Here is a 144179-nt window from a genome sequence, read left to right as displayed (position 1 = left end):
TTCCTTCGTATCATATTAATACAAGCAACCTACCCGTTTGTGATGTGGGAAGTTCCTGAGGTTCAAATCTGCCAGATAATGTTTTAGTTAGCTGCATCTTATATCAGAGTAAATTATCACAGCCCACAAATCCTCTCTCTCCTTTGACAGAGAGAATATTAAAGACAAAAATAAATCAAGAGAAAATTCATTAGACACTTTTCCAGCAACCCACCAACCAATTCTCAATCCTATGTGTTGTAACATACAATTACTGTCACAAGAACATCATAAATAATATTACCCTTAAAACCTGCAATGTTTTGAGAAATTATGACAAATTAGATTTCACTTACAAAAAAATGAAGGAATAGGATGCAAATGTTTGCTTTCTACGTATCTATGAAATAAATAAATAAATAAAACCCCTAGAAATATATATACAAAGACAAATTATAGGAAATAATAAAGCATCATGTTTTTATTTATGAAATTTGAATGTTATTTAGCCCAAGGTTGCCGGGGTTGCTGTGTAAAATATTTGTGAAACCATAAATACAATATTTCCCAGCCCCCAGCCCCCCGCGCTTTTTTTTTTTTTTTTTGAGTTCCCAGAGCTAATGTGGAAAGGCAATGTATCTTGCAAAATTCTTGTCATGTGAACATGATTCCCCCCGCTTTCCCCGCCCACTGCCTGAATCTCACTGTGAAATTTCCTGGTGCATTTTAAAGTTTCAGGATGGGTTAACTGCATACCATCATGTGATTTAAATCACATGGTAATTCTTCAAAATCCTTGATTGTCAGATTCTGCCTCTTGAGCTCATGAAGGACATAAGCAGACATTTGACTTACGTTCTTAGGCCTGAGTGCTTCTTGTGAGAAAGGAGGAAATATTCTTTATCAATCTATCTGGGGATTGATACTGTGCTCGTAACCCAGGATAATAATATCTGAGCATCTCTAAAAACACCAGTGCGTTGAACAAGCCTGCTATCCATCAGAGGCATTGAATAGAGCTAGCAGGCCATCAGTCCTGTGAAACAGCTACATAAAAAAACCTAAAGCTGTTTTAATTTTGTTGCTTCCAGAAATTACAGAAACTGGGGGCATAAAGGCAGCATATGCTCACCTGTGCATACCCATTGGAACTGACACCAAGTGCAGCTCAGACAGACCTGAGAAATAGAACCCAAAATCCCTGTCAAGACACAGTTGGTCCAATTTAGGTGTGCATTTATAGTCAGACTAGAGACAGGCAAAACATGGGGATAGTGTTGGTTTTTCAGAGTAATTCATATACAGGTCCCATTTTATTGGATATGACCCAAAATCACTTGGATTTTGGGCCATATCCAGTTTAAAGTAAATCCAGACAAATTTCAACAGCAAAATTATGTTAGTTCAGGTCAGCCTAACTTGAAAAGATCAGACCTTGTGTCAGAGGGTTTGGAGACTGAACTGTTTTACATAATATTAATTACATGAAATCATCCTGGTATAGTTCACGTGAAGGATAATTTTGCATTAGTGATGCATACTGTATTATGACAGGTTTCAGAGTAACAGCTGTGTTAGTCTGTATTCGCAAAAAGAAAAGGAGTACTTGTGGCACCTTAGAGACTAACCAATTTATTTGAGCATGAGCTTTCGTGAGTTACAGCTCACTGCATCCGATGAAGTGAGCTGTAGCTCATGAAAGCTCATGCTCAAATAAATTGGTTAGTCTCTAAGGTGCCACAAGTACTCCTTTTCTTCATACTGTATTAGTTTCACTACAGTTTAGAGTCTGTCAGTGTTTTCAGTTGTTTATAGCTTGGCAGTAAAAATTTGGACAGATAAAGAGCTTCCAAGTAGGCCATAAATACTTTCATGGTGGACCATAACTGCTACAAAAGAGCCCTGTTTATGGTGGATTGTGTCACTAATTTGCATACTAAAGAGTCAAGAATGTATGGATTAAAAGTCCTCAGATATATTGTGAAACAATAGACTTCCTGCTCTGAAGGCACTATTACAGTCAATTGTGTCAAAATATGCATAGTTAGAGTCCACAATAAGCATTATAAAAATCCCCTAAACATGTATTTATATAATTGGAGCTATTATTGGTTATTATGTCAATTACACATGAAGTGTAGAAAAAAATCAACTGATTAAAGCAATACTCACTAACAATGTGATGTTGGCAGCTACATGCAATGCAAAGAACCAATTTTCTTTTCAGCAGTGCTGAAGTGATCTTTTTATGCAGTATATATTGCTTATTTTAATTTTTCATCTGAACCAAAATACTAAAGATGAGCTAAAATTAGAACCATGTACCCACCAACCTCCAACTTCCACACCCTACACGCATCTAAAAGGGGACCTTGTTCTATACTACCCTAGCATGAGTTTTGCAAAATCAAAAACTCACCAGTGAGATTTTGCCAAACCAGAGACAATCCCCCGATTTTGTACTTCTCTACAAATAATAGAGGAGAAAAATCAGTATAGGGTATAAAACAGAAATATATCAATATGGTGGGTTATCCTCAAAGAAAAAAAGAAAGATTCAAGGTCAATCATGACATGAAAGAGCTCTGTTTCAACGTTTTGTTATTATAGGGATTACATAGAGTAGTTATGTAATTCAGTAATTTCTGGGTCGACTGCAAGATATCAGAATGAGGTCCATGAAACAGGGAAATTAGGATTTGAGCGTCAGTCACTGGGATTTTCTATTTTCGCTCAATAATCTTTACATGTGTGATTAACTGTCATTTCCACACAGTAGTCCAATGATATACAGGTTCCAAAAAAGGAAGAAATTAAAGAGAGATGTAGCCCTAATACTGAGGCCATGTCTGCACTTACAAGGTTACAGTGACACAGCAGTTCTGATACATCTCCCACCAACATAGCGCTGTGCACCCGAGTGCTTATGCTGGCAACATTTATGTCGCTCAAGGGAGTGTTTTTTCACACCCGAGCGACAAAAGTTTTGCCGGCATAAGTGCTGGTGTAGACATGGCCTGAATTAGATTAAAATAACTGTAGATTACTCACTCCCACAATATTTCCAGATGTGGAACTCAAATAAGACTTAACAAGCAAAACAACTAGCCAACAAAACACACAAAAGTTTGACACCAAACTGCAAATGGAATTAATATTTCTAAACAATTTATTAATTTCCTTTAACAGAAGTCACCATAGTAGTAGAACAGTTATGAGACGAATAAAAAGATAATCTCATTACACAAAAAACTGTTAAATGAGCACAGTTTTTTGGAGCAGTATTTTCATATTTTCTACCAATATAAGCCCTGATTCTAAAAGCAGCTCTGTGCAGTCCCATCTCTGCTACTCTGAAAATCCTCATTGACTTCACTGGAACTCTGTGCAGGCTCAGGGGTCCAAACACCTCAAGCTCCTCGGAATAGGAGTTCCATGTTCTCTATTTATAAAATATTAACTGATAGTTTGTTGGTCTGAATCAATCTTTGTACTAACAAAGTGTCTTTACACCCATGTTTTCATCTCCAAGGTTTCTATTTTTTAAATCAGTGGACAGCATGTATTACCATGTCACCATAAAGGGCTTTATTCTGAACATGCTGTTTACAAAATAAATAAAATAAGAGTCATTATAAAGTCAATGTTTTTCACTGATGGAACAACATAGTTTCTGCTTCTTGGCCTTGTTGCTTTGTTACCCTGGTCTATGTCAGTGGTTTCTATGAAAGTCCTACCCAATACAAAAAATCCCCAAAGAAACTTTGGGTCCAGAGCAGTACCTAGAGAAATACAACTGTTTCTTAAAAAGAGCTTCTGCAATGTGCTTCAATCCATGACCTAGGAGGGTGATGGTAGTAACAGAACTGAGGGGAAGAAATCACACCAAATCAGACGATGTAAGAGCTTGATGGAGGAAGGGGAGGTTGAGAAAGACCCAAAGAGGAGACGGTAAAGGGTATGGGTTGCAGGTCATAGGGTTAATCCCACCCCACTAAGACAGGCAAGAGAGAAAGAGAGGTCACTCACAGCTGGTGAAGAAGCAGGAAGTTCTCAAAAGGAGAGGAGTGGCAAACAGTATAATATTGTATTTGGATATCTGAATATTACCCTATCACCATGACCTCTTACAGTGGCCATTATATCATTCATCCCTAGTGATTGATGCATTTCATCTGATTGCAATATTTCAGCAGAGTGTTTCTTCCTTAGCACCACCCACCCTCCAACACTCATTCCAGGGTTCTAGTTGAGATAAAAAGAAAAGGAGTACTTGTGGCACCTTAGAGACTAACCAATTTATTTGAGCATAAGCTTTCGTGAGCTACAGCTCACTTCATCGGATGCATACTGTGGAAAGTATAGAAGATCTTTTTATACACACAAAGCATGAAAAAATGGGTGTTTACCACTACAAAACGTTTTCTCTCCCCCCACCCCACTCTCCTGCTGGTAATAGCTTATCTAAAGTGAAGGAGGAGCAAAGGACCATTCAGGAGGCTCTCTTCCTGCTGCAGCAAGGTTTTCCCTCCCTCTGACTAACTCATGTGGTGGGGGACTGGGATTAGACCAAGTAATTAGTTCTTATCCTCAGGAAATTGTATTGGCATTGTTGTTGACTGTTCATTGCATTCTCTTTTCTGTTTGGGTCAAGCTAAAATTGCATTCTGGTTTTCACAGATTCCACTACATTATGCTGCAACTTTGGGGGTGGACGTAATCTTTGTAGGAGGGTAGATTTATTCATCTGTTTTGTCTGGGATGGTAAGTAGGACTGGCTAAATCTCTCTTAGAAATATGGGATTCATGTAAACTGAGACCAAAACACTCACCAGAAGATTATGCCTAGAGTGTCCCCGTGGTGGCTCTAATCTTCTCTGCAGGGATGGAATGTGATTTGGTTTGAGCTGTGTATCCAGACCTGGGAGGGCTGGATGGTAACTCTGGCTGGGTAGGCATTTTAACCTTAGGGTCTGCCCATGAAAACAATGCTCAGGTTAAGCAGCTACAGCCAGCCTTTACTGCAAAGACAATGTTAAATTTTCATCTTTACATTTGTTTACATTCTTGTTCTTTGTTTGTTTAACGAAATTGCAGCCTTTTGCTTGGGAGGGCTGTACGGGAATTCCCTTGGCAATTACTGTATTATCAGTCAGACAGTGATTCAGAGAATGATAAACCATTATTAACAAGCACTTCATGTAATGAGTAAAAGTTTCTTTAAAGTTATAGCGATATGATCGTTGAAAAAGGGTCATCACAAATACAACCACTCCCTTTACTCCCTGCAAACCATCTACTGCTAGGATGAAATAATCATGACACAGTTAGTATAATTCCCAAAATATTAATGTTCACTATCTATTTTAACTGGTTAATATAGGAAAAACATGCAAGCTAATAGTTTGTATCTAAAACTGCAAATAGAAAAGTGTTGTGTTTTAATATTTTTTTAAAAGATTCAGATTCCTGTTGCAACTAACCTAGACACACTTTCAGGATTCTATTCATCTCTCCTCTCACACATCTCTCTGAATATTCTTTCTGATCTTCTCCAATGCTCCAGGTATGTGGTATATACTTTGCCCATTTTTTCTGATACCATAGTTTTAAACTTGCACCTGCATAATGGTCTCTAGAAGAGTTTTAAGTAAAACAGACATGACAGAGTGTGACTTTTATTGTATTTAGTTATATTCTGTAGCATAAATTTTGCTGTTCGTTAAATGTGTGTAACCCCATTGGCTTCAAGGAGGATTGTACAGCAGAACTTCAATATGACCCATAAATAATACTTAATAATTCTCCAACTAAATCATTTTATTGCGATTATAAAACATAATATTTAACTACAAATATTTAAGGGTTTGGCTTTCAGTATGACATGTCCATACTGTCTTCCTTCCATACAACCTGCCTCACAAAAATCCTAAGTATCTTTTTGCCAGAACAATCTGAAACCAAGATCTATTGACACAGCGCAGCCAAGAGGATATTAGCACCATCATTGCCAGGAGGCGTTGGAGAAGGACTGGCCATGTGCTTCGGATGGAAACTGATTCCATCACCAGAGTAGCAATAAGATGGACACCTGAAGGCAAACAAAAATGAGGCCACTCGAAAACAACATGGCTGTGGAAGCCAAGTTGAAAAACCTGGGGCAAGAGCTGGGGAACCACTGAAAGACTTGCCAGAAACAGACTTGCCAGAAACAGGAGTGGAGGAGCTTCATCGCTGCCCTAAAAGCCAGAGGCATAATGGGAACATGATGAGGATGATGATGATTTAAGGGTTCGATTGTGCCCTGGTTCTAAGCAGCTTCACACGGAAATAAGGGGAGCAAGGTGCCACACAAGGCTAGCATAGCTACACAAAGTCTGTGACAGTGCTACTCATGGAATGGAGCAAAAATGCTGTTAAAGATTGTGAAACTTAGGTTATGTCCCCACTGCCAAAAAAAGGTGCTTTTTTTACAGTGAGGACATAGTTAGTTTGCATATTAGTTAGCTTTCTGTAAAATCCTAGGAGACAAGGATTTCCTCTGTAGTTTTCACTGCAATTTATCAAGGTGAAGTGGACTATAGGGGGGCAGGGGAAGAAGGGAAATAACGATGACATTGCCTAGCTACATCATGGTAAAAACTACCTGTGCCCTGTCCTCTCTAGCATTTTACAGCAAGATTGCTGAGGTCTTCTTTATACAAACAATTAGTGCACAGCAAGCTAGAGTGTAAATGTACAGCACACTAGCCTGCCATGCACTGTCCACATCGACCTTGCTACTTCAAACAAAACGTTCCATAGTGTACTTTGATCTGCTCTACTTTCAAAGTGTACTACATAACTTTCAATGCATGGTAGTCGGGTCCACATGGACAATTAGTGCACAGCAGGCCACACCCTAACTGTTTGTGTAGACAAGCCATTAGTTATCTTGCTGTAGAAAACCCACCATTAAATGTTAAGGATGGGATTTTCAAAGGAACCTCAGTCACTAGGAACAGAGTTTCCACTGAATTTTAATGGGATTTATGCTCCTCAGTCACTTAGGTACTTTTGAAAATCCCCACCCTAAACCATAAATTGGAATACTTTTAGCTTATAACTGTGTTAAAGTCAGTCATATTTTGGTCCTAAATTCTTGATTGTGTTTCTCATACAGAATAAATAAGAAAATCATAGGCTTTAGGATCTTAAAGTCTGAGACATCTCTCAGAATCCAAACCTAAACAGCTCTGACTCTGCTAAATGACTGAAATTGGAGTAACTGAGGGATAAAATAGTCTTTACATAGGAGCCAGGGTTTTTTTTAAATCCATAATCTAATCTGAGCCGAGTTTTAAAGTAGTCATTTTTGTATTGTAAATGTTCATATTTATTCAAATAACCTGCTTATAAAATGTACTACTATGAAATATGTTAAATTTTATAAATATGGATTTACACATTTATAGCTAGTAAAAAACATCTTTACATTATCCCTGAATTAAAATCCAGACACAGTTAAAGTCCTTTATAAATGCTTAAAATATTTCTTGTAGCTTGTGGAAACTGAGGGAGCTAGGTGTATTATATTTTACAAATATCATATGCATCTCAGTTAATCTGGTTTGTATCATCGTGCCTGTCTGTGAGGAGTTAAATCAAAGGAAGCTGAGCAAAGGGAGGAAGGAAGGGAAATAAAACAATGGCAAAGACAAAAACTGTCCAGAGAATAAACTGTCCTTGAGGAAACAATGCAGGGAGTTATGAATAGGGGAATGCCCCTGCATGGCTCCAGTTTCACAGGTAAGGTTTACTCTTTCCTACTTGAGCCCCCTATCAAAGGGGATACTAACCCATTCAATTACTCCAGGCTTAGAAGAAGAAGGGGGGTCAAGTGAGCTGCTGGGGGGACTGCTCAGAGGTGTCAGTGAGCACTGACTGGGATTCAAGGAGACACACCCAGAAACCCAGAAAGCATGCTGGAGCAGGACAATGTGCTTCTCCCAACCCACAAGTGGAGGTCACTGGGCTGAATGGAACAAACTAAAGCGCACAAGGAAAGATTAAGATTTCAGTAAGGCCCCTGGGCCTTTAGTTGTTTCATCCCTCTGCTCTGCTTGCTGTGTGCTTCTGAGTGAATGAATACTTGCTTGTTTTGAAGAAGCTGTTTTTGACTCAGTTTAATCAGCAGCTGGTCATGGGTTCCCAAATGTATAGGTGCCAAACCCAGTTGGAACTGTCAACTTAACGTGGCTGATGAACAGGGGGGCTGCAACCCAGCCATCCAGTCTAAATGTGGTTGGACTGTGTAGTTCAACCCCTGAGAGAAGTCAGGTGTGTCACATGAGGCATGCACTCGAGTGGAATGAAAAGGGGTCTAAAGTACAGCTCACCCTGTAACCATTTCATAAATACAGTAAATTTAATAGATGCTATGGGGCCTTTTTGCCTCCTGCTTTTTGGGAAACCTCAGTCCAAATAATTGCGGTGTTTTGTTCAAGTTTTTTTATTTTTCTTTTTTTCTAAAATGGATGCTAGTGCAGCAGAGCGTTGTCCTAAAAAGGTGCAGTCCCCCCCTTGGAAAATATGGTTCTTCTTTGAACAGTCAAGTAATTCTTTTATGCTCAGAGTAGCAGATCATATCAGTGTGGACTCTTCTACTTAGGAACATTAGGAACATGTTTCTAACACATCTTGTGAGGACAGATGACATATGACAGCATCTTCTAACATTCTGTACCAACCCTTATGATTTAAGTCAAACCTCATTGAATTATGTTTAGTATCTTTGGAGTTCACTATATTAAAATTCACTTGCTTATGTGTTATTGTGAGATTGTATGCAACTTCTCTAGGAGTGGGTATACTAATATAATTCTTCTAGTTATCAGTCCTTTGGAGCTTTGCCCTGGGAAGGGGACCCATTGTTTGGCTGATTACCTATGCATAGTCTCTTCAAAGGTTCAAAATGGATTCTCTAGAGCCCAGCAGACAAAAAAGGACATTGAGGTGCATAACCTGGTGGTGAATTGACTTCAGGCTTTTGTTCTGATCCAGGAAATGGACAGGACTTCAAGTCCATGGAAGTCCCCAATCCTTAGGGAAGGTTTGAAAGGACTGATACCAACCAGAGCTCTTGTGGAGATGGTGGGGGTGATCACTGGTGAGCTTATTACCATGTGTGTCGGTTCTTTTATTGTTTTTAATATGTTTTTTTCTGTAGTACTTTTATCTTACAAATAAAATATGCTAGCTTAGAAAGAACTGTATTGTAACATACAACTGGGGCAATTTCAGTCTTATTAGTCTTCGGAAAGAAAGCAAGCAGGTCTGTTTAGGCAGACTGTCTTTTGATGGGCATAACACAGTGAAGGCAAGGAACTGTTCAGCCTGGAGATACCCCTGTCAGGAGGGAGAGAGATGCAGGTCTCCACCCAAGAAAGGCAACAGCAGGGGAGCCAGAAGCCTCACAGTGGGTGCCTTTGTTGAACCACTCAGGGGAAATACAAGTGCAGTTGCCCTCCTGTGACAGTTACAAAGTGGCAGATCACAGCCATCCTTGATCCTTAATGGGAATAATTAAGAATGGAATAGATAAGACAGAAAATATCACATTGCCTCTATATAAATCTGTGGTATGCCCACATCTTGAACACAGGGTACAGATGTGGTTACCCTATCTCAAAAAAGAGATATTGGAATTGGAAAAGGTTAAAAAAAAAGGCCACAAAAATGATTAGGGGTATGGAACAGCTTCCGTATGAGAAGAGGTTAATAAGATTGGGACTTTCCAGCTTGGAAAAGAGACGACTAAGTGGGGGATATGTTAAAGGTCTATAAAATCACGACTGGTGTGGAGAAAGTAAATAAGGAAGTGTTATTTACTCCTTCTCATAACACAAGAACTAGGGGTCATCAAATGAAATTAATAGGCAGCAGGTTTAAAACAAACAAAAGGAAGTATTTCTTCACACAATGCACAGTCAACCTGTGGAACTCTTTGCCAGAGGATGTTGTGAAAGCCAAGACTATAACAAGGTTAAAAAAAACTAGACAGATTCATGGAGTATATGTCCATCAGTGGCTATTAGCCAGGATGGGCAGGGACGGTGTCCCTAGGCTCCGTTTGCTAGAAGCTGGGAATGAGCGACAGGGGATGGATCACTTGATGATTACCTGTTCTGTTCATTCCCTCTGTGGTAGTTGGCATTGGCCACTGATGGAAGACAGGATACTGGGCTAGATGGACCTTCGGTTTGACCCAGTATGGCCATTCTTACGTTATGTTCTCTAGGCCACATCCTGAGCACCTACATCTGCTACTGAAATCAATGTCATAGAACAATATATAGTGGGGAAAAAGCAAAGCTGAGAGAAAATCCCTTCTCCTGGTTCACTTGCCAAACCTCTAGTTTTGCGTGTATTGTTCCTAGACTTATCAAGACTTCTTAACATAACCATACAGGTTGAGATGCCTGAAGCAGAGCCAAAGCTCTAATCCAGTGTATATGCTGCAGTATATATATCCAAGCTGGAGGGAGCTTTTAGATATCTATAAGTATGTCTTTAAGGGAGATTTTACCCACACACTGTTTCAACTACACTGGCCTGAGCTGAGTAACTTGTTTGAGATGATGCATTGCAGCTACATTTTTAAGAGATGTGGCCCAAAGTTTGACAGGACTACCTGTCTGTCGCTACCTAGAGGCAAGCCTAGTGTTTCTGAGATCAAGATGGAGAGTTGTTTTTGTCCATATGAATGAGCTAGCTGATATATTGACTTCTGTTTTGTTTTTTAAATGTCATGGGTAGAACAATGTGAATGTTAATGGGAAGATGGTTGAATTTAGGGAGAACTGCCACTTGGAATTGACTGATTCACAGTCAGAGTTGTAGGGAAATGGGTTCCAGCTCATGAGGGAGTCTATCATAGTATCGAGGCTTGGTTTGCGGTTAAGGTAAAATAGGGTAGATACGTAATAACATTTATGTCTAGATACACAATTAGACAAGAATATTACCTAATCAAGCTACAGAGGGAGGAGGCAAGAATGACTGTCTAATATTTAATACTTCAGTTTTGTCCCAGTCAGGCTTGAGACTGGAATACTTTACAGGCTTGTACAGAATGTTAAATATTTCTGGCAGAATGGAGTGGGCATGTAAGAAGTTAATTAAGAGTTTCTCTGAATGCACAGAGACTTTACTTCTAGCATGCTTGAGATCTATAAGATTTCATACTCGAGATACTTGAATTGATCTCTTAAACTTTTAAGTGGCTCTGTAATGATCGCAAATGGTAGTGGCTACAGAGGACATCAATTACTTTTGTATGAAGTCCTCTGGTTGGTACGGATAGCACCATCTAACAAAATACTGATAACAATTTGATAAACCCTGGACAAAACACACTCTGTGCAGTGCATGGAAGAAGTAGGTCTACTCAGTGGCATACATACCTAGAAGGATTTTGCAGCAACATAGTCCTGAATCAACAGAGGCTCTAAGGACAATTTAAAACAAAAGAAAACAAAAAGAAAACCCAAAACCATAGTATCAGTGCAAAGTTACCAAATCACAACAAAAGAAGAAGTGAAAAAGAAAGAACTCATTAGAATACCAGGACTGCTGATTTTAATTTAATCTGGCATACAAATATTAGACAGGACTAGCACATTTGTGTTCCCTCTACTGAGTAAAGAACAGTACAGCAGAAAGCAGTATGTCAACTAAGAACACTTAAGCGATACTAGTTGTAAAATTACAATTTTTGAGAAAGAAAAGGAAAAGAAATCAGATATGGGAGCTGGAAAATTCAGATCTGGATCCCAATTCTAAACATGCCAACATTCAAGGATGTTGAGATCTGTAGGCCTGATTGATCACGTTAGCAAGATGGGCTACTTTCAAAGTCAGAATCTAGATTCAGAGTCAAATTTCATAGCACTGCTAAGCTGGGGTATTTGGCTCCATACCTTTGGTCTTTCCCACTCTTCAGGCAGCTACTGCCACTGACTCAGTTGGCCCTAACCTTTGTAAACATACAGGTGTCTTGGTGGGGCTTATTCTTACCATGAGGAAAAAAGAGGAGAAGGTCAGTCTGAATAGCCTAAATATCCACAATTCCCATTAGAGATGTATATTCTCTCTCTCTCTCTCTCTCTCTCACACACACACACACACACGGTTAGACATTTACCCATGCTCACTTTTTTCCAAAAATATGTGTGGGGGAGGGGAGGGGGGAGAAAATAGAACCACCCTTTGGATCAGTGTATCAGTATGTTCTAAGTATAGGGAAATGAATACATATCTATTCATTAATATTCAATTAATAATAGCTATTAAAGGAGTCAAATTATATAGCATAATCAACTGGCTCCCGGAAAGTTTTTTTTGCAGTATGATTTAATATTTTTTCACCAATTACTTTTTCTAATATGTGTTGGTCAGATGGATCACTGCTGATAATACCAAAATGATTTTACAATGTGATAAATACCCTTTAAATGTGACATATGTGTTAGAATAAAATGGTTTACTAGTGACAGTTTTAAGCTTTTTTAGTTCTGTAGAAGGAGCACTGTATTAAAATGGATAGTTTTTTATTTCGGTACTTTGCTTAGAAACTAAAGGCATAAACTTCTTGTGTTATTTGACATTTCAAAGATAGTCTCAACATTTGTAGTAACTGTAAACCAGGTGGAACAAATCTCTGAAGAATCTAAAATAGAATATCCAATCTTTTCTAATTATTTTCAAAACTCTTTGTCTACTTCACATCTGCCTTCTCCGTACATGCTGCATTATTTCCCTTCCCCCATTCCCACAAGTAAAACCCTGAAACAGTTCTATTTTCAAGCTAAAAAGAAATTTGACATCTGGATCTAAAGTCAGCACAGATGGCCACTATTCAATGAGGATGTTTAAATTTCACTTTTCATTTGACCTGGCGTAATCAGACTGTGACATCAACCCCACTAAAGTGGGATGCCTCTCTGTTTCTCTCCAAGTACTCTTCAGTGCTCTTTGTATGCTGCTGGAGTTACTGAAAGCCAGGTAATAAGGTTTGCTGCTTTTTATGCTGGCACATTGCTCCAAAGACTAGATAAACACTAGTTAAGAAGGAGGAATTTATACTGAATAAATTGAATTCACGACTGCTGAAAATGTTTTAAATCCTGAATTAAATATACATTATTTCGGGAATTAATTTCAAGAGCAAATAATCTTAATTATTCACTAAAGGCTGGATTGTGCAAAACTTTACTCACATGAATAACCCCACTGAAGGAAACAAGTTTGCTCATGATTATCAATTTGCAGGATCCGGTCTAATATTATAAGGTCACAGGCATTGTGCAGCCTTAATAACTTACACTCTTATATATACATACACACACACACGTATAAATACATATAAGAAATATACATGTATAACTATATATGAGTGTGTATAATAGCTTACACTCTCAGCAAAAGCTGTCAATAATGCTTTAAAATGGTTTCCATTATAATTCCCAGTTTCCAGGTGTTCCTGCCTTTCTGAAAGCTTTTTCTTTTGATCTGAAATTTTCTATGCATGCAACCATGCAGCCCAAAAAGGTAATTTCCCCCAGCCTGTCCCTTGGAAAATTCAAGATTTCATTCAGCCATTTCGGAAATAGGTGAGGCTTTTAAAAATCCATATTTCCATTTTCATACACATTCTAAGCATAAAAGGTTTTGTGACAGCTACAGCAAAAGATGGCTAAAATTAGCATGTCCTGAAGGAGAAGTTTGCTTGGCTTTAAAAGCGGGGGTGGGAGGGTCAGTTTAAAGGTATTGAAAGAAAAAACACTTCTGAGCTTGGCCAACAAATTGCTAAGACCTTTAGCAGTAAAATAAGCCCCGCCCACCTATGAAATAGAATTTACAGTTCTCCCAGCCACTATGCTAAATATTTAAGGTACAACATATTTAGCACACCAAGAAAAGTCATCACCAAACTGAAATTTATAGCAAGAAGATGACAGGGAATTTTCTAGGTCAATATAAATGTTAGCCTTCAAATACACAAAAAGTAATGACCAAATACATATGGAACACCAATAGTAAACAAACACAGGGCCCTTCCCCAGAAGGCAAAACCCCCATTTAAGTCAATGGTAGTTTTGACTAAGTAAAGACAGCTGGATTAGGCCTAAAATAGGAACAGAATCTGCCTGTCCCATAAATGGGTGTGCAGTGGGGGACAAAGGAGCAAGGAATATCTCTCCCTTATCCAGGTATGAACCAGACACAATGACAGTCCCTGCATTCATAGAATCATCATAGAATCATCACAGAATATCAGGGTTGGAAGGGACCTCAGGAGGTCATCTAGTCCAACCCCCTGCTCAAAGCAGGACCGATCCCCAATTAAATCATCCCAGCCAGGGCTTTGTCAGGGCTTAAAAACTTCTAAGGAAGGAGATTCCACCACCTTCCTAGGTAATGCATTCCAGTGTTTCACCACCCTCCTAGTGAAAAAGTTTTTCCTACTATCTAACCTAAATCTCCTGCACTGCAACTTGAGACCATTACTCCTTGTTCTGTCAGCTGCTACCACTGAGAACAGTCTAGAGCCATCCTCTTTGGAACCCCCTTTCAGGTAGTTGAAAGCAGCTATCAAATCCCCCCTTATTCTTCTCTTCTGTAGACTAAATATCCCCAGTTCCCTCAGCCTCTCCTCATAACTCATGTGATCCAGTCCCCTAATCATTTTTGTTGCCCTCCGCTGGACTCTTTCCAATTTTTCCGCATCTTTCTTGTAGTGTGGAGCCCAAAACTGGACACACTACTCCAGATGAGGCCTCACCAGTGTCGAGTAGAGGGGAACGATCACGTCCCTCGATCTGCTGGCAATGCCCCTACTTATACATCCCAAAAATGCCATTGGCCTTCTTGGCAACAAGGGCACACTGTTGACTCATATCCAGCTTCTCGTCCACTGTAACCCCTAGGACCTTTTCTGCAGAACTGCTGCCTAGCCATTCGGTCCCTAGTCTGTAGCGGTGCATTGGATTCTTCTGTCCTAAGTGCAGGACTCTGCACTTGTCCTTGTTGAACCTCATCAGATTTCTTTTGGCCCAATCCTCCAATTTGTCTAGGTCCCTCTGTATCCTATCCCTACCCTCCAGCATATCTACCTCTCCTCCCAGTTTAGTGTCATCTGCAAACTTGCTGAGGGTGCAATCCACACCATCCTCCAGATCATTTATGAAGATATTGAACAAAACCGGCCCCAGGACTGACCCCTGGGGCACTCCACTTGATACCGGCTGCCAACTAGACATGGAGCCATTGATCGCTACCCGTTGAGCCTGACAATCTAGCCAGCTTTCTATCCACCTTATCGTCCATTCATCCAGCCCATACTTCTTTAACTCTGCTGGCAAGAATACTGTCGGAGACCGGTTTCAGAGTAACAGCTGTGTTAGTCTGTATTTGCAAAAAGAAAAGGAGTACTTGTGGCACCTTAGAGACTAACCAATTTATTTGAGCATGAGCTTTCGTGAGCTACAGCTCACTTCATCTGATGAAGTGAGCTGTAGCTCCTTTTCTTTTTGTGGGAGACCGTGTCAAAAGCTTTGCTAAAGTCAAGGAACAACACGTCCACTGCTTTCCCTTCATCCACAGAGCCAGTTATCTCCTCATAGAAGGCAATTAGATTAGTCAGGCATGACTTGCCCTTGGTGAATCCATGCTGACTGTTCCTGACCACTTTCCTCCCCTCTAAGTGCTTCAGAATTGATTCCTTGAGGACCTGCTCCATGATTTTTCCAGGGACTGAGGTGAGGCTGACTGGCCTGTAGTTCCCAGGATCCTCCTTCTTCCCTGTTTTAAAGATGGGCACTACATTAGCCTTTTTCCAGTCGTCCGGGACTTCCCCGGATCGCCATGAGTTTTCAAAGGTAATGGCCAATGGCTCTGCAATCACATCCACCAACTCCTTTAGCACTCTCGGATGCAACGCATCCGGCCCCATGGACTTGTGCTCGTCCAGCTTTTCTAAATAGTCCCGAACCACTTCTTTCTCCACAGAGAGCTGGTCACCTCCTTCCCATGCTGTGCTGCCCAGTGCAGCAGTCTGGGAGCTGACCTTGTTCGTGAAGACAGAGGCAAAAAAAGCATTGAGTACATTAGCTTTTTCCACATCCTCTGTCACTAGGTTGCCTCCCTCATTCAGTAAGGGGCCCACACTTTCCTTGACTTTCTTCTTGTTGCTAACATACCTGAAGAAACCCTTCTTGTTACTCTTAACATCTCTTGGTAGCTGCAACTCCAGGTGTGATTTGGCCTTCCTGATTTCACTCCTGCATGCCCGAGCAATATTTTTATACTCATCCCTGGTCATTTGTCCAATCTTCCACTTCTTGTAAGCTTCTTTTTGTATTTAAGAGCAGCAAGGATTTCACTGTTAAGCCAAGCTGGTCACCTGCCATATTTACTATTCTTTCTACACATCGGGATGGTTTGTCCCTGTAACCTCAATAAGGATTCTTTAAAATACAGCCAGCTCTCCTCGACTCCTTTCCCCCTCATTGTTATTCTCCCAGGGGATCTTGCCCGTCAGTTCCCTGAGGGAGTCAAAGTCTGCTTTTCTGAAGTTCAGGGTCATATTCTGCTACTTTACTTTCTTCCTTGTGTCAGGATCCTGAACTCGACCACCTCATGGTCACTGCCTCCAAGGTTCCCATCCACTTTTGCTTCCCCTACTAATTCTTCCCGGTTTGTGAGCAGCAGGTCAAGAAGAGCTCTGCCCCTAGCTGGTTCCTCCAGCACTTGCACCAGGAAATTGTCCCCTACATTTTCCAAAAACTTCCTGGATTCTCTGTGCACCGCTGTACTGCTCTCCCAGCAGATATCAGGGTGATTGAAGTCTCCCATGAGAACCAGGGCGTGCGATCTAGTAACTTCTGCGAGTTGCCGGAAGAAACCCTCGTCCACCTCATCCCCCTGGTCCGGTGGTCTATATTAGACTCCCACCATGACATCACCCTTGTTGCTCACACTTCTAAACTTAATCCAGAGACTCTCAGGTTTTTCTGCAGCTTCATACTTGAGCTCTGAGCAGTCATACTGTTCTCTTACATACAGTGCAACTCCCCCACCTTTTCTGCCCTGCCTGTCCTTCATGAACAGCTTACATCCATCCATGACAGTACTCCAGTCATGGGAGTTATCCCACCAAATCTCTGTTATTCCAATCACATCATAATTCCTTGACTTTGCCAGGACTTCCAGTTCTCCCTGCTTGTTTTCCAGGCTTCGTGCATTTGTGTATAGGCACTTGAGATAACCCGCTGATCGCCCCTCTTTCTCAGTATGAGGCAGGAGTCCTCCCCTCTCACACACTCCTGCTTCCTCCCAGTGTCCCACTTCCCCATTTACTTCAGGGCTTTGGTCTCCTTCCCCCGGTGAACCTAGTTTAAAGCCCTCCTCACTAGGTTAGCCAGCCTGCATGCGAAGATGCTCTTCCCTCTCTTCGTTAGGTGGAGCCCGTCTGCCTAGCACTCCTCCTTCTTGGAACACCATCCCATGGTCAAAGAATCCAAAGCCTTCTCTCCGACACCACCTGCGTAGCCATTTGTTGACTTCCACGATTCGACGGTCTCTACCCAGGCCTTTTCCTTCCATGGAGAGGATGGACGAGAACACCACTTGCGCCTCAAACTCCTTTATCTTTCTTCCCAGAGCCACGTAGTCTGCAGTGATCCGCTCAAGGTCATTCTTGGCAGTATCATTGGTGCCCACGTGGAGAAGCAGGAAGGGGTAGCAATCTGAGGGCTTGAGGAGTCTCGGCAGTCTCTCCATCACATTGCGAATCTTAGCTCCTGGCAAGCAGCAGACTTCTGGTTTTCCCGATTGGGGCGGCAGATAGATGACTCAGTCCCCCTGAGGAGAGAGTCCCCGACCACCACCACCCGCCTTCAATACTATGCTGGGACTGCTCTGTCTCCTCAGTCATGGTTGCAGACTGTATGCAAAATGGGAGCAAAGAGGAAGAAGTGGACCTTGTCTCTGCCCACACTAACCAGCAGAGCTACAACCTATAGAGGTATATGGCAGCAACTGTTTACCCAGTGTGTCAGCCTTGTGATGTCCTGAAGCCAAACCCCTTTTTCTGAAATGTGCCTACTGGGCATAATATAGTCCATAAGAACATCCCCTAAGAGATCACTGTAGCATAGGGAAGGCCGGCATAATACTATTATTTTATTGTGAGAACATTACATATTAGAGTATATATACACTGAAGTTTTTCATTTCCTGAAACTGTAAGATGTGTGTCATAGCTGGTGTGCATCTTAAAGCCAAAGCTGAAATCATTTGTTGGTGAAGCCTTGTGAATTTCCTAGACTTTATTTTGCAGGAACATCTTAGTATTTCTTCATTTCCCTTTTGTGTTTTTTTGTATTGTTTTGATCATAGACAATTTATTTCCAAATTTCTAAAATTTGCTTTCACTTTGCAAATTATTTATTCCACAAGATTTTGTAAAAGTGCAATTCCTTATAATAATTTCCAGTTGTAGGACATAATGATCAACGTGTACTGGGAAATTTTCTTTGTCTTGTTTCGTGAATTCAGTAAACAGCCAAAGGGCTTCAAGGGAGATATTGTTGAGTATAGAATGGCTTCCTCTTTTGCCTGCAAATCCACTACATACCTGTTTTTGGTGTATTACTTTGTGAAACTTTGTGAGTATGTATAAAATCAAACTCTCTAATAAAAGATTTTTTTTCATTTCACACTGATCTCAGGCTGAAGTTCTGCCTGACGTTGCTTTTGTAGTTATCCATAAAGGAAACTGATGACTCAGAGATGTGGTCAATACAGCCCACTAGTGCCTTTAAATGTGAGAAGATGGGGTGCCTGAAGACATCTCTCTTCCTGTAGGAACAGTTGTGTGTTGGAATCTCTGGGAGTCCAAAGTCACAATGTTTCCAGTCCATCCCAAGTGGAAATAATCTCTGTAGCTGACCATATGGCTATAAGTCTAAAATGCATTCTCTTTTTCTCTAAATGAACTGAACAAGGAAAACACACTTTGTTAACTGTGAGCAAGAGACTCTCTTATCCACTCTAAGACACAGTTAGAACCCTCTGTAGATTCAAAACACATCCTCTTCCTAGGTTTGGCTTAGTTAAAAAATAAACTCTAAAACATAAAATCCAGTCCACCCTTCTCATCAGGCTTGGCTGATCCCAGGGTTCTTAGCTCAGCACTGCTCCATCCACCCCCAGATACTTTCTGTTTCAAACGCATTAGCCCCATGTCAGTGCAACTCCCCCCATAGTCAGCCTACTCTTTGTCATTCCTTCCAGCCACAGAGACATCCATCCAGGCTCAATATTGATGGGAGGTATTACAAGAGAGGCACCAACACCTGTCTCCAGGACAGACTAATATTCCTTTCCTGACTTGATTTGGTGTGGGGTTCCATCACAATAATGGAACATTTGTATTGTACACTTCTCTCCCACTCTGAACTCTTCTAGTTGACTTGGAGCATCTCTTCATGTGTGTAAGGTTTAGCAGTCAAAAACGTGTCAAAACAATTTTCCATTTGACTTGCTATTGCTCCCATTAGGATGCAGAAGTTTCATTTTTTGCCATGCAAAGATCAGTTCTCATTGGGGAATTAGCAGTACTTTTCAATTCACTCAAACATGAGCTAAAATGCACTGACACATTTGTCTCTCATTCTGAAAAAAAATGAAAACTAAAATCTTTAATATCTGTGTGTGACATTATTGACATAGATCTGCTTCTGGTAGTGGGTAGGGCAGCTGTATTTGCTGCACTATGTCAGGGTGTGGTCACAGCTCCCAACCCAAGCATCAGTTCTGGCTAGCTCCAGCTGATAGCATCTGAGAAGGGCCTCTCCTCAGGGTTACACGTGAAGGCCACCAGTGGACTTCTGGAGAAGGGAAAATATTGGTGAAGGAAAATGAACTATGGCTTCAACCACCTGCTTCATGCAAAAGGAATTCTGGGAAGGGGGATGTGTCCCTGTGATGGGGTGTATAAATCTCTCACTGGACTGGGGGGGGGCGCTAAGGAGCCGCTCTTGGCTCAGGAAGCTCCGACCCTCTGCCCTTGCCGAGCATGCAAGAGTTGGAGGCAGGGTTTTAAAGCCAGCCAGCTCAGGCAGGGGCTGGCAAGCCCGGAAGGAGGACATGGCCTGGGAGCTTCAGAAGAGGACCAGAATTGAGCCAGCACCAAGCGGGGGAGCAAAGGAGCTACAACACCCAGTGACTGAGGCTAGGGCTGGAAGACCAGATGGTGATGTTCCCCACAGATGGGCGGTGGTTGGAGCTGGTGCAGACAGAGGTAGGAAGTGGCCCAAGGAAGCTGACTTGAGGCTGACACCACACACAGACTGGTGAGCAGCTGAACGAGCCTCCCAGGGCCCTGGGTCAGAACCCAGTGGAGTGGGAGGGCCTGGATTCTCCTCCCTCACTCTGTACCGTATTCCCTAGGAGGAGTTGCCACCCTGAGGATTGCGCTCACTCGGCAGAGTTGCTGTCCCCCCTGAACTGCACTCATTAGGGGAGACTGCCGCCAAAAGCAACAACCACTAGGCAAGAGACCCTGTCCTTCCGCCACCAATCACAGTCCCCAAACAAAATTACCACTCTACATCTCCCCTGTTCCAAGGAGCCAGAGTGAATCAAGGGGCATCCGATAATACATGGTACACACTTTAGGCCAAGCTCTGCAATATTTATGGCATCCACGACTGATTTAAGAAAATCCACCAGATTTGCCACCTGGAATGTACTAGCCCTAAATGAGGATGGGTACTAATTTTTGCGAGGCTGAGAGTTGAAAAGATACAATGTTGTGGTTTCTGGAATAACCGAGGCAATACTAATGAAAAATGGTAAACTTTCTGTGGAGGATGCAGATTTACTGTAGTCTGGAGCAATGTTTTTCAATGACCAGTCTGTGCACCGCCGCCAGTCCTTGAGATCTCTCTGAGAGAGTTTAGGAAGTCAGCAAGTAGGTCCCTGGTATCAAAAAGGTTGAGAAACGCTGCTCTGGAGGAAACAGCTGTGACGCTGGCAGACCAGGTACCAGCTCTGTAGCGGTCAGCTGAGCACTGATCAATTCATAGCTGGAAGCCAGACCAACTCACCTATGTATTAATATTATTTAAGGTGGGTGTTAGACTTGTAAGAATGTGTTTAGTTTTTAAACTATCAAATACTTATAGGTTGTTGCATACATTAATATTACCTGTAATGTTTGTATCCCACACTACAAAGTAAAATATAAGTTTCTTTCTAACTATAAAAGTGCCTGCTCTGAACTTAACCATCCTAAAGAGACTCCATGCAGAGATCTGGCTGCTTTAGTAGGAGGTGCAATCCCTGAAACCTCTTTAAATGTAACTATTCTGGAAGTGGTTCATTCTGCACAAAGAAACTATAAAGCAGGAGTGTTGCTGAACCTGTTGGTATAACACCAGAACTTCTCAAGTGTGCCACAGAGCCCATATATGTAGCATTACACCACTAAGAAGGAAAGTGGAAGGAAATGATCATCACCCTCCTTTACAAGGTGAAAGCCCCACCCGCTGAGTGCAGCAGCTACAGGCCAATAAACTCTGCTTTCTGTTTCCTACTTTCCCAGCTCCAGTCTCTCCTTGTGAAACATCATCACACAGAACAATCGGGTTTGACTGCTGGGTAATATACAATCTGTACTTGCTCTTTGCCTTTTATCTGAGACCTATCAAAAATTCAGTCTTCCTTTGACAGTAGCATATGTAAACCTAAAAGATAGACTTCAATTCTACTGATAGAGCTGCCTGTGAAAGGCTCTATTTACTGTATGGCTTTACTCCATGTGTCCAAAAGCTCCACAAGAATATTACTGATCTGGTGGCCCCCACCAGTCTGTGACCAGGCAAAGTCACCTCCTGATCGCAAGTCTGATTTTTGGGGCTCAATGTGTGCCAGATTTATCTCTGAGGTGGGCTATGTTACCCAAAAGTACCGGATGGTGTTGACTAATGATGACTTCAGTCCTCTTGAGGCCAGTTCCCAATAATACATTCCTATTACTGATACAATCAAACCATATTATGCCCAATAGTCACTGCTGCCAAATGCCTCCAGCCTCCTAATGTCTTGTTTAAGCAATATCCGTGGAGCTGTTCAGTGTGGCCATGGACATTCAGTGCTACAGACCCTTGGAGTCTAAGTATGATGTTGTTGTCTGCTTCTGGATAATGAAAACTATGTCAACAATAAAATAAAATTATATATATATATATATAAACAAATGGGAAAAGGGGAAGATGATAGTAATGAATAGAAATCAGAAACCAGAAATTGTAAAAAAAATTTGATAAGGGAAGCAAAGAAACACAAGGAGAAATCTATAGTCAGCAGAGTATAAGATGGAGTTTTTTAATCATATTAGGAACAAAGAGAATCCTAACAATGATATTGGTCCATTACTGGAGGAAAGTGATAGAGTTATCAATTATAATACAGACAATGCACAAGTATTCAATAAATATTTCTGGTCTGTATTTGCGGAAAAAACAGAAGATGAAGTCATATCATATAACAACAGTCTTTCTATTCCATTATTCTCTCAGGAGGATGTCAAATAGTATCTACTAAAATTAGCTTGTTGGACTGTTAATGTTGATTTTCTATGAGCCTTGGAACACCAGGGAACTTCCAGAAGACTGGAAGAAAGCTAATGTTATGCCAGTATTTAAAAAGAGTAAATGGGATGACCTGGGTACTCAGAAACCTGTTTGTCTGACATCGATCCTGGGCAAGATAATGGAGCAGCTGATGCAGGACTCAATAAAGATTAACTAATGCCATTCAGTATGGGCTTATGGAAACTCCCATCAAACTAACTTTCTCTCTCTTTTTGATGAGATTACAAGTTTGATTGATAAAGGTAATAGTGTTGCTGTAATGTACTTAGACTTCTTTAAAGCATTTGACTGGTTACTGCATGATGTTTGGATTAAAAAAACTCAATCTATTTAGCTTAACAAAAAGACGGTTAAGGGGTAAGTTGATTACAGTCTGCAAGTACCTACATGGGGAACAAATATTAAATAATGAGCTCTTCAATCTAGCAGATAAAGGTATAACACAGTCCAATGGGTGCAAGTTGAAGCTAGTCATACTGAGACTAGAAATAAGGCATACATTCTTAACAGCAAAAGTACTTAACCATTGTGTAGCCCAAGGTTGAGTGTGCTTCCCCAGCAGCCATGGGAACTACAGGTTGTGGACTGCAAACTACGGCATGTTGGGAGAACTTCCTGGTTCCTGCCAGCATGTACTCTCTGCTCTCCCAGCAGAAGGTCTCAGCACTGACTCAGCTGGGAGCACGTAGCAGGCATGGAACAATTTACACAAAGGGTCATGGTGGAATGTTCCTAGCTGACAATTATTAAATCAAGATTGGATGTTTTTCCTAAAATACCTGCCCTAGGAATTATTTGGGGAAGTTCTTTGGCCTGTGTTATACACAAGGTTAAATTAGATAATCACAATGGTGCCTTCTAGCTTGAGAATCCATGAATTTCCCATAGTACCATTTCAGTTGCTTCACATGTAGATGAGGTTTTAGGTAATTAATTTGTTTTTTTTTTGCTTCTGTGTCCTCATGTTGATATTTCTATGCCTTTTCATGTCATCTTACAAAAATACACTCTCACTGTGAAAATGTGCTCCCTACCATACTAATGGTATATCCAGTTCACTATACGCCAGATTCTGTCACACTTCACAGAGTAACATCTCATTCTAAGTGGACTATCATTGAACTCAATGGGACTACTTTCAGAGTAAAGAGGTTCTCAACATAAGGGTGGCTGTATAAAGCTAGCATTGATCTCTGTGCTTAACAACCTTCCTTTCACACACACACACTAACAGAATTAATAATAGTTTTCATTCCTTTTTGAATCTGTCATAAAACCTAATTTGAATAATTTATTTCATCTGTCTAATCTAGCTGTCTCTCTTTCACATTATAGGGTGCTCATCACTGATGCATTTAGGCCTTGAATTGCAGAGACTAGTATTTGCATAAAAGCTTCAAGACCTAGTGGGCCCTGCTCTTTCCCTTCCTTTGATTAACTGTTTAATCATGGAATGATCTTTGGTTTTTTTCCCTTAAAAACAACCTTTCTGTTTCTTGCTCCTTGTTTTGCAGTGTCTGTATTTGTGGGAAGGCTTCTGGGAAATAAAGGGGCGGGGAGTTGCTGTGGGTACTGAAATTCATCTGATTTGGGCTCATGGTGATTTCGCTGAGGAAGATGTTCCATATACAAAGACTTTACACCAAGAAGACGCTTCCTGCAACTCTCCAAAATTACTCCCTGCTTCCCTGTTCCCAATGAGTACAGCTTTCTATCTGAGTCGCAAATAAAGAGGTGGTATTTGAAATAACCTAGTCCCTTTTCACTGAGAGACTTACATATCAGGACCAGGACCTTAAACTGGACCCAGCAGAGACCAGGAAGCCAATTGAAGACATAGAATGTGGCATAACTAAGTTCCTACAGTAAGTTCAGCAGCATCTTCTGCAACCTGAACTACAATGGTGTACTCTGTATAAAATCCTAGGTATTTCGTCTTGAGTTAATGTTAACTCATGCTGCAGGTTAAATGCTGTGACTCCAGGATCTGTTGACTGCTTCATCAAATGTCTCATTGCTGTAATACTTTACTGTGATATTTTACTGTGATTCCCATACCATGTCTTCCTTTTATCTCTAAGCCTTAGTTAAGATACCTGAATTAAAATAAACAACTTTAGGACAGGCTTTAAAAAGACAGTGTTTTTCAGTTGTTCTCTCTCGTGTGTGTGTATATATGTATATATATATATATATATGAATTTTGTGACAATGATAAATCCATGTGTGTTTTTACATATAAATATAAACATATCAAGCAACCAAGTGGAACAGAGGGCTTGCTTTTAAAATCATGTTAGGAAGAAACTCACCTCCTATGAAGAGGGCCAGTACAAGAGCTATGCACCACTCAAGTTCCACTTTAAACCCTATTTTTGAGGGCATAGAGTAAATATTTTCTTTACCATGGATGTGTTTGACTTTTGGGCAAGTCCAGATAATCGAAAAGGATTTAGTTTGGGGCACTATTTTGACCAAAGCCAAAGTCCACTCAAAACTATTCCACATGAGCTATATTCCTATGGTCTTTTACAATAGACTTGAAAAATATGGAGTTCATTAAAGACAGAATTACCATTGTTATTATTGGGTATTGAATGCAGTGTAATCAATACTGTGTAACTGGGGAAGTAAAGTCCCTTCCCCAAGTCATAGAGAATTTAACTCATGTAGATGTCAGCCTGATCCAGCTCGCAAAAAGCCTGCAGTCTCGGGGAGCTGAACAAGAGGTGGAAAACTCTACATTTCATGTGGTCCAAATCATTTTAAAATATGGTTTCACAATGTATATTCTAATCCACAATAAACTGCAACAGAACAGAAGGTGGAGTAATACCTCAAATCACAGAAACAAATTGTGCTTTATATAACACTGGTATAAAACAAGGAACAAGGTAACACTGCCTTAAATATTTCAGACCTGATGATCAAGCCTCCAAACCATCCGCTCCAGCTGCAGAGTGACAGGAAGGAGCCTAGCATAGAACCAGATTACTAAACCTATCACTAATATCATAGAATCATAGAACTGGAAGGGAACTCGAGAGGCTATCTAGTCCAGTCCTTTGCACTTAGGGGAGGACTAAGTATTATCTAGACCATCCCTGACAGGAGTTTGTCTAACCTTCTCTTAAAAATCCCCAATGATGGAGGTTACACAACCTCCCTAGGCAATTTATTCCAGTGTTTAACCACTCTGACAGTTAGGAAGTTTTTCCTAATGTCTAACCTAAACCGCCCTTTCTGCAATTTAAGCCCATTGCTTCTTGTTCTATCCTCAGAGGTTAAGACGAACAATTTTTCTCCCTCCTCCTTGTAACAACCTTTTATGTACTAGAAAACTGTTATGTCCCCTCTCAGTCTTCTATTCTCCAGACAAAACAAACCCATTTTTTTCAGTCTTCCCTCATAGGTCATGTTTTCTAGACCTTTCATCATTTTTATTGCTCTTCTCTGGACTTTCTCCAATTTGTCCACGTTTCCTGAAATGTGGCGCCCAGAACTGGACACAATACTCCAGCTGAGGCCTAACCAGTGTGGAGTAGAGTGGAAGAATTACTTGTCGTGTCTTGTTTACAATACTCCTGCTAATACATCTGAGAATGATGTTTGCTTTTTTTGCAACAGTGTTACACTGTTGACTCATATATTACAGCTAAATCTAATTGATGCTGCTTGATTTTAGCCATCTGCTCATACTAAACTAGACTTCTGGATCTTGTAAGAGTAGAAAAAGCAGCATTTAAAAGCCTTTTTTCTGCTGTGTGGTATTATCTGGAAGCTTACTACAATTTAGGATTTCCCTCCGAAGTGTACCATTTTACTTAAAAAAAAAAAAAAAGAGAGAAACTCTCCTCAAACACACTTTCCATTTATTTACTGTGAAAGGAATCTTCTGAATTTGTAAGTAAAAATATGCAATTATTATTTAATAGAGATCATGCCTAGAGGCTTCAATAAGGGCCCCATTCTACGAGGGGCTGTAGACACACCAAAAAGACAATCCCTGTCTCCCCCCCACAAAACAGTAAAGTATTTAAAAAGAGTTTGTTTTAGAGGTCTTTGATACTTCAGATGCAACTCTGATCTAAACCCAAGCAGTTTCTTGTCAGCACTTGCATGGCATTTAACTCTAAAACATCAGAATTAGAATCCTTCGATTCCACACGACTTCCCCCATTTACTGTAACAAATGTAAGGTTAGTTTCATTTGGTGTCTTACTCAATTTATAGTATCCTTTAAAATATTTAAATTATGTAGTTAGAGAATGGAAAAAAAAGTCTATTTGAAAGGCTTTCAATTAGCATATTGGTTCCGCTGAGTAGTAGCCTTTTTCTATGCATGCAGCTGGGCTATTTGTAAATTTGAGTAAATTTACACTATCGAGTAAATTCTGACCTCATTTTCACCTTTGCATTATCTGGCATAGCTCCAAGTGAAGTAAATGGAGTTCTGTGAAAGTCAGTGCCACCATTCACATGCTTAAAGCTAGGCATGTGTTTAAGTACTTTCTTAAATCAGGACCAGACACAAGTAATTAAGTGTAGTCACCAGCAGTAGAGTAATTTATGAAAATAAAACTTTTCAATATTTTTTTTATAATTTGTAGAATTTAAAACATTCTGCTAATTAACTGAATCACAGGTCATAAGTGAAAAACATCTTGTGAGAAACAAGATTATTTTCTTGAAACCAGAGGTCTGTGAGCTCCATTCAAGTGGTCCGCAGATAGATCCCTCTAAGGTGCGTGCCTGGGCGGCTGCACACAAGAGAATGAAGGGCCACATACCTAATTAGTGGAGCCGTACAGGGATGGCTTCACTAATTAGGTGCCTGGACTCTGGAGAAGACGCACATATAAGGTGAGGTGGTGGCCTTGGGGGGGGAATAGGTGAGGGCGGGTAGGGGGGGTGAGAAGAGCTGGTGGGGGGAATTTGGGACTTGCAGGGCTGTGGCAGCCAGAGAAAGAGGCGACTTTCCCCAGCTCCAGGGCTGTGGCTGCTGGTGAGAGATGGCCCTCCTTCCCAGCCTCAGCTCTGTGGCTGCTGTGGCGGGGGAGAGACCCCCGTCCTTCCCAGCTCCAGCTTGGGGGCTGCTGTGGCGGGGGAGAGAAGGAAAAGACCGCCCCCGTCCTTCAGAGCCCAGCTTGGTGGCTGCCATGGCAGGGAAGAGAGGGCACATCCATCGCATTAAAAAGGTAAGTCTACTGATATTAAAATGAGTTGTGTACTTTTATTTGTAGAACAAAAAAAGTTAATTATTATTAAGTTTTTTTTAATATAGCACTTTTATCCAAAGTGCTTTACAATAGTTAGCTACCAGTAAAAACAACATTTGGAAAGATCATTAAGTGGTCCACCGAGACCCTCAGCAATGTTCAAGTGGTCTGTGAAAAAAACGTTTGAGAACCACTGCCCTAATGCACTTACAGCAATTGTTCACTACTATCTCATAGATATATTGTGCAGAGTTTTTGAAGGGTCTTAAGGAAATTAGGGGTTTTGAAAATTCTATCTATAGGGTACATATACTATATAAACATAGTTTTGGAATATGGATTTTTACACACACACAAAGCACACACAAAGATATTTTTGTTACATTTCTTCTACTATAGCAGAACTTTTTAATAATTGCATTGGGTTATGGAATATAAAATATATTTGTGTCACATGATTAACTGAAGGCAAATTGTACAGATGAAATTCCCATTAACTTCAATGAAACCAGGATTTCATCCATTACATGTCTGTTTCCTGTATGGCCCAGAGATTCAGTGTCAAAGCCAGATAGACAACTGCTTCATGACCAGGACTGTAAGCAAATGCCCTTTTATTGGCCAAGCATTTTGTGATGATTGCAATTTTAAAACAACCAGAAATATACCAAAGAGATTTTGCAATATGAATAATTTATCATTAATTCAATGAACCCCCCCCAACGAAAAGTGGATGTTGTTAATTATGTCAGAAGAAAGACACAATCCTTTGTTATCTTGCAATTCAAACCACAGAAATTCATCCAGTTAAGAAAACATATGATGAAAAGGAACCCCTCCCCTGCTACAAAAATCAAAGTGAACAAACTGACATGACAAGGCAGGTGTAAGATGAAGGAAAAGGCTCAGTGAACATAAAAAAACCTCTCAGAAAACTAATGAAGCAACAAAAATTAGTAAAGAGAAGTAGGATGATTATGATAGCTAAATCTCTTTAAAATAAGAGGGTTTGAAATGGATGATAATGTGTATGAACAGTTTCTGTTTCCTTAACTGACTATGCTAGTAGAATAAATTGTTTTCCTGTATCTCAATTACCACAACATCTCTGCTTCAGAGAATTCTGAAATATTACATATTCAAAGTACAACTATTCTACGGCGTTAATGATCCTGAACTCCATATTTACATATTTCTGCATAACAGTTTCCAAGAGGATACAGTAGTCATATCTCCAGTTCTTATAACTGGCAGCATTTAGTAGACTGGAAACAGAAAATGCCAACTAGATGTTTTGCAGCATTCAGCAAAGTTGATGGATATCACTAAAAACAGTACATCCGTGACTCTGCACAATCTTTCATTTTGAATATTGGTTCTACTGTGTCACCAGGAACATCATATAAATGCATTTTGAATAATGTTTTTTCCATCTATTTTGGCTGTATATTTAGATATTCTTTTCAATGGCACAAAGGGGAGATAGCACCCACCTCCCTTGATGACTTATGCTTCCTTACTCTAGAACACTGGCAAAAATCACACAACCAAGCAGTTGTCCAGAATTTAAGTCTCCCTTCTCACTTCTAGTACTGCAAACCCCCTTCTCTTGGACCTGATGAACTTTCAGTTCACTTCTTTCACCTATCCAAAATGCTCCATAAAATCCTGTATCTTGACAACCGTAACCATTTGGCCTATGTCCAGTTCTTCTTGAAATCTCTTTACTGGCTTCCTCTCAGGCTTGACTTCATATCGAATGTATTCTTGTCTTCATCTTCAGGGTCCTACACAGCTTTGCTCCTGCCTGTCTCTGCTATCATCTCCTTTCACTCCCCATATCACCCACTTCACTCCACTCAAGCGGCTCTTTTTGGGTCCTCACCTGGGAGCTGACTCATGATTTACCAACCTTCACCATTTTATCATTTTGCTTCTTTGTTACATCCCTTCATCTATCTTTTATGTCTGTATTTAGACTGTAAGCACTTTGGGGAGGGGAATTTGTCTTCTTATTCATCTGTAAAATACAAGCAGACTTTCACACTGGTGCTATATAACTATTCAGTAATTATACAGCTCCTTTCGTCTAAGGGTCTCAAAGTGGTTTATATAAAGTTTAATGTCTTCAGCCTCACAACATCCTGAGGGCTGATAGGTATTATTAGTCCTCTTTTAAAGCTGGGAACCAAGGGTCAATGCAGTTAAATGACTTTCATAACATCATATGCTAATCCTATGGCAGACCAAGGAATACTTGCTTCCCAAAATAACCACAAGGCTTTGCTGTCTTTCTGTGGACTGTTCAGTAAATATAGTGAATACAGACCATGTTGATCCAAAACCCATTTGATGAAAAAAAAATTGATCCCCCAACAAAGGGCTTTAAAAATTTTAAAAGACTCCAAAGGTACATGAGCATGACATTTCTTATATTTTAGAAAAAAAAAAAGATGTCTCATATATACATATTAGTGTTCTCAGTTCCAAAGGCAAAAAGCATACGGATCAACACTAATTCACCTGGGGCCAAATACTGGCTAATGATTACATGGGAGTGGAACACTTAAAACCCCTTTAAAACTATACAACCAAGTTTTTCACTGCCCTGACAGATCCTGAGGAGATAGGACACAATGTGAAAGGGGAAGCACAACAGGGTATGGATCTTTTAAAAGGAAACAGGGCCAGTAGTTTCGTTAGAACAGCTCCTTGCCTCTCACAAGCAGCTTTCCACTGGCCACTCATGGAGGCTGGGTTTATAATAATCCCCGTGGATCTGCTGGGAGGAGAGGGGAGACTAGAAACCAGGCCTCTACAGTGGGGTTTCCTTATCAACAAATGGTTTGTGTTGGGGCAGGAGAAGGAGGTAGGTTGAAATGTTGGTAAGTATTAACCTTTTCTGATTTGTGTATGTTAAACCCTCATAATTCTTTGTACAGAGACTATACTCCCCAAATCCTTCCTGTATTAGCCAAAAGTGTGTCTGGATCATAAGACCCTCATAGTGTTTGTCCTTAAACTGAGCTAGTATGTGATCAAATTAAAGAATGTGTACAATCTAACTCCTATAACCTATTCCAGATATTAGTGTCCATTCTTGAACAAGGGTGTCAGTCACTACAGAAGTGTATTATAATAAACAATACTGGGTAATTGATAAGAGGAGTTTATAATCCAATTTATGTTCTGTGATTGATAGGGAATATTTGTTATTATGTGTTTTCCGTGATTTATGAAATAATGACGCATTGAAGTATTTTAACTCACTAGGAAATGCTTATTGCAACAAGTGTTTTTAACAACAACTGGGTTAGAAATCCCTTTAGTTTATCAGTCAGGTAAACTAAGATACCGTAAAAGAAATTCCATGAATAAGTAAAACAAGACACCAAAAACAGAACACATAGTGAAATTAATTCGGGGTGGGGGAGTTTACCTTCCCCACAAAGGAATTTGCTGTAAAAGGAAAAGAGGTTTGAGGAGTTATATTGGGGATGAACACTGCTAGCACTCCACTAGTTCCTGAGGAAGAGAACAGGACACCATTTCTTCACCATTCACAAAGGGAGGTAAGGTATACTTTCTTTCTGTATTCTCTATAGCGCTGTGTTTAATCTTTGACTAATAATCGCTGATTAAATTATTCTACTTGAGCCAGTTATCTGACATTTCAAATTGTTATTAGATTCAAACATGCAACAGAGCTTATATATGTTCACATTTATGTGAACTCCCAATGGTGGTGTGGGGGGGAGCTCTTTGCTGTCTCTGCTTAAGTGACCTTGTGGAGTGGGTTCCTTACAGGGCTGGAAGGAAAATAACAATTCAATGACAAATTTTGAGGATTTCAAATTTGTTTATTTTGTTTTCCAATTTGGGGGTGAAAATGAGACCTTTTGAAAATTTTTGCGAGCAACCACTTGAGAGAGAGAATCCAATAGTCTGGTGATTAGATCTGTTGCCTAGAATGCATGAGACCTAGGTTCAAGTCCCTGCTCTGCTTTATTTGGAGCAGGGACTTGAAACTGAGTCTCCAACGTTACTGGTGAGGGTCCTGGCTGTTCTGGGATCTCTGAATTCCATCCTGGACCTGGGAACCTAATTGACAAAAATTGCACTGAAACAGATACATTTCAGTAGAATGGAATTTTTGACAGGAAGAAAACATGTAGTTGAATTTTTTTTGACCAGCTCTAGTTATTTTTGGCCTTTTTCTGGCTGACAGCTACAGATAAATTGGTCCTTTACAGTTCCTTGTGGAATTCTATAGAAACATGAACACTCCTATCCCCCACGCCAAGTTAAGAAGCTTCTGCACAGGTGTAATACCAAACATCTCTCCAAAATACTGGAATATTAGGGCAGCCCTGTCCCTTAGTAATTATGTAATTGCATCTGAGAGAGAGAGGGCTGGCCCTCTTGATGCCAGCAAACTTCTGTATGCAATATATTTCCAGACTAGTTCAGTATTAGGGAAGGAGCAGGGCTAGGAGTGAATAAAGTGTGGCCTTAATAAATTATGTCTGGGGGATTTTTAACCTTCTTATGTTTTACCCTCATTTATAAATTGTTCCCCTTTGGCGACATCAGCAAATCAAAAATGCACAGTTACTGGGCCAGATTCTGACCTCTGTCACGTTGGTGTAAATTTGAAGTAACATCCCTGTAGTCAGTGGAGATACTCTGGATTTGAAGCACTGTAATAGAGACCAAGGGTGTGTTTAGTGCCTTGGCCAGCTGAGGAAGGCTCCAAAATGGAAGTAAATCATGGTGTAGAAAAAACAAACCAACCAATCCAGAAAAAAAAATTAGAACAAGAATTTCACCACCTTTCACAACTTAACAACATTTAATAAAGATGGCCATTGTGAAGTCCCTCTCTCTCATATAGAGACCTGTGCCACCTCAGACCTTAAATATACAGGAATTTGCTGCTGTGGGAGAAGTATAGAAGCTGTATCAGCAACCCTAATACTTCCACGTATTGTAGTTAGCTTTTGTTGCATATTTAGGACACTCCAATCTTTTCTGCTTAGGATGACCATTTGTCCCATTTTGGCTGGGACAATCCCCTTTTTAAACCCTGTCCCAGCCATTCTTTGCTCTTGCCAATTGGGGGAACATGCAGGGGGCAAGTGGCAATGGGGAAGTGTGTGTGTGTATGGCGGGGGTGGGAGAACAGGGCTCCAGTGAGCAGTGATGTCGGCCACGTGGGGTGAGGAAGGGCTCGGGTGACACTAGCCGCATGGGCAGGCCAGGCAGGGCTTGGGTGAGCAGTGATGCCACCCCACACAGGGAGCAGGCTGGGCTTGGATGGGAGCCCTGCATGTGGAGGATGCAGGGCTCAGGCCAGCTACTTGGATCACCCTGGTGCACAAAGGGGCGGCGGGGGGACGGACGGACGCCGATCAGACTAATGCGCATGGGTGGGGGAAGGGAAGAGGCTAGCCTCATGCACAGGGCTCAGTCAAGCAGCTCGGGCTAGCCCTGCACAGCATCTCCTTTTCCCTTTGGGAAATATGGTCACCCTAGTTCTGCTAGATGATTGACTGATTAGATATTCATCTGACCAGCTACCTTATCACAGAACTTACAAGTTTTACTAATTGTAACACATCTCAGACAACTTATCAGTTTACTACTCTGATGTGACTGCCTGATTTTGTTTCACAGTGTGTTTGAGAGCACTGATTTAAAGAAGTATTTATAAGCACATGCAGGAGGTAAGTGCTTCAGCATTTCTTTTTTCATTAAGTAGAAAATTTTTGATCTAGCATCATGTACAGTAACAAACTCCATTCAATTTTATTGCAATTTCATAAGACACAAATGAAATAAAATACCACAGAAGCATTAGCCAATGTTTTCCTGTTGAGCCGATTCTGCTGAGACAGGGTAGAACACTGAACCCTATTTAATGTACTCAGCAAAACTCTCATTCAAGTCACTAGGAACACTGAATATGAAGTAAGGAGTGCTGAATAAAGTCTGTTGTCTAGACAGTGTGGAAAGGCCAGCATTATTATGATTATTCTCTGGATAAATGGAGGGCTGCTTTTTTTGAGTACAGAATAATAAGACAGACTCCAATTAAGGAAAACTTCAGAGAAACCCCTGTTGTACTGAGAAACGCTTAAAGACCACATATCATAGGATAGAAGTTCCTGAGTGGTTTTCAAGAATGCATTTAAGTTTGAAATGTGGTGCAATTGCCCACCGAATTGCATGTACAAATAAATATACATCAATTCATGAGAGTAATACATGCATCTACTGTACTCCAAGACTTTCACTGCAGTAGGAGTATTCATCTGAGATGTTACTAGACAGCTAGCTGGTGCACTGTAGATTCGCACCCTGCCTTGCAGCAAAGTAAGTTGTCATGTAGACATGGCCTCAGGGAGAGACTTTTAAAGGCACAAAAAGGGTCAACGGCCATGTGACTTATTTTCCTATGTAACTGAAGCCAGGTCTACACTGGGGGGGATGGTGGGGGCAGGGGCATCGATCTAAGATACGCAACTTCAGCTACGAGAATAGCGTAGCTGAAGTTGACATATCTTAGATCGACTTAGAATCACTTACTTTGTGTCCTCGCGGCGCGGGATCGACGGCCGCTGCTCCCCTGTTGACTCTGCTTCCACCTCTCGCTGTGGTGGAGTTCCAGAGTCGACGGCAGAGCGATTGGGGATCGCTTTATCGCGTCTACACTAGACGTGATAAATCGATCCCCGATATATCGATCACTACCCGCCAATCCAGCGGGTAGTGTAGGCATGGCCTGAGTGCCTAACTGACATAGGGACACAAAACTAACTTGACTGAAAATCAGGGAAAAGTTTGTCTATGCCAGTTAACAATCCCTTGCTCATGAACATACAAATAATTTTGTTTTATTTGTGTGATTATGTACACTATATAAATGGCCCCTGGCTTGCAGGAAAATGCTCTTTTTACTTATCATTCAAAGAAACCATGATATTTGCAAGTCAAATGAAAAGCCACAGAAAATGAAAACCTGTTTTAATGGAAGCTGAAACAGAGGTGTTGATATGAAATCTAAACAATTTTCTTCTCCAAATCTCCTTGTAATTTGCAGAAATCATTCTATATACGGTTATACCCACACCTCTGAAAGAGTCAGAAAGCAAACCTTGCTTGTATATACCACTTAGCCGAGCAAAAATGCCTCTCTTTCATCTTGTTTTCACACCACAAAATGAAATTTTCAATTTTATCCCTCCTTTTTATTTAGAAAAGATGGATAATAAAGTATTAGTCTTTAAATAAACCAAAATTGCATGAGAAAATAGCTGGACACACACTAGATGGCCATTATAAACAATGGAATTGCACATGTAAACAGATAATGTTGCTCCTCGGTCATATGGTTGTCCTTGCTCTTTCGTTTACACAGGCAATAGTTTGCTGCTACATGTTTGGAAATTGAATGTTCCAACAATAGCAACTGCACATTCATTTAGAGGAGGAGAATACAAGATTGACTAAACTACAGTATGCATACCGTGACATAGATGCATCTGTGTCTAAAAATGAGCACGTAGTGCATGCAGTACACCTAAAAGCCTCTACCAAAGATACCCACCCACCTTGCTATCGAGCTCTGCAACCACCTTCCTTTGCAGCAGCATAAGAAAACACATCCGAACCTAAAATGGAAGGAACGGAAGAGGAGCTGGCATGTAATGTACATTAGTGGGGATACCACTGGATTATACCAGCTAAGCATCTGGTCCCTGGAATATAATGAAAACATGCAGACTCATGCTGCTCTATATTTCTAAGTGACCCATAAACAATATGGCTAGACTAATTCCATTCTCCAACTTAAAATAAAAACAACTAAGCAGAAAATGTCTGATTATATCAAAAGATTGGTTCAAATTATACCTTGATGGCTGGACTGTACTATATAATAATCATCACTAGAAATAAAAAGCCAGTGGGTCAACACAAGAGGGAAGAACTCCTTGCTGTCAAGGAAGAGAGCACCACAGAGCTGCCAAGGAGAAGGAAGGAAAGTATGGAAGCTCTCCAGACCGAGGACTGTATAGTGGAAGCCCACCAGGATATAGAAAGAGTTGCCCTTCTCTTCAATGTATAATTTGTTCCACCTATACACGCCCAGCAGAGAACACACACACTGTTACAAGATCTAAGTTGTTACATTGATAACTTCTGGAACAAACTGAACAGAAACACCATTAACTCTTCCAAAGTATTGAAATTTACTCAGCTATTATTAAGAACACAAGGGGAAAAAATAAATAAGAATGAAACTGAAGATAAAAGCTAATGACAAATATTGAACTGGGTGCAGTAAATGCCAGTTCAATACACTCTTCCTGGTTGTTCTGTGCTAAAAAAAAATTTAGTAAGCACTAACAGAATCCATCTGATCCTGAGGAGTGATTTCTATTAACTAGGGATGGTGGGCAGATATAACTAGTAATTTGCTGAAAGCATGAATGTTTGTTCTCTTTGCCAGCTAAATATTTTTGAATATCAATAGGAAAATATTTAGTTGCTGCTTATTAGTTTTGACCATCCTCCCGCATCTGCTGCTATCATCATCATCCATGTGCCTCTATTAGCAGGAGGCCTGAGCCAGGGTAATCAGCTTTCACTGACCCATCCTGCAGCCTTAGATCCCTTCACTGGACCAGGCACTTTTCACAGTGTCCTGACCTGGTCTACATCTAAAACTTAGGTGGACCTAGCTACTTCGCTCTGGGCTGTGAAAAATTTCAAGCCCTGTGCAATGTAATTAGGTCAACCTAACCCTCCTTGGGCTCTGTGCCACTATATCAGTGGCTGGCATGGGAACCCAGGCCTGCCTACTATACCAGGGAACCTATAACCAGCAATCTAGGTCCTCCGTCCCTGTTGTTGCCATGAGCTCCTTCTTACCAAGCCTCCTTATCTTCTCTTTCCGTCTTCAGGGTTTACCACTGGAGCTTACTCAGCTCCTCTTAGCTACTTCACCCCTTCTATCCTCACATCAGAACCCTTACTCCAGGGCAGGATGTCAGTGCCTACTCTCCCCGTGGGTTCCTTCTTGCTCCTGAACACCTCCCTCCTTCCCAGGCAGCCCCCTTCTTTCTTTCTCTCTTTGTCTGTCATTTTATAGTGCAGCGGCCTCAGCATTCGAGGTTACGACTGTCACCTAGTCCAGTTTTCGAATAAGCAAAAGAAGTGAAGTAATACCTTTAATGATACTCCACTTTCCCAGTACTCTGACCAATCCTTTCAGACTATATTCTTCCACCTTGAGCCATCTCAGTTCTTTGTGCTTGTTGAGTAAATATAAAATTACCATTGAGGTCGCAGTGATCTCTTAGCACTCTAAATATAGTTACTTCACATCTTCTCTTGAAGTTATTAAGTATACCCATTATCCTCAAATTTAGAGCACATCTCATAAGATAATTCTTCCTGTTTTCTTCTTGATCCATAGTTCTTGCCATTCTTTCTTAAATTCTATCTTAACCAAACTTTAAAAGTCCTGTTTACTCAGAGGGATCTTTATATCAGCATCCTCATTTTTAAGGCTATTTTTGCTGCTTTATCCTCCATGCCATTGCCCAGTATCCTGACATGTGCTAGAATCCACACTATTACTATATGTATACCTAACTACACTATCTCTGTAGTTAAGAACATTTCATTGATTAAGTCATTCCTGCTTTCCAACACTCCCTTTCTAATTGCCATTATACATGATAGAGTCGGATAGAATAGCTGTCATAGCTAGGTGAACATCCTTTATCCAGGTGAGTGCCAAGAGCATGCCCATCAATTCAGCCATCATAATGGCCACCTAACTGGATAGTCCAAATTCTTTATAGAATTTTCAGTTGCTATATTTCTTGTTGCAGTTCCCAGAACTAAACATGAAAAGGTTCCCTCCACCAAGTTAAACCTAGTAGGTATTCCAGTAATAACCAGTACTAATAACCAGGTAGCGCATGTCAGTGAACAGTTTCAGGTATTTGCCCTTATAATTGGTTTTCCTGCTTCCCAGTAATTCATTATCGCTATCAAGGTCTCCACAAATATATGGGCCCTTAATAACCCCTTTATACAAATCTATAATGTTTACAACTCATGTAAAACACTAGACAATCTAGAATTGGAAGGGTTAGTCACGGTTGTCACTCTGCAGAGGAATCTCAGCAATGTTGTACACAAAACTAAAGTTCTGTACATCTATTTCCGCTAACTAAGACATTCCTTCATAAATATACAGACATCTACTCTTGTTATTTCTCTGTCATATTTGATTACATCATACCTTGGAAGCTTAAAATAAGTTCTCACTAACCATGTTCTTGTAAGCCTATCACGTCAGGTTTGTTTTCTATTTCAAAAGCAGCTTTCTTTAATTCCTGACTATGTATTATTAAAGTACGTGCATTCTAGCCAAAAACCAAACCAACCAAAAATAGAACCATGTTGTTTACATGACTATTACTTTCATTTAAAATTGCATGAATGCAATCTATTGGGAGATTGCCTATATGCAAATATTTTTTCTGCCACTCATTATCATTTTTATTCTTTCAGTCTTCTTCCCTGTCTGTAAAGTGCAATGAATCACTTCCATCATAAATGCTATAAATTCCTCTTTGCCTACAAGCAGTACATCTTCATCTAGCCCCATTATATTATCTTTCGTGCCCTGCATTGCTTATTGTTGTACCAATCGCTCTGCTCTCACTGGCATTTTTTTCTTTGCCCATGTTCCGCTGTGAATATATTTTGATAGCTCCTGCAAAGGATATTTTATGGATAGTTTTAATTTTCTGCCTCTCTCTAGCTTATTCTGCTGCCACACATGCTTTGTATGATGTACTCTGCTTATCCTCCCAATTGCTGCATTTTAGTTCTGTTCCATCCATACAGTTCTCTGATGAATATTCTCCTCCACATTTACCACACCTCATTTCCCCTTTACAGACAGTCATTACATGCCTCAAACTTTGACATTTATAACATCTCAAAGGGGCCAGGATCTAGCATTTAATCCGGAAGAGTTGATATTCTATATGAACCCTATGGAGTAGCATTGCACCTTTAAATATTACTCATATGAGTGTTCTCCCCCTCTTCTGCCAATCATTCACTTAACAAACAGCACTTGCCTATACCCCTTTTAATTTAATCCTCAGTCCTGCCTAGTGGAACACCATACATTACCTGTCTTGCTTCCATCATAAATTTAGGCAGCTGGCAAATTACATTTATTTTCTCTAAAACTGTAATTTTAAGAAGTTTTATCAGACTGTTCCTTGTGTACATTCTACTAATAAATTACCATCCTGCATTCTTTTTAGCTGTTAACATATTTCCAATAATTTGCCTCATCCATTCTGCTGTTTTCAAGGGATTAACATTCTGTATCCTAACATCTTCAGCTAGTGATTTGATAATAAGATATGGATCCTTTGCCTTACTCTCTTTTTCTATCCCTGTCTGCTCCCTCTTCTTCACATACAGATATTTTTATTGTTGCTTGTTCTTAATCATTCCTCATCCCTTGCTTCTTCTCTCTCATTTTCCAACAAAACTTCCAACCTCACCCTCTTGGCCTGTGCTTCCAGCTCTGTTCAGCTAGCCACCAGCTCAAGCCACCCCTGAGTTTCAAGCCCAGCTCTCATCTTCTCCTAGCCTAGCCTACTCAGCCAGCCATAGCCATACTAGCCCAGCTAGCCTCCTTCTCCTACAAACTTTCTAGCTTTATACCTTAACCCAGCTTCTCCCCCCCCCCTTTCTACTCTCAGCTTCCAGGTTTTATTGTGTTGTCCCAGCCCTTCCACAGTTGGACTTCATTCTTAATTCTCACCTTCCTCCTCAGGTGATGCCAGGTGACCTAATTGGCCTCTCCGGCCCTCTTTAACCCTAATAGGGCTGGTGTGCAATGCACAAGCCATCACAGGAACCAAAACAGGTGGAGCACTCAGGTGATCCTAGCATAATAACGGCCCCTAGCAAGCCATTACAAGTCAGAACAGGTTACAACAGCTCCTAGGCTGCTCTAACTTGTGTCATGAGTCATTCCAACACCTGGTCTTAGGAAACAGGAGCTGGAAAGGAAGATTAAAACCTCCTTTGCCTCCACCTGCCTTTAGTTGTGCCAAGAATGATTGAGGGCAACTAAGGATTTGTGGTGTTTAGATGTTGCTTGTAATTATTAGAATTGGGAGCACTGGCTGTTGGGAGTCTGAAAGAACAGGAAGGAGGGGGGAGGAGTTGAAGAGGCTGAGGGAGAGCTACTGAGGGTGCAGCAGAAGCTTGGAAAACAGGTTTCTACTTTAAAAAATAAAGTTCTGTTGAAGTTTGTTAGTACCTTGCCTGGCTACTACAACATTTTGGAGATGAGGATGGATCTTCTGCCTCTGAACCCACCTGCACCCTTTCTACAAAGCCCAGGTGAGCCTCCACTTGCTTTTACTGCCTGGATCCATATGTTTGAGACTTATCTGCTTGCAATCAGTGCTACAGAGATTTGTGAAGTAAGAAAGTGTGCTCTGCTAATCCATTGCCTTGGAGCAGAAGGGCAACATATATTTTACACTCTTCCCCTTGCAGACGATAAATGAGACTGCACTCACTGCATTAAAGAACTTTTTTGTACCAAAAGTGAATGTAGTAGTTCATCACTACAGATTTCGCCAGCGTGAGCAGAAACGAGGGGAGATTATAATGCAGTATATTGCTTCCCTGAGGAGTCTGATTGTAACTTGTGACTTTGGGAATATGGCAAATGAGATGATTAGAGACCAGCTCATTGAGAAAACAACCATGCTTCGTGTAAGAGAACGTTTATTTCTAGAACCACAACTTACATTTGAAAACACAATAACCATTGCAACCCAGATTGAGTCAGCTACAGCTGAAGCCAAAAGAATGAGCACGGATACAGGAGGCACAGTCCAGGCTGTGACTCCTTTGCAGAAAAGTTCACTATCACTGCAGACAAACTACAAGAGGAAAACTAATGAAAAACCACCAAATCAGCAAATTCGAAATACAGTAAAAGCATGCTTTCACTGTAGATCCCCACAACACCTTGCAAGCTATGCAGGATGTCTGGCAAATGTAGCTCAGTGCAATCATTGCAAAAAGATTGGGCATATTGCTAAAGTATGTCGCAGCAGCCAGTTCAATCAACAGGTGCATGCAGTTACAATACCAGATGTTACTGTGCTGAGTGTGGACAAAAATCACTACTGCACATATTCCAGAACAAATAAAGTGCATGATAAACGTTTCTGCCATACCCTCAGGCAATTCGCACTCTATTCAGCTAATGTTGGACACTGGCTCAGCAATATCTATACTATTGGATTCCATCTAACTATCCATCTATTTGCATTACTTTAAAGATGTGCCTCTTACTGAACCCAGGCTTCACTTGGAGTGCTATTTGAAAAACCAGATTCCAGTACGTGGCTGCCTTCCAGCAATAGTTACTTTTGGTGATTGCTGTGTAACTGCAGAGTTCTGCATTGTCCACAAAGGCACTCCTATCCTTGGCAGAGATTTATTGGCCGCTTTAAATCTCAGGGTAGTTAATGGATGGATTGATCTTCCTCAGCAAAGCACTCTTGCGGTACACACACCAGTTTCAGCTGGGACCCAACACCAGGTTGAGGAGAAACTCAGCTGGGCTTATGGGTTTTTGCATAAAGTTAAAATGCAGAATAATGTGATGCCTGTATGACAGAAATTACAGTGCTTACCATTTTCAGTCAGGGAAGCTGTTTCAGAGGAATTTAGCCTTGGTCTACACTAGGAGTTGAAGTCGAATTTAGCAACGTTAAATTGATTTAACCCTGCACCTGTCCACATGACGAATCCCTTTTTTTGACTTAAAATCGATTTCCTTACTCCACCCCAGACAAGGGGATTAGCGCTGAAATCGGCCTTGGTCAGGTCGAATTTGGGGTACTATGGACACAATTAGACAGTATTGGCCTCTGGGAGCTATCCCAGAGTGCTCCATTGTGACTGCTCTGGACAGCACTCTCAACTCAGATGCACTGGCCAGGTCTCCCCCTTACTCTCACAGATATTGTGGTGCGTACAGCAGGCAGTAATAACAGTGGAAATATTGGTTTCACTAAGGTCTAACCGAGTCAGTAAACTGCGCCAACATGCTTTTAAATGTCCAAATGCACATTCTACCACCATTTGCTCAGCCTGTAGTTGAACAGCTCCTGACTACTGTCCAGGCTGCCTGTGTATGGCTTCATGAGCCATGGCATTAAGGGGTAGGCTGGGTCCCCAAGGCTAACTATAGGCATTTCAACATCCCCAATGATTATTTTCTGGTCTGGGAATAAAGTCCCTTTCTGCAACTTTTGAAATAGACCAGAGTTCCTGAAGATGCGAGAGTCATGTACCTTTCCCGGCCATCCCACGTTGATGTTGGTGAAACGTCCCTTGTGATCCACCAGTGCTTGCAGCTCCATTGAAAAGCACCCCTTGCGGTTTATGTACTCACTGGCTTGGTGCTCTGGTGCCAAGATAGGGATATGGGTTCCGTCTATGGCCCCACCACAGTTAGGGAATCCCATTGCAGCAAAGCCATCCACTATGACCTGCACATTTCCCAGGGTCACTACCCTTGGTATCAGCAGATCTTTGATGGCGTTGGCTACTTGCATCACAGCAGCCCCCACAGTAGATTTTCCCACTCCAAATTGATTACCAACTGACCAGTATCTGTCTGGCATTGCAAGCTTCCACAGGACTATTGCCACTCGCTTCTCAACTGTGAGGGCTGCTCTCATCTTGGTATTCTGGTGCTTCAGGGCAGGGGAAAGCAAGTCACAAAGTTCTATGAAAGTGCCCTTACACATGCGAAAGTTTTGCAGCCACTGGGAATCGTCTCAGACCCGCAACACTATGCGGTCCCACCAGTCTGTGCTTGTTTCCCGGGTCCAGAATCAGCGTTCCACCGCATGAACCTGCCCCATTAGCACCATGATGCCCGCACTGCCAGGGTGCGTGCTTTGAGAGAAGTCTGTGTCCATGTCCTCATCACTCTTGTCACCGCGCTGCCATCACCTACTCGCCCGGTATCGCTTTGCCAGGTTCTGGTGCTGCATATACTGCTGGATAATGCGCATGGTGTTTAATGTGCTCCTAATTGCCAGAGTGATCTGAGTGGGCTCCATGCTTGCCGTAGTATGGCATCTGCACTGAAAAAAGGCGCGGAACGATTGTCTGCCATTGCTCTGACGGAGGGAGGGGTGACTGATGACACGGCTTACAGGGAATTAAAATCAACAAAGGGGGTGGCTTTACATCAAACAAAAACTGTCACACAGAATGGCCCCCTCAAGACTGAACTCAAAACATTGGGTTTAGCAGGCTTTCACAGACAAGCGACGGGGTGCTAAGGAACCAAAGTTTCAGTGTGGGTCCTTTGTTAAAATACGAAAACCTGGAATTTTACGCAAAGGGGACCATAAATTCACAGCTCCTCTTAAAATCATAGAGAAGAAGGGACCTTACACCTATTTACTTTCTGATTGGCTGGTATGGAATGCGTCTTATCTTGCACCTGCCTATGCACCAAGCGGAGATTATGCCAACACCCAGTCTGCATTGGATGACTTCACCATAGTATCAACACTACAGACATTGCACTGGAACTGGGGCTTGAGAGACGGCCTGTCAGACCCAGACAACCACGTGTCTGGACCAGAGACTATGTTATGCAGTACCTATAGTGTTTTTAGTGTAATATTTCTGTCAACAGTACAGTGCTTTGTTTCCCATTTGTTCCTGTGGTTAGAACAATAATGTTTATTGTAATTGGGAGAGTTTCTTAAGAGAGGAGGGAATGTGGTGTTTAGATGTTGCTTGTAATTATTAGTATTGGGAGCACTGGCTGTTGGGAGTCTGAAAGGACAGGAAACAGGGGGGAGGAGTTGAAGAGGCTGAGGGAGAGCTACTGAGGGTGCAGCAGCAGCTTGAAATAGAGGTTTCCACTTTAAAAAATAAAGTCCTGGTGAAGTTTGTTAGTACCTTGCCTGGCTACTAAAACAGCATTGTATCTTTCTTGTGAAATCTAATGCAACTGGAACTCTGATAGAAGAAAGACTAGAAAGCTTAACAACTACACACCTATCTCTGCACAACAAATATGGGGCAGAATAGCAGTGAATGTTTCCATTTTCATTATGTCTTTCTTGTACACCGCTGTCATCATTTTGCCCCTGACTCTGTAATTCAGTATCTTGTTGAATTTACCTAAAATAAAAGGAACAGCAGAAAACATATTTTATGCTGTTGACTTACACATTCTGGGTCAGGTCCAGAAACAGCAGATGGCTGTGACCTTCTGCTTCCAAGTGAAGAGACTCTGCCAAGACAATAAGAAGTGTGATCCTAAACTATGCTAGTATATAAACATTTCTGGATTGGGTTTAGGCACTGCTGTATATTATTGCGGTGGTAGTAGTAAACCCAAGGGTTGTTATGGAAGAAGTTTTCTGTTGGAATATGGTCCTGATCTTGGAGATGAATGCAAAGGGTACAGCGGTGAATTAGATTTGTGATGTAGTGTATGAAAATGGGGGTGTCCTTTGAAGACTTCAGATAGTGACTTGTTCACACAATAATCAGAATAGTGTCAGTAAGCCATGGTTATGAGATTTACAAGAATCAAACATAGTATTAGGTCTGACAAAAATATAACTACCAACCAATAATTTAGAAATAGAGCTACTATAATTCTGGCCAGTTTAAAAGCATTTACTGACTTCTCATAATTTCTGCGGGGGATGATTTTATGAAGTATAGGGAAAAAATACACTATCTTGATGGAAACAACACACACTCACTCACTCAGGTGAGTATCTCCCGGGGGGGGGGTATTTTTTAATTCCATTGCTGAAATGAAGCAAATATTTTGGTTTTACATATTTATGTAAAAAGTAGTATTTCATATACCTAATTTATCCATTTCCTCCTTCTCAGAATGTATCTACACTGCACAGTATAAAAACACAAATTACTTATTGTTTGAGGCTGAAAAAGATTTGGCTTGATCCCATAATAATAAAGTTATCCAGGCTATATAAATGTGTTGTCTTATTGACTTTTAGCAATGAAAAGCTTTGCAGGAATATATCCAAACTTCAGCATTTTCTCTCTCAGGTTCTAGTCATCCCTGAAAAAAAATTATATTAGCTCTAGCACATCAAATTTTATCATTTTTGAATTTCACTTTTGTTGGGAGAAAGGGTAAAAGTGTATCATGCCTCCTCATTTCTTTAACTACCATCATTTTGTGATAGCCTTTCTGCTTACCAGCTTTATAAAATATCTGGATGTGGTGAAATACTAAATCTCTTGATCATTTTTATCCCTCATTCTCTTCCTTGGTGCCAGCTTTATTAACTAATATCTTGGGATTTTTACAATAGGTGTAGTTGTTATGAGCAGTCATAATCTATAATGAAGCCATGCAAATTATGATAAAGCAACACTTCTATTCTATAGACAGACTAATTTATCTCATCTTGATTACATGACTAAATCCTGCTAGAAATAAGGTGTTATTGTGAAAGTGAAGCTCTTTTTTTAAGACTTTTTTTAAGAAGTCTTCTAAAATTAATGTTGTATTGAGCTAACCTATACAAAGATTTCTTTAAAAGTGTACTTTCTGCAAACCCAATTTTAAACATTGAAAAGTATACAGCGACAGAGGTCCTGATAATGTTAGTATTGTGTCCCCATGATATATTCATTGCTCTCAGGTTGCACTGATTATGCATGGAAAATTATTTAAGTGGTAGCTTTACAAACATCTATACATAACAAAAATAAAAAGGAATTGTTAGGGAACAGACAGATGAATAATAGTTACACTAACCATGACCAATAAGTGCCAAACTCACGATGTTTATATGATTTATAAGATACTTGGTCCAAAATTTTCCAACCTGAATACCTAAAAGTAGACTCCTAAAGCCATATTAAAATCATGTACCACCAAAATCAAGGTGACTTTTCCATCTCATGTGTGTATGAGTGGTTGCATGTTTGTGTGTGAATATAGGTACACTGGATTGATCATTGGTCATAAATTATTAAAGTATGGGATGGGAGAATCAAGCATATATGTACAGTAACTAGTTGAGCAGCAGTATTTGAGGCCAGAAACTTGTTTGCAATTAACTTGGTTTTTCCCTGAACTGATATTTGAATGAATTAGTGGGATTTATTATTTATCCACACAAACTGGGAGCATGATACCAACATGTGCTTCCACAATAGCATTAAACTCTCCCTCTGAATCTTGCAAAGAGCTCTTCACAGATCCCCAGAACTAGTGGTTTATTCTAAAATTAGATTCACCAAGCCAATAACAAAAGAGCTTCTGTAGTACCACACTGGTTAACCAGAAGCCAAACAGTCCCCTTCAGGTATCCCAGCCCTCTGCTCCCATCCAGACAAACAGATCTAATATAGTGAGATGTTACTGAAAACTCAGTTCACCATATGTGATGTTCTACTAATCCCAAAGGATCAGACACTTACCCGCAGGACAACACGTATCTCAGATCTTACCGAAATATCACGGTCAGCCAATCTTTAGTAAACAAAAGATTTATTAATAAAAGAAAAGTGTTATTGAATGGTTAAAGAATCACATATACACAAGAGATTTTCAGTGTTCACAGATCAGGTTTGTAGCAGTGATGGAATAGTCTGCTGGCTTGCAAAAGTTTATCTGGTAACTTCCAAAAGATTGGAAGGTCCTCAATCCACTGTTCAAAATACTCCTTTTAGTAACTCCACCATAGTCGAAAAGAATTGGAACAGGAAAGAGGCAAAATGGAGATGTCTTAGGTGTCTTTTATATCCACTGCCATGTGCATGAAAAGATACTGACTTAAGATAGAGTTTAGGATCACAAGAGCATGGAAAGTTACTGGTAAAAGATGTGACCTAAAAGTACAGGTCTTCACCACATGTCCTTAACATGGTTTGCTGAATCATATGGGTGGCCATTGGCTCCTTGCTGTCTGAGACATCCACAGGAAAGGCCTACTGCGTGGGATGAGTTTCTTCAATGGCCCATTGTGAGAGTGGAGTGTCTTGAATGAGCCACCACCACATAGTTGGCTAGCCCTGATGTACATCTATCTGGGGGCAGGAGCGTGTCACCAAGGCATACAACACATGTTTGAGATACAGATATATAGCCAATATTCATAACTTCAGATACAGAGATGATAAATGCATATAAACAGGATAATCATACTTAACAGAAAAGTTATGAATTGCTGATACCTTACATGATAGTTACCATAAATCTTGCCCAAAGCCTAACAGTGGTAATAACAGTGATATAAACAGTTACCTTTCTTATACACAGTGTGGGAACACATTACACAGATTCTCTGCAGCATGGCATTTCTGCTCTGTATAGCATGGGTGCAAAGCTCTCTCACTGTTAGCTTGGGAAGGAGTCAGGGAGGGCAATGGGCCCTCAGACCAGGTCTACAGTACAAACTTTTACCACCATAGCTATATTGGCCAGGGGTATGATGTGGTGTGATTTGTGACCAACAGAGCTATGCCTGCAAAAAATTGTGTTGTAGATTGCAGTTATACCAGCAAAGTGATTTGAGAGTGGGGATTCAAATAAACTACGCTGGCAAAAGCACTGTTTTACCAGCATGAGCTGCATCCACACTAGAAGCTCTTTATGGGTATATTGGTATTCTTATACTTGCAAAGTGTTCTTAGGGCAGACAGTCTAAGGGACAACACACCACTCTGGATCGCTGGACTCCAGTGCTCTCTGGCCATACTCTCAAAATGCACTGATTTACCCTCTGTGCTAGGACTTGTGGGAGGAGGTGCATGAGAGGAGTATGCTGGCTGTGTCAACTGACTTCCCCACCCTAGGGGAATTCCCAGCTGGCCAAATCCAGCTGCTTTCCACCTAGTGGATCAAAGATCAAGATCACCAGGGGATCAAAAGGGCCAGAACACAATGGACAGCCAGGACTGGTATTTATCTACATTTTCATATTATACTCCTCACTGTAGTGTCTGAGATAATGTACTCAGTAAAATACATGTTTAAGGTACAATGGCAAGACCTTCTTTATTTGGTTTTATCTTAAACAAAGGGTCTGATGTCTGAAATTCAACATAGCGTATGTGTCTGCATTACTTACTGTGGCCTTTCGTATGCAAAAATCTCACCCATTTGTTATTCCACCATGTTTTATGCAAAATAACTGGTAACATTACATAAGATAAGACTATTATAGGAGCCCTTATTCATAACTATTGTTGCTATTATAATTTTGCTACCCAAATAACCACTTCTCTAAGCCTTTCCTCTCTAGAAAGGCTTTTTTTTTTTTGGTTAAATATATTTACCCAATTAAGTACAATGATCACCTTAAAAGTCATCATGCTGGGTAAATGCTATCTGCAGCATTGTGGTACTTCACAATACTTAGAATAAGGATGAATTCTTCTTCATCAAATAGGGTCTGCTCTCCAAGTCCTCTCCCTCCAGAGTGCTCTGTTTAGTGTCATATCCTCCATCACACAACATTTCTGACATGCCACCGCTTCTTCTTGGGTCAGCCTCTGTCTTTTCCCTTCAATCTTCATCTTGTGCACTTTCTTATGCACATAGTGGTCAGGACTGCACTTTACATGGCTAAACCATCTAAGCCTGCACTCCCTCATTTTTCCCCCCTTTTAAGGTGATTACTGTGGGCATGTCTCCAACATACACATTCCCCACAGGGTCTTTCTTGCTTATACCATTCATCCATCTCCACATTTGCATGTCTGTGGAACTGATCATTTGCTCATGTTTCTTCTTTTTTGACCAACACTCAGCGCCATACATTAAAACTAGACAGACCACAATTCTATAGACTTTCCCTTTCAATCTTACTGGTATCTTTCTGGCACACACTACATCACTTCTCCCCATCTGAGCCAGGTGTCTATTATTCTAGCTCTAATTTCATCCCGTTTCCCCATTGTCCCAGATTCTGAAACCTGGGCACCGGAAACTTTCCTTTTTAATATTGTCTGGCCATCTATTTTCAAGGATAATCCTTCAGCGATCATAGTACTGAAATTACATACCATATACTGTTTTTCTTCTTTTTTTAAGAGTCTGTCTTCCCAACGTGTCTCTCCATTTATCAAAAAATAAGGAATAATTGTGGTATTTCAAATACCAATGTGCACTAGCTGTAGACAACTGCTGACTTTTTAAAGGTCACCACTACAGTAGATCACAATGCCAGCCTTGACTTACCATGCTTTGTTTCAATGCACTTTTTAGCAGCAATGAGAAAATTGATGTGAAACAAATAAGATTTAGGACACATTCCTGTCTCCATAGAAATAAATGGCAACACTCACATAGACTTCAGTCTTATCCCTTGAGGAAATGTTTCCTTTTTCTTGCAGCTGAGCAAGGAGTGTTCTAATTACAGACTCACAGGGCCAGGTTCTCCACTGGTTTAAACTGCAATGACTTCAATGGAGTGGTCCTGATTTCTGCAAGCAGAGAATCTGGTGAATGTGAACCTCTGTGGGAGTCTTGGAATAGCTATTCATAGAGTCAACTTGCAGAATTCAGAAATCCCACACACATACACCACACAATATATATATATAAATACACGTTGAAAAGTTGCCAGTGATTGAGAAAATTTAATCTAACAAACTTTATCTGCAAAAATTAAAAATATTGAAATGCAAAACCAAGATGGAAAAAATTCTGCTAAGTGAGGTATTTTTATATTTAGCTTGATTGTTCTTGCTAAACTACCTAATTACACAATCCCAGTTTATGCATAATTGTGTGTACGGCAGCTCCCTAAGCAGAATAATAGGACCTACTCCAATTACAATAAATGAGTAATGACTATTTTCAATATAATTGTATTTTAGATTATGTTTATCTATTAAAACAGCTTGGTGTTTTATTATTTTTTGTTAGGAACAACAATAAGAATAAAATCAAAACAATGTACCATACTATAGGTTCCACAGCACAGTGTGCACGTCACACTGAATTTAGCATACTGAAGCTTCTCTGTGGATGATCCACCTCTCAGGCAAACCTCTACTGCTGCGAGTGTAAATCTGAATTAGACTATGTGATTCAAAAAGTAAAGTATTGACTTCTTGATAGAGGCTCTCCATATTATATAAATTGTACAGCATGTATCAGCCTTGCCTTCACCCAATATGCAGTTACTAAGGGAGCAGTATTTCAGCGCAGGCATTTTTTGTGTTGTTATGGAAGTTTACCCAAGTGGTTTCAATTCTGAGTATTCATTGATTAAGGAGCAACATAAAGTATCCATCTAAGTCAATACTTTAATATAACGTTATTCTTTTCTAGTGTGCATGCTGTCTAAACCACTAAAAGGTTACTTACATGTAGAATGGGGTTCTATAAAAGCTTGATTTTTGTTATCTGAAACAATTCCTAAGTATCAAAGAAATATCCATCCTAAATGGAAGATTTCTGACTGGGGGGCGGGAAGAAAGCTTCTCTCATGCATAAGGAACATAATTATTGTTAAAAAGTGGGCTAAAATATTAGGGTGGGAGAGAAAACAAACAGTCCCCTAAGTTGTAAATATTGTCTACAATTTTTAGTGGTTAAGAATTCATGTTGTTCTTATTTAACAAGTCACCTGACCTAAAAAAAAAAAAAAAAAAAAAACCCATCCTGAATTGCCTGTTTCCTTAACAGGTTAATATTTCCAGTTCAACATGAACAGGTTTCATGGAATAACTTCAAATATAACTACCAGTATGGTAATGGTGATATTATTGAATCTGAAAATTTTAAAGTGCTGGTTTGGGGCAAATATGGCTTAGACTGGCCTGGTATACAGCTGTATGGAATACCAACACCATTCTGAAGTTGCCATATTATTCTCATGCTAGTTGGGGGTGGGGAAGAAAATTCTCTAACTTATGATTGTAAAGAAAACCTCAAACATGTGACTGAGTATAACTGTTGCAGAGATGTCTGTGGGTATGTCAATGCCACAAGCACCACAGCAGAGTTGCAGGTACCCTGCTGTACCACTATAATGTAGATCTTTACTACAGCAACGGAAGGGGTTTTTCCATTGCTTTAGTAACTCCACCCTCTCTCAGGCCTAGTTGCCGTCTACAGTGGGGGTTAGGTTGACCTAAGTATGTTGCATAGGGCGTGAAATTTTTGGTATCCCTACACAGTGTTTTTGGTATCCCTACACAGTGAAGCTACGGCTATTAAAAAATAAGTCATGCTCTGTGCGACAGGCCCAGGTCTGGAATAGCTTTAGCTGTGATTCTGAGGTAACTCAGATAGTTAATGTTTACATTTAAATTATACCATCTGTCATGTAAGAAAGGAAAGGAGGGAGATCACATATTTGAATGTCTCATTTTGGTGCCAGTAATGAGTGGCATTTCAGGCTTCACAACAGCCCAACAAGGTCTGTACTCCAATGACACAACTGGGCCCTGAGGAGGAAGCAAACAGATGAGGTAAAACACAGCTGTGGTTTACCTTAAGTAATTTGTATTCCTCTAGCATTTGTAGCAACACAGATGGCACTGTTTTTGAACAAAAGCTGAATAAGGAATATTTAAAATGTATATCCTTATATAGGCACTTAGAGTATTGGTAACAAGGAAGAACTAATACGATCTACTGGGCATAATTTAAATTTGGGAGGATATCACTCTAGAGGCCTATAGTCTCTATAATAGACACAAACAGGGAAGAAGAGATGGAGGGTAGGCGCTGGAGCTGGCTGGAAAACAAAAATTCTATTTTACCAAAACTTTAAGATTTCAAGATTTGTTTTACAATGAAATGCAGATGAAATTGTGTGTGTGTGTGTGTGTGTGTAAACCTCTTCCCCCGCCTTCCCTACCCCAAAAAACCCCACCAACCCCAGAGTGACCCTTTTCCCAGAATAGCCAATAGCTCAGTGGCTAAAGCTCACACCTAAATATTTGGGAGAGCCAGGTTCAAGTCCCTGCTCCAAATCAGGCAGTATTTAAACCTGGGTCTCCCAAATCCCAGGTGAGTGTGTTTACTGACACTAGAGTTTAGAGTCAGTGTCACATTATCTCTCTCAATGTCTTGTGTTGGAGATGTGCCACTTGATATAAAATGCTTACTGGACCAAAGAGAACCTAGAGCCCAGTGGTGAGGGTACTTGAACCTGGGTCTCCCATACGCTATGTGAGTGCCATAACCACAAAGCTAATAAAGTCAAACATACATAAGATTTGAAAGATTGGTGCAGTATACGAGTAATAGTTGGATCATGAAACTCAAATGTCTAGTTTTATTTTCTGTGGTGGATCTCTTTCTTGATGAAAGTTTCACTGAAACTGCATATATGTTTCCATGAATTGTTTACGTTTTAATGAATTGGTACTTTTAGACAAAAAAAAAGTCAAAAAATTCTTAAATAGCTCTACCTTGCTGTATTTTGTCAAAAAATGTTTATAGTACCAGTAGGCTTCATTAAAACAATCAGGGTGCATTGGTGGTGGAGGAGTCAGTTAGTTAGGTAATCTCTAGTCTTTAGTAATGAAGATATCTTTCCCAAAAATTTAAATTTAAAATTTAAATTGGGACTGGATGTTTTTTTTTTTAAATATATGCTGTAGCTCAACCTGAAGTTATGGGCTTGATGCAGGAATTACTGCGTGAAATTCTACAGCATGTCTGACTTCTGTACATCACTGGATGATCACAATGCTCCCTTTTTAGCCATAGAATCAGCTCTGAAAATACTTGGGAATTGTTTCAGGAAACAGAAATCAAACTTATAGAACCCCATTCTACATGGAAGTAACCTTTTAGTGGTTTAGACAGCATGCACACTAGAAAAGAATATTATATTAAAGTATTGACTTAGATGGATACTTTATGTTGCTCCTTAATCAATGAATACTCAGAATTGAAGCCACTTGGGTAAACTTCCATAACTCCACAAAAAATGCCTTTGCTGAAATATTGCTCCCTTAGTAACTGTATATTGGGTGAAGACAAGGCTGATACATGCTGTACAATTTATATAATATGGAGAGCCTGCATCAACAAGTCAATACTTTACTTTCTGAATCATAGTCTAATTCAAATTTTGCTTAGGGAAATGAGAAGGAGACTTCAGCTATGGGGCATTTGATAGATGTTGAGATGCATCCCTCAATAAAAGTCATTATTAATGTGATGAAATGCTTAGAAAAATTAAGTAACTGGTGTTTTAACTGGTCAGAAAATGGAGATAAATATTCAGGGTTTATTAAACATACCGATTATATTTACTGTAAATAAGAGCAAAAAACCAGACTATTAATCAAATCAATCATCAATATACTCATCATGTGACAATGCTGATTCAATTATATCTTCCTAGCTACAGGAATGGTTCCCTTACTAATAATTAACAACCTGAGGCAAAGTCAAACATAGTTAGTATGAGATTTTCTTTTTCCCTTTTAAAAGGGAAACTTTCCTTACAATGTGTTCTGTTGAGTCGCACTCAAAACCAGATTCTGACAAGAAAATGCAGTTGCAGAAGTTGTAAGTGCAATTTTAGATATTTAGATATGTAGTCCTCTTTTGGGCTGCTGCACCACAGTATTGCATCTGACATTGGACTCACTTATGCTAATTCTTCCATCCCCACTGGTCACACATTTATGTAAAAAAAAAAGTTTCTGCTAACAAGACAAAGCTTTTAGAAACTTTTACCTCCACCCATATGACTATCTTAGTTGATAGAGGGTGAACTCTCAAAGAGAACATGTACTTTGAAACAATTACCTAAAATGAATGAATTCTTCATAGACGTAACAAAAGTAGCATATGATTGATGCATGGCCTCTGTTACAAACACAGGGTTTGCCTATGCAGTCTTCAAGCCTACAAGCCAGTTATATGCTAGACGTGATCTTCACGGATGTTGGCACTGGGACCATTCTAAATACCCCCTAAATCATGGTCTGATCACCAATTCCTTCAAGTAGAGGTCACAGCCTTCTTGCCTTCCTGTAAAGGATTGATTAACCAGCATGCTACACTGGATGCCATTCAAAATCTGGGTCAATTTCAGGGTTCTTGTCCTACTCTAAGAGAATTGGCTCCCAACTATATCAGTGACTGTCTTTCTGCTCCTCACCATACATGCCAAATTTATCAGGGACTAATTCACGGAATCAGCATTTGAACTCATGATGATCAGAGGCAGGGCGTTCTCAGTGGCATGTTCAGGATTATAAAAGCCACTTCCACCAGAAATCAGGCCATGCCTAAATCTCTCTGCCCTTTAGAACAAGTTGCAAAATGCACCAATTCAGGCAGACATTTCCCTTGACAACAATATCATAGATGTGCTACGTAGCTCAGAGAAACCACTGTCCAGCATCAGCTTTTACAGCCATTTTTATACAGAAATCTAGAGGATAACTAATGCAATAACTGAATCTGGTGGAGAACTCAGGCAGAACACTGATGGGGTGTTTTAGAAATGCATATTGTAATAATAAATAATTAGTAGTAGTAGTAGTATTCATTGTGTATTTATTTAACAATGTTAATATCCAGTCAAACTTGGCAATAGCATGCAAAACCCACAGATAGTTTCTCTGTTACTGAAAACTTAGAAATAAGAACTAACATGCTTTAATACCCAGACATATCAGGAAGCAAAATGAAGATAAGGCTGTTATTCACATAATATTAAAGTTGTAATAAGCTGGCTGACAGAAATTTGGACTTGGCTAAGAGAAGAGCTAACTGTGTTCTCTTTAACAATCATAGACCAGAGAGGCCTCTGTTCATCTGGTATCACCTACCTCTGGAATGTGGAAGTCAGCACTTAAAATAAAAATTATAATAAAAAGTTACAGTCCCAAATTGCATGTGGGAAGGGAGTGTCTACTCCTCCTGTCTGAGTGTAATACTCAGTGCCTAGCTAACTGTGCTTAGTCTTAAGCATAATGAAGCTCAATATAGATGTTGGTAGTCTGCTTTGAGAAAAGCCCTCAACTCACTAGGCTTACTCCTTCTACCAGAATACCACTGGGCGCAAAGAAGTATATGCTGATCTCCCTTCTGACCATATTATGAGAAAGAGGAAAGGAGAAAGGAGAGCTGTAAAGGGAAAGGAGAAATTGAAAGGGATAGGGCTCCCCAAGAATTATTTTTTCTGCAAGTCCTCAAAATCCTAATGTTAGCTCTATATTTGGGGCAGCTTCAATTGTAAGGTCACTGGACATAAGCAGAGAGCAGTTAGGAGAAAGATATTTGAAAAGGATTCCCATATTCAAAAATGGCATTGTATTGAACTGAGTGGGTGACATTAAAAAACACAACACTTGTGACCACATGGATATTCTACAAGACATAACCCATTATAACATTTTATAACTGTATCCCAAATTGTTTACAGAGTCCTATAATAGCTGCAAAGTTTAGTAGTATTTCAGCCTTCTCATCTAAGCCCCCACCAAATACTGTTCTTTTCCTTACAATGTCTTCACATTTTCTCTTTTTCCATATTGACTGCCAAGATCCTAGTTTACATTCTGGTAATTTTCTGCCTCAGATACTACCTGCAATTCTATGGTTTTCTGCTCTCTCCATCCCCCAATCCATTGAAAGTGCTGCTAAAATGATAGTTTTCTTAATTTGCTGTTTTCCTGACTTTCTATTTTCTCCTTTCTGTCTTTATACACAGGCATCCCCTCTTCTCCTACATAAAAGCTCAAGTTTCTCACTTTCAAAGCAATCTACATAGCCCTTATATCAAACTTTCCATTCTTTCCTAACACTTTTGACTCCTTTCCAACTATGAAGTCAGTTCCACTAATACACAACTGCCACCTCTTTTGCTCCTCCTACTCCCATGCTCCTGAAACCCCTGAGAAAGTTCAATGATTACATGCGTTTCCTCCTTCTCATACCTTCCTTCAAACAGTTACTTTTCCATCATTGACTCATGTTCCAAACCCCATTGCTTATATGACTTTTGAGCCCCTCTTTAAGCTCTTCCTGTCCTTCCACCTTCCTCAACTCTGTGCAAGATCTCATTGATTTTTCAAGAGAAACAGTGACAAGTTCTACTGTGCTCTCCCATCCTTCCCTTCTTGTTTACCCCCCACCCCATCACTTACATTGAGGTCTCTTACTTGCCCCCCACCTCAAACTCTTCCAACTGCCACTTGACTATATTCCCTCATGTCTGCCGATATTCTTTGTCCCCAGTCCTCCACCTTTCCTTTTATCTCCCTCCTTACTCTCACTCTCTTCTGGCTCTCCTCCTCTAAATACAATGTACCCTTGTCTCCCTCCAGCCATAAAACTCTACCTGCCACTACAACTACTCTTCAGCTCCAAACTCATTGAATACTGTGTTTACAAAAGTTGTCACAGATTGCTCTATTCGGACACCATCCTTTACTCCTCCCTTTATCTTTGTGGCAGGTAGAAAATAAGCATCCCTCAAAACTTTAAAAAATGATAAAATGTATATGAAGAGTATTTGTAAATTGTTGGAAAGGAAGAAATTATGCTCAGCAGTATTGCAGACAGCACTGGTATTTGAGGGGGAATCTTCCACAAAGATAGCAGTTTGTGGGTGTACTATCTATCTATATATATATACACACACACACACCCCGCACCTGTATAACGCGCTGCCTCTGTGATCCTTAATCACCAATTTTTTCAGTTTATAGATTTAACCACTGCAAAATTCTAGATTACACAAATTAGATTTTTAGAACATCCTGTTATTAACTATTTAAATCTTTGTATTTCCTGCTGCAATTTTATTTCATGTAAAGGAGAGAGGTAAATCAGAAACTTTTCAAAACCAATTATCTTTCTTACAAAACTTCAATTTTTTGAAACTGAGAATAAAAATCCTACCTCAAAAATCTCCTTGTGGCTTTTTGTCACATGCCCTCTCCTTTCAGCCAGAGAACTCCCAGACCTGTGCTCTTGATCAGTCAAATAGATGTTATAGGTTCAGTCTGATTTTTTTTTTTTAATCTTTGCTTTTCTTCCTGAAAAATAAACTCAAAGAGGCAAAATGTAAAACTAATAACAGGGCGCTATTTATACCAGGACGCTCAGCTGGTATAAATCAGTGCAGCAACACTGACTCCATCAGCACCAGCTGAGTATCTGACCCACTCGATGTACAATTTGGCAATATGAAGAACAAGACCACACTTCTGCTTTCACTGAAAAAAAGAAAAAAACCAACCCCAAAACAAAACAAAAAAAAAAAAAACAGAATGTTGCCACTGACTTCACTGGGAAAACAGTCAGACCCTATGATACTTCACTAGAGTCAGTCTATATGTGGACCACTATCATTTCTAGAACTTCCACAACCTCCAGAACCACCTGTAATTACTATGAAGGAGAAAAGTCTGGACTATATCCTGTGTGTATCTCCTTTATTCGGAGCAGGGTAGGAATGCCACATGCTTACAACCACATATGCACAAAATACATACACTCACAGCAGCATAGCAAACCACAATATATACACACACATGTCCAAAGAATTTATGAATGCCACATTTTTCAAACACTACCTCAGTAATACTGTAATATAAATATGGACATTTCATTCCCCCCTCCTTCTTTACTAGAGTCATATTGAGACTAGCTGGGTCCAAAGAGTTGCAAAAAAAAAAAAAAAAAAAATCTAACAGCCTTAGTAAATGGAAAAAGAATAAGATAATAAAATAATGAATGCATCAAATCTGCTTCTTGTGAATTTAGAGATGAAAATTTAATTTTACCCTTCATTTAAGTGGTTTCTTTTTTTCCCCATGAAATCTTCCTAAATGACTAGAAACTTTGCTAACTTAAATTCAGTTGGCACTTTCACACGCATAAAACTACCTAATTCTCTTAGCACAGTGGGATATTAAAACCCTTTAAAAATATAACATTAACTACAATTAAGGCTGTACTTCTTCCAGTTATCATAGGTTTCATTAAAAAGAGTTAAACTGAACATTTGCCATGGAAAAAAATGAATTCAGTGAAAAATGTGAAATTCAAAATTCCTGCCTTTTCACTTAAGGCCCATTTCCACTCCCATTGACTTTTATTAGACCCTTACTAAGCATGGGCAGAGTAAAGTCAGAGAGATGTGGATGTGATGGATCTCAATGAGGCTCCAATTCAGCAAAACACTTAAACATGCTGGAAATATTTTGCTGAATAGGAATGAACCATTGAATCAGGACCTAATCAGTAAGCATATGGAAGGGGAGGGGTTTCTCTGGAGACAGCTGTTCTGCTCTTTGGCCTTCTCAGGCTGAGCCTGCAGAATAGAGCATAAGAACGGGGACAGAAGCGGAGCGGGGGGTGGGGGAAATCTTTTCAAAAAGCCTGAGCATAATCAAATTGTGAACTGCAAGTTTTGCTCTTCAAAATTCCCATTGCTGTTTGTTAGCTACTTCAATCTTTCTGTAAGGGAGCAGGAACAAAATCACAACTTGTGAACTGATCTTGGACAATCTGTAAGACCAAGAATGATTTGCTGAAAATAAAATAAATAAATCAGAAATAATCTTGTTTAATGGACATAGTCAAGAATGCTGCAATCTGGGCAAATGTTATATTTATAAACACTTCCTTTTCTGATCATAAACCGTATTCAGTATATATTCAGTATTCAAAGACCATCTTGTGGTCAAGGAACCAGATCAAGACCCTCCTTTTATTTGTCTTGTCTGTGTAGATTGTACGCTCTTTGGGGCAGGGACTACTAACTATGTGTCAGATCAGCATTTAGCACAGTAGTACTACTGGAAACCAAACAAATATAATTATAATCTTCATCTAGAATTGCATTAAAGAGAGAGATGGGAAATGAGATATTTATGAGGCACCACAAATACGGTCTTTTTTTTATAAATGACTACAGAAAATGTAATTAATAGATATTTTCCTACAAAGGAAATGACCTACTGTTCAACAAATCCAATAAGCTTTTTTCAACTATGGAAAAAAGATAGCTTCAGCGAAATGATTTTTTTGGCAAGGAAGCTGCTATGCTAATTGGACTAAAACCCAGCAGTCCTAAAATTCCAAATTAAATAAATGCTTTCTGCATGTTCACTGTAGCAGTAAATTACATAATGCATTATAAATTACAGGTAAGATGACAGTTTGCTTTTCAAGTGTGCTATAAAGGGAACAACGATAAGGAATGTAATCAACATCTAGCTGTGTTTGCTTAGCAGAAGGATAATGTTACAATGCAGGTATGGGAATACAATATCAGGATTCCTACAGTCCCGAAGACCTGCTTTTAAGGTCTGATATCAGATTTGTTTTGGACCTTACATGATAATTTCTAATATATTTTTTTAGAGTATCACTCTTCTGCTGCTGTCTTTTCATCATGCCACCTCCTATTGTATACAACTTACTAAAAGTGTCTCACACAACATTTTGCCATGTCATTTCATCATGGAATATTTGTTTCTTCATGTTTACTTCAGTTTTTCATGTATGCATGAATTTAGGAACTGTAGATCAAGATCCCTGTAATAAGTAACATCAAGGTTGATGTTTCCATTAGGAAGTGCAGAATAACATACAATGTGGCAGGAGATTTGTAATGGATCTCTTATTGAATTATAAGCTTTTTTAAAAAAAAATCATGCTACATCTGTTCATAACATGACATAATACAACAGAATGGAATTTGAAAAAAACTTGAGACGCACGTTAGTAAAAGTTACAGTCGTAACATCACAAATCACGATGTGGCCACATGGGCTGGAAAGAAGACCATCTTATAAAGAAATTCAGGTTTACATATATTAATGATGGCTCAGGTCTTTGGCTAAGACTAAGAAACAGCGTCAGAGGAGAAGATGCAACATCAAAGTTTGTGACTTTCTGAACCTATTTCTCATTGTGTGTTTATGTTCTGTACAAAGCAATGGGCCCTGAACTTGGTTGAGGCCACCTACTTGAATTTCCATTTGATGATTTTTAAGTGTAAATTCATACCTTACATAAGAGCAAAAATGGGGGGGGGGCGGAATTAAAAACTTCAAGGCCTGAATTCACTACAGGTGCCATTTAGTTCCTGCTCTGCATAAGCCTTGAAAAACCCATACTATGAACACACATAAAACAAAATATATTATTCAGTCTTCTGCACTGGCAAAGTGAAACCAGCTCTAATTATTCAAGATGCACTTTTTTTCATTTGTTTATATATATGGTGGAGATTTTCAAAGCTCAGTTGAATGAGTTATCCACACAACTCCCATTAATTACAGTGGGAGTTGTCTGGCTAAATCCCTGGCGAGCTTTGAAAGTCTCAGCCACTGGCTCTCTGTGTCTGGATACCATATTAAGATCAGGTTTCAGAGTAACAGCCATGTTAGTCTGTATTCGCAAAAAGAAAAGGAGTACTTGTGGCACCTTAGAGACTAACCAATTTATTTGAGCATAAGCTTTCGTGAGCTACAGCTTCTTCATCGGATGCATACTGTGGAAACTGCAGAAGACATTATATACACAGAGACCATGAAACAATACCTCCTCCCACCCCACTCTCCTGCTGGTAATAGCTTATCTAAAGTGATCAAGTTGGGCCATTTCCAGCACAAATCCAGGTTCTCACCCTCCGCCCCCTCCCCCCCCCCCAAACTCACTCTCCTGCTGGTAATAGCCTATCCAAAGTGACCACTCTCTTTAAAATGTGTATGATAATCAAGGTGGGCCATTTCCAGCACAAATCCAGGTTCTCCCCCCCCCCCTGCAAAAACAGAAAATTTGGATTTGTGCTGGAAATGGCCCACCTTGATTATCATACACATTTTAAAGAGAGTGGTCACTTACATGGTGTTGGGCTTTAGCGCACACTAACCCTAGCCATTGAAAGTGATCAGGCTTTATCCCCTGGATACTACTAACTTTTTAGCTAACCAACACTTGCACAGTTGTGAAATTGACCCTTTTCCTACTCTAGACTCTTTGCTGCAAGAACCACCCACTCACCTCTAATATTATATTACATTGAGAGAACCATGAATAGAGAAATGAAGCTGTGCTCTTTATATACAATGTGCAGTGTTAGCCACATGCACAGAAGACATTGAATGAATGTAAAGGCAAGTGAAACTAGTCAGAGTTTTTTAAAGAGTAAGTGCAAAAACATTCAACAGATGCTTGTAATTTCTGATACTGCAGCAAAATTACAAGTAGATAAACAACAGTCTGGGATTACACTATAGGAAAAGGGCACAGACATGCACATGAGGAAGTGGACAGCAAAACAATGAGTAGTGCAGGTGACGGCAGCAGAGAATGACTGTCTTTGTACCTTCTCTGTATTTTCATGGTTTAGCGAGGTGTGGCCAACTGTTTGGGACGCAGGACATGACTCAGCCTAACCTTCCTTCTTGTTCAGCCTAGTTATCTCTACCTTGTTCCCTCTTGATTGGGGGCTTGATTGGTGACTTTTGGCCACAAGCAGAACTTGTGATCCTTGCCCTAGCCAACTGAAATGGTGCACTGCCATTGTTAGTGAAGAGTTGCACCTTACATGGCCACCCCAGGAAACTTGTTCTCCGACATTATCAGTCAGAGGTGAAACTGCACTGGTGCTTTAGTGCAAAGGGTTTCACTAACAGAACTTTGTTTTCAGGTGGTCTAGATATTACTGCCAGTTCCTTGTTGATTTAAGCTCAGCCATAGGATCTATGACTGAGCATGCTACTAAGTCTGCAAGGAGAGCCACTATGCCGGAAATGTGCTGGGGAAAAAGAAAAGCCCCAAAATTCTTAGTGTGCATGGAGATGGGACATGGTGAAGAGCAACATCTTCATTTCCAGAGGAATAACTGATGCTCCTAATCAAGCTCTCCTTGCTTTCATTTGTCTTTGCTGTTTCTTGTTGCCTTGCTTACCAGAACAGTGGAGACAGGTCAGCCTAGAGTCTTCCAGTAGCAGTAATAAGTGATATCATCCTGTCGTTGACTCCCCTGCTTGTATGAGTATCAAACTACCTTATACTTCACTTCTGCAGACAGAATCTAAGTAGAGAGAATTCAGAGACGTTGGTAGACAGTGAGGTCAACAATGCACATCTACAGATTGTGAAATTCTCAGTGGGTAGAGAACTACTCCCGTGCCAAGCAAGACGACGACCCATGATGATTTCACTATAGAAAGAGGACATGTAACACAAATTCAATATGAAGGTAGAAAAAGGGAGAGGAGCAAGTGTGTTTCATCCTCCCAAAAGCAGTCAGGTATGCCCTTTACCACAAGGGAATTAACTCATGATCCAAGGATCAAAATCTATTGAAAAATAATGAAAGGAGATGTATGGAATAGCCACATTGGACAGCTGCTCACCTAGGAGTCAGTCATCCATGTAGCATTGTAATTGAGCGATGGATAAAAACGGAGTTCATTTAGGGTACCGTCTCATCTTGTTCTAGGGGCTTCTTAAGTGTGCACATGCACACATGTGTGAGTGCGTACAAGTGGCATTAGCATCCCATTTCTCCTTTTTTACTGTAAAGGAAAAAAAGACATGGTAAAGAAAGGATTAATATTGGTTAATGAATTATTGAAACGGGTTAATTACTGCGAATGAATCATTTTAGATTACAAATCCATTTGAGCCGCTTCGCTGACTGGGCATTTAAGAAGACATTTTCCAAACAGTGGACACCCTTTTGCAAGTGCAAGTTACGCTCACAAAACGTGTGCCTGATTCTCCTGCGGGGATGAATTTTACAGAGGCACCTTTAACACAGCTGAAAAGGGATTTGGGGGGAGAGGGCTCAGGCTCTTAGAAAAATCCACCCCTTGCAGTCTTTATAAACCTTCTTAAAAAAGAAAAAAAAATCTTTCAAACTTGGTGAGTATCTTTCAGATATTATTCACTCCTTTCTAGATGGTCTTTTAGTACAATACACCATGTTTTACTGGACTTGAGAAATATTGTCTCTTTCTTGCTCTTTCCAAGTAATTTCTCTACACCGTTGGAGGCTTGTCATTGACATAACTCTTCCTCAGGGAATAGTGTAAGAGTTCAAACATGGGAGATGTACTGGGAACAGATGGGATAAAATAATGCAAGGCCAGTATAAACCTGCAATGAAAGGATATTAAGAAAATACATGTTGGATTTTATCTATATTATCTTCTTTAAAATGTCACCTTTTGGTCTTCCACATCCTATTTAACTGAAGTAGGTGATGAGTTCTGTTCATATTCCCCTAACGGGAATGTGTTGAAAAAAGGATGAGTGAGCATTCTCCACTGTATTAAAACAGATGGGTACATTTTGCAGAGACAACTAGGAGTTCACTTATTGTCTGTCTCCCCATTTCCTTGATTTATATCACTTCCTGGAATATAGTAAACCTAGATTACACCCCCCCACACTCTAATATAAAATGGTCAAATCCTGGAGATAACAATTCTTACCCTTTTTAAAGCCAGGGTTTCTGGGTCTTTGTCACATTAGGCTTATGTTATTGTCACAGATATTAGAAGGATTACTTTAATTTCTTCCCCTGTTGTTACCAGTGGATTTTCAGCTTCTGCTCTGGAAAAAAAGCAAAAGACAAAAAGCTCTCACCTCTTTATAGGCCTAACAACTTTCACTGTGTGCTCATGAGTCTCTTTTTAATGAGAGAGTCAACCTCAAAACAGTATGAAAAACTCCTTTATCAGCTTCCTTCCTGCAGCTTTATTTCAAGCCACCCTGCAGTAGGTTATAATATTTCAGACATTGCAGACCAAGTGGCAAAGATTGCTTCATAGATTTAAAGCCAGGTGGGACCATTATGGTCATCTGACCTCCTGCATAACACAGACAAGAGAACCTCACTCAATTTCTGTACCAAACCCATAACTTCTGTTTGAGTTAGAGCATATCTATTAGAACGACATCCAGTCTCGACTTAGACGGCAAATCCACTGTATGTCCAGGTAAGTTATTCCAATGCTTAATTACCCTCACTGATAAAGCCATGTATTGTACCCCCACAATGGATTTTTATTGTATCTCCCATAGTCAGAAAGGGAAAATTTTTCAAAATCTGGCCTCTTTGGTGTATGCACAATTTTTGTTCAGTTTTGTATACAAAAAATGATAATGTGTATATAGGGAATCCCATTTGCATCTGCAAAAACAACCAAAAATGGATTTTCTTCATTTAGAACTTCATCTAATGGCCATTAAATTCTGTCACCTGTGCAAAAGTATAATATTTTTTCCTATATGGGCTTTGTGAACAAGTCACCGGAGGCTAGTTTCAAGCTCCTTTGAAAATTTCACCTCATAAGTACACAAATAGATACAGTGAAAGGTAAACCGGTCCGTTCATGGACCTTTTGCAAAGTTAGGGTATTCTTAAAAGAAAGTGAAGAGAGAGAAGGGAATTAAATTAGGTGAGGACATCAGCACACAGATTACTACAATTAAAATAAATCCTGCTAATACAGAAAATCCCAAAGCCTTGAAAGCCAGAAATATTTAGAATTGCTAAGAACGTTTCCGTCTCTGAAAACCACCATTACCAGGAGAAAGAAAAAGATGTGTGTGAACCACTTAGCATATATAGGGATGCCATATTAATATGCCTTTAAGTTAGTAGTGTAATAGAATCCCTGTCTGCCCATATATGAGTCAAGTTTCTAAGTACCACCATTGTATATGGCAGCATAATGCATGTGCTGTTAGCACGTATACTTAACTGCCTCTAATAGCAGCCTCAGATCAGAATAAGATAAATTACACTTGTTAATCCAAAATTGTATGTTTAGGGGCCTGTAACGGGGTCAGCACCTGCATCTTGTGGGTGCCCCCTTTTCTCTGTCCAATAGTGCCTGCAAACAGTTCTTTCCACAGGGAGTCAGGGTACCCACCTCTCTCAGATGGCCCCCTTTCTCTCGGTTAGGTGTGACCCTGGTTTTCTCTTTTGGTCTTACATCAGGGTGGCACCTGCTTCTCGGAAGCAGCTCCTGGCTGCTGATTCTCTCTGCTGGTCTTTGGCAGCTCAGCCCTCCGGCTGAGCAGCACACGCTCTCCCCACTTCCAGGGTGTACAGTCCAAGTTCTTACCTCAGCCCTGGTATGGGGCCGTAGCTCTAAGGCTTCTCCCACAGGCACTGCATTCTTCAACCACTCAGCCGGGGCCCATCTTGGGACCTGCAGCTGGTGGTGTTTCCGGAGGCCTCCAGGGGCTCAGTCTCCGACCAGACCGGGGGGGCCCATCTCGGAACCCTTGCTGGCCTGCACAGGTTCTGTGTTCAATCCCCCCTGGGCTTCAGCCTGCCCACACTGACCTATCACTGGTCCTGCTGCTTCTCCCACCAGACAGACACCTGGGCTTCAGTCCTGTCTTCAATGAGCTCTTCACAGCGACCTGTCTATGATACTGCTGCTCTTTCAGCCAACCAATCGCCCAGCCTTCACTCCTCAAACTCCACCCAGCAACTGAACTTCTCTACACTGCTGATTGTCTTTTATCTGGCCCTTCTGGCCCCTTATTGGTCGCTTCAGCAGCCCCTCTGAATGGCTGCTCTTCTGCAGCCACTCTAGGCTGCCTGGAGGATTTCTGGCTGCTCTATTCTGGGAGAGGGTGATGCAGGGCCAGAAGGCCTCCAGCAGAGGGCCTCCAGACCAAGTCCACCCTGCCACAGGATCTTTATAGTATATAGCATTTTTTTCTGAGGACTCAGAGTATTATTTCAAGAGGGACAGATATTGTGTAAAGTGGTTGGTAGGTATTTGAATAGTTTCTTTTGTTTTATCATGCCATCTGCTTCTCCATCATCAGAATACAGTCAAAACCAGCTCTTTTAATTCATTCAGTATTTCCCAGCTCTTTTCACTTCTCTTTAACCAAGGAGAAGTGAGTACAAAGTATCCTCCCACTCCATTGACTATGATATTACATAACATGGCCTGTAGAATACAGCAATATTGTAATGGATACTTTGAGAGGGCCAAAGGCCGATACTTTATCCAGAATTATTATTTTGGGTCCAAGAGGAAGGCATGACAATATACAGCATCTCTGAGACACTTGACAGTAATGTTTAATAGACAGCATGGGCTGCTAGACTGAGAATCAGCAGATCTGAGTTGTATTCCGGGCTCTTCCACTGATCTGCTGTATGACCCTGGACAAGTAATTTCACCTCTTGTATGTGTCATTTTCCCTGTCTGCAGAATGAGGATAATGATATCAGGATGCTTTGAGACCTAGGAATGGATTATTATTGTAGCACTTAGGAGGAGCAATCATGGAGCAGGACCCCATTGTGCTAAGTGCTCTATAAACACAGAACAAAGGTGGTCCTTGCCCTAAAGAGCTTAACTCTATGGAGTACATAAGAGCCCAATATTATTAAGGCAACTTGCACTAGTTATGTTTAGACTCGAAATGTGAACATTGAGAAGGTAAAAAAAGTTCTCAATAGGCAAAATATGAAACTTTGTTTAAATAAACTTCTTAACTGCTCAATAGGGAAGCCGTTTTACTTAATTCAGACATTGTTTGAGACTAGAGCTGGGCAAAATGTTTTGGACAAATAATTTATTAGTTGAAAAATGCAGTTTGACTGACCCAAAACTATTAATAAGTTTGTTACAAATTCACTGAATAGTTTTGTCCTCGTTTTTTTTTTTTTTGTTTGTTTGTTTTTATGGAGGGTGGATTTAGACAGCAATGGCTTCCCTTATAAACCTTAGCCCTGTGGTTAGTGCACTAACCTCAGATATGGAAGACCCAGGTTCAATTTCCTACTCTACCAAATGTGCCCTGGCCACTAGGTTATGGGATATTTTGGGGTGGGTCTCTCTCAGTGGCTCCTATTGAAGACGTTATACTGTGTATAAACTCGTCACTAGAGCAAGGAATTAAAGTTGGATCTCCCATATCCTGGGTGAGTGCTCTAACCACTGGGCTAAAAGTTATAAGGGAGACCTTTTCCTCAAATCTGGTTCGGGTCAATTCATTTGACTTCAAATTTATTTCTTTTCAATTTACTGAAATTATTCACAAAATATTTGATTCAGCTTGACCAGAAGTGATTTTTTTTTCCCTTCCAATTTTTTGGAACTGCCAGCGAGCCCAGTTATTCACTCAACTCTATTGGTGACACTGGCAACAGGGACCAAATGTAAGATACAAACATAAAGTACAAAAGTTTCAGTTCCATTCTCTCTCTTTTCTAATAATCGTGACAAGCTTAACTATTTATTTCATAGTTATGTAGAGCACAATTTTCTGGGCAGAAGAATTTATGTTGCAAAATATAGCTACAAAGCAGTAATAATTCCTCTGTAGTTTTAACAGACCACAGAGAACAAGTGACAGAGAACCAGCCAATGGCAGCAAGGCAAAGCAGACTGCCATGTTGCCAGAAGAGGTGGGTCTAAGCACAGATTGCCTGAAATCAAGAACTATCCCTGTTGCTTTTGTGAACCTTTGGCCTTTGCAAGAACTGACAACTGTATACCTTGCGTAGTCCAATCTGCCCTGGCCACCCTGCCCATAGGAGCTGATGTGTAGGAGCAGCTACTCAAAAAGCTGGGTGGCCCAGTGCTTTTTTTTTCCAGGAGGTTTCCTGTAGACGGGGGATCAGTCTGCACTCTGTGAATTGTGAAGTGTCAAGCAGCAATTATACAGACTGGGAAAAAACAGTTACACACCTACTCTTCTAAGAATGACAGGTTTACTCCACTGACAGCACTTTGCTTTCTTCATGCTTCCCTCCGTCCCCCACACTTTTGTGATTCTGCTTCATTCCCCCATCTATTTCTCTCTCTCATGTGCACACAGACAAAGACACACACACACAGACACAGAGTTTCTTTCTTCTACACCTGCTGTCCTCCACAAGCCCCCTCAATTTCCTCAGGGCTTCCAGGATATAACTATGAGCAGGCTCCAACTTGGCAAACTATTTAAGCACATGCCTAACGTTAAGCATGTGAGTAGCCCCACTGATCTCAGTGGGAGTACCTGTGGAATAAATTGCTATCCAGCATCATCAAGCATATCAAAATCTGACCCCAATCTGAGCTACATGATTTACTTCAAAATAACATCAGCACCTCTTGTCAATTCAATTTTACATACATTGCTGTGTGTTCTATGACAGTGAACCATGCCCTCAGACCACTGCTACAGGCAACACGTTTATTACAAAAATTCAGATTTGAAACTGTCAAACATAATGGAAAACTTAACATCACCAAAGCTGTGTACAGCTTCTTTCTTAAGTCTTACCGTGCAACCATTCTCTCTCTCTCTCGTCATAGAGTTAGATGGGCAAACTTTCAACTGCTATTGCTGTGTAAAACTGAGGTAGCAGTCGTCAAAGATTTTTTCTTGTGAACAGTAGTATCAGTGCTCCCTATCACCCAGAAAAAGTAGTCATGCTACTGAACTATATACCAAGTGTCATCTCCAGTCTTCTTTTTCCTCCATCTCCAACAAATGAGAAATCCGCCATTTTTTTCTGTTGTTGTGATAAGTCTTGCAGGTGTCATATCTGGAGGCACAGAGTATAACAATATCATCTAATCCAAGTAAAGATAGTTTAAAAAGGCTCCCACACAGCTACAGATAAGGGAAATAAAAAATCTAAGTGACCTTAAGACCTACATGCATTTCCAGCTGTTTTTTTTTCCCCTATGGAGCATATTGGGAGAGAAGGAAGACAAATGCAATGTATTTGTTACAATTCTAAGAATGAAAAACATTCAGCCATTTCTTATAATGGTCACCAGCTCCAGGCAGCAAGACCCCAATATTATACAATACTCCAAAAGTCAACCTGGCAGTTATTTTTAATATGATTCTTGCTGTAATGATAGTGGCCTTTAGCACTGTCTGACAAGCAAGAGAAAAAGTCCAGTGCTTCAGGAAGAGGTGTTAGTGATTCAGTATTTAACTTTTGAGTACTGAACCTGCACAGAATCAATGCCAGACCATGGTATTGGGAGGCATTTGTATCTTACAGTTTCCTTAGAGTAAGGTATTCTGCTTTCACTTCCCATCCTAAACCATTGCAAAGTGTTCTTTTGTACTGTTAAATCGTAATTGTGTCTCAACCCAGAAATAGGTGCACATCAGCAATGAGTAAAGGAACTTCTTTCCTTACTTAGGGACTGATCCTATTCCTATGTAAGTCAATGGCAAAATTCCGACTGACTTAATGAACTCAAGACTAGACCTATTGTTTGTGCAGTCAGCTAGTAAAGTTTGTTTAGCAGTTTGTAATCAGCCTGGGTGAAAGGAACAAACTACATGAATATAAGATCATTATTATTACCTAATGTTAGCAGAGGATACCAATGCTGAAAAAGCTGCTGAAAGCAGAAGAAGCCTTACAAAAACAAATGAGATTAGTTGCCTGACACAGCACCCATTGAAATCAATGGAAAGACTCCTATTGACTTCAATATGTGTTAGATCGTGCCCTGTAGCTGGTTGTGGTTATTTAACTTTTCTTCCTCTATTCCCATGACCCTCCTCTAAAAAGTAGCACTCCAAAAAGTGAGGAAGATATTAAGTCATTTCCAAGCAGCTCAGAGTCTTCGGTAGAATAAATCCTAATCACAGAACTGTGACAGTACATGAGATGATGATTATGAATCTAAAAGCAAATGGACAGTGAATTAAGTGTCGGAAAGTGGATTGGATTAAAACTAGTGCAGAGCTCCTGTATGAATGGATACTGCTATTTAAAATGCAGTTTCCAATTTACTACCAAGTATTTATATAATTTATGGCTATAGTTGACCCCTATTATTGCTCTCTGTGCAAATTCTTTGGTAAAGAAAAAAACAGTGCAAAGCCATTCTACAGCTTTTGAAGCTGTAGAGAGAAGATTATCAGTAGCAAACTGAAAGTGTGATGCTCCTATCACTTATCTACGTCAATATAATACCACTACATTTCCACTGAAGATATTTTTCTCTCTCTTCCACTTTTGCCTCCATAGCACTCCTAATTCTTCTAGCAAGAGAAATTAAAACAGAACATGGAAGACAAACCAAAGAAGCTGAACTCTAGCAACGGCTTGTGGCTGAAAGTTAAATGAGAGATGTGACACATTGAAAAGCCATCCTTATTCTAACAGAATATTACTGTACATGTTTCTTATAAAATCAACTGACAAGATACCTGAGGTATTTTCTAATCACATACATGTTTTTAGTGTCAGACAAAAGCAAAATGAGTGAAGCCTAAATACTCCTTTTTTGTAATATAAAGAACATACGTGGACTCAGGAAGCATGGTATACATTTGGTGATGATTCATTATACAACACTATAGTCCCCAGTTGCAAGCATTAATGTGTGCATGAATTACCTGTTTGTTCTTAAATGAAATTCAAATGATTTAATTTTACATTTTTAACATTTGTATGAAAATAATATATCAATATACCAGTGTGCATGTGTATCATAGCAGGAATAAAATTAGCTCATGTCAATTCTGTAGACAACACTAAGTAAACTGGTAGTGACTTCCCACGTGATAAAAACTGTGAACTTTAATGTATGTGGTGCTAATCTGCACTACTATTATTGTTGTTGGTCTTCATTACTATTTTATGCATTAATTTCATTAGTTCTGACAGGAGATACTAATTCTATTGATGTCAATTGATATCATGCTTGGAAATATTAATCCATTTATAAAGGATAACAGAGAATAACCCTCCTACCTTCAACTTCCAAATAAAGTAATTTTTAAAAAGGACACAGTCACACTGAAAATCACATTTCAGGTATACAGCAGTCACACGTTGAAGAGAAGCAAAGAGTTCAGAGATGGTTCTAAGTTTGTATTGTATTTTGAAATGAATTAAAATCTGTTTTATCAGAGAATTGGTTATGGCAAACATCTCCTGCTCCTCAAGAAGACTGTATCCACAGTCAACCCCATGGATATAAAGTTTGAAAGTGCTGGAAATAAAATGGTTACTCACCTTCTTGTAACTGTTGTTCTTTGAGATGTGTTGCTCATCTCTATTCCATTTAGGTGTGTGCGTGTAGTGTGCACAGTCATCGGAAAGTTTTTCCCTTAACAGCTTCTGTCGGGTCGGCTGTGGAGCCCTCTGGAGTGGCACCTTCATGGCACTGGATATATGACCCTGCTGACCCGACCTCTCCTCAGTTCTTTCTTGCTGGCTACTCCCACAGAGGGGTAGGAGGGTGGGTATTGGAATGGATATGAGCAACACATCTTGAAGAACAGTTAGTTACGAGAAGGTGAGTAACCGTTTTTCTCCTTCATGTGATTGCTCATATTGATTCCAATTAGGTGACTCTCAAGCCCTACCTTGGTAGTAGGGTTGGAGTTATGGAATCACTGACTGAAGCACTGCTCTGCCAAATGCTGCATCATCTCTGGCATGTTGGAGGATGGCGTAATGAGAGGTGAATGTATGCACCAAGGGCCACGTTGCTGCCCTGAAGAGCTCTTGCACTGGGACCTGGGCCAGGACTGCTGCTGATGAAGCCTGCACCCTTGTGGAGTGTGCCATCAGAGCCAGGGCTGGAACCTTGGCTAGCTCATAGCACATCCGGATGCAGGACGTGATCCACGATGAGATTCTCTGAGGTGAGACCGGGAGCCCTTTCATCCATTCTGCCACCATCAAGAACAGCTGGTTCGACTTTTGGAATGGCTTTGTGCACTCGATGTAAAAAGCTAGTGCATGCCAAACATCCAGTGAGTGGCTTGAAGATCAGCGGCAGGTTGGGGATGAAGAGCGGACTCCATTAGGAGCTGTTTCAGGTGGCAATCCCGCTCCTTCTTTGTCCTCAGGTGGAATGCCTTGCAGATTTTGCACCTCTCTGTTTGGTGTGCCTCCCCCCAGACACTTGAGGAAGGAGTCATGGGGGTTGCCTGTAGTCATAGGCTTACTGCAGGTTCCATTGGGCTTAAACCTTTGGGATTGAGGCATGCTCCGGGACCCAGGGGAAGGATACAGGATTGGGGCTAGACCCCACTCCCACTATCTAACCTACTAACTAACAACTACAAAACATAACTACTAACTAACAAATACAAAGTAAGCTAAGGGAAGCACTTGCTATGCAAGCGACCACAGTTCCAATGACCATTACTGGCGGTAAGAAGGAACTGAGCAAGGGCCGGGTTGGCAGGGTCATATATCCGGCACCATGAAGGTGCCATTCCAGGGGGCTCCACAGCCATCCTGATGGGAGCTGCTAAGGGAAAAACTTTCTGATGACTGTGCACGTGGTGTGCACACTCCTAATTGGAATCGATATGAGCAATCACTCTAAGAAGAATGTACTTTCTTGGTTGGAAAAACAAGAGCTCACTTACATGAGCTTTTGCCTTCAGCCCAGATTTTAAAATGTATTTAGGTATTGCTCTACTCAGCACTGAAAGACTTAAGTGCTAAATCCCATTTTCAAAAGTGATTTAGGCCCAGATCCACAAAAGTATTTAGACTCCTAACTTCTGCAGACTTCAATGGAAGTTAGGACTCTAAATACCTTTGTGGATCTGGGCCTCAGAAGCCTCAGTCCCACAGAGCAAAATGACTCGGTTATCCATAGGCGCTGACTCCGTGGTGCTCTAGGGCTGGAGAACCCATGGATAAAAATTAGCAGATGCTTAGCTGTGCTGTTATCCAGCAGTTAGGATATCCAGCACTGGGGAGTGGGAGGCCTCCTGCTCCAACCACAATTTTGTTATTTGTCCAGAATGCAACAGCTTCAACAGGAGAGACTGAGGAAACCCCACATCCTAGCTTCCCATAGTTCACAGCGAACTCTGCTGAGGCTTAGGGAGACCCCTGTTCAAATCCTCTCGCCCCTTCTGGCACACAAAGGGCAATTGAACCTCGGTCTCCCAAATCCCAGGTGCATGCTCTACCCACTGGGCTGAAAGTTAATAAAGTGAGTACTCATACCACCTCCACCGCCTCCTCTTGCTATTTTGTGTGGAATGAAGCAGGTGCCTAACTCATTCCCACAAGAAACACCTTAGGTGCCTAAGCTGCCTGACTGCAGGCAGCAGGTTCACGTTTGAGGATCCATAAGATGATACAGGTGCCTCCCTGCATCCCGGATTTAGGCGCTAATCTCTGAGAGGGGGGCAGGCTGTAGCACACACACCTCTGTTCTGCATCTTTCATTGGCTCATTTAGGCAACTCCCCATCTTGAGTACTGGCTTTTAGGGATCACATTCTGAGCTGCCTGTGTGCCCCATTCATTTTATAGGGAACCTAGGCACCTCACTTAGCTTTGTGAATTGCAGTGTTGTTCTTGTGATTTTCTAGACATCTAAAAGTTGGGCGCCAACAGGCTTAACATTGCAGTGCCTAAATCTCTTTCACCTTTTGGCCTTGCAATGCTGAGTGGAGCAATACAGGCCTTCCTGACCAGCTCTGAGGCTTTCACCTGTGGAAATGTGCATTTTTACTTTGTCTGAAGGAATCTGACAGCAGACTTACCTTTCTTCTGAACAGATTGGCCTCCCCCATTAAGCCAGAAAGACATTCTCAGGCTGGCAAAGGCAAGAAGGTCATAGGTATCTTCTGAATATAGAGTCCTTAGTTTCCACTGTCTGACAGATATGGTAGGTTGCACTGTAGATGTAGCAGTGTCAGTCCCAAACAGAGATTACAGAGACTGTATGAGTGAAGTAATATTTTTTATTGGGCTAATTTCTGTTGGTGAGCGAGACAAGCTTTCAAGATTACACAGAGATTTTCTTCTGGTCTGGGCTGAAGAACAGCACTGTGTAAGCTCGAAAACATGTCTCTCTCACCAACAGAAGTTGGTCCAATAAGAGATTTTACCTCACCAAGCTTGTCTCTCAGTTATTGTAGGACACAGCGAACAGCTGTTGTGTCACTGATGCATCACAGCCAAACAAGAATGGCAACCATATTCTGTTTTCCAACATTTACAAGCATAATTCTAAAAAAGGTGGAGGGAAAGCAATGTTGGTTAATAAAACTCTGGTCAAGCCTGAATTAATCTCAGAATGTTATACTTTAAACTTTTAATTTTGCCTCTGAAGTTTGAACAAAATTCTGAACAAACAGTTATCATACCAGCTCTGATTAGTATTGTATGTAGGGATATGTCCTCTCCTGTTTTCTCAGTATTTAAAAAGCCCAGTTCTGAAATTCAGTGTCTGATACATTTTGGATGCATGTAAATATTTAAAATACATTGTCCCTTCCCATTTTCCTCGTTTAGAAACAACACTGAACTTAAAACCACCAATTCCCAGCATAGAGACATGAACATCCACAGTGCAGTTAAGATATTATTTAAGACTCTCAGCATACACAGCTTTGAGTCTGTCTGCAGATTCTCAAATGCTCCAAAACAGTGACACCTAACTGTAAAATAATTTAGCTTGAACATTTGGAGCAGCTATGTATTGTGTAGCTTTTACATATATAGCATGAATATACAACATTGTTACCTGATAGTTTGCAGTACACAAGCAAGAATTAACAAGCAGATCCTGTATGTTTCAATGAAATATCTTCTGACTTATGTATGTCATTAAATGTAAGTCATTCTCCCTAAATAGGTAAATTGCTCTGCTTTGAGTTTTATATACAAGTGGGGAAGAGGGGAGGGTGGGGGCGATTGGCTGTTTAGGAATCAATCATTTAGGCATATTCTTTAAACCACTTCTTTGTTTAAAAATAGTACTACAAATCCATTATTAACATAATTATTGATGATCTGCACTCCATTAGTTCATAAAACTTGACAAACTATCAACAATTCAACTACCATCAGCATTTTCTTGACTGCTTTACGATACAGATAGATTGAGTAGGCTGAGTCTTAATTCCAATTTTAGAATAATGCTATGAGTAGACGTGATCTGGCTTTCAAACCACTGCAGCAATGCAGATGTAAAAAAAATAAAAAAACATATTTTACTGTGAAAGAACATACATAAATCATTTTCATGTCACAGTTGTAGCATTAATTTTATTTTTATGCAGGTTAATCGTCTTTCGCCCTTGTTTATTGCATTGATTATTTGCTTGCTAGAAATCCAGGGATAAGGAGTAAGTTAGGTCAGAAATTACTGTCTGGATTTGAACTTTCGTAATTGACAGTCTAAGGACTGCATGCATGCTAATGACAGACCTATCATTATGATTCCTTATAACAGGAAATGTGAGCTACTTTGGTTTCTATGGTTCTCCAAAATACTACTATTAGCTGATCCCCTGAGAAACTGCCACACACTTCCACATATATGCACACACAATTATGATAAAGAATTGTGTGCGGGGGAGGGAGTAATTTATTTATGACGATTTACGGGAAAATGATTCCAACTGGGTAAAGTCAAGGTTGACTTACACAAGAAGTTACGAAATCTTGTAAGCGCAAGTAAGCTTTAACTAAAATTGAATTAAAATGGCAAAATAGGGCAATTTGTCATGCTGTCTGGAGTGGTTCATGTCGGTGAGTGCCGACCTCAGGGCAGACTGTCAAGAAGCAGGGCAGACCCCTCAAACTGGTTGTATGTTCTATAATTAGATTTTACCAACCCAACTCCTGAAGCACTATAACAATCTTACAGGCAAGCTGAACTTAGTGATAAATGGTTGCCATACAACAAAGATCACAAAAGACTCAGGTTGCGCCCAGTCCCAAGAGACCACTCACTTCACCCAGGTCAATTTGTACCTCAGATCTCACAATGCTGGTAGCCAATCCTACAGTAAATTAACTATGGATTTATTACCTAGGAAAAAGAAATGAGAGAGTTATTTACAGCTTAAAGCAGGCAACATGTATACGCACAAATGAGTCACAATCTATGGTTCCAAAAGGTGACGGAATTTTATCAATCTGTCAGCACTGAATATCATTTAGGGCTAATCCACACTGACCCTGGGTATCTCTGCTTCTCTTTCGTAGCTCCAGCCCTGTGAGTGTCCAAACAGCAAAAAAGAGAAAAAATATTTTCTTGTGTCCCTGTTTTATCCCCTTCTTCCAGCACTCAAGCTGATGGGACAGGCTTTCTTGCATGTAGAACTTCCATGGGAGTGAGAGGGCCATTAACCAATTCTTTGTATCATGATGCTCCACAATGACCCATATAGTTTTGATAGTCCTTGATGGGCGATGGACCATTCCTCCTGATGTTCACAGGTTCAGGGCAAGCATTTTTACAGTTATAAAGCAAAACTTACATATCACCTTATAACACGGGATACAGACATTGCAAGTAAAATGAATGAATACAGGAACTTACAAGCATTCCATAGAGTCTAAACGCTAAATACATCGTCATAAGTCCAATGCCTATCTTGAACAGTACTAATATACAGGTGAGCTGGTCTGGTTTCCAGCTATAAATTTGTCAGTGCTCAGCTGACACCTACAGCCTTGGCAAGTTCTGGCACCTGGTCTGCCCTCATCACACAGTAGAAGTAGGAAATTGATTTACAGAATGAGCAGAACAATGATGAATTGAGATCCATGGTTTTTCATTGAAAATGCACTGCAAGAGGATATGGGTCATGTCTTATTTGTAATAGTTAAATGAATTACCAGTGATGAATTACTGTATTCTAAGACATTATTTACATTTATTATTTGCATTATATTGCTTAGGGGCTTCCACTGTGCTCAGCACTTATATATATTAAGAGACAGCCCCTTCTCCAAAAAGCTTACAGTCTAATCAACAAGACAAACAAGATGTTAGTAGAAAGGAAATATCCTCATTATAGAGATGGAGAACTGAGACATGAAAGCATTAATGCCCCAAAACTGCACTAACATATGCATAGTGCAGGATTGGTGCCTATGTGGCTTGACCAAGGTATCACAGGAAGTCTGTGGCAAAGTTGGGAATTGAATCCAAAACTTAAATCTATTCCAATGCCTTACTAGTCAAACCATCCTTCCTCCCTAGTGATGCTCATGTTCTTACTCATGGGTAGCACTTTAATCATCCCATCTTGAAATGTTATGTTGACAATCTTAGTTTTTTAAAAAAAGAACATTTCGCTCTCCAAGACATATGTCAGATACTGTACACCAAAATAAGTCTCCCCCAACACACCCACAATAAAACTAAAAGAAATAATAAGACAATTGTTTATATTAGGTCCAGCACTCACAAAATCTCTCTTTTCTCTTACTGGATCATCATTCAATTAAAAATTAATCTGGTAACAATGACTTTGTAGACTAAAGTGAGATTAGAAGACCAAAAAATATCTGCTCTCTCAATACCGTCCACATTCATACGTATTATACATATTTTCACTAGAAATCCAATACTGTATTTTGTTGCCCTCAAGGAAGTGTCTTTAGTAATACCCTGAAACACTAGGCTGCTGTATACTTCAAGAACGTGAAAGCATCTCCCCAAAATGAAAAGCATGTTAAAAAAAATTGAACACCCTAGGGAAAAAATTGAACACCCTAGGAAATGTGCTCTTTATTAATTCAATTCACACCTCCCCTCCTATTGTCTTTCTGCCCACTAAGCTTCTCCAGGGAAAAAAATTCTGAAGTCATTGATCTTTGTTTGTGCTCCTATTATATGCTCCCTAGTGTGTCAGAAGTTAGCACGAAATGCAGAAAAGACGCATAATTAAAACTTTAACAGTAAAAGGCATTGAGTAGTTCAGGAAATTATCAGGTAAAGATGTTATGGTGTCATTGGAATAAAAGCTGCTGTACCTGCACTTTATAATTTTGGTGGTTCATAACCCAATGCCACTTTCTCACTTTTACTGGTGGTGTTGAAGCCTTAGCATTCACTCCTACACACACATGATTTTCTCTCACACTAGCACAGTTCCACTGTGAGCATTTTAATGATAGAGATTTCCTTTTGGCTTCTGCAGTGCCTTTGGGACTCATGGTTTGAGCAATCTGAATTTCCCAATAGCTGGCAGGTGTATTTCTTTGGCAGATATATGAAATTTGCTTTTCATTACGACCCTGACAGAAGGCAAGCAGCCTGCTGCAGCTCTAGTTTTCCCCCTCTTTTCATTTAGATTTTGTTCACTTTTCCCCATTGATCTTGACCCCTATAAAAACAGCATGAGAAGTTTGTAACCTAACCTAGGAGAAATCCCCTAGCAACTCCATGTCCTTGTCAGAACACATGTGCATGCCTCATCATCTCTCTGTGGAGTTATCTGGGGGATAAGACTGCTCCTCAAGTCAAATTATTTATATTTCTCTTCTTTCCCTACCAGATGACAGGTCTCTTCATGAGTAAAGATGATAACAGCATTGTCAGTGAGGCAGAAGTTTTCTGCACTCTCATTGTACAGTTTAAATGTAAAGCAAAGAGCATGTCTTGGGAAATACCTGTCACCCTCTTAAATTCTTGAACAAAAGAGAATCTGCACTTTACCTAAACCTGATGATTCTCTGTGAATTTGTATTTATCTCTGTGAACTGAAGTAGTGAATTTTAAACATCTTTAGAGCTCCTACTCTACCTCCCACGTATGTAGAAGAGAGGGGCAGAGTGAGTGGAACCACAGTCTAGGTAACACAGCTGAGTTGACCAGGGTAATCTGTGCCAGTTATAAGAATGGCAGAGATTATACCTCCCCACCAAGAGCAAGAGGGAAACCAGGTGCCAGATTGGGACTATGTGGGCAGGTCTACTCCGCAATCAGAGATGTGACTGTGGTACATAGAATCATAGAATATCAGGGTTGGAAGGGACCACAGGAGGTCATCTAGTCCAACCCCCTGCTCAAAAGCAGGACCCATACCCAATTAAATCATCCCAGCCAGGGCTTTGTCAAGCCTGACCTTAAAAACTTCTAAGGAAGGAGATTCCACCACCTCCCTAGGCAACGCATTCCAGTGTTTCACCACCCTCCTAGTGAAAAAGTTTTTTCCTAATATCCAACCTGAACCTCCCCCACTGCAACTTGAGACCATTACTCCTTGTCCTGTCCTCTTCCACCACTGAGAATAGTCTAGAACCATCCTCTCTGGAACTACCTCTCAGGTAGTTGAAAGCAGCTATCAAATCCCCCCTCATTCTTCTCTTCTGCAGTCCAGCAGAGGGCAATGAAAATGATTCGGGGGCTGGGGCACATGACTTATAGAGAGGCTAAGGAAATTGGGTTTATTTAGTCTGCAGAAGAGAAGGGTGAAGGGGGTTCCAAAGAGGATGGAGTTAGGCCTTTCTCAGTGGTGGCAGATGACAGAACAAGAAGTAATGGTCTCAAGTTGCAGTGGGGGAGGTCTAGGTTGGATATTAGGAAAAAACTATTTTACTAGGAGGTTGGTGAAACACTGGAATGGGTTACCTAGGGAGGTAATGGAATCTCTGTCCTTAGAGGTTTTTAGGTCCCGGCTTCAAAAAGCCTTGGCTGAGATGATTTAGTTGGGGTTGGTCCTATTTTGAGCCGGGGGTTCAGGGGGTTGGACTATATGACCTCCTGTGGTCTCTTCCAACCCTCATCTTCTATGATTCTATAACATTAGGCTTTGGATACGGGTTCAGACTCTGAAGACCCTCAAAAATTCGTGTGTGTTTGAATCTGTGAGTTGGTTCAGCTTCATAGCACTATAAAATGTTTGAATGAATCATTTGTGCCTTATGTTTTTTAATCACTTGGCCTCTAAAAACAAAGCCATGTAGAGCGTCCATTCCTACAGATACAAGGAAAACATTCCTACAGAAAACTCTCACTGACATTAATGGGTATGTTGCCTCTATGAAAATGCAGAACTGGGTATATACATCTTGTTTGCCTCTCTTAGCCCTCCCACATCTTTGTTGTTGTTGTTGTTGTTGTTATTGAGAACTGTAAACCCAATTTTGCAGTCCTTACTCAGGCAAACTTCTCCCTAGTCATCACCACAACCTCACTGTGATGTAAAGTGAAGTCCATCATGAGCTCCCCCACCAGCCCTGACCCATCCTGGCCTATTTTAGCAAGGTGGCTCTTAAAACATGTGTATATCCTGTAATGTTTTTTTTTTCCTCATGCCTGCACAACTCTCATGAGTAAATGGGGGATTTTGTCCTGAGCATGGATTATAACATAAAAAATACATAACTGCTATCGACCTAATATGTGTTAATCATAACAAGAAAACAATTATTCAGATTGATCTTTTCACAAACGTGAGTATCATTTACATAGTCATGGATCATGGAAAATGAAAATAAATAGATTTTCTTTACTGTTTATTATCTGTGTTGCGCTAATGATTGTTAGTCTTGTTTCAAAAGGTTACCTTGTGGTTTTTGCTTTATTTTGATATTTATTTTTATTAAAAGACATTGCAATGTGAATGCATGTTATTTACTTTACATCAACATAGGCCAGAAAGAAATAGCTCTTCACTAACAAGGCTATAGATTATTCCTCATATTTCCAGGTTAGAAATGAAATATTCACTGTTTAGAAAAACAGTAAGTAATGAAAGAGTAGAGGTTGCCTCTAGCCATCTTGTAACAATGAACTCTGAAATAATTTTGTTTTGTAAAGATATAATTTAGATCTGCAATAATAAAGGCTTTAGAAGTGATAAACGTTTGAATCTACCAAAAATCAAACAAAATCACATGATTAATAAGCTTTGTGCTTAAAGGATTTTTGGCTACATTTTTAACAGACAATGCTTTGTTGCAAATAGAACTGCCTTAAAGCAATTAATATTAAATAAAGGACAGAATGTTTAACATGAAGATCTCAATTTGTGCACAACTCTTTTTTTAAAGCTGAGACAGCAGTACTATGAGGCAATAATGTCAGCCAGGTTATTTTTCATTTGCATTAGTGGGAATTACGCATCTAAAGACACACACATTGAGACGAGAGCATAACCCTGTATTAGAACATAGACTCACAGACTTTAAGGCCAGAAGAGACCATCATGATCATCTAGGCCAGTGGTTTTCAAACATTTTTCTGCAGACCCAGGTGAAGAAAATTGTTGATACCCGTGACCCAACAAAGCTGGGGTTAAGGGTTTTGGGGTATGGGAACGGCTCAGGGCTAGGGCAGAGGGTTGGGATGTGGGGGTGAGGGCTGCAGGGTGGGGCTGGGAATGAGGTGTTCAGGGTGTGGGAGGGGGCTCCGGGCTGGGGCAGGCGGTTGGGGTGCAGGAGGGGGTCAGGGCTGTGGGCTGGGGGTGCAGGCTCTGGGGTGGGGCCAGGGATGAGGGGTTTGGGGTGCAGGAAGGGGTTCCAGATGGGGGGGGCTGGGGCAGGGGTTGAGGCACAGGCACTGACTTACCTCCGGTGGCTCCTGGTCAGCGGCACAGTCAGGGTGCACTGCCGACTGTGCTGCACCCCACAAGCAGCCAGCAGCAGGTCTGGCTCCTAGGCGGAGGTGTGCAAGTGGCTCCCCGCAACTCTCGACCTCAGGCACTGCCCTCCCCAGTTCCCATTGGATGGTTGCCAGCCAATGGGAGTGCGGAGCTGGTGCTCGGAGCAGGGGCAGCACGCGGCGCCCCATGGCCCCCCTGCCTAGAAGCTGGACCCTCTGCTGGCTGCTTCTGGGGCAGAGCGTGGTGTGGGAAAAAGTAGGCACTAGTCTGCCTTAGCTGGGCAGCACCACCAATGGGATTTTTAACATCCCGGTCAGCAGCGCTGACCAGAGCAAGGAAACCCAGCACCTTTCATGCCATGACCCAGTAGTGGGTTGCAACCCACGGTTTGAAAAACACTGATCTAGTCTGACCTCCTGCACATTACAGGCCACAGAATCTCACCCACCCTCTCCTGTAACAGATCCATAACCTCTGACTGAGTTACTGAAGTCTTCAAATCATAGTTTAAAGACTTCAAGTTAAGAGAATCCACCATTTACCCTAGTTTAAACCTGCAAGTGATCCATGCCCCATGCTGTAGAGGAAGGTGAAACCCCCCCCAGATTTTCTGCCAATCTGACCTGGGGGGAAATTCCTTCCCAATCCCAGATATGGTGATCAGTTAGACCCTGAGCATGTGGACAAGACCCACCAGCCATACAACTGGGAAAGAATTCTCCATAGTAACTCAGAGCATGCCCTGTCTAGTGTCCTGTCCCTGTCCATTGGAAGTAACAGTCGCAGATTGGCTACATGCAATTGTAGGTAGTCCCATCATATCATCCCCTCCATAAATTTCTCAAGCTCAGTCTTGAAGCCAGTTAGGATTTTTGCTCCCACTGCTCCCTTTGGAAGGCAGTTCCGGAACTTCATTCCTTTGATGGTTAGAAACCTTCATGTAATTTCAAGCCTAAACTTCTTGATGACCACCTTATATCCATTTGTTCTTGTGTCCACATTGTTGCTTTAATTAAACAATGCCTCTGCCTTCCTGGTATTTATCCCTCTGATGTATTTATATGGAGCGATCATAACTCCCCTCAGCCTTCTTTTGGTTTGGCTAAACAAGCCAAGATCTTTGAGTCTCATCTCACGGACTAGATTCTCCATTTCTCGCATCATTCTATTAGTTCTTCCCTGCACCTGTTTCAGTTTGAATTCATCTTTCTTAAACATGACAGACTTGAACTGCACACAGTATTCCTGATGAGATCTCACCAGTCCCTTGTATAATAGTACTAACACTTCCCTGTCTCTACTGGAAATACTTCGCCTGATGCTTCCTAGGACTGATTTAGCCTTTTTCACAGCCACATCACATTGGTGGCTCATAATGATCCTGTGGTCTTTCTCCTCTTCTGTCACTTCCAACTGAAATGTCCCCATCTTATAGCAAACGTTCTTGCTGTTAATCCCTAAATGCATGACCTTGCACTTTAGATTATTCAATTTCATCCCATTTCTATTACTTCAGTTTACAAGGTCATCCAAATCATCCTGTATGATATTCCCATCCTCCTCCATATTGGCAATACCTCCTACCTCCCAACTTTGTGTCACCTGCACATTTTATTAGCACACTTTTGCACCAAGGTCAGTAATAAAAATGTTAAAATTGGTCCCAAGACTGATCCCTGAAGAACTACACTAGTAACCTCCTTCCAACCTGATAGTTTACCTTTCAGTATGACATGCTGTAGTCTGCTCTTTAACCCCAGTCCCTTATCCACCTTTCTATTCTCATATTAATCCCCATTTTATCCAGTTTAGCTAATAATTTCCTGTTATAGTTAAACTGTTAGAGTTTGACTTCCACCTTGGATGTGATAATTTCTACCTCCAATTCCTCATTCCCATTAGCCACCCTGGCACTACCTCTAAGCTCCTCATTACCCTTCTTAAAAATTGAGGCAAAGTATTTTAGTGGTTTAAGTGTTAGGCCATGTCTAGATTATCTTTAATCTCCACCCCATCCTCAGTGGTTAGCAGTCCCACTTCTTCCCTTGTTTTCTTTTTATTTATGTGGCTATAGAACCTTTTACTATTGGTTTTAATTCCCTTTGCAAAGTCCAACTCTGCTTGGCTTTTGGCAGTTCTCAATTTGTCCCTACACTTTCTGACTTCTAAGAGGTAGCTTTCCTTGATGATTCATCCCATCTTCCATTCCTTATAGGCTTTCTGATTTCTCTTAATCACCTGTTTGAGATGCCTGCTCATCCAGGTTTGTCTGCAATCCTTCCCTACAAATTTTTTCCCCTTGCTTGGGATGCAGGCATCAGATAATTTCAGCTACTTTGACGTAAAGTAATTCCAAGCCTCCTCCACATTCAGATCCTTGAATTCTTCAGTTCAGTCCACTTCCCTAGCTAATTCCCTTAATTTTTTTTAAAGTTTGCCCTTTTGAAATCAAAGATACTAGTTGCAGATCTTTTTTTTTTTGTATCCTTCCATTTAGTTTAAACTGAATTAGTTCATAATCACTTGTACCAAGGTTGTCCCCTGCAACCAGTTCTTCTTTGAGGTCCTCACTACACACCAATACCAAATCTAAAACAGCATCACCTCTTGTTGGTTCAATTACTACTTTGTGAAGAAATCTGTCAGCTATCACATCCAGGATAATCTGGGCCCTATTATTATTAGCACTTGTTCTCCAAGCTATATCTGTGAAGCAAAATTCTCCTATAATCACACAATTGCCAGCAGTATTTATTTCATTAGAAACAATAAAGAGGTCTCTATCCATGTCCAAATTGGATGGGGGTCGGTAGCACACCCCAAGGACTGTCCAAGGGGAACCTCTAGTATCTTTCTTCCCCAAAGCGATTTTGTCCCAAACAGACTCTGTCTTATCCATTCCATCACTTCTAATTTGCTCACAGTCTACCTCATCATTAATATACAATGCTACTTCATCACCTTTGTCTTTATATCTGTCTTTCCTGAACTGCACATACCTTTCAATACTGGCACTCCAGTCATGACTATTATTCCACCATGTTTCTGTTATTTCCTATAATATCCTATTTTGTATAATATCTGGTTTCACTTCCTGCACCAGTAGTTCTAGTTCCTCCATTTTGTTACCCAGGATCCTTGCATTGATGTACAAACATCTTGGCTTCACCCATCTTCCTCGCCTACCTCACCGCTAGCTTCATTGGTATCAGCACTATCTTTTCTTTTAATGTCCATTCTTCCCACATGAATCTTACTGCAATGATAAGATACATAGGACTGAAACTATGAGACATTATTGTCCTCTTACTCCAGGACAACCTCACTGATGTCACTGAATGGAGATTTTGTTATATGGTTATTCATATTAACATTTACATGTGTTTCAGTGAGAGCAGTTTCAAAGCAAGGGGGGAAAAACAAAGAAAGATTATTTTTAAAATAGTAAAAAATAACCAATGACTTTGGCATAGCATGCCTATACTATCCCTCTGCTATCTGGGAAGTAACCTATACAGCAGTAAAAGTAATGATTATTTGTCACATAGAACCAACCCCCTAACAGACAGGAGCAGTATGGACATACAATTAGACAAAGCCCTTTCCCCAAACGGCTTGCATTCCAGGTAAACAATATAGAGAAATGGGGATGGGGTGTAACAAAAGGCTTTGAGAGTGAACAATAAAATTTACAAGGTGACATGTTAGTGTCACCATTTTTGTTTTGATTTAAAAAAAAAAGTCATTAAATTTACTCCAAGGGGAGGGATTGGAGTTCTTGGGCCTTCTAGAAAAAGTTTACTTTTAGGAGGGATTTGAAGGCAAGAGAGCTGATGGGTGGTAGACCAGGGCAGAGACTGCCAGATATAATATCTATTAGCTCCTCTGGGAACTCTTTAGTTTCTGGAATTTTATAGATGAGTGGATGCTCAGAATAAGTAGGCACATTCAAATGATTTTGATGCAAGGGAGCTTTTTTTTGCATTTAATCCTAGATGAAATTCAGTGATTACTCCATCTCTATATTTTTCCTTCTCAGACCTAGGTATCTTGTGAATAAAAAAGTATTCTGGGGAAAGAGGTGAGTTAACACTGGTTTTGCAGTATCAGTAAGCCATATTTTTGTGGTGCAGACCAGGTCACACACTGACAATAAGAGCATGGGTTAAGTCAGCAGGTTATCTGAGGTCCTTTCTTTATGTCTGTTTAGGCCCTTTGTGAAGAAGCTATTTGTAATCTATTGGAAGTAGATATCTAAAAATCTTCTTCCAGGCATTTGGTGACATTTCCCCTATGACTTAGACTGTAAATCTTTCAGACTAGGGACCATCTTGTTGCTATGTTTTTCTACTGACCATACCTAGCACTATGGGGCTGTGACCTCCAGACACTAATGCAGTACAAATAAATAAATAAAATTGGGCTGTTGATTAATCGCCGTTAATTCATGTGATTAACTCAAAAAATTAATTGTGATTAAAAAAATTAATCGTTGTTTTAATCGCACTGTTAAGCAATAGAATGCCAACTGAAATTTATTACATATTTTGGATGTTTTTCTACATTTCCATATATATTGTATTCTGGGTTATAACTGAAATCAAAGTGTATATTTTTATTACAAATATTTGCACTGTAAAAATGATAAACAAAAGAAACAGTATTTTTCAATTCACCTCATTCAAGTACTATAGTGCAATCTCTTTATCGTGAAAGTGCAATTTACAAATGTAGTTTTTTTATTACATAACTGCACTCAAAAACAAAACAATGTAAAACTTCAGAGCCTGCAAGTCCACTCAGTCCTACTTCTTGTTCAGCCAATCATTAAGACAAACAAATTTGTTTACATTTACAGGAGATTATACTGCCCTCTTCTTAGTTACAATGTCACCAGAAAGCAAGAATGGGCATTTCAATGGCACTTTTGTAGCTGGCATTGCAAGGTATTTATGTGCCAGATACGCTCAACATTAGTATGCGCCTTCAAGCTTCGGCCACCATTCCAGAGGACATGCTTTCATGCTGATGACTCTTGTTAAAAATATAATGTGTTAATTAAATTTGTGACTGAACTCCTTGGGGGAGAATTGTATGTCCTCTGCTCTGTTTTACCCACATTCTGCCATATATTTCATGTTACAGCAGTCTGAGATGATGACCCAGCATGTTGTTCATTTTAAGAACACTTTCACAGCAGATTTGACAAAACACAAAGAAGGTACCAATGTGAGATTTCATAAGATAGCTACAGCACTTGATGCAAGGTTTAAGAATTGGAAGTGCCTTCCAAAATCTGAGAGGGATGGGGTGTGGAGCATGCTTTCAGAAGTCTTAAAAGAGCAACACTCCGATTCGTAAACTACAGAAACCGAACCACCAAAAAGGAAAATCAACCTTCTGCTGGTGGCATCTGACTTAGATAATGAAAATGACCATGTGTCGGTCTGCACTGCTTTGGACTGTTATCGAGCAGAACCCATCATCAGCATGGATGCATGTCCTCTGGAATGGTGGTTGAAACAGGAAGGGACATGTGAATCTTTAGCGCATCTGGCACATAAATATCTTGTGATGCTGGCTGCAACAGTGCCATGAGAACACTTGTTCTCACTTTCAGGTGACATTGGAAACAAGAAGTGGGCAGCATTATCTCCTGCAAATGTAAACAAACACTTTGTCTGAGTGCATGACTGAACAAGAAGTAGGACTGAGTGGACTTTCAGGCTCTAAAATTTTACATTGTTCCATTTTTGAAAGCAGTTTTTTTGTACATAATTCATTTGTAAGTTCAACTTTCAAGATAAACATATTGCACTACAATAGTTGTATCAGGAGAACTGAAAAATACTATTTCTTTTGTTTTTTTACGGTGCAAATACTTGTAATCAAAAATAAATATAAAGTGAGCACTGTACACTTTGTATTCTGTGTTGTAATTGAAATCAATATATTTGAAAATGTAGAACATATCCAAAAATATTTAAATAAATAGTATTCTATTATTGTTTAACAGTGTGATTAATTGCACGATTAATCACAATTATTTTTTTAACCGCACGATTAATCATGATCAATTTTTTTAATCGCTTGACAGCCCTAAATAAATATATTTCTTCCTGTTATGTGGAGACATAAGTCCATGATCTCCCTAACTGGCATAGTGTGCTCAACTACTTTGGGCACCATGATGTCACTGGGGAATGAGGTATGGTTGATAAGGCTCCACACCAGACTAGAATGGAAACCGGGTTTGAAAATCTGAGGCTTAAAAAAAAAAAAAGAAAAAGCCCAGGCATTAGGCTGCATCGGGACAGCTCATGTCCTGATGTAGCGCTGATAACTGGCCATGAAGTAAAGGCCTAGAGAATGAGGTGCTGCCTTCCAAATCAGGGCTTCAGGAAAATCAGCTGCTAAGTAGGTTCAGCTGCTGAACCATTTCCTATCCATCAAGAAAATAATGATTTAAAGAGCAGCACATGACAATGCCAGTAACTAAAATCACAATACTCTGCTTAATCAGAATCTCTAACCTGGGAGTAAGCAAAGAGGACTCTGGGGAAGCAGTATAATGGAAAGGTCCAAGATTCAAGGAAAAGAAACTGTCCAGAGGCTTATCTATATGAACTCAGGGGTCTCATTATTCAGACACAGGGGGTCACTTTGGGCTCTCAGTTAATCAAGTTTAACTGCACTGATTTACCGACTTAGATAAATTATTATGGATTTATATCTGTGTAATGGAGAGTAAAATTTGACTCATGTCTGAGAGATGTCACACAAAGTTATCCAGAGAGAAGAGATTGCTAGTATAACAGAGAGTAGGTGCAGAGAATTAAACACATCCCATTCTCTTTATAAAGCTCTTTATAATAAGATGCCTTCAATTGTACCCTTTAAACTACATTATAAATACCATTTCATAGGAAACAGTTATCGCTTCCCATAACATTAAAAAATTCTGGGGCTGATTTGCCACTCTGATATTCTAATTTTGAATCATATAATTCAATCAATAGAGTTTATTCAATCAATAAACTAGTGTAGAACTGGAGTAACAGTGATGAATCAAACCCACAACCTCAGAAGCATGCGTACATAAGAATTAAGGGTGAGAGATGGGCTAAATCCTCAGCTTGTGTCAATCTGGATAGCACCATTGCCTTCTGCAGACCAATGCCAATTTACACCAGCGGAGGATCTGTTTCCATATATTTTATTGTAGGTGAAATATTGTTCTATATGGGGTGAAGTAGTGACCATTCTAGTTGACTGAAAGAGCATTTCCTTTGTAGCTCGTTTTAAGTTGCTTATAGTGCTCACCAGAATCGTTCATCTATTGAGCAGAAATTTCCTAGGCTTGGGGCTTGCTCTTTGATCAAAGGTGATTTATTTTTAATTTAAGAATTATTTTTTGAAAGAGATTTCAGGGGGAAACAGCTCAGGGTAGAAAATTGTAGAAAGTATAGCACTATTTGGGCCAGATCCTCAACTGACAAAAATCAGTGTCGCTCCATTGAAGTCAATCTTCAGCTTTACTGACTTCAATGGACCGACGCTGATGTACAAAGCTGAGGATTTGGCCCACTGAGTGGAAGAGCTGTGAGTATTTTGTATGGCCACTTACTTTTTTAGACTGATTATAAATCAAACTACAGAAAAACTTAACTCCCTTTGTGATAAGGACATCTGACAGGTATACCATGGCTGTTTTCTTAACAACAGTCAGGGCACATTAGTGACTTCTGTCAGACATTCTGCTTCGCCAAAGGTTACTAGTTTAGAACAGTTTTATTTTCCTGTGGCAATCATGCAGGTGTCCACCTCATTTTACATTTACCTTTCTTTGTGAAATATTGTGACCAGGAAGCAGTCTTCTCAACTGTTTTAAAATTAATTGACTGAAAATCTTCAGGTAGTGCAGAGCACGGAGGCTCCATTCATGAGATTCTTCTCAGAGCTTTTCTGTCACAAGTGGATTTTAACATACTCAATTGTAATTAAAAAAAAAATCTGTGGATTTTTGCAGCATGGATCATAGAATTCTCTTGCAACCCATTCAGAGAGTATTCAGACATCATTCTTTGAGACACAGCAGTGTCATTTTAGCATCACATAGGTATTTTTCTTCTGAGGGAAAATTACCGATTATAACAAACCTCTATACTGGGACCATTCCTCCCCCCCTCCAGTATCTAATTGATGCCTATAGCTTTCATCATTCTCCAATAATATTTACAGGCATAACTTTTGTGACAGACCCAGACCAGTGGGGTACGGGAGTCCGGTAGAATGCAAATATACTGGCCACTGGATGAATAGTTTTCTGTTCCCTAAGTAACCAGAACAGGGGCTGCGCTAGAGCAATCAGGAACTTGCTAGAACCAATTAAGACAGGCAAGCTAATTAAGACACCTGGAGCCAAATAAGAACATACTAGAATCAATTATGGCAGGCAGACTAATCAGGACACCTGGTTTAAAAAGGACCTCCCATCAGCTAGTGGGGGTGTGCAGGGAGTGAGAAGGTGTGCTGCTGTAGGACTGAGGAATACAAGTGTGATTAGGCTTCAGGAGGCAGGTCCTGTGTTGAGGATAAAGAAGGTGCTGGGGGGAGGCCATGGGGAAATAGCCCAGGGAGTTGTAGCTGTAGCGGTCATGCAGCTACTACAGCAGATGTAGACAGCTGCTATCCACAGGGCCCTGGGCTGGAACCCGGTGTAGAGGGTGGGCCTGGGTTTCCCCCATCTCCCCCCAACTCCTGATCGGACACAGGAGGAGTTGATCTGGTCTGTGAGCAACACCTGAAGGGAAGGTCTAATTTGAAAAGGGATCTGGCCTGTCCCCGACCCACTAGGTGGGACAACAGAGACTGCAAAGATTGTTTTCCATTTCCCTCATGCTGGCCAGTGATGAGGTTAGCTGAGTGAATGGCAGGTTTGAGCCTCTAGCAGATGCGGCCAAACTGAGGGATGCCGTGAACCTCTGAGGTGAGAAAATCCGCCAAAAAGCACAGGACCCACCAAGGCAGAGGAGGAACTTTGTCACACTTTACACTGATTACTCTCAGACACATTTATCGTCTCTGGCAAATTTTCCAGTAGCAAGCTCAGAACTGTTGCCTTTGCTGGCTGGAGTTAAAGACTTTAAGGATCAGAAAATCTGGACTATAAATTTAAATGAGCTGACTTTTTGAAGGAACCCCTCACATATTCATACCTATCATCTCAATCAATATCACCGTTTGTGGAAACAACTTTTCATTTTCAGAAATAGATTAGAGAATCAACCCTTCACTATTCCTCATGGCATTGGTTAGCTGGAAAGTTAAATTTCTTTCTGCCCTTCATAGGATTACTTATTTGGAAGTAAGTATCATTCATGACTGATCAAAAACTGGTTGCCTTTGTTCTTAGGATATTCACATTGGAATAATGCAATAATAGATATTACCTGCCTGAAAAAAATATTATGTACCCGACAGCATGCTTAATGTCTAACATTATCCTTGCTATACATTCAGCCCTAAAATATGCCAACAGTACCAACCAATATCTCATAAAATCAATGACTGCACATTTAAGCATACAGGTTTGAGCTTTTACAAGGTAAGTGTTGATGCTTGCTCCCATATCTGATAGCAGTACTGAGAGCAGAGACTACTTTTCTATGCACAAAAGGTTTCTGTAGACTTCCTGTTATAAGGGATATCATTTCTAAGATTGTATTTTCTTAACTCTGATATCTCAAGACTTAATGTTGTGAGCCTTTGAATATTTTTGCCCCCCAGGTATGGCATTCCATTCCATACAGCATTTCTATTGCTAAGACATATATTCTTTTAAATATGAATAGTTTTACTCCAGTGATGGTCTTGACATTGCATAAGACACAAAGAGGGACAGTCTGTACCCCACAGAGTTCACGATCTAAAACCACAGTCCTGCAAAGCTTTACACACGTTTCACTTTACCCACATGAATAATCCTTTGGACTTTAATAGTACCATCCATATACATAAGGCTAACCCCAAGCATATAGCTCCACAGGATTGGGGTCGAAAGATGGGCACAGAAGCTGTGCTTGTGATGCAGGCAAACTGGGTGCCAGCTCTTGCCAAGGCTTTAGGTCTCAGATGACCACTGACAAATTCATTCTGGAAACCTGTCTGTTTCACCTGTGTGTTAGTATGGTTAAAATGGGTATTGAACTTATAACCATGTTTTTAGCATTTAGACGTCATGAAATGCTTGTAAGTTGCTGCATGCATTAATCTCCCTTATAATATGTTTATCACATGCTACAAGGTAATATTTAAGTTTTTGCTTTGTAACTGTAAAAAATGTTTGCCCTGAAACTGTCAACCTGTCAGGAGGGATTATCATTAATCACAGCTCATTAAGAAGGCTATCAAAACTACATGGGATATTGTGGGACATCACAATACAAAGACTTTGTTAATCCCCCCTTCACACCCACACTGAGGCTATTTGCAAAAGGGTTCATCTCATCCGCTTGAATTCTGGAAAAAGGAAATTAAGATAGTGAACAAGAAATTTTTTCATTTCTTTTTCTATTTGGACTCTCCCGGGGCTGCAGATATGAAACAGAAGCAGAGATACCGCGAGTTAGCCCTAAACGATATTCAGGGCTGACAGATTGCTACAACTCTGTCATCTTTTGGAGCCACAGACTCCTCATTTCTGTATATATGTGTTGCCTGCTTTAATCTGTAAACAACTCTCTCACTTCCCCCCCGCCCCAGTTAATAAATCCTTAGTTAGTTTTCTATAGGATTGACTACAGGCATTGTCTTTGGTATGAAATCTGAGGTACAAAGTGACCTGGGGTAAGTAACTAGTCTCTTGAGACTGGAAGCAACCCAAATTTTTTGTGATCTTTGGCATATAGTAACCAACTATCACTGAGTCCAGCTTGCCTGCGTGGGAGTACAGACTGGAGTGCCCAAGAGGACTGTTATAGAGCTTCAGGAGTTCACATTTATTATTGGGTTGGTGAAATCTAACTACAGAACATACCATCTGCCCTGTTTTCTGACAGTCTGTCCTGAGATTGGCCCTTACTGTTAGGAACCACTCCAGACAGCATGACTGGACACTCCAGACACAGTGCCAGAACACCCCAAGGAAGGTTTAAGAGACTTACCCCAATTCCTGTTTCTTCCTCCCCTTGTGAAATTTTGGGGTGAAGACAGTTGTGCTTAAGTTTGTGTAGACATGAAAGAAGTAGGTCTTTAGGAGGGATTAGAATATGGAAATGGAAGGAGCCTTATATTAAACCCTACATTTCATTTATTTGGCTTAGGTTTTGGTTTACAAATGTAGCAATTTGTATTTCATTCATAAGATGTACTAAGATGCTTTTGCACACTACCCAATTTTGAAAAGTAGCAAGGTTGTGTGTGACCAAAAGAGTGAGATCTCCAAAGTCCCATAAGATCTCTCCCTTGTTGTGCGATTTCTTGTGATACGGCCTGTGTTAACTTGTGCTTTTTAAAGAGTGGGCACTGTAAAGGGGTATTATACACTATAAGTGGTGCTGGTAACACTACCTATTATTAAGGGTTCCAGACACTTATTATTAGAAGCTGTTTTCAGATGTTTATAATTTTGCCAAACTAAGCCTTTGGGCTGATATTTTATATCCAGAGTATCTGCTTGGGGCTGACTTGTTGTGGAATTTTTCAATTAAAACAGTTCAGTTGTTTATGAGAATGAGGATAGGAAAACATATGGTTTGGTCCAGTTAAAAAAAAAACCTGACAACCTTTTCTTTGAACCGCTCTTGGAGCAGAGACTTGAAATTTGGCGGGGCAGTGGCCTTTGTGTCAGGGATGTGCCTTTTGCTGCCCCCACAAAAGTCAGCCCAAATGTGGCTAACTTATAAGTCTTTGAAAAAATGTAGATCACACATGCACAGACATTTCTTCAGTTTTGGCAACTAAATGCTCCAAAGATTCCATCTTCACTGAGCATGTTCAAGCGTCTCACAGCTCCTGATGCTAATCAGACTGTGGATGCACCATCCCCAGAGCTACAGGGGCAAATGCAGACTGCCACAGCAGCTTCCTGCCGCTCTGGGCCTGAGTAGGGCAGGTCACTGGAATGGAAATCAGGGAGACCATCTCGCCTTCAGTAACCCTCGGCAGGTATCCCCACAGTGTGGCAAAGATAGCAATCTGATCTGAATGCAGAGGGGATAAAAGTTAAACCAGGGGAAAGAAAATAATTAAATTAGGACAAGGTGTCTGGTGAGATTGCAACTGGAGGGGAGGGAGAAGAGTGAGGCTGGGACTGAGAGCCAGAAGGGGGAGGCAGTTGGCTGTTGTGGAAAACAGTGAGAGTGAACAAGATACTGTGGGCAGGAAAACTGGAACTATCTGGGCAAGGAGACTGGGGCAAGAAACCAGTGTGGGGAAGAACAGGGGAAGTGGCGGGGAGACCTGACAAGGAACTGATGTGCAGGCTGAGACCTGGGACTGGAGAGGCAAAGAAACTGGGACATGGAGCTAGGGAGGGGTAGGAGTGAAACAGAGATTGAATGAAGAGCTCGGGAAGGAAGATTAGGACTGGGAGCCAGTGGTAAGGGTGAGGGAGAGAGATTGGAAAGGAGCTAAGAGGGGGAGTTTGGGACTGGCTAGGTGAGGAGATTAGGGTTGGGATGAGAAGCCTGAAGAGTGGAGACTGGGACTAGGTAGATGAGGAGAATGGGAATGGGATAAAGTCTGGGGTAGAGAAGACACATAACTGGGACTGGACCAGATAGGAGGGTCCAAGTTTTGGATGAATTGGCAGAAAAGCCAGTAGAGAACACTCCCCTCCACAGCTTAGAATGGGACCCAAGATTCCCGAGTCTTACCATTCCTCTGCTCGCAAATATCTGTGAAACCCACTGGGAAAGCATGTGGCTCATCCCCCTCTAGTGCTGGTCTATACAGAGGAAGACAACCTACTAACACTATCAGTTACTCATTAGCTCTGGTGGCAGAGGTCTGTGTGGTTGAGCTAAAGGTTCCAACCCTGCAGATGAACCATGGGGGTGTCAATGTGAAGCCACATGATGGAATTTCTGTTTTCTCTACTTGGCTTTTAAAAGTGCCTAGGAAATTACATAAAAATATTAGAGACATTAATAAAGTTGCAAATTGAAGAATTAGCGTTTCCTTGCGACCTGAATAAAGCCCCTTTGTGCCTATGCATTAAGATACAATCTTTAATTATATGATCATATGATTTTTTTTCCACGGGACCCATGCCTCATTCAGTGCACAAGATGAATCTGTTCTGGGCTGTGTAGTAAAAGAAGCTGTTGTCAGTAGGACTCTACCTCCTTTGTTGCAGAAGTCAGAAGGCACGCAGGGAATGAGGCATGTGATTCTAGGAAGAGAAAAGATGGTCTTGTGGTTAAGGCAGTTGAATGCTGCCCTAGTGAATTGGATTTTTTCCCTGACATTATCACAGCATTCCTATGGGATGCTACAAATGCCACTGCAACCAAACTTCTCATGTGGTCATCAGCTGTGTGTTCCTCATTCTCTGGGTGCCAACTTGAAACCCTTGTATCTGATTTGCAGAAAGGTTCAGCACTCAAAGCTGCAAATGACGTGCTGTGCTTTGAGCATAGCTAGTGCTATATAAACATCAGGTACTAGGCATATCAAATTGGTCACCCAAAATTAGTGGATAGTTTTGATCTCTCTCTTTGCCTCAGTTTCCCATTTTACAACTGGGGATTATACCACCCCTCACCTCACAGAGTTGTTGGGAAGATAAACATTAATTAATGCCTGTGAAGTACTCAGATACTCTACTGACAACCACCATAGAAAAGCCCATGAAGAAATTAATAGTTCTGTCTTCAAAGCAGTGTTTCAACAGTGTGCAGTAATTAAGGCCTGGGGCACACATTAAACAATGAGGAAAAAACAAAATATTGAATAGCTCCTCATTAAGTGAGCACTGTCCATTGTCTGCACTGAATGTGACGGGGTCTTATGGAAAAAACAGCACATGGGTATGTAATTAAAGACGATCCCAATGCATACATGGGGCAGGGGAAAGGAGAGGTGCAGACAAAGGTTGCACAGCATCTCTTAACTTTTGAGTGCTTGACTTTGCAACCTAAATAGTGTTTTTACAGCTTTTCATGTGCAATATTATATTTCCTTGTTTGGGGTTTTTTAATTTCTTTCTAAATTGAAGAAGAACATCTCTGTAAAAAGAACATGATGATTGACCAGATACAGATAACTACATATTCTTTGGAATTACTGTATGTCAGCTATATAAGGTCCCGATCCTGTACTATGGAAGTTAAAAGGAGCTTTGCCATTGAGTTCAGCGCGAGCTGGATCAAGACCTAAATGTATATTTATTAGAAATGGTCTGCTTAGATGTGATCTATTTTCAGTTCCTCCAAAGTTTGGGGAAGGGAATGAGGGATTCAGATACTGTGATCTAGTTCAGGCCCAACTCAGTTTTTTCTCTTATGAAAGGATATGAAACATGCAATCTCCTTTATTGCATATAAGGAGAACTGCAATAAGTATTTAAAACTATTTAATTTTTAAAAATAGTTAACAACATTTAAATTCCAATAGTCCAGTACATCCAATATTTAGGGCCTGATCCTCCACTCCTTTACACCATTTTTATATTGCACTAACTCCACTGAAATTAGTGGAATTATATTAGCTTTATACTGATCTAAGAGAATGGAGAATCGGGCCCATCCAGAGCCAAACTTGTATAAATTAAGGGAGGAGCCTTGCTCAGTAGCGGGCTGGGTAAGGGGAACAAAGACCATGATTTTTTTGGAGGGGGAAAAAACTTTAAAAGGTGCAGCTTTGTCACAAATACCATGGCCATGACAAACATGCAGCCCCCCTAAATAATGGTCTGCCTCTGTTGTGATATTTCAAGCAATTAATTGGTATCTTGGCCAATGTGGGTAGAATTCATTATTTCCATAAGAAAAAATGCCAAACTTAAATGAGAATTTGCACTGCTTTTTTAGTGCTCAATAGATTAATCAAACACAAAAGAAAAGTATGTCATGACTTTTGATGCTTGTTACTATAGACACTGTTGGTGAAATGTTTAAAAACATGACTTAAGGCTCTAAGCATTAGATTTAAAACTTTCAGTGGAACTGTCTTTGGGGATTTGTATTAAAATGCTCATGTGCTTTGTAGTAAGATGTGAGAATATATTATCTTTTTTTTACAAAAATAGCCAATCTCGCCAAATCTAGCATATTTGTTTTTTAATTAGGTCCGTTGATTGGCTCTGGCCATTCAGATGGAGTTTTTTAGTACAAAAAGTCTCTCAATAGGCCTATCCTCTCTTTAATTTGCATTGCCTACTGCTCTAAAACAGGATTCATTCTCCTCCAAGAATGCAATTATTAAGCATAGAAGGGACAAACTTGACACATTTGCCTGCATGTTTTTCAATTTTGAATTACTGAAAGCTTGCTCATTACTTGGTAGTTACTGGGAATGGAATAGGAAATAACCTTGTGACAAGCAAATCCCTTTTCTCTTCCATCCCATGTATATTATTTATTAACTGGATAATGTATAATTTAAATAAAACAGCAATCACTATCTGCCTTCTAATTATCTCAACAAAAAGGGAAGCTTGTTACATTTTGAAAAAAGTTGTAAAAGTGACATTCCTATAACTCTGAAAATCTCTTATTGTCTTTAGCTCAAGACGTTTATTCTAAAAGAGCATTTCTGATTCATCCAGCAAATAAATGTTTAGCCAGTGATGGAAAAAACCTGACAATTCCTTTTGGTGTTTCACAAGATAATAACGGATTTCCAACTGGGTTTTTCTTTAACTAATGATATTTGTTAAGTATTTCCTGCATATAGACATGAAAGCTTCTTTTCCGTACTTCAAACAGAAACATTCATTACAAAGAGACAGTCATACACCCTATCAACTGTAGTTAAGCTGAGAATGAGAAAAACATAAAAAATCACCAACTGACCTTTCATTCTGAATAACACAAAAGCTAATTGGTTGCCAACTGGCTATTTATGCTGAAATAAGGGTAAAAAAGGTCCATTGAAAGGCATGCACTTTCTCTGTCACTTTTAATATTTATTAATTTCCAAGGAGATACAGAAATGGAATCAAAGCAGAACTTCTTTTCAACTTCAGCTTGGCTTTTTGTCAAGCAAACTCCTGTCACAGCTCCCCCCAGTCAATGTAATATGTTACTGCATGCAAAACAGCTCATTACTTTGCATAAAGTGGCACTTTTCAAATGGCAAAATGATTCAGAAAACACACTTTGCTAAACAATTAGATGTTACTGGCTTATGCATTTGTATTCGAGAGAAACTTTTTTGGGAGGGTGCTACAAAATTCGCACATAGCTTAATAACAAAATTCATGCTTGTTTGAGAAATCAAAAAAAAATCATAGTATTTTCACACCCTAAATCTGGGCCAGATTTTTATAACTGTTACTCACATTAACACTTATATAAAGCAGTTCCATTGAAGCAATCCCACTGAATTCAAGTGAGCAAGTACTACTCAACTTGAGCAATGGCTGCATAAACTGGCCTTCTGTTAACAAATGTTACAATTGTTGATTCTTGCACCAGAAAAGGATGAAGGGAAACTAACTCATAACTGTAACACTAAGGGCCTCATTCTGTCACCTTTCCTCATACTGGGTGTAATTCACCTCTATACAGAGAGCCAGCATAAGATCCAGGAATTACTTAGGCCTTGTCTACACTACAGGGGAAATTCGATCTAAGCTACGCAATTTGAGTTACTTACCGCGGGGTCCACACTACGCAATGTCAACGGGAGACACTCTCCCATCTACTCCCCTTACTCTTCTCGATCCGGTGGAGTACAGGGGTCGATGGGAGAGCGATCTGCTGCTGATTTAGTGGGTCTTCACTAGACCCGCTAAATCGACAACCAATGCATCGATCGCCGCTCCCCACCGGTAAGTGTAGACAAGCCCTTAGTGTAACTTTAGTGGAGCATAATCCATGCACTAGCCTTCTTGGGTGAAATCTCAGCTCCCTGAAGTCAATGAGAGTTTTACTAATGATTTCAATGGGACCAGGAATTCTATAATTTTACTTGTGCAAGTAAGCTGCTACTCAGCATAAGTAAGGACAACAGAACCAGGCCCTGAATAAATACTTCTGTGTGACATTCTGCTTCTTACATGTTCTAGCCTATTACAGAAGTCATCTCTTTTCACTTCTTTATTATTTGGAATTTTTTATATAGCAGTAAATAAATTTTATTAGGTTTCAGAGTTACAGCCATGTTAGTCTGTATTCGCAAAAAGAAAAGGAGTACTTGTGGCACCTTAGAGACTAACCAATTTATTTGAGCATAAGCTTTCATGAGCTACAGCTCACTTCATCGGATGCATGGAGTGAGCTGTAGCTCACGAAAGCTTATGCTCAAATAAATTGGTTAGTCTCTAAGGTGCCACAAGTACTCCTTTTCTTTTTGTAAATGTTATTAGTGAATGGACTATATACACCTATAATCAATGCATTTTGCTTATTTTATTATGGTTTGATAGTGTGGACAAAATCCTGTTTGCCTTTTCTACAAAAGACCTGCTGAATGTCAATGCCACCTGAATAAGAAGAAAAAAAAGAGATCTGACTCTATCTTACTCAACCATTATTCCGAGCATTTCACTGCTATTATAGCCCATCTCCAAGAATAATAAAAACTATTCTCCATTAATAAAGCTATGATTTTTTGAAAAAAGTCACGTTTTATGAGCCCTATAATTCATAAACCTTGATGTTATTTAATAAGCAATTGTTTTATTAAAAGGTTTCCAATAAACAATTTTTGTATATCTCAATTTCAGAATTAATCTTTAAAAAAAAACACCCAATTTTTCACATGATCCAGCTTTTACAAAGCACTTAAACATATTAACCTGAAGCTTGTGTGTAATCCTGTTGATTTCGGTGGGATCACTGAGACATGCTTTAAAGTTAAGCACATGCCTTACTGTTGTGCTGGATTGGGGTCATGCTGAGAAACTTTCATAAACAAACAAAGCTGCTATCTGCTTAAACCCCCAAGTCTGCATTCACATGTGCACAGGCAGATTTTTTGGTCCCTGCAGAGGCCCACTGAAGTCAATGGGGTTTTGCATGAGCACTGCAATTACCCGACTGCAGACCAGGGCGTCACTGTGTATACTAACTGAAATAATTATGGGAGACAGCACTGTATGCAATGTTCATGTGACAATGGGAATATCAAGGTATGTATTTCCGATATCTGAGTGGAAAACACAATAAAAGGCAGAACGCTAAAGTTAGAGTTCTAAGAAAATAATGTGTATAATAAGAAAGTGTATAATAAGAAAATACCCCTGCAAAGTAATGTATAATACAGAAAGTGTCTCATTAAACTGAATAGACTGCAGCATTAAATGGCCATGTTTTATTGTTGTGATTTTCTCTTTATTTTTATTAGAGAAAATATTTTTGAAATCTGTGCCATTACAGAAAGTTATTTGGGTTAAAAAATGCCAGATTAAATAAATATATATGGCACCTGCTATAAAGAAAACAACAGTTTTCCCATTTTTGTTGGTTTAGGAAATACTTGCTGCATGTTCTATCTAAAGGTAAGGGCAACTAGACTATAATCTCTTTTGAGTTCAGTGTGGAAAGTTTTGGTTCTTGTGTGTGTGAGAACCTCTTTACAACAGCATGGTGTACGGAGCTGTACAAAGGCAGGCTCCAAGGTTATGATTCCATTTTCTGTTTGTACACATGTAAATGTGTTCTTTTCCTGTCTGCCAGGCATGGATCTGAGAGTCAGTTTAACTTGTCTGTTAGCATAACACACCATTCTCTCTCTCCCCACACCTTGGGACTTGCATTTGCTTTCTATTTCTTTTATTCTTTTTCTTAATCTCAGAAGTTACCCAGACCGAATTTGTTTTCCCCTTTGTATACAGTAAACCATAACAATGAGTTGGCAATCTATCAAGTTCAGACCTCAAGCCCCCCAAATTCTCCACATAGTAAATTTTTAAGAAAAGTTAGGACCTGTGTACATGTGTTTGCTAGTTGACAGGAAGCAGAATTAGAATTAGACCCCAGGTCTAAGTTAACAACAGATTTCTGACCACAGAGAAACAAATGTCCCCATGTAAAACTGAGCAACAATTTTGATATGAACCAACCTTTAAAATCATGATACAGTTCCCTGTCACTGGGAGAATCACAGCTGTACTGGGCTCATTGCCTGACAACACAGACACAAGGGCTAGAAGAAAATGAATTAATATTCTCTGACTTTTCCTGGTGGATCAGAGAAAATTAAAATACAGACCCTTTTCCTGGAAACTGAGTGAAAATAGCATGAAGAATACATTTCCTAATCCAGTTTGAATCCCTTACCTCAGAAAATGATGGGCTGCAGCACCTTGCTGCCTAGTGAGAGTCTGACCAGCTCACTCCACCCACCTGCTTTTCCCTTTCTACCACCAAACAGCTCTCCCCAAGAGCCTCCTGTCCTTGTAGAAGGGGTGAAGAGACTTCCCACAAGGTCCCCTCTCATAGTGCCTAATCCCCAGGCTGGTTCTCGATTGACAACATCCACTCTGCTGGCACCAAATCCCCAATCTCTTCCCAGAAAACCCTCTGATGGCTCCATATCACCAAACCCACATTTCCCCTTGCTCCAGTTTCCCCTTGGGCTGGTGGAAAGGATGTGTGTGTCTCAGAGGGGCTTTTCCTCCTGTCTTGGGAACAAACATGGAGTGTTCCTCCCACCTTCTTATCCTCTTTGCCTGAGGAGAAGAATCCTCAGCTGATGTTTACCTCTTCCTGTATTGGTGAGGGTTTTCCAGCTGGGGTATTCTCTTTACCCCCCAACAACTGTGGCTTCCTGTCCTGGAGTCTCCTCTTGTCATTCCCTCTTAAATCCCCCTTTCCTTATACCCATTATGAAAGGCAATGAAAAAAGAGCCATTGACAGGACAGGTGCTCCTGGACACCAACACGGGGAAAGGCCTGTTGTTCATCTCCAAAGACAACAGCAGACAGTGAGACTGGTTTCCTGTGTGCATGCTTAGGCAATGATGTGCCTTGTGACTGTGTGTGATCGTACCTGTATTCTGACAATGCTGTAAGCTCCTCTGTAGAGCCTTCAGAGTAACAGCCGTGTTAGTCTGTATTCGCAAAAAGAAAAGGAGTACTTGTGGCACCTTAGAGACTAACCAATTTATTTGAGCATAAGCTTTCGTGAACTACAGCTCACTTCATCAGATGCATATCGTGGAAACTGCAGCAGACTTTATATATACACAGAGAATATGAAACAATACCTCCTCCCACCCCACTGTCATGCTGGTAATAGCTTATCTAAAGTGATCATCAGGTGGGCCATTTCCAGCACAAATCCAGGTTTTCTCACCCTCCACCCCCCCACACAAACTCACTCTCCTGCTGGTAATAGCTCATCCAAACTGACCACTCTTCAAGTTTAAATTCAAGTTAAACCAGAACATCTGGGGGCGGGGGTAGGAAAAAACAAGAGGAAACAGGCTACCTTGCATAATGACTTAGCCACTCCCAGTCTCTATTTAAGCCTAAATTAATAGTATCCAATTTGCAAATGAATTCCAATTCAGCAGTTTCTCGCTGGAGTCTGGATTTGAAGTTTTTTTGTTTTAAGATAGCGACCTTCATGTCTGTGATTTTGTGACCAGAGAGATTGAAGTGTTCTCCGACTGGTTTATGAATGTTATAATTCTTGACATCTGATTTGTGTCCATTTATTCTTTTACGTAGAGACTGTCCAGTTTGACCAATGTACATGGCAGAGGGGCATTGCTGGCACATGATGGCATATAGCACATTGGTGGATGTGCAGGTGAACGAGCCTCTGATAGTGTGGCTGATGTTATTAGGCCCTGTGATGGTGTCCCCTGAATAGATATGTGGGCACAATTGGCAACGGGCTTTGTTGCAAGGATAAGTTCCTGGGTTAGTGGTTCTGTTGTGTGGTATGTGGTTGTTGGTGAGTATTTGCTTCAGGTTGCGGGGCTGTCTGTAGGCAAGGACTGGCCTGTCTCCCAAGATTTGTGAGAGTGTTGGGTCATCCTTTAGGATAGGTTGTAGATCCTTAATAATGCGTTGGAGGGGTTTTAGTTGGGGGCTGAAGGTGACGGCTAGTGGCGTTCTGTTATTTTCTTTGTTAGGCCTGTTCTGTAGTAGGTAACTTCTGGGAACTCTTCTGGCTCTATCAATCTGTTTCTTTACTTCTGCAGGTGGGTATTGTAGTTGTAAGAAAGCTTGACAGAGATCTTTTAGGTGTTTGTCTCTGTCTGAGGGGTTGGAGCAAATGCGGTTGTATCGCAGAGCTTGGCTGTAGACGATGGATCGTGTGGTGTGGTCAGGGTGAAAGCTGGAGGCATGCAGGTAGGACTAGCGGTCAGTAGGTTTCCGGTATAGGGTGGTGTTTATGTGACCATTGTTTATTAGCACTGTAGTGTCCAGGAAGTGGATCTCTTGTGTGGACTGGACCAGGCTGAGGTTGGTGGTGGGATGGAAATTGTTGAAATCATGGTGGAATTCCTCAAGGGCTTCTTTTCCATGGGTCCAGATGATGAAGATGTCATCAATATAGCGCAAGTAGAGTAGGGGCTTTAGGGGACGAGAGCTGAGGAAGCGTTGTTCTAAATCAGCCATAAAAATGTTGGCATACTGTGGGGCCATGCGGGTACCCATAGCAGTGCCACTGATCTGAATGTATACATTGTCCCCAAATGTGAAATAGTTATGGGTAAGGACAAAGTCACAAAGTTCAGCCACCAGGCTGGCCGTGACATTATCAGGGATAGTGTTCTTGACGGCTTGTAGTCCATCTTTGTGTGGAATGTTGGTGTAGAGGGCTTCTACATCCATAGTGGCCAGGATGGTGTTATCAGGAAGATCACCGATGGATTGAAGTTTCCTCAGGAAGTCAGTGGTGTCTCGAAGGTAGCTGGGAGTGCTGGTAGCGTAGGGCCTGAGGAGGGAGTCTACATAGCCAGACAATCCTGCTGTCAGGATGCCAATGCCTGAGATGATGGGGTGCCCAGGATTTCCAGGTTTATGGATCTTGGGTTGTAGATAGAATATCCCAGGTCGGGGTTCCAGGGGTGTGTCTGTGCGGATTTGATCTTGTGCTTTTTCAGGAAGTTTCTTGAGCAAATGTTGTAGTTGCTTTTGGTAACTCTCAGTGGGATCAGAGGGTAATGGCTTGTAGAAACTCGTGTTGGAGAGCTGCCGAGCAGCCTCTTGTTCATATTCCGACCTATTCATGATGACAACAGCACCTCCTTTGTCAGCCTTTTTGATTATGATGTCAGAGTTGTTTCTGAGGCTGTGGATGGCATTGCGTTCCGCATGGCTGAGGTTATGGGGCAAGTGATGCTGCTTTTCCACAATTTCAGCCCGTGCACGTCGGCGGAAGCACTCTATGTAGAAGTCCAGTCTGCTGTTTCGACCTTCAGGAGGAGTCCACCTAGAATCCCTCTTTCTGTAGTGTTGGTAGGGAGACCTCTGTGGATTAGTATGCTGTTCAGAGGTATTTTGGAAATATTCCTTGAGTCAGAGATGTCGAAAATAGGATTCTAGGTCACCACAGAACTGTATCATGTTCGTGGGGGTGGAGGGGCAGAAGGAGAGGCCCCGAGATAGAACAGCTGCTTCTGCTGGGCTGAGAGTATAGTTGGATAGGTTAACAATATTGCTAGGTGGGTTGACGGAACCATTGCTGTATCCCCTTGTAGCATGTAGTAGTTCAGGCCTAACAAAGAAAATAACAGAACGTCACTAGCCATCACCTTCAGCCCCCAACTAAAACCCCTCCAACGCATTATTAAGGATCTACAACCTATCCTAAAGGATGACCCAACACTCTCACAAATCTTGGGAGACAGGCCAGTCCTTGCCTACAGACAGCCCCGCAACCTGAAGCAAATACTCACCAACAACCACATACCACACAACAGAACCACTAACCCAGGAACTTATCCTTGCAACAAAGCCTGTTGCCAATTGTGCCCACATATCTATTCAGGGGACACCATCACAGGGCCTAATAACATCAGCCACACTATCAGAGGCTCGTTCACCTGCACATCCACCAATGTGATATATGCCATCATGTGCCAGCAATGCCCCTCTGCCATGTACATTGGTCAAACTGGACAGTCTCTACGTAAAAGAATAAATGGACACAAATCAGATGTCAAGAATTATAACATTCATAAACCAGTCGGAGAACACTTCAATCTCTCTGGTCACGCAATCACAGACATGAAGGTCACTATCTTAAAACAAAAAAACTTCAAATCCAGACTCCAGCGAGAAACTGCTGAATTGGAATTCATTTGCAAATTGGATACTATTAATTTAGGCTTAAATAGAGACTGGGAGTGGCTAAGTCATTATGCAAGGTAGCCTGTTTCCTCTTGTTTTTCCTACCCCCCCCCCAGATGTTCTGGTTTAACTTGGATTTAAACTTGAAGAGTGGTCAGTTTGGATGAGCTATTACCAGCAGGAGAGTGAGTTTGTGTGTGTATGGGGGTGGGGGGGATGTGAGAAAACCTGGATTTGTGCAGGAAATAGCCCAACTTGATTGTCATGCACATTGTGTAAAGAGTTGTCACTTTGGATGGGCTATCACCAGCAGGAGAGTGAATTTGTGTGGGGGGGTGGAGGGTGAGAAAACCTGGATTTGTGCTGGAAATGGCCCACCTGATGATCACTTTAGATAAGCTATTACTAGCAGGACAGTGGGGTGGGAGGAGGTATTGTTTCATATTCTCTGTGTATATATAAAGTCTGCTGCAGTTTCCACGATATGCATCTGATGAAGTGAGCTGTAGCTCACGAAAGCTTATGCTCAAATAAATTGGTTAGTCTCTAAGGTGCCACAAGTACTCCTTTTCTTTTTCTGTAGAGCCTGGTTTTGATAAAATTTTGCATTCACTTACGTGTACTGATGAAATACTGAATATGGCATTGTCTTTACGTATATCCAGGCAATGCTAATGCTTAAAGCCATAAGAAAGGTGAATTTTTTTGGGTTCAAAATCGTGGCTACAGTTCATTAAAGTTGCAGTTTAAGGCACGCAGCCTACTTTCCAAAGCAGGGATGCAGCACAGAAGAGTTGCTGTGTGTCCTACTTGCTTCTCACAGGCAAGCATGATGAAGTGGGTAGCCATGCCAAATTTGAATGGTGGTGCAACCCAATAGCCCAGATCACAAAGCCACTCACTCAAATTCAGCCCCTCCATCGGGATGCATTCTGGGTCACAACGTCACTCAAATCTGCAGCAGCTATAAAAAGTTGCAGTTGTTGAGGTACCGTTAAAAGCAACTAAGTATCAAGGTCCTAAAATTGAGATACCCTTAAAATTAATTCACAGGAGAATTTCTAATGAAGTTCTCTTTGTAACGATTCACTAGCAAAACTGGAGTTTGAATGAAAAACCAATGCTTAAAGCTGGTAAAAGATGTTGACATTACAGAATCATAGCATGCTCCCCCAAATCCCTTCCCCAACTATATGAAGGGAATAAGAATATAGTGATTTATATCATTGATATATAAAAATGAAGGATTACTAAATGGTAAAATTAAAATCTTTGTTAGTTGTATTTTACTGATGTGTAATTATGGATAATGAATGAGTACAGATGAGAACACTTAGGCCAAGGCCTTGTGACATAAGTGTGGTTTTGCCAATTCTTCTTTTACACAAAATTGCTAATCTACTTAAAATGATGTTATTGCCGACAGAACAAATGTAATGTTGTGCTGAAATTTTGAGATAAAAAAACCACAAAACCCTGTAACAACAAAGTCCTCTTTTTCTGGGAATATCTACGGCAGGGTGATGCAAAAACCACGACACCAAAATTGCAAAACCAGCACAAAAAATATGCAAAAGTTTGGTAATTGAAGCTTGTCCATGCATAATGTACCGGTGACTAAAACCAAAAGGGCTGATGTGTTAAAAGCCAATTGGATAAAGGTTAAGTAATCTGTAATGCAGAAATGTATAACAGACATAACTGAACATGGGCTCAAACTGGAGAAACACTGGATCAGAAATGTAAGGACAAAACTGAAAAACCAGACCCAGGGATCAGAGAAGTCAACAACTACCAGGGAAGGTGGAAGGAGTTCCTGGTGCCCCAGAATGTGGTAACTTGGGCCAATTTACCAGTTCTGTCTTACCTGTTATTTGTCTGGTATAAATGTATTTCCAGACACTATAAGTGACAATAATTCTGTCTGAAATTTTATAAATGAAGGTGAAAATTGATGAAGCCTAAATTGGGTAGATTTGTGACTCAGTTTCCCAACATTTACCCCCAACAAAGTGTGCATTAAAAGTAGCAGTTTCTGCAACCAAATTGCAGCCTGGGATTTTCTTACAGCCTTAATTCATGGTGCATTTACATGCATATTGTTCTATTCCTAGGACATAATCATAGAAGCAGGCAAGAATTATTTAAATGGGCAAAGATGATGAGTTTAAGGCTAAGTCTGCCAAAACCGAGTAAGGGATAGTTGGAAAGAGTCAAAAACTCCCTCCCTACTCCTAGGGGCTAGGAATCCCAAACTAAAGCTAGTGTTGAGTTTGGGGTTTTTTTTTTTGCAAAACCAAAACAAAATGACAGATTTTGCCAAAGCCTAAATGCAGCCAAATGAAACCATGTTTAGTGGCAACACAAGATTTTCCCATGAATAAATCACCTGCTTTACCACATTTTGTTTAAAAAAATTGATCCCTTACTTTTCACATAAAGTACAGTGTTGATTTAAGCAATGCCATCTTAAGTGGCATCAAATCCTCAGAGAATCTGACATACCCTAAAGCAAAAGCATGTTTCTATTACATCAAATGTTTAAAGAAATGCAGCGAGCTGCTGTAGACAGTATATTACCCATGTTCCCCTGTAGGATTTTGCATATCAGAAGTATTTGTATTCCCAAGGCACAGTTTTATTCTCTGTTGATCTCCAGCACTGAATCCAAAACTGTGACTCCTACTGCTATTAGTGTCATAGAAAACTTGGGCACTGATTGGCAAAAAAGTCAGTTCATAGAAATTAAAAGAGCAGCAGTGTGTGGTGGGGGGGAGGGGAAGGGGGCAAAGACATGATACTGTTGCATACATTTTGTAGAAGACTGTAGAATTAAACCCACGATAACAGGAGGCAGACTGACAACACACAATATATCTTATTCACAGTAACTTCTTTCTATGGTAGCTTTTGATTCAATAGGAATACTTAAGTAACTTGTGTTATTTACACATCTTTAATTTAGCCCAAACAATTCATTTACAAAACTGGGAATAGAGGTGGTTGGAAAACAGGAACCTTTTCCCTCAAAATTTCAGCTTTTTTCCCACGAAAATGAAAAGCTATGGGGGGAAGGGGGTTTGGCCAAAAATTGATATATTGTTTCAGCATTTAGGTTTTCAATTTTGCAATGAAAAACCTCATTCTCATTCCAGTGAGAAACAATCTTTTTGATGATAATATAGACTTTCAATGAAAGTTTAGTTGGATCAACACTCTTGTTTTCCACTGGAAAATTTTCAGGTGGCTCTTTCAACACCATTTTTATTTGGACTGAGATCAGTAAGGAAATAAAGAACACTTTTAGGTTTCGTTTTCCATCATTGGATCTGGAATTTTATTTTTGGCTTGGGGAGACATAAAAATATATTATCATTAAGGCTACGATTTAGTCATGGGTATTTTTAGTAAAAGTCATGGACAGGTCATGGGCCATAATCCCTAATTTAATCTTAGGTGCTAAGGGGTGGTGCTCCCATGGATGCTGCTGCTCCTGCGTGGCGGATGCTCCAGGGCCCTGCTGCTGCTGGGGGTGTAAGGTGGCCCAGGGCTGCCTGGATGTGGCCCAGGGCCCCACTGCTGCTGCTGGGGGGGTGGATGTGGTCCTTGGCTCAGCCACACGGGCTGCTGCAAAAGTCACGGAGTTTGTGAAAAATCACAGAATCCATTACTTCTGTGACCTCTGTGAAAGACTTGCAACCTTAATTATTATTACTCCCTGCCCCCTGGAGGGCTAGGTTTTCCATCAGTGATCAGCTGGATCATCTTGTTAATTCCATTGCTATTACGTTTTCTCCATTATGGTATAAAAATTCTGTCTTACAAGCAAGACATTAAAAAATAGTACCCCAGATTCCCAGTTTGCCAGCCTAGGTGAAATAGTTCATCCTAATAAATTGGCTTAGTTTAGGGTAGTACTAACACATTGGAAGTATTACAGAATATAATCTGCAGGTTCACCCTTTCATGTGAATTTATTCAGAAGACTCAACTTTCCATTAAACCCACATGATTACTTTATGGCTGTCTCTATTCTCCAGCATCTCAAGTTTGCCATCCAGGCGCTGAATCAGTGCTTCTGTTGCCTGGAATCATTGAGTCACTGTCTCATTGGCGCTGCAGTAGTCTACACCAACTGAACATCTGGCCATTTGTTCTTTGGGCCCCTCAAGGAACACTATTGTTATGAGATTAATTTCCATTGCTTCCTTTTTGGCTAGATATTTAAGCACCAGGTCTGACTGTCCCCGGCCAAAAGTCTGGCATTGTACATGTTAAGTAGTTCCTGCTTTTTCCTCCCCACTTCCTCCCATGTATGCATTAGTTCAGTTGGTTCGTACACTTATCCATTACAGAAACATTCCCAGAGGTGTTATGTATGTTATTATTATCACATGAAATTTTGATCACCATTGTATTTTAGAGAGTGAGCTTTGATGAGCTAGAAAGTAGAATTATTTCATATTCCAGATGAGCTAACTGCAAACATTTTTAGTGTTCATGACTTCCCAAATACAGTTATTGAGACCATTGTCCTGAAATCCAAAGCACTTAATAAAAACAGCCATGTTTTTAACAGTAACCCATAGAATGCAAGTCTCTTTACTTTAGGACATTTGAACTAAAACAAAATTATTAATGGAATGGAAAATAATGAGTTATCATTCATTTTTGCTCATTCACTTCTCACCAAATACTCTTGTCATTATTAGACAGTTTCTTAGCAAAGACCACACTCTTTATTGTTCCCTTGTCTGCATAAAATCAAAAGCCCTTTTAAAACTAACACCTGGAATCCCACAAGCATGTTATTTAACAATCTACTTTAGACCTTTCTTTCCATTAAATCTTACTAAAAGGCATTCTTTGCAATGGAGATTTCAGTACTGTGGTTGTCTTCATTGCAATTGGATTTATCGTATAACCTTTAAGATAACTAGAAAACGTTTGGTAAAACATGAAGACTAGTCATTTAACAATATTTATATTTTTCTGTAAATCTTTTATTTCACAGGAATAGTTATTCCTTTTATAATTGTGAAAAACCTGAAGTCAAACAGGACCTGTCAAAATGAAACTATATATATGTATATATGCGCATGTACACACACATACACAGAGAGAGAGAGAGAGAGAGCAAAATAAAATATTAAAGAGACAATCCCAATAGGCTAGAAGAGGGGGATAGGGTAGGTAAAGTGCTTAGTTCTTGGACACAGAGGTCAAGTCTCTCCATACAAAACCGCAAAAACGTTGGAGCAGTCTGAATTACAGAAGGCCAACATATCCCTTCAAAAATCCACAGCAGTGATATGAAACATTTTGGAAAGTTACTGAAAATTTCTAATAGAGCAACTTTCCCTGAAGAAAGAATCTAGACACCTTCAGGGAGGGAGGGGAGAGAAAGGGACAGAGAGAGACGGACCCATCTTTTCCCTCCAACACCAAAAACGTCAGTCTTTTAATCAGGGTCTGAACAACACTATTAGGGAAAAAAAAGTCAGTTATAATGCATAGGATTACTGGATTTAATGTTCAATTTAAAATATACATATAAATACAAATAAGCCTCAGCAATGAGTGGGCAAAATATGGTGGTAGAAATATAAATGCCAGATTTTCAAGAACTGATTTACACCTTTGCATTGAGCTAGGAATATGAAATTTTTGTACACATGCCAAACAAATGGTATGTTCACAGGCATTTGGAACACTCACAGTTCAGCTGAATATCAAATTTCAAGTGTGAGCGTGCAGAAGGCAGGTAAGTTTTATTTGTGTGCAAAAATGCTGTTCTGTGATATGTGTGTCCAACTGCGACTCCCATGCTGCGTACGTGCACTTTGGGGCTGTGCTTCTAAACAATCTGAGGCTCTATGTACATTAGGTCAATGGGCATGGCCTACACACTGCCTGATAGTTGTGTTGTTGCAAACTGATAAAAGTAAGAGCAGCAGGCAGCTCACTTTGCAGCCAAAGGACATTTGACTGCTAGCCTGCCTTGGTATGCCCAATGAATTCACTCTGTCACCTCCCAGTGAGACATTAGCCTTCTACCCCAATCAATCAACATGGATCTGGGGAAGATAAGGGACCATTTCAGTACAAAGGTCTCCCACCATCCCTGTGAGGTGGAAAAACCCAAGCATGCATTGCAAAAGGGGCCATTGCCAAGACTATCACACTGACAGGATGGTTTCAGTTCATACTCTTGGTGATTCTCAAGACAATTTCAGAGTGGTAGCTATGTTAGTCTGTCTCACCAAAAATAACAAGGAGTCCTTGTGGCACCTTAGAGACTAACACATTTATTTGGGCGTAAGCTTTTGTGGGTTAGAACCCACTTCATCAGATGCATGAAGTGAAAATACAGAAGCAGGTATAAATACATGCCCCTCTGCCATGTACATTGGCCAAACCAGACAGTCTCTACGCAAAAGAATAAAGGGACACAAATCTGACATCAGGAATCATAACATTCAAAAAACAGTAGGAGAACAATTCAGTCTCTCTGGTCACTCAATAACAGACCTAAAAGTGGCAATTCTTCAACAACAGACCCCACCGTGAAGCTGCAGAACTGGAATTAATTTGCAAACTGGATACCATCAGATTAGGCCTGAATAGAGACTGGGAGTGGTTGGGTCATTACAAAACCCAAACCTAATTTCCCCAATACTAATTTCTCCCTACTGGTACTCACACTTTCTTGTCAGCTGTCTGTAATGGGCCACTCTCTTACCACTTCAAAAGTTATTTTTCCTCCCTTGGTATCCTGCTGTTAATTGATTTATCTCGTTAGACTGACCTCACACTTGGTAAAACAACTCCCATCCTTTTATGTATTTATACCTGCTCCTGTATTTTCACTCCATGCATCTGATGAAGTGGGTTCTAATCCACGAAAGCTTATGCCCAAATAAATGTGTTCGTATCTAAGGTGCCATAACGACTCCTCGTTATTTTTTCTCAAGACAGAGGTGATGGGTGGCTCTAAGAAAGAAGAAAATTTCAATAATGAGATAAATTTCTGTGTCACTGACATTTTTCAGCAGGAAAAATGCTGTTATGGAACCTCTTGTTGACTTTTGGTGTGGGTCAGAAAGAGTGTTCAATTCTCCATGATTCCAAGAAGGGATGGAATTCCTTTCTCTCAAGGATGTCAGGCCCTGCAGACAGCATCTAGTGAGGAGGCAAAGAGCATCTAAGAGACATTGAGACAAATTCTGATCTCAGGTTGAGTAGGGCTGTACATCCATTGTACCAGTAACTGAGATGGGAAAATAAAGTGAAGCAAACAAAAAGGCCAACACAGAACGAAGAAACCCAGCAAGAGATGTGGGTTAAAAAAAAGTGTGAGGGGAGTGAAAGATGGGTGTGTCTGAGGAAACAAGCATGATCATCAATGTGCAGAAGAGGCACTTTCCTGCACAATACCCTCTTCAGCTTAACTCCGGCTTTGAGGACGGAATCACCTGGAAATCATACAGCAGTACTTTCATCAATGTATACTGGGCTCTCCTGTGCTCACGATTCTGCTCAACTTTCTTGATGTGTTTTTAGGTGCAACACTGCAGCGTGCTGTGTAGAATGAGTTGGCCCGTTTTTGTTGCCTAGAAACAGTCTTAATTTCAAATGTAGTACCTTCATAATGTTAATTATGAGAAGAGTGTAACAATCCATTTCTTTGCTACCTATTTATTCTTCTTCACTTGGATGACTGTAATTTCCCTATGGATTTCTGGAACATGTTTGGCTAATCACCCCACGAATTGGATTCACAGTAACAAAAATATGCACCAATTTTTGCTTAATGAAATCCTGGGACTGCTGCTATTCTCTGATTTATTTAAACATTATAAGCGTGTGCACGTGTGAACCACATAAAAGTTAATGACAAGTTACTGTATCTCTCTAGATGATAGCTAATTGCTTTTGATAGCATAAAGTCTATGCTGATTATTCAGTATCTTGGTAACTTTAAAAAAATGCACAACCTTATTTCATCTCTTATTCACCAATGCATGAAATGTAAACCTGGTTCCATAACATGTCAGCCCTCAGAGGTATGGAACATTAGCTTGTTAGAGTGTATTAAACAAATCTGCATTTGTAGTAGTAGCTCAGACTATTTTGTTTAAATATGATAATCTCTTGTGGGCCTTACATACCAAGAACACTTTTAATGGTTTAAAATAATACACAGCACCTTTGAGAATGGCTTTAGACAGTTTCCATAGTTTCCAGCTTGCCTGGAAATGTATGATTGGAATTCACTGTTCAGGGAAGGGGGGAAAATATTACAAATGATTTTTAAAATGCAAATTTTCAAAGGGCTGAAATATTAAAATACTTTATACAGCACAGTTTGAAGTGATAAATAAGCATTTCTGAGGGATAGTAGCAATTAGTTTACATAATGAGTATGCTGTGATGAACTGAAGTGTCAGAATGTAGGAATATTTATTTTATCTGGTCTTTAGTTTGTTTACTTTATACAGACAGTGCTAGACTACCAAACATGGGCTCTCCTTCATCCAGTATCCAAAGCAGAGCTAGGATAACTAAACCTTTTTTTAAAAAATCATATTTACGTCTATTTTCTGTTCAAAAATTGTCCATAAACAGATCATGGTTTCTATTATTTTGTACGTTGGATGCGTTGATCTGATGAATGTTCTGTGAACATACTTCACAGTTCATTGCAAATAGAGGATATTTGCAATTTGATACTAAACTTTGAGATTAGATACCTTAGCTATGTGGTTCAATTTTCTGTTGCCTGTCTGGATTGTTAGAACTTTCCCAACAGCAGAGACTGAATCACTGAGGCTCTGATTGCCTCAAGAAAAAGATGGTAGCACTTTGGGGGGAGGCAACAGGGAAAAAAAAACACTTCAGGCCTATGGCACTTTTCCTTTCCTGTTTTCCCAAGAACATTACCATTTTGGCTACATATATTGCCTTCAATTTTAAAATGCCCTTCTTCCTTCCTGGCAGACAGAGAAAGACAAATCTCTGGAAGCAAGATCTCAAGTCCTTCTACTCTGCAAAACTTCCTGAAAAAAAAAATGGTTTTGTTCTTATGTAGATTAAAACAATTTTGCAAACCTCAAAATGTTTTGCAAACCAGATTTTTTTTTCTGGCCAGCTCTAATTTCAAACATGATCCTATCAAATTCAAAATCAAGTATGATTGAATGTTTCTGGAAATTTTTGTTCACCCTTCACCAAGGTCTAGTCCCAACAAAGATGCAATCAGCTCTTGAAATGAAGATTCAAAGTTCGTATGGTCACCAATTGTAGTCATTGCAGTCTCTTTTCAGCATGAGAGTACTATTGCCGTGCTTCATCATCTTGTATTCTAAATCTCTTATTCAGAACAGCTTCATATCTTGCAGGCATCACAACTATTGCATTTTCTCTGCACAAGAAAACAGTCCCATCTAAGGAGAATATAATGATATTTTATAAGCAAACCCAGAAGGCATACAGGAGCAAGTCAGCTTTCTCCTTTCTCCCCAATTTGTTTCTCAAAACTAACATCCTTTCCACAGTACTCCCCGCTTCTGTCTCTGAAAACTCAAGGTGAGAACACATCAGTTCCCCTGAATCCAAGAATTTTATGGCAGCTGAGAGTCATTAGGGGTTTTTTTATTCATTTTTTTCTGTACATCTTAATGCAAAGGACTAATGCTGTTAACCCAGAGCATTTCATCTGGTCTTTCATCTGCTCTCAGAAAATCTGTTCCTTGATAGTTATACTGTCTGTAGTGATACATATTAGCATAAAGAAAATTAGAAGACACACCTCTTACATAGGACACCATATAGAAACCACAAACAATAACCTGCCTTATTCTGAAGAGAAATCCAGTGCAGTGATTGGTTTTCTCTAAGGTTTGCCGGACAAGACAAATCCCAAAGTACAAAACAAACATGTCAAGTCTGTTAGTTAAATGATGTATGAATCCATTAATTTACTACAGGTGAAGACGCAATCTAGATAGCTTTCAGAGTAGCAGTCGTGTTAGTCTGTATCCGCAAAAAGAAAAGGAGTACTTGTGGCACCTTAGAGACTAACCAATTTATTTGAGCATAAGCTTTCGTGAGCTGTTTGTTTATCTAGATAGCGATGACAATTGTATAAGCATAGGGTGCTGATCTCTGAAAAAGAAAAGGCAAGACACTTTCCCACCAAAGGAGAGTGGGGAAAAGTTACAGCTCAGATGAAAAAAATTACTGCAGAAAGAAAAATTAAAAGGCATTTGAGTAATTGTTGCAAAAGAAGTTAGAGCAGCTTGTCTTCTGCCAACAATATTTTTCTTCTGTCACTTCTCTTGCTATGAATACCTGGTTCTTAGACATTATGGTATACGCTTTTTAAAATGCTACACATTACATTGGTAATTAACATCTGTCCTCCTCTCATAATTGCTTTTATTTTTTATTGTTTCCAGTAGCACCCACAATGTGCCACGGTCCTTCCTCAGTGATATGCAATTATAAATGTCCAGTAAAGGGCATGGCCATTAAAGAGGTCAGATGGAAATTTCAACTCAAGAGTACACGCTTCTGCATCTGCCTCCACTACACTATTCCACTCATTTATTAGCATTGCTTCCAGCAATAAACATGGCTAAATAAATTATCCGCTGTTTGTTACATAGAAACAGATACTAGTGCAAGATCTGTAAAGTTCGGTGTTGGGTTATATCTAGGGGAGGGGTCATAAACAGAATTCTTAGTTATGGGGTAACCTTATTACTCCATAGAACTCCTTATCACTATTATTATTAATTATTATTATTATTATTATGAATAACACATTGTCCATACATAATTTCTTATAAACTCAACAAAACAAGACATCTTTCCTACAGAGTTTACATTCAAATTCAGACTGACAAAAAGATCATAACAATCAATTCAGATGGACTGGAGAAGGATAAGTGAGACACAGTCAGGCTAATTTAGAGTTTCAGAGCAAGGCATAACCAAAATGCAGATCACGGTTCAAACTCTAGGGAGAAGAATTTTAGCAGTATTACGCAGAAAGCAGTTGCAAGTCTTGTCCATGAGACCTTAATGGGGGGCAGATTACCCCCATATGTGGCTACCTTGGGGCTTCTTGCACCTTTTCCTGAAGCATCTGGGGCTGGAAATTGTTGGAGGCAGGATACAGGACTAGACAGACAGCAGATCTGATCTAGTCTGGTAATTCCTACATTTTAGGCACAGCCTAGATACAAGGTGCAGGAGAAAAGAGCTTAAAGTGACTCTTATGTTATGAGCATAGGTGACAGTAAGGATACCACATCTAAAAGAGTTAGTGTTAATAAAAAATGGGGAGTAAAGGACAGGGATTCGGAAGAAGTTTTACAGGATGTTTTGTACTGGATCAGTTTTAGACATACAGAACCAAATTCATCCCTGATGTTAATCTTTAAATGTGAGTTGGATATGGTGCTGGGACATCCAGAAGATGCTGATATAAAAGCAGTAGCATAGGTAAAATCTGACAGAGTGGGGGAAGTCATCAGTATGGAGGTGGTAGTTGTAACATTGTGTCAACATGTATAGAAGGATTACTAGAGGGACCTGGGACAGAACTATGAGATATATCAAGAGTGGGAGAGAGAGAAGAGGGTAAATCACCACTGAAGGAAAAACTGAATGTATGGCCAGTGAAATAGAAGAGGTAACTGGATAGCACTGTAAGAGCCAAGAGAGAAGAGTTAGTGAGGAGGAGAAGACAGAGTGTAGAGAAGCAGCTTTGGGGTTTAAAGAAACAGGAGTCACTCATGGTGGAACTACTTAGCAAAACACAAGGCCTGCTGGAAAATGAACTAACTTACAATGCAGAAAGTCAGGGAAAATATGCAGGGTCAGTGGAGCTATTTATGTTCTTCAGGAGGATGTGAATGGGATGGCTTCCACCATTCTTTAGGAGAGAGTCTCTTTATGGTCTCGGTACCTTCCACTATGGGAACCAAGGACCCAGTTCAGCAAAGCTCTTAAATAATCAAGACTAAAGATTCCAAAACTTGGAGTAGCTAGAAAAACCACTGGGGCTGACAAACAAGCCCAATTTCTGAAATAGGAAGGTTACTCAACCTGTGCAGTAACTGAGGTTCTTTCAGATGTGTGTGCCTATGGGTGCTCCACAGTAGGTGCGGCAGTGCCCCCCTGCACCTGGGACTGGAGATCTTCAATAGCAGTGCCTGTTGGACTGCAAATGCACACCTCCCTCATCTCATGCCGTCAGTGGGATCTATATATAGCGTTGTGCGGTCCAACTGCCCCCAGTTCCCTCTCTGCCACAAAACTTATCGTTCAGCTCCAAATCAGAGGGATTCTCATCCCTTGATGAGAAGTAGAATGGTGATGGAATTTCCTATTTCTGTTCTTCCTCCTCCTCTACTATGGGGAAGGGTTGGGCCACTGGTGGTCGAGAGACCAACAGAGATGGTGAGCTTGAGGGTCTCTGGCTTTTTTGTGTGGGAAGCTTCCCAAATTGTGCTCTGTATATGGCCCAGTGATCCCAGTATAGCCAATGTGGGGGGTTGGCATGTGGGGTTGCAATCACAGCAGTCCATACCAGGCCCTTTGTCTGGTTGGAATTTGTGGGTAGTGAGGAAGTGTAGAGGACACCCTCTGTGCCTGCCCTGAATATGAGGGTGGGATGGAGTGCTCTTCCCTCTGTGCATGGCTGGGGGTGGAAGGTGCTGTCCTCAGAGGAGAAAGGAGGAATGGTGTGATTCTGGAGAGGAAGATGGAAGTGGAGGGAGGTCTTTTCTGAGGAGTGAAGACTCAGGAATATCAAATTTAAGGAGATCTTTTGGGTATCTGAACTCTTGGGGAGGAGCATCTTTGGCACCGGTCCATGTATTGGTTCCTAGTGAGGGGTGTAGTCCCCTGAGCAGCCAGCAGATGGAATTGAAGATACACTCAGTGTCAAGGGCTTGCCTCATGCTGACAGTGCCAAAATGAACATTGACGGTGTTGTCAGCACTGGTGGTTTTGTCTGTGCCTCAGTGCCTGAAGTTGGTCTGGTTGGGGCAGTCAGCACTGGTCTAGAAGGCGTCAGATCTCGGTCTCCAGTGTTGAGAGATGGAGCCGATGGCTGTAGTCTGCCCGGTTATCATCATTAGACCTGTGCTTAGCTTTGTTACCAGAGGTACTGGGACGGTCTCTGGAGCTCTATTCCCTCTCTGAGGATGTTGAGGAAACTGACTATGCAGGGCATGGCATTCTGGCAGGTGGTGTCTCAGAGGGTGATAAAGGAACCCATCTCTTCCCATCTATGTGGGAAAAAGAAGATTTTCTTTCAGAGAGACGTGGTGAATGAGGGTCAGTGGACGACCTAGTGGAGTGGGATAGCCACTCAGGGGAAGTATCTGGGCCACGGTCTGATGCTGGCTGCAATGATTTATCCATGAGGAAAAATCTTAGTCAAATGTCCTGGTCTTTTCTGGCCCCGGCAATTAGGTTGTGGCAATGAGCACACTTTTGCAGGACGTGGCCCTCTCCCAGGCAATGAATGCACTGCGGGTGAGCATCAGTTTCTGGGAAGGCATCTGGCAGAAGACACACCTCTTAAACCTGGGAGATCCGGACATAAGGGTGAGGGAAAAAGCTTCACAGTAGGGAAGGGCAGGCGGGAAGCAGGAAAATGGAAGTCTAAGCTATGAACTAACAGGGAGACCAAAAATGATGTATTTATTTTTTAAGGGAGAGGACGAAAAGAACCAAGTAACTATGAACTACACTAAAAACAAACAGGTAAAGCACTATCTAGCTAAGTGGCCTCTCCTGCAGATTCTGTTCCAGACCAAAGGTGATAGAGAAGGAAAACGGGAGCGGTCAGACTGCACATCACTATATATATATGTCCCATTCACAGCAGGTCCAATGGGGACTACTGATGAAGATCTCTAATCCCAGGTCCAGGGGGTACTACTGTACCTACAGTGGAGCACCCATGGGCACAACACTAGAAGAACCACATTAGTAGTTTTATTTGAATCTTCGTTGACAAGTGCTGGACTACTTTAGTAATTTTTTGATGTAATGTTACATTTTTATTCCTAATTATCTCTCTCTGGTTTATATTTTAAATTAAGTTACAGCTGAAGCCACAGAGTTATTCTATACCTCTCATTTGTGGCTATATCTCACACTACTAGCTACTATTCTTTGCCGCCAACTCCTCATAAAAAATAACCACCCAACAATGCCGTACCAAACGCCTTTGCATTTTGTCCTGCTCTTATTTTTTACGAGAGTGTATTTTGTTCAATCAACTGTGTCTTGGGAAAACCTGAGAAACCAGAAGAATATCTCAGTCCAGTTTATTCATAAGAATCACACAGTATCCACTACTAATATTATTATATTCATATTTGCACTTTCTGCCAAAAATCCCATTCTTCAGAATTCATCTTAAAATGAAATTATTCCTGTCTAATAATATTCTTCTTTATATATAAAATGGTACAGCAATTTAAGGTTATAGTTGGAGACAGAATGATTACATATTGTGTACATTTCTTTTCTTCTCCAACATTTTTGCAGCTAGAGAAAGCTAATAGTGGTAAGAAATAATCTAATAGGAAAATGAAGACTCCAGACTGGAAAAATACATATTTTTTGGATATTATTCTGACAAACTCTGGTATTTTAAACAAATGTAATCAAGAACAAACATATTATGGGTGAAATTTATACTATATAGTTAATTAATTGCCGGTATGAATTTCTTAAATTGTTGACTCCAGCCAAATTGGTTTTTTCCCCCTAAAATGATGTGCAAGTGTAGGGATACTTGGGGTGAAATGAATAATAAACCAAATAATTAAATCATATAAATAAAGAAAAAATTCCAGTTAAAACATATAATTCGTCAAATACATTAGAACGGTCTTTCTAGTAAAAGGAGGTTGACAATAGAACCCACACAATCCACATCAACTGCATCTGAATTGAACTAAAGCTGTGGCAGGGCTTCTGTACTGCAGATTTTAATCTAGAAAATCTTCACTTAAAATATTACGAAGTAGTAGAAGTAGGAAAGTAGTGCCTAGAGACCCCAAATGACATCAAACTCCCACTTTAGTAGGTGCCATAAAGACACAGTATGAGACAGTCTCTCCTCCAAACAGTTTACAATCTCAACAGATATGACCAATAAAGATGGGAGGGTAAACTGAGAGAGATGAGAAGTAAATTTCCTATGGTCACTGAGCAGATTAGTGATAGAGCTGAGAATAGAGCTCAGCTGTTCTGCAGCCCAATCCGGTGTCCTATCCCCTGGACCATACTGTCCATCTAATGTAGTTCACCCTTCACAGGAGTAGGGGTCAAATTCTATATGAAATTTGGATCTGTACTTGATCCTAGGCTCTCATTGAATGTAATGGGAGTTGGCTCAAGTCCAATGTCCCTTAGATACTGAATTTCATATTAGAAAAGGACCTTAGCTGCTTAAACCCAAACATGATAAAGTAGCTGAACTCTGTCCTCTTAAACATTTTGATCCTTTTGAGTTATCATAACAACAGAATAACTTTTCTTGTTATTATGAATTATTTAAGCTATTTCTTTTAGTTATTATTGTCAGCATCTACCCCTACAAACATCTCCTCATTGGTCTTTCAGCTTCATCCCTGTGCTCTGCTACAGTCATTTGAATTACAGTTTAATAAGAACATATGAACCATCCTTCTGGGTCAGACCAAAAGTCCATCTAAGTAGGGTGACCAGATAGCAAGTGTAAAAAATCGGGATGGGGTGGGGGGTAATAGGTGCCGATATAAGAAGCAGCCCCCCAAATAAGGACTGTCCCTATAAAATTGGGACATCTGGTCACCCTACATCTAACCCAATATCCTTTCTTAGGACAGGGGTCAATGCCAAATAATTCATAGGCAGTGAACAGAACAGATCACAGATCGACAATCAATCCCCTGCCATCCAGTCCAGGCTTCTGGAGCAGATGTTGAGGAACAACCAGAGTATGGGGTTGCATCCTGGACCATCTTGACTAATAGCCATTGATGCCCCTATACGCCATGGACTTATCTAATTCTTTTATGAACCTAATTATACTTTTTGCCTTCACAACATCTCTGCAATGAGTTTCACAGGTTGACTTTGTTGTGTGAAGACGTACTTCCTTTTGTTTGTTTTCAACCTGTTGCTTATTAATTTCATTGGGTGATGCCTAGTTCTTGTGTTGTTTGAAGGGGTAAATAAAACTTCCCTATTCACTTTCTCCACACCATTCATGATTGTATAGACATCTGTCATATTCTCCCTTAGTCATCTCTTTTCTAAGCTGAACAGTCTCAGTCTTTACAATCTCTCCTTACATGGAAGCTGTTCCAATCATTGATTAAAACTAATCATTTTAGTTGCCCTTCTCTGTACTTTTTCCAATTTTAATATATCCTTTTTGAGATGGGCTGACCAGAACTGCACACAGTGTTCAAGGTGTGGGTGTACCATGCATTTATAAACTCAACGATACAAACACCAGAGTTATGGACTTACCGGTCAACCAGACCCCTTGTGCAATCGGAAGTCCTCAATCAGGCAACAGAGCAGACCAAAAAGAAAAACAAGGCTAAAGCCATAGGAGGTTGGGGCTGCAGCTGCGGAGGTGGGGATGAGGGTATCAGGACTTCTGACCCTCAGGAGCACCGGGGCTCATGGCTTTATACCAAGCAGTGGACGAAATGCTGGGTCTCAGGGCTTTAGCTATAAGGTGAGTACCAGTTTCAGCCCCAGCGCTCCCCTGGTAGCTAAATCCCCAAGCCCTGATGCTGCCCCCCACTGAAGCTGGGAGCAGAGTGATCAGGAGTAGAGCAGAGAGAAAATTTTCAGAGAAAATGATTTTTTCCATCATAAAAATGAATATTTGGGTCAACAAATATTTGTTTCAGCAAAAAGAAAAAAAGTCATTTTTAAAATTCAAAATGGCTTGTTTTGAATTATACTTCCTCTTTTGTTTTTTTTTAAAGGTAAATAAAACCTCAAAAACAAAAATTTCATTCCAGTTTGAACCTAATGTTTTGTTTGACCCAAAACAATTTTCCTCCTACTTTTTGTTTTCCCAACGTTTTCAAAATATTTTTGTTTCGGGTTGACCTGAAACAATTTATCAATTCTTCCATTTGGCCACTGAACCAAAACATGGTTATTCACATAGCTGCCATCAGGAGTATCATCTGGAACTAATGCCATGGTCTCTGTCACCCATAAAAGGGCTACTGTCCTATTTATTCTAGGAAGTTTCCTCACCTTCCTGTCTCCAAGTCCAGTATTCCAACGGATACTTTGATTGCCACTTCCTTAGGTCAGAGACTTCTCACCAGTTAAGATAATTTCATTTTGATTTGTCTGTCCATTGCTTTTGGCATCAGGAGTGAGATTATACCCTCAAGATGATGTATCTAGTTTCTATATTAATGATTATTTTGGTAGGATGGATTTGCCTGTTAAAGTTCTTCTTATCAATTTTCCCTCACCTTGTAAAACTGACAGACCCCAGGCTGTCCTTCACAGCACTGAAAAATTCCTATTTTACTATAACTTACATGACATGGATATACCTTGTATCCACTTGGCAAGTTATTTTTAAATCATTAGAGATGCACTCAGTCAAAGAAAACGCTCATCTCTTTTAAATGAATAATAAAATTGGCCTATTAAAAGTAATCACTCACATGGATTGGAGCCAGAAGAATGGGATTGAGTGAAATGTGCAGTATTCGACTTGGGAGAGAGCACACAGAAAGAGGCTTGCTGCCAGTCAGCTAAGACTACAGAGAGAACAGCAACTATTTCTAAAGAGCTTCGTTATGTAAACACTTCCATAGGTGAGGAACGTTATGCATGTAAGAAGCTAAAGTTACTTATCTGCATAAGTCTTTGCAGGATTGGACCCAAAAGGAATAAGACAGGAACGCAATACACAGTCTGGAATAAGAGGATATTCACATCTTGAGAGTGACAGCAATAGCTTGCATCAAATTAAAACAGTAGCACCTGTCACAAGCAGTATAAAGTCAACCCTGGTCTACACTAGGACTTTAGGTCGAATTTAGCAGCGTTAAATCGATGTAAACCTGCACAGGTCCACACGATGAAGCCCTTTATTTCGACTTAAAGGGCTCTTAAAATCGATTTCCTTACTCCACCCCTGACAAGTGGATTAGCGCTTAAATCGGCCTTGCCGGGTCGAATTTGGGGTACTGTGGACACAATTCGACGGTATTGGCCTCCGGGAGCTATCCCAGAGTGCTCCATTGTGGCTGCTCTGGACAGCACTCTCAACTCAGGTGCACGATTGTTTGCCGTTGCTCTGACGCAGGGAGGGGGACTGACGACACGACTTACAGGGTTGGCTTACAGGGAGCTAAAATCAACAAAGGGGGTGGCTTTACATCAAGGAGTATTTCAGGCAGGACTTCACGGAAGGTTCCAATAAGAAATGGTGCACCTAAGTTATTCTTATTGGAACAAGGAGGTTAGTCTGGCCTCTGATTGATACATGGCTAGATTTACCTCGCCGCACCTTCTCTGTGAGTGACTGCAGTGTGACCTAGAGGAATGAGTCCCCTAGACGGGGGGCGGCGGGGGGGGGGTTTGCAAATGAGTACAAAACAAATCTGGTCTATTTCTTGTTTTGATACACTCCATCTATCTTTTATATCTTTGGCTGGCAGCAGACGGTGCAGAAGGACTGCATGCCATCCACATCTCATGGCTGCTCAGCAGAAGATGGTACAATAGGACTGCTAGGCATCCTCATCTCTTGCCTGCCCAGCAGAAGATGATGCAATAGGACTGCTAGCAATCCGTATCACCTGCCTGCTCACCATAAGATGGTTCAATGACTGCAGGACTAAAGAGAATGACTTGATCAGGTCACTCCAAATTTAGTCCCTGTGCCCATGTCTGCCCAGGCGCTCCTGATCGACCTCACACAGGCGACCAGGAGCACCTCGGACATGACGATGAAGGCTACCAGTCCTATTGCACCGTCTGCTGCCACAAGGCAATGGGTTGCTGCTGCTGCTGTGTAGCAATGCAGTACCGCGTCTGCCAGCACCCAGGAGACATACGGTGACAGTGAGCTGAGCGGGCTCCATGCTTGCCGTGGTATGGTGTCTGCACAGGTAACTCAGGAAAAAAGGCGCAAAACGATTGTCTGTCCTTGCTTTCACGGAGGGAGGGAGGGAATGGGGGCCCAGAACCCCCCGCGACAATGTTTTAGCCCCATCAGGCATTGGGATCTCAACCCAGAATTCCAATGGGCAGCGGAGACTGCGGGAACTGTGGGATAGCTACCCACAGTGCAATGCTCCGGAAGTCGACTCTAGCCTCGGTACTGTGGAAGCACTCCGCCGAGTTAATGCACTTAATGCACTTAGAGCATTTTCTGTGGGGACACACACACTCGAATATATAAAACCGATTTCTAAAAAACCGACTTCTATAAATTCGACCTAATTTCATAGTGTAGACATACCCTCAGATTCAGATGGATACAGGGAAATGAATCAACAGAATGTTAAAAAGGGAAAATAACCAAAGGATTCATTAGAATAACTCTGCAAAAGGCTATATAAAAAGGTGTGAGTCAGATGAAGGTTGTACAGGTAGAAACCACTAAGAGAAAGGAGAAAGCAGAAATGAGATACCGCTCAATGTCCCCCTTTACAGACACCAGTTTACTCCTGCCTCCCACTAACCAGGTTTACTGTAACTCACTTTTAATACGGCAATCGACAGACATCTGAAATACTGAATCATTAAATTGAGGTTGGAACAAAATTCATTCATCTTAAAGAAGCTTCTCTCTCTGCTGTCTGGCATTGTGCTCTTCATTTTGGGTCTCTGTAGCACATCTGAAGAGCCAGTAGCACATGCAGTCCTCAGCAGGTTGAGAACTATGCAGCAGAGGTCTGAAGAAGATGGCAAGAACTGGAAAAAATAGGTCTTCTAGCTATTCAAAGAAGTACACGGTCCTGGATGTTCTTGAAAAGGAGAGATCAAGAAAGATACCGAAGGGCTGTGTTTGTAATTAAGACAGATATAGAAAACAAACTAACAGCAGCAGCAAATTCTATTTCTTGGAGAAGCAGGGGTGTCACTGAAAGATGGCAATATGAAGCAAGGGTGCAATCCATCAAAGTATTTAGGTGCCTAAGTGCTATTTTTAGGCATCACTGCAATCCACAAAACTCTTGTTCAGCTGCTGCCTAACGCAGTTTTTGCCTTTTGCGCACTGCAGCCTCACTCTAGGCATTCACCGGAACCCCAGCGAGATTCACAAACCAGGAAAGATGGGCGTTTGGCTGCTGAAGTTGGAGGCAGGGGCCCAATCTGGTAGGCAAGCTCTACCAGTTCCAGACCCTCAGGGGAGTTCACACAAAACAGCTGGGGCAGGGGGGAAGAGGAGAATGGAGAAGGCAACATTCCCTTATAACCTTTAGCCTAGGTCATAGGTACTCACTCAGGATGTGGGAGATCTTCAGTCCAAGGACCCCCTCCTCCTGAGGGGAAGAAGGGATTTGAACAGGAATCTCCCACCACTCAGCTGAATACCCTAATGAGATTTTGTTTGTTTGTTTGTTTTGTGCTAGCAGTCACAAGAACAGAGAAGCACATCTGACTCCTCTTTCTGTTATATCCCAATAGCGCATGCATTTGCATTTTCTGTGGCAGCACCACGCTGCAGGCTTATGTTCAGTTTCCCACCCCCAAGATCTTTTTCTGTAATACTGTTTCTTAATCAGCTTTCCCACATGTTATGTTTTTTCAGTGGGTTCATTCACTGCAAGTGAACCTCTTTGTAGTCATCTTCATTACATTTTTCTCTGCATTAACATCTGCCACTTCTTCTAACTGCTCAACTTCCTGCTGTATTTTATATCCAATTCCCCACATGTTAGCAAGCCCTCCTAGATGAATATTGTCAGTTTCAATGATTGGTGTAGTCTCCATTCCTTCCTCCACTTGCCTTCTCCCTATGATCCTTTTGCTGTTATTTTTATCTCTGACACAAAAATTTTATCCAAATCATGCAGTTTATCATCTATCTGTGAGAATCACATGAGGAAATATGAGGAGCACCTTATTAAATCTATGTCCATTGTTTTCACCTCTTACACTAAATTTATTGTATTAAAAGACACAAATGGAAGGCAACCTAAAAACAGACAACATCCCAACTAAAAAAAACTAAAGGTTTTAATTAGTACCCATCATATACTGTCTAAGAGCATCTATTTACTGTAATTTTCCTTAATGCAATTGCCTAATTATATGCTCAAGTATTTTATCTTCAACTGACCTATAATTTCTGGCTTCTCTTCATCCCTCCTTCTATTTCCCTTCCTGCCCCCATTCAGGCTTCCAAGATGGAGGGCCTGATTCACCATTTTCTTACACCATTTGTATACATATGTAATTTCAATTAATTTATCCCAGCTCTACATCTATGTAATGCAGTAGTGAATTGGGCTGTGGCCCATTTGCCCTGTTTCATTCTATAGTACCTCCTGACATTCGTCAAGAGTTCTTAAAGATGATAGCCAACAGTTTTTAAATTTATTCTGCCAGTTCCTTAAGAATCATTAGATTATTGTAATCTTGACCGGCTGATGGCTGTTTATAATTTTTAAGTGAATCAAAGTTATATCTGCTAAATGCCAATAAATTGCAAATTCTGAATCATTCCCACTATTCCTGCAGGTTTCAGATCTAAAAGACTGCTGACAAAGGGATGAAAAAGATAACAGTGGGCACCTGGGTATTGTGTTAGACATGGGAGAAGATGCCGAAAGTTTTGTATTTTATGGAACTCCAGAACTTTGAAAGAAGTTCTGGAAATTGCCCCAACATTTTGGAAAAGCTAATTATCTGGGGGTAGAACCCTCCTCCCTCCCAAACCCTCATCCATTGTTTTTCTACATGGGAAACATTTTAAAATAAGTTTTAGTGTAGGAAACTTTGTGCAACTGAATAGTTTTTCCTGTGTCTGAACTAGTCTGAGACGCCTGTGGGGGAGGGGGAGAAAGAGAGAGAAAGAAAAAAAAAGAAAGAAAGATTACTAAAAATACAACCTGTAACATTAAAAGTTGGGCTTGTAATGTTGGGATAGGGGTACAAGTGTGTTGCAATGGAAGAATATGTGGGCAACACCCTGTACAGGGAACAGTAAAAGCCTGGCACTAAACATTTGCCAGTTGTATGCAGAGGATATGTTATAAAGAGTAACCAGTCCAACCAGAACAAATCAATGGTATGCATCCAGAGGGATCCAAATTATTAGGCATATACCCCCATTCTAAAAGAGACAGGAGTAGTTAACAAGCTATCATGCCATCCTTTGTGATGTTAAAGAAATTAATTCATACTATAGAACCAGATGTTTTACAGTAAAATGGGGCTGTTATAAGCGGTGTCCATTTTACACTGAATTTAAACTTCCTAGCTCTTTAGTGCTTCGTGTGTCCCTTTATTGAACTCTATTTTCCTCTTAAAAGAAATTACGCCACATACAGTACATATTCAGCAACTAGCTACAGATTCATAATAAAGATTGATTAAGCATCAACATGGGCTATATAAAACAGCTGGAGTCAAAACTTCTCAAGCTGCTGTAGTAACTGGTGTGGTATAAACAGAGTGTTCTCTTAAGGCTACATCCTGCTTTATGCTGCCCTGGTGTGCAGTTGGACCAAAATTTAGAGAGCCTCTGCCTACCCGCAGTGCAAACAGCATGACAGGAGTTCTAGGACAGAGAGCTACACACAACCCACATCATCCTTCATGTTTTGAAACCTAAGGGAAGGAAGATCTGGCAGCAGCACCACCCTTGCCCTCTTATCAGTCTGGGAGAGAAGGCCTGAAGGCAGCAGCATTTCATGATTCTCACCAAGCTACTTCTAAGGGACAGCGGTGAGAGAGAGCTGCAGGATGAAGGCCAGGGACTGCTGTATAGCCAGTAGGAGCTACTGTTCCTGGTGGGCTCTGAGTGAACATATACACAGCAGCCAGTGATGAGCTGCCAAAATCTTAACAACCGGTTCCCTCATCACCCCACGAGGGGGTTGTGGGCCCCCCCGGGACTCCTACCTCGCCCCTGCCCCCGGGAGTCCTGCCCCCATCCAACCCCCCGCGTTCCTTGATGCCCCCCTTCCCGGGACACCTGCCCCATCCACACCCCATCCCTGTCCCCTGACTGCCCCCAGAACCGGGCAGGAGGGTCTCGTGGGTCACTGTAGTGGGTGCCCACCCCACCCTGCCTCTAAGAGCCAGAGGGACCTGCTGGTGGGCGAGGTGGGACGACCCAGTGGTGCTTACCTGGGGTGGCTCTCAGGAAGCATCTGGCAGGCCCCTCTGGCTCCTAGGGGTGGGGTAGCATAACTGGGGGGGAGCAGGGGGAGCGGCCACTCCCCCACTGATCACATCAAAAGTGGCACCTTAGGCACCGACTCCATGGGTGCTCCAGGGCTGGAATTGGTGGGTGCAGAGCCCACACCGGCATCTCCCCACCCCACGCCCAGCCCACCTCTGCTCCGCCTCCTCCCCTGAATGCGCCACCCCACTCTGCTTCTTCGCCCACCCTCCCACCCGGCTTCCTGTGAATCAGCTGTTCGCGCGGGAAGCCTGGAAGGGCTAAGAAGCAGGCGGCGGCTTCACGCTCAGGCCCAGGGAAGCAGAGGAGAGCTGGGGCGGCGAGCAGTTCCCCTGCACTCCCCCCACAGGTTACCTGCTGCGGTGCCGGCGGCCCTCCTCGCACCCCCCTCCCCGGCCCCAGCTCGCCTCCACTCCGCCTCCTTGGGTCTGAGCGCAAAACCGCTGCTTGATTCTCAGCCCTCCCAGGCTTCCCACGCGAACAGCTGATTCGCGGGAAACCGGGCCGGGGGGAGGGGGAGGAGTGGCGGAGAAGCAGAGCGGGTCGGCGCATTCAGGGGAGGAGGTAGAGCAGAGGTGAGCTGGGGCCGGGCGCGGGGTGGGGAGCTGCCGGTCGGTGTTCTGAACCCACCAAATTTTCCCTGGTTCTAAAAGGGCTTCTAAATTTAACAACCGGTTCCAGCGAACTGGTGCGAACCGGCTCCAGCTCACCACTGATTCCAGCCCAGGGTGAAGACAGTGGACACTGACTCATTGGTTTTGCCTTCCTAATTATTCTGCCTCCTTAGTGTCACAGGGTGACCTTTAAGGGAGTTGACTGCTCAGCTACCTCCCCACTGATGCTGTGAGGCCAGGGTTCAGGTGACAGCTTCAAGATCACCCTGTCCTCATAAAAATCAGCAAGGCAATTAGTTCGATTGTGCAGGAGACCTGGGGTCATTGGAGAGAGAAAACCCAGTTTGTGACTTCCAGGTGGATGGTCTGCAGAGAGCAGGCTATGAAGGAGAAAGAAACAGAGAGCCTCACCAGGCAGATGGTTTGCATAGTGTAATCCTGAAGGGATTAGGTAGGCTGCTGCAGAAGACTCTGGGTCAGGGGATGGGATAAATTGAACTTGAGGTATTTTTAAAAAATTCAGTGAAGACAAAGACAAAAGAAATACTATGGCTGGAGAGTATTCTTTGGTGCATGTGTCAGTTAACTCACTGGTTTACACTCTGGAAAACAGCCAGTCAGAGGGGATTTTTCCCCATATATTGATGGGTTTTCCCTGTAGGAGTGTCAAAAAACCCACAGGCTTCATGACAATCTGTAGTGTTGGCCTCCCTGCGTTATAGCTTGTTGGATAAATACTCTCATTTAACAACGCAGTCCTGCAACCCTTATTCACATAAATTCTCCCATTGTCTTCAAGAAGATTACTTATAGGAGTAAGGATTAGGTGCATGAGGAATGGCTGCAAGATAGGGCCTTAAGGTTGTAGAAAACATATTATACTGTATTATTTGAGAAGTAGGATGTAGTCACATAATTACAGACTATTTTATAATACATGAGCAAGGGTACACAGTGAAAGGTACACATTCAACCTAGACTTTCACATTTCCCACCTTTAGTACTCAACTGTGCATACTTAACGTTGAATTAATGTGGGTTTTCCCATTTAATTTAATACCATTTCTCATAGTGTTTCAGGTGCAGCACAGTACAGAGCTATATGAAAGGCAATGAGGAAAAGAAAAAGAGCTATACCTTTTCAAACCACAAAAAATAGGCACATCCACCTGGAGTGCAGGTTCAGGTTAGTTATTGTTGCATTTGAACATGTTCATCTGCCCCTAGTTATGATTAGCTAAAGTTATGCTCCGTCTTAAGTTCACATCAGGCTCTAAACTTTTCTAGCCTTTCATTACCTGACTAATAAAAACCCAGAACAAAAGTAATTATTTAACACTCTGTATTATCATGTTAGTACAATATGAGCTCAATACTGAACTTAAATACATTAACATTACCTCCTAAAGGTTCATGAATAACTGAGTGCATTCTGATTTAGCTGTCCTTGTCTTGCTACTATGCAGAGCCACCTTAAATGAGTTATGGCTATATTGCTTCCATCTGTCTTAGAATTGGTGTATTCCTTGAAATAAATATCTGGAGTCAGCTGGCTATTGGTGACTAAATGCCCAACTTCAGTATCCACACAGATTGGTGAATTAATGAACCTGGACAGTTTCCTCTTATCTTTTAAAGACCCTATCGTGTCTCTGCATACAGCATACCTCAGAAAATGACCTCATTTGTGGATCTAAGTGCTTTAGACACAATTATCTATTTTTGCCTTCACAGACAACTTGTTGATGCTATTTAGGCACTTATTTTTATAATTTTAATATTTTTAATATTGATTACACCTAATATTTATAAAGCACAGTAAAATGCTAATTGGTTAATCTTCACAACACCCTATGTGAGGTGGTAAATACCACTATCCCAATTGTGAAGAAATTAAAGTATAAAGGAGTTGAGATTTGCCACCTACCACAGAGGAAATCTATAGTGGCTGGAAACTTCAAAAGCAACTAGCATCACTTGAGAATACAAGTTTGACTGAAAGTCAATGAGACTTGTGCTCCTAACTCATTTATGCACCTTTGAGAATCCCACTCATTATTACTAGGATTAAACATCATATGTTCCTGGCTCTCAATCTGTTGTTCATATCTCTAAGCCACACTTTGTTGTACAGTATATTCTTCATTTATAGAAGAAATTAAGGGGAAACCTGCAAAAGAAAAATTGTTTACCCTGTTCTATGATCTTCAGGAAATCTGCTGGTCTTCCAACCAGTCATCTGACTGAAGATGATATGCCATCAAGTGGCACATTTGAGAAAAAATGAATAAGGTTTTTCTCTGCATACACCCAATAGTGGCAGGTTCTTCTTTTGACCTACCTTGAGGACAGGTGTTGGAACTCTGCATGGAAATGTTGTGCAACTCCTCCTGACTCATTAATGCCACTCAATTAATTGGGGCGGGGGAGGGAAAGGAGCAGGATGTGTGGCTCCAAAAGGAATTAGGGCCTTGGACAGAAATGTACTGAGGGAAACCGTAGGAACAGCCTAACTTGAGGGAGTAGGGGCAAGATTTAGGCTGAGCTTTATGTTGTCATTTTATTACATCAAATGCCAATAAAAGAAGAGCCAGAGGAAGTGGTTGGACACTAACCCAAGGTGTGTATGTCCTGGGTGAGATGAGGACTCATCCCATTTGCATCAAACTACTAAACATATATGCCAACCCAGAAATTATTACAAATGCTATTCTTTGATATGCAATGCTACATCCAGTCAAAGAAAATTGTTTACCAATCAATGAGAAAACACATCCACATAAAATAAAGTGTTCTCAGAAGTACACATCAGTTGATTAGAGCAACATTTTTCTAGCTTTCCTATGAAATAGTTTCCAAAGTATTGGCTTACTGTAGGGCTGCCCCCTTGTTCCCATGCCCCAGCATGTTATTTTTTTCTCTCATTGTCTTAAAAAGCACTCAATTTCTTACACAAAATTCTGATGCAGTTTGGCTTAAATGTCTTTACTTCCATACTCCTAGCTTTGCTCTTCACACTGTTAGCATAGGGACTCTAAATCTGGTAAGCATGAGCTTATAACTTTTCCTTTACAACAAAGATACTGTAACACAGTAATGAGCACCAAAGAAATGTATGCTGAAACTAAACCAATAAATAAATGAGGGAAGACAGACAATGGAATAGATTAATGCCTGAGAGTGCCTGGAGGAGGACTCACCCTTAGGAGACTGCCGTTCTAAAATTTAGGAGCCCTACTGGCAGAGGCTGCATAGGAGAAGTGTTGACTTAACATCTTTCAGTGGGACTGGCCTTCACCAACTCCTAAATTAATCCTGTCCATTTCAGTGGCTGTACAGGGATACCCAGTGGGGTGAGGTTGTGGGTTTCTTGCACCACTGTGCTTTTATTCCAGGCAGATTAACTGCTAACATATTATACTTGTGCAACTGCCCAAAAAGTGTATCTTGCTCAACAGCTGGAGAGCCAGAATGGTCTGATAGGGTCAGAACTAAGGAGGGGAAGGCACTATGTTGTCCCAAAGAAAGAGAGGAATGGACTACTCATATGCAATATATTTCTCACTAGTTAGATACACAGGACCAGATTTCCAGTAGAGTAAATCAGCACATCACCACTGAATTCAACTGAACTATGCCAATTTACACCAGGTAGGGTCCTGGTTCACAGTACATAGAACATATTTTGACTATCTATTTATTCATACAATCAGAAAAGCCAGAGCTAGAAAATACTCATGAGGTGATCTAGCCCTGGGTTTTTCAATGACCATGAGATTTCCCTGACACAGTTTAGAAAGGCAGCAAGCTGGTCCCTGGTATCAAAAAGGCTGAGAAATACTGATCTAGCCCATCTCCCTACCAATGCAAGATTGTTCCCTATAACACATTTTCAGGTTATAATGGAGGTTTCTATCACGTCTTTCAAGAGACTATTTTGAAGTCAGATACATCTCATTGTCAGGAAGATTTTTCTGATATTCAGCCAAATATTTCCTTTTCTCAGTTGCATTCCATTAATCTTAGTTATACCTCCTACATTGCGAGCATTAAGTTGACTTTATTCTATGAGTTCTTAATTAACCTAGGATCACATTTGCAAAATAACAGCCTCTGAATTTTCAAATACAAATAGTTTTGTTCACATATTCAAGTGTTGCATTTGTGGGTAGAAAACTTTGCACATGTAAAACTGTTGGATTAAATTCAGACACCACACTGCAGACTTTTTAGTATTTAACATAGCAATAAAAACAGTTACTCATCCTGTCACAAATGTTGTTCTTCGAGATGTGTTGCTATGTCCATTACACTGTAGGTGTATGCTCACCGCATGTGTCAATCTGACTGTAGTAGCTCATGAGTGTGAATAGTGGCCTCAGGGCAGACTGTCAAGAAACAGGGCCCAAACCCCAAACTGGTTGTATGTTCAGTAATTGGTTCACCAACCAAGTAACAAGGGTGAACTCCTGAAGCACTGTGACAGCCTTAATATGGAGTCACAAACAGTACCCTGGGGCACTCTAGTCCATCTTGCCATGCAAGCAAATCTGCCTTTGTGATAGATAGTTCCTTACACCAAAAATCACAATAATATTCAGGTTACTCCCAGTCACTTACTGCAGATCCGAAACCAAAGGCAATGCTTGTAACCAGTCCTATAATAAACTAACTAAAGAGTTATTAACTCTATTTCTCTTTCCTAGTTATTTACAAGCTTAAACATGCATGCACACATGAGATACAGCCTTAGGTTCCAAAAGATGATAGTAGTTGCTATAAAATGCAAGCTTTATATGTCTTTTAGGGCTAACTCAAGCCAAGCAGCTTGGGGATCCCTTGCTTATACTTAGAAATTTTGTCCTCTCTGAATTCCAAGCAGGATAGCAATAATAATTTATCCTGAACAGGGATTTTTATTCCCTTTCCCCAGCATTTAAGCTGTGACAGCAAAAGGGCTTGTGTATGTACTCTATTCATGGGTGTGGGGAAAGCAATCTACAAAGTCTTTTGTTCATTGAAGTTCCCCAATGGTTTCATTGGGATCTACAGGCCTTCTTTGGTCAGGGAAGAGATGACATCTCCTGGCAAACTAGCATTTCACACTTGTTAATGCTTCTCCCCTGACTTGAGGGTTTACTGTCTTAGCAAATATTTTTATAGTTACAGAGCAAGCTCTTAAATATTACTTTATAACATGGGATACAGCTATTGTAGGTAAGATTAATACATGCAGAACCCTACAACTATTTAATAAAGTCTAAATACTAAACACATTCTTATAACTCGCATATCTATTTCAACAATAACACCACACAGGCAAACCAGACTCATTTCCAGCTATGCATTTGTCCGCATTCAGTGATGCCCAGGGGCTTTGGCATGAGCTAGCACCTTATCTGCCAACATCACAGAGTGCACCAGTGCTAGAAAGTTTTCCCTAGCAGTACCCATAAGGGTGGCCCTGCCTCTATCTGAGCTCCTTATACTACAAAGCAAGGGTATAAAGGGCAGAGTTGCCTCGTTCCTCCTTCATTTACTTCACACCAGAACTGATGGTAAACTTCAATGTATCGGGGAAGGATGGGGGTGGTGTAATGGACACATGCAACAGATCTCAAAGAACAATTATGAGAAGGTAACCATTTTTTCTTGTCGGAATGTTTGCATATATCCACAATACTGCAGGTGACTCTCAAGCTGTTAAACCAGGAGGTGGGGCTCAAAGTCTCATGGGAAAAGGCTATGTAGGAATGCCTTTCCTACATTTGCATTTGCAAAGGTCAGTGCAACACCTGGTGAATATATGAATGGAAGATCATCTGCTCTACAGATATCCATAATTGGGACATGTGCCACAAATAAGCTCTGGTCAAATGCTTGAGTGTGTCAGAAAGTTCTTACTCCTTCAGCAGCATAACACATTGTAATGAAGCTTGTGATAATTCTGAGTTGTAATTGGATGGCTTCTCATACATTTTGCGTAAAAGATAAAGAACTGGGAAGATACCAACACCAACGCTCAATAAATGTCCAAACTGTGGAGCCTCCACTTGTCTTTATGCATATGTGGTTTGGGGGAAAAAAAGCTGGTATGCAGATAGTCACCACCTTTGAGAGGAACCTGGGGTGTGAGCTCAACTGAAGCTTGTCTTTGTAGAAAACTGTGTAAGGTGAATCCATGACCAATGCATTCAGTTCTACCACCCTCCTGGTGGAGCTGATGGCCACTAAGAAGGCTACCTTTGCTGACAGGGATAGAAATGAACATAATGCTAACAGCTCAAGAGGAGGGCCCATAAGCACAGACAACACCAGATTCAAATCCCAGGAAGCTGTTGGGTCTCTGACAGGCAGAAACTATCTAACAAGACCTTTCACAAACTTGATCATGACTGCGTGAGTGAAACCAGTCTTATCATCTATGTGAGGGTGAAACCCTGAGATGGCCACCAGATGCACCTTAAAGGAGCTAAGGGCTAGACCTGACTCCTTAAGGTGAAAAAAAAAAAATCCCGAATTGACCCAATCTTCGTCTGAGTCAGGGCCACATTAGCGGAGGCTTCCAAAAACATTTCCATTTATTTATGTAAGTAGCTCTTTTGGGTTGCTTTCTGCTATTAAGGAGCATATTCTGGACTGCCATCGAACAACACACTTCCCCTACATTCAACCACTGATGAACTGTGCCATAAAGTGAAGCACTTGTGATTTGGGAGCAACACCTGGCCATGGTTCTGTATCAGGAGATCTCAGCTAATAGTAAATTTTTGCAAGTGGACAGTTTGCAGAGGTCTGAATGCTCTGTCTGTCTCAGCCAGGTTTGAGCAATGAGGATAATTCTGCCCTGATCTCGCTTGAGCTTGAGAATGACTGTGGGAACGTGTGGGCTCCATGGAAACAGGAAAAAATGTCCAGTATTGATCCTGTGCTGTGACCCATCCTGGAACAAAACCATGAACACCTCCTTTTCACAGTCACAACAGATCTATGGGCACGAAACCCCCTATATAGAATACCCACACTAGAATGTTCATGTTGAGGGACTATTTATGGTCTACACTGAAGAACTTGATAAGACAATCTGCCAGGTCATTCTGAACCCCTGACAGGTGTGGTACCTAGAGAGTGACCAAATTCCAAATGCACCAGTCCCACAGCTTGACTGACTCCTGATGGAAACCATCTGATCTTGCATGCCCTTGTTTGTTCACATAAAAACACTGCTGTGGTGTTGTTGATAAGCATCTGGATAGTCTTGTCCTGAATGTGAGGCAGGAATTGCTGACATGCACAGAATAGTCACAATACATACACAATTTGAGGACATTTATGTGTACCTGGCTTCATGGGCAGACCACAAACTTTGAGCTCAAAGACCACTAAAGATGTCCTCCTCCCACCCCATAGCTGAGGCATCTATTACCAAAGTCAAGGCCGTGAGAGGGGAAGGAAAAGGAACTCCCCTACACAGGTTTTCTTGGGTCATCTCTGACCTAGGGGATGATCCAATACCCTGTCTGGAATGTATCCTATCTTGTCTAGATGATGAATCTGAGGGTAATAAACCAAATTAAGCCATGCCTGCAATGCTCTTATATACAGCCCGGCGTGAGGTGACATAGGTACATGCTGCCATATGACCTAAGAGTTAAATAATTTCTCACAGTGTCTGAGGATGGTCCTCGAGGGATGCACTGAGGTCCTGTATAGTATGAAATCAGCCAGAGCTTCCTTGCCTCTTCACAGAAGTCAAATCCAGCACTGCTCCAATGAATTCTATAGTCTGCAAAAGCAATAAAGTCAACTTTAGTTGTTTGTTCAATTTCAGGCACAGGATGTTGAACAGACACAGAATCCAATGGACAGCAACCTATACCTGATGTCTGGAAGGACTATAAACCAACCAGTCATCCAGATAAGGATACATGTGGAGGTCTCTTTTGTGAAGGTAGGCTGCCATTACTGCCATGTCCTTGATAAAGACCTCCAGTGTTGATAACAGGTCAAAGGGCAAGATGGTGAATTGATAATGGTCATCTTCTATAAATGATCTCAGGAACCTCCTGTGGGCAAGATGGCTCACCACATGGAAGTGGGCAAACTAAGTCAAAAGCAGCATATCAGTCTCCCAGCTCTAGGGAAGCAATAATCATAGAGAGGGACACCATTTGGAACTTTATCTTCTTGATGCATTTGTTGAGGTTCTGAAGGTCTAGGATGTATCTGACCCCTCCTCCAGCTTTGGGTATTAGGAAATATTGGGAATAAAATCCCCTTCCAGGTGAAAAGGGGGCACCTCTTCTAAGACCAAAGAACATAGAGTCTCCATTTCTTGTTTTTGCAGAGTTGTGAGGGGGTCCCTGAAAAGGTATTGATTAGAGGGATGGAAGGATGGGGTAAAAAGGAACTGGAGGATACATCCTGATTCCACCATGCCCAGCACCCACATGTCTGAGGTGATGGACTACCAGGCATGTAAGAAATGGAAGGTTTAAGAACATCTTGTAGCCCTTGGGGGTGGTAGCTGACTAATCCAGTGCCAGGGCATCATTCAAAGATTAAAAGGTCATGCCTGGTGCCATCTGTCCTTCACCCTAGGTTTGTGACATCAGAGCCACCCACTCCTGGCACTAATCTCAGGGACACAGCTGGGACAGGTCCAGTCTCTCTTGCTGGACCCACAATGTTTGCTACCAGTGGTCCTAGTTCTCAGACTGGGTTGGTATCGCACTTCACACTAAGCCATGGGTATATGTTTCTTGTCCCCATGGGCTAGACAGAAACTGCAGAGTCCTGCAACCTGGCTGGGGAAAGCAATTGACTTTCCTGTGAGTCAGAAGACAAGATAGCATAATTCTCTGGGAAGTGTGGTGCTCACCCTGAAGGCATAGGGGAAGCCTGACAACATGATGGAAACATCCAAGTCACTGGGTCCAGAAACCTGGATGGCATATCAGGGGTGAACACAGCTCCTGTAGCCACAAGAGCTCAGCCCTGGCACTATAGCCTGGAGCGGTGGAGTGCCTACAGATCGGTGTGGTGGTGAACAAGCAGATACCATTGCTGAAGGCAACATGATAGCCAGTATCAGTCAGGCTTCTACCAGGTACCACACTAGCCAGTGATTGTTTCAACTGCTTCGGTACCAACGAGACTAGAACAGATACAATGGAATTTGGTGAGGCCTCTATCACAGCTGGGTCCTCTCGGCTGGTACTGGCTCCAGTGCTCAGGGAATTTTTCCTAAGTTTTGAGACACCCTGGTAATCTTCTAAGGCCATGAAGTTGGACCTGGGGATGGCAACCTTCACCTCTTCTCCTTCGAAGACTTGCACTCTGGTTCTGATCTGTCTCTGTTTCCCCCAGATGAGGAAGCCGCAGACCTGAGCGAACTCTCAGCTGTTTTGAAGTCAATGCCAGAGCAGAATTCAACAATCTCTAGTCCCCCAAAGGCCCAGATGCCTGGAACCCGGATCTGAGTCTGGCCTCACTGCCTGCTCCAGGAGGAAAGCCCTCTGGTGTACCTCCCTTAAGTACTGTGTCTGCTTTGAGAAGGACCTGTAGATTTCACAGAATGCCGGGTGGAGAGTTTTTTACAAGGCAGAACCGACACTACTTGAGTCCATCTTTCACCTGCATAACTGCCTTGTAGAATGGGCAGTTCTGAAATTCCAGGGACTTGCCATGGTGACTCATGCCACTGTGACCATAGGGAAGGGATTCCTTTCCTCAGAGAGTTCCACAGACTACCTAACTAAACTTGTCACTGCAGTATTGAAGTAGAGGTAAAATCCTGAAGAGAGTTGCTCTGACACATACCACAGATGGTAAAATAGGAACTAGGATGTGGTAGGGCTCCTACACTCTTTAAACCCTTGCAGAATGCAAGAGGAGAGGAAGGGCACATGTGCTACCCTGACAGATACTGCTAACTAAAAAATTCTCTGCCGTATGTGCCCTCACCAACTGTGAAGTCTGTAGACAGATTTGCACTCAAAGAGAATTGTTTGTTTTGCACTTCTTCTTCTTCAGCGCTTAGGTGAATGATTGGCTGTAACGATCGTTCACCATCTGGTCCATTCCCGGTCAGCCGCAAGGGCTTGACGGTCTGAGAATCCAACATCAGAACAGACTTGATGCACCCATGTAATAGGGGATCTGCCTCTGGGCCGCCTCCACCCCTTGGTTGGTAGAATTTTATCCTGGATGTTACAAGCCACCTGGAGAACGGCATTCGCTGGAACATCTTGTGGCATTCTCGTGACACGTCTGAAAAGTGTAAGACACAGTCTGCGGACAATGGCCCCAGTAGTCTGTTTGTTTTGCACTCCTCTTTTCAAATATAAAGTGTGATTAAGAAAAAAAATTGAACATCAAAAATATACCTGACTTCAGGTGAAACTTAATATTTCCCACTTCTGCCTACAGCAAACTTTATAACCAAGATAAAATGTCTTAGGAATGATGGAAAATGAATAAAAAACAACACTGCTGGGTGTTATAAGCAAGAAAAAATTGGTGCAAGACAGGCGTGACCAAATTCTTCTGACAAAAGGGCCACTTTCTGTTCTCAGTTCAATAGTATAAATCTTCTATTGACAATGTAATGTGGAATTACATGGAATTACTCCTGATTTAGAACAGTACAGCTGAAAACAAAATTTGACCCTTTGGCTCCACACCACCAATGTCCCAAGGCTGCTCCCCTCTCTCACACACTCTGAACAGCCTCAGTCAACTGACTCTTAACTTACACAGTACACTCTCTCTCTCTCTCCTTTTTTCAGTCTCTGTTCCTATTCACCTGTGACAAAGAAAGGAGTGTATGGAAGCCAACGACTGCATGCTGCAATGTGTCACACCTGCTGTTCCAAGTGCATTGTGTATATAATTGAAAATTAATCTACAGTGCCGAGTACTGTAGTGCAATGGTTCTCAATCTTTCCCCTTTCAGGAGCCTGATTTGTCTTGTGTACCCTAAGTTTCACCTCACTTAAAAACTCGGGCTTTGCGGGCATGGGCTTCAGCTTTCTGCCCTGGGCTCCAGAGAGTCTAACACTGGCCCTGATGACCCCATTAAAACAAACTCACCCATAGTTTGAGAACCACGGATAGTATAGAGAATAGTATAAACAAAATCATTGTCTGTATGAAATTTTAGTTTGTACTGAGTTTTCTAGTGCCTTTTATGTAACCTGTTGTAAAACCAGGCAAATATCAAAATGAGTTGATGTATCCCCTGAAAGACTTCTGCGTTGAGAATCACTGCTGCAGTGATAATGAAAGCTTATGCTCAAATACATTGGTTAGTCTCTAAGGTGCCACAAGTACTCCTTTTCTTTCTTCACTGCTGCAGCGTGTCACATTAAACTAAGTGGTAGAAAACAACAAGCTATCCAGTCCTCAAAACAACTTCAATAGGATGGTAACTACTGATGATACTTTAGAGTCAGTTTGCTTGTTGTAAGTAATGGCTACAATGCAAAAATAGCATGTGATATTACTCAAAGGATAAAGTAAGGGGATCCCTGATCATGTATGGTCAAATTCTGTGATGTTGTAAGGTATTCAATGGTAAATCACCATGAGTGTACGTTGGCATAATTAATGCACCATAGGTGAAGTTGTAGTAACCAATGAGAGTGTATCAGATGATGGGCAAATAATAGCCTGTCCCCTCTCCTTTATCTTATGTACTCATTCATGCTCCTATTGGTTATTTCTCTAGCTACACTCTTCTCTTCTGATCACTCAGAGTATAAAATACATCAGTAATTTGATGTATGTGTTCATGTATCCTCGAAATTTGGCCCTTGAGAAGAAGGAGTGAGATGAACTGCTGAATGGTATAGAAACAGACTATAATTTCATAGCCCAGTAAACTGTATGACAGAAGAATGCAATGTATGAGCATAAGCCTCCGATGAGGTTGTTTCAATCCAGAATGTCCAGTATCAAGTTTTTGTAACTTTAAATGCAACTCCAAAAGTTGGATCTGGGGATGGCAACCTTCACCTCTCCTAACAACAAGGTTTAAGCTAGATAAATTAGCTGGACTTGGAGTTTGCTAATGGAAAGCATCAATAAGATCAGGTGGAATTCTATTATAGCACATTGTCTAATGCCCTCATACTAGGGAAACATATAGCAGACAATATACTAAAGAAGAGTTGAAAGGCACCAGTTTTTATTTATTAAAATAGGAATTGTATATTTGTTTTGACAAAGGAACCTGTTCCTTTTAACAAATGGTTTGGGGAATTGAGCACAATGTGTGGGTACAGAGTATCTGTTAATGGTTTACACTTCAAATCCATTTCTGACGTGTTAGGGTATTTAGGCCATTGTTTCTTACTGGAATACTTTATTGTGTTAGAAACAAGAGGTTTCTGTCTCTTTAATCCTTGGATGGTTAAGGTTTTGATTAATTGATTATTGCTGGGGCTTGAGTCAACATTCACAGTAGGTGAAAGATTCATTACGTTCCTGGGCATGGTCCCTTTAAGAATGCTAAGCGAGCAGGGGCCCTGAGCAGGAAGTAGGCTATTGACAGACCTATTCTGGACAAATAAATTTGTGTTTACCAAATGCATGTTGAGCCTTTTTGTTCTGTATTAATCACAGGAAACATAATATTGACAATGAGGATAATGACTATCACTTTTTCATTGCCAGGAGATCCAATATTACAATGGAATCAATGGTTGAATGCCTTACTGATATATAATACCTGTTACTTGTCATCTTAAAACACTTAAGAGATGAACACAAATGTATCCCTTTGATCCATTGCTTCAGACTTGAAGGCCAATGCAATTTGCAAACTTGGGGCAGAGTTATATAAAAAATGTCATGGCAACTCATTCTAGGGATCTGCTCCAGTTCAAATTTCTCTAGGGAGGCTAGGTAGCAAGGAAATAATACGGTGGTTTGTTTTGGCCCCCTGTGAATTGATGATGCCTTGTAATTCTGAGATTGTGAGATCAGCTAGTAAGAAGCCAACTGATAAAAAGAAGTAGTCAACACCTACATTTGTGAATGCTTTCTATTGGACTCCCTCACCATCTTCAGGTCAGTGGATATGGATGCATATATTAACTTGGGGAGGGTGCCCTAGAATCTTATTTAGACAAGGAACCCATGTATTCTATAATTCTGTACTAATAGAATCTGCTTCAGTTGTTGCAAAATTAAACACAAGAATCTAGACTTTTGTATCCAAATGAAACTTCTAATCCTTATTGCTGAAAACCATGTTGCATAAAAATCTTCCAAATCACAAGTAAACTGGTACTGTGTTTTTTTCCTGAGTTTGAAGAAAATCTGAAATAATTTAGATGTGAAGCATCCCCTCTCATCTCAACTTCAATCTGAGACATGGCATTTTAACTATCAATGCTTAACTATTCCACCTGTAACAGAATCATCCAAATAATGTGTTCATCCAAAAATCCCAAACCCACAGGTCTTTCTGGATGCCAACTGCTCAAAACTGTCCTTTACCCAGTGGCCAAAAGCTCCAGCTACCAACTAGACAATTTCTACAATGAAACTGCAGAATATCAACAGAACTGGCTGAAACTTGGAATTTCCAGTTTGTGGGAAATTTTGACACTTTGAAATTCACCATGAACAAGAAATTACATAAAATTTGTGTGCTGGAGAACACTGATAGATGGTATTTCTGAAGTGAAATATTCTGGTTGGGACCCTAGCAACTGCTAACTGAAATTGACAAGATTCTTGTCAGTATCACTGATGCTATTCAGTGGTGGGCACAAATGAAACTGACTATCATGTTAATTTCAGACAGCAGTTGCCAGAGTTTCCAGGATTTGTAGCTCCAGAACAACCCTGGCATGCAGACTGCCCTGGGGCAAGTGTACCCTGGGCTTCCAGTTTCCTGGGCCAGCTGTCTCACCACTGTAACCTGGCCCATGGTTCATTGAACCCCATACTTTTCTGGAAACATTTCAAGTTCAACAAATCAGCATTTTCTAATGGAAACCTGTTATGTCAGAAAATTCCCAATCAGCTCTAGTTGTCAACACAAACATTTGAAGCGTGTTGAGACTCCTAAATTAAACTAAATAACATCAGGATACTGTGCCAATATTCATTTTCATATTTAAGTCAATAAAGCTCTCATTTTTAGTTTTCCTGAAATTGTTGCAAATTTCCAGTTTCCTGAACTTGCATTGCCACCAAAGTCAGGGGTCTTGCTGTTGAATAGAAATCTAGCTTGCCACAAAGTACGTAAGGCCCTAGATATATAGTCTAATTTTTTCTTGTTTGTTTATAAGCTGCTTTTGCTTAGAGGCATCCATGAGTATATAGGAGTTGTTCATACAATTCTGATTCCAACTGAGAGACGAGAGAAAAAACAAAGATCTATGTCTAAGAGTAAAAACAAGAATTGAGTAAGAGCCTTGTTTTAAACGTATACATCAGCATCAGATTTGTTTCTGACAAATGTTATTTCTTAGCTTTGACTAACCTCTCTCACATGTAATTCTAAAAATGTGTAAAATGTGTCATCTTACTGTGTGAAAAGAATAAAATTTATGTTGTGTGAAATAATTCTGCTATTGGAAGCTCAACTTTAAAGTTACAAACCTGACCCAAAATAAACTAGTGTAATTTTTGCATCCTTGGTTACTCAGTGACTCTTGGGATGCACATGGGGAGATAAAATATGGCGGGAAGAGACCGTCGTCCAAACAGATACCTAGAATTCAACAGCCAATATCAATCCCACTTACCAACCTGTGGTTCTATCTATTGTTAACAAATTGTATAGTCAATGCCTTCACCATACTGTGGTTCGTTATGAAATATATATTCAAGAGGCCAAATAACCAGTGTCAGTCAGGTTGATTGCTCCAGGCCAGTACTAATAATATAGCACAGGGAAAAGGTTCTATATGATACCAGCCTCCAGAAAGCAGTCTCCTGCAGCACTGTCACATTTACCTTACACAGAAGGTGTGTTCCCAAAGTTAGACATTTCAGCTGGTATTGTTTATGATGATTTTACAAGTTTCACATCATTAAAATCCAGCCCATTTGTTTCAGTTCCCTAACTCATTGCTCTGTTCCTTCCTTAGCCTTCTTTTTAAAAAAAAAAAAATACTACTAGCATTTCGGTATTGGTTCATGAAGGCACTTCTCTGGCTTGTACTAAGACACAGAAATATACCTTGATTTTGATCAGTTTCCTACCTGCTTATGCCAAATTCTTATTACAGCATATGTAAGGCGTTATGGTATACTTAGCATAAGTGACCAGAATTATAGTGTAAGCTAATTTAGGTTATGTCACTATCACAATAGTTGTGCTTATTGTTAGTAGTGCTTAATGCGTACACACAAACATATATATGGTATCGATA

Source organism: Lepidochelys olivacea (genome assembly GCF_965140295.1).
Source record: "Lepidochelys olivacea isolate rLepOli2 genome assembly, chromosome: 7".
Classification (NCBI taxonomy): Eukaryota; Metazoa; Chordata; order Testudines; family Cheloniidae; genus Lepidochelys; species Lepidochelys olivacea.
The sequence above is the reverse complement of the archived record's forward strand: the minus strand, read 5'-3'. Positions refer to the sequence as shown.